We start from the raw sequence: 110,363 nt of genomic DNA on the forward strand, positions 1-110,363 counted from the left end.
GATTACCTGACATATACCTTGTGAGTGGATACTTGATAACTTGCCTTGTGTCTCAATACACCAGCAGCAGAAATGTCTGCTCACTAGTCTGACGGATAAACAGAAACTGATTAGAAAGACCAGCAGACTGGTGTCGGTCTTCATCATGTTTGCCAACCTTTTCTGTGTCCGTCGACCAGCAGAAAGGAAACGGAATCAGAAATGCAGGCGGACTATCAAACGAGGTGAGTGCTACTGTGACATTATGTTAATCCGCCTCTGGGAACCCGTTGGGCAGTTTAGTCAAGACGCAGGCACATTTTCACCGGTCGGTCTTTGTAAAGGAGTTATTTCAGGGTCGCAGGGCAAGTTTAGTCGGTTAAAACTCGTTGATTGGTAAAGTTTCACAGCCTAATCAATACTTGCCCGCATGAACAACTTCCTCACAGTGAAACCAGACGGGTCAAAGGAGTCATCTTGGTTTGTACATTAAGGGAGGATGAGTTTGTGTTGCAGCTTTTCTATCCAAACACTGTAACCCCTTTAGGCTCTTTGTTATAAAGACATCTGACTTGCAGCACGCTGCTGATTCACATGTGCTTCCACTAATGATGCTCAGTTAAAGCTGAGAACTTCATCGCTTCAGCTCAAAATACCCCAATCTCTCCGAACAAACCATGCAAACCAGCGGAGGTCAGATATGGAGGTTGTCACCAGGATACTAGTTTTTGTGTACTTGTGCTATAGATTAAAGGCTTTCAGTTTAAGGCGGAACGTTAGAGACAATGACAACCAGTTCCTTGCTGGACTATGAACCCTTTAATATACACAACTCTTATCTTCAGCGTCAATGGTCTTGTTTTAAAAGGATTTTTTAAAGTTAAGTGTTAAGGAGTCTGCACAACATGATTCATGTGTTTGGTGGTGTCTGACGAGACGAAATGCAGTGCGAGTGATTATTTGTCAGCATGTATTCTTTGTGTCTTGCTCAGATAAAGGTGTGCAGATTCACACAGCAGCAGGGAGGGGCAGAGGAAAGAGGAGTGGTGTAATCACACCATAACTTCAACAGGTGTGTGTGTGTGCAGGAGAGACAGACTGACAGACAGGGTTTGGAAATACAAATGAGGAGAGCAGGATGAGACGGGCGATACTCTTCTCTACGTCGGAAGAGGAGAGCAGCCGGAGGGACGGGATGAAGGAATGCACAGGGAGACGGGAACATGCAGGAGAGAGGTTTGTCCGCATCTCTCTGGAGGAGATGGAGAGCTACTACAGATGCACCCAGTGCTGTCAACAGCTGCTGCATCGTGAGTTTTGCAGGGTTGTGAGTGTGTGAGTGTGTGTGTGTGTCGCTGAGTTTTAACCGTGAGGTGTGTCCGTGCGTGGAGAAATAAATAAATGCAATAAATTGCTGCGTTCACTGACTTTGGAGTTCATGTGCTTCGTCAGCGGCACAGATAATGCATTCTGTCTTCAAGGCGTTTCCACAAGGGCTGATTATTAAATTAAGTTTGAGTGGCGCTGATTGACAACACAGTCATGTACGTGTAGTTTTAAAGCTGATAGACAACATACTGACTTTATTTGCTCCACTGATACACGTCTCCTGTGGCCTCTTGAAGGAGACCAAAGTACACGCGAGGAAAAGAGTAATATAGTATACTACATCCTTATTTACTCAAGGAGGTTCAATAAAAAGTGTTGTAATTATCTGACAGCCTGTGTGCGTGTGATTACGGAGTATTTGTGCACCAATCGATCGTGCAGACCGCCAGGTGTTTGAAGACCGTGTGCTTGATGATTTTTAGATCGGCTCTATTCTGGTCTGTTTCCTGTTGGCTTTGGTCTGTATTTAGAGATGACGTGTATTTTTAGCAAGACCTGTTCTAGTAATGCTGTGTCACGAAGACAGGTGCTGCGTATTCACTCTTGATTCTGTTTCTCCTCCTTGCCGTTGCTCCATCGACTCACTTGTTTGTTTTGGGGTGTAACATGTCGACGCTAAGACGGGAGCGGAGATGTTTGTGGCAATTTGTCTTGTAGATCTTTAAAGCTGTGGTTTTGTTTTTGGTCAGCTGCTGTAACTTCCTCTGGTGCTCCCCTGAATGATGATCCATCGTGACATCTTCTTCCCCCCGTGTGTTAAAACTTCCTCTTTCCTGGGTATTCTCATGACTGTCTTTCTCGTGACATCCCTCTTGCTCGTTGTATAGTTTTTTACCTGTTTGACGCCTGACAAAGTCCCTGGTCCTCATCTCTCCTCATGTCCATCATCCTCCTCCCGATGAAGGATTTATTGGAGTGTTTGAATTTTCTGATGGTTGTTTTTCAGATATTGCAACCTCGATTCATTCGTTCACACCTCTTCTTCTCCTCTGCTGCTTGTTGTTCGGCCTGTGAGTCACTTCTCAATTGGTCTCTTCCTGTTTACGCTCCGGCCGGCCAATAGCGTTTGATCCTGCAGCGGAAGTAGTCCATAGGGTTTCTGCAGACGTTGGGGGCTCTCAAATAAATAATCTGGGGAGTTGTTCTAGCTGTAGTCTGCACCACATCCCTCACACACACACAGGTCTCCTTTACATCCCATACACACACACTGAAGTCTGCTCTGCATCCCATGTAAACAGGTCGCGTGTGTCATATTAACTGATGCGCTAACACACACTGTTTATTGTTGCACAAACAAAGTCCTGCAAATGACCGGAAGTCAGTTTAATTTGACCTGTCGGATGAACATGAGCCTTTATAAGAGAAGATCACGCCATGATGGATGTCGTCGTTGATGAATTTGAATGAGGTGAGGTCATAAATCATGCCTAAGACCATGCACAACGTGTCTGATTAAACCAGCTCATTGTTGACACTTACAGCGTACTAAAATAAATGAGTGTTTAGGGTGTGACTGTAAATCAGCCACCCGTGGGTGAAACTGGCTGCTGTCACAGCTGCTGGATCACAAGGCAGCGGAGACAGGAAATGAACCATTATGAAGCCTCTGCCTTTTCCTGTCGCACAGCCAACGTGCTCTATCATCGAAATCTGACAGAAGGGAAACACACACGCAGCCAGCGCTGCTTTTTTTTTTTTTTACACAACTTTGTGACGACACGCTTACCGACCTCCATTGTTCCATCCAGATCTTTTTAAATCCCGTCGGCTCAAACTCTGTGGAATCCCTTCATGTATTGATAATCTTATCTCAGACTAGACAGCGAGAGATTCGTCTTTAATCTAACTCTTAATCTCACACATTTTTCATCTCCCCGTGCCTAATCTCAGTCCTTCTACAATTTCTACAATAACCCCATATTTTAGTCCATATTCACTTAAATGTTGACCCCTAATGTTGAAAGCATTTCTGTTTCCTATTTGAACTTTATCGGAATAGCTGGAAGGATTTTCATTCTGACTTCACATAATCATATTTACAGGTAAATATGACTCTTCTTGATCCAAACTCAGTCCCAGCCTCTTTCCTAGGCATCGAATTATAATAAAACGGATATTTGAGTGCAAGAAAAACTGCAACATGCAACGTTATTTTATTAATGCACAGTTCTGGAGCAACAATGCATTAAGTTCAATGAGGTTTCTTGACTCGAATCATAACATTTTCTATTAAAAACAGAACAAAGAGGAAGATGGAAAAAGGAAGGTGGAGGTCTATGGGAACTGTACTGAAGCAGTTTAGTGTTACACTTTCACTAAGTGAACGGAACATGCTGACCTTAAATCCACATTTATCAAGCTCCAAAAATGCTGGTCCTACACATCCCACAATGCACCTCACCAGCCTGTGGCAGGAGGCCGTCTTTGCCTGCATGTGTCTCAAACTCCATGCCCCCCAGTGTGTGCTTTAATACAGGCTTTCCAGTGTTTCAAGGTAATTTTCTCAGACATTTATATGCAAAGTAGAAATTATTTAGAGTGAAGCACTAATTCCAGAGCACACCAACCGGGCTATCCTGTGCAAAGACAAACAGAAGCCACACCTTGTGTGTTTTTTAAATGTCAAAGTCTGGGACGTATTGACAGTGAAGTGAGAGGAAGGTCTGGGGCAGGACGGGGAGACACAGACAGGGCGGCCGGCCTCATGAGAAACTCATGTGTTCCTCTTTCATGTGAGGGAGAACGAGCCACAGGAGGACAGTTTTATAAATGTGTGTTTTCCGCAGCACAAAAGCATTTTATCAAAGTTCCCCCGGGGTCTATTCACGTTTCCACCAGTCCAGCTTCTCACAGCAGCTGTGTGTGGCGCACTGGTGAGAGAATGTGTTGGTGCGGCACACTGGGTCCCCCTGCTGTCTGCACTGGCATTGTGTGTGTGTGTGTGTGTGTGTGTCAGTGAGAGAAAGAGGCCTCCGTTCCCCTGTGGGCACCATGAGCACACACACTTTGTGTTGACTCTACATTCACCCAAGTGGGAACTTTTAGTCCGCTCCTTGATATCTACTGGTTTCTCTCTTCCATTAATGCCAGGATTAAATCTTTTGTTTTCCCAACATCAAACACATAATGTAGAAGCAGATTTAAGTGACACAACTTTACTTAACTTATTTCGCTCCCAAAAGAAGGTTCTCATGATTGGTGTTGGATTAAAAGCAGATTTTGTCTCATATTTGCGTGATAAAGAACCAAAAACTGTATTCAAATTAAGTGAGAGAGCGACATTGAAAAATGAGTATCTGTGAAGATTCTTTGGTCTCGGTTCAAAGCAACTAAATGTGTTAATGCAGTCATCTAATTGATCAACAAACTGTCAGCAGTGGAGACAGATCACACATAAGATAATCATTATGAGCAGTTACTGTCACTGCAAAGGGCTGAAGCCTTTCAGTGAAAACACTGACATGTGAAACTGGAGGCGGATCATGTGAAACTCCTCCTCGCTGGCTGGTACAGATGGGGAGGGGGGAGGTGTGTGTGTGTGTGTGTGTGTGTGTGTGTGTGTGGGCTGCGCTGTGCACTGACAGCTCAGTAAGCGGCTGAAGTCCTCTGCCACAGCGGAATGGACTGCCTGAACTTCCACCGCGATGTCCTCTGACAGACTATGCGGCGGTGTGTGAGTGTGTTTCTGTGTGTGTGTGTGTGTGTGCATCAGGGGGGCATATATGTACCGGCAGCACGATGGCTCTAAACCGAGTGTCTCTCCTCTGCCACGATATCACCAGGCTGTGGCTGCAAATGAAGATGATGACAGGTAAAGTGTCTGAGGAAGAACTGGACTGTTAATGTTGTTGGAGCGTGTGTGTGAATCTGTGTGTGTGTGTGTGACACTGACTTCTTGTAGTTCCTTAAAGGTTGTCGTGTGAGCTTTTGTGCGTTCTTGTCCTGATCCCAGCCGCACCACAAGTTTTAGTTACCGGACACCTGCTGTCTGATACAGGAGCTTGTTTTCTTGCCTTTTTGGCTCTCAATGTCACATTTTACAATCATGAGGCATAAACAGACGTGTCAGTGCTCTCTTATTGTGTCCGCTCTGTTCCAAATGCCGTTACAAGTATTCTCTAATCGGCCGCTGAAAGCCGTTTGGTCCCAAGTATGAATGAGCAAAATGAATGAACATGACCTGACTTTGTTTCCCACATTGATTTCGTCTCATTGTCCAAAGATGCTTCCTCCGCCGAAGGCATTAGCATCCATCAGATGGTTACATAACTTAATGTGAAGTGCTCCTCTGGCTCTAACTGCCGGTCGAGCTGTATGTTAACGTGAGGACACACACACACACACACACACACACACACACACACACACACAGCAGAGAGCACGCTGGCAGCATGTTAATCACATTGGTCCCATTTCCTCCTGTCAGTTGGGAGCAGCGTTGGGACAAAACCCTTTTGAGGGTTTGAACGTCCACATCTCCTCCCCCTTTATTTCCACTCTCGGGTGTGTTCATTGGTTGTCTCTTATTTATTCAGTTTGTGTGTGCGCTGATGTGCACTAATGGAAAACCTGTGAACCACAATGTTGATAATATCACAAAGAGATCTGGTCGTGCTTTTCTTGGCCCTGCAGGCTTTTACAGGTGTGTCTGTGGTGACTTTAGTTTTGTGTTGCTGCGCAGAGAGTGTTTGCTCTACCGGCAGATGGCCTCAGGTTATTTAATGAGCGTATCTCACACACACACGCACACACACACACACACACACACTGAGGGAGTGAGTACCAAGGTATCAACCTGTCCCACAGTTGATTTTTCGCCAAATCAAGATTAGTAGTTTCAGCTAAGCTCCCGTAATGCAATCTGGGATGTGTGTGTGTGTGTGTGTGACCTTACATCAAATGACCTGTTTGCATTGGTTTTAGCAGCAGTTGTTTATTGATTTTGTCCTCAAGAGTCATTTACAGCGTGTTGCAACACAAGAGCAAGAACACCCTATCAATGAAGTCAATGCAGAGCTAGATTGTATTAAGTGGAAGGGATGAATCTTTAATGATCCCAGAGGGGGGATTGGGTGATGGCAACAGCGAGTCACAACAAATCAAACATATTGATTTTTTTTTTTTTTAAGGCAGCAACATATTTATCAGGCTACTACACAGCTCAGAGCCGCTCCAGTGACGTCTCACTGTGTACATATGACCTGAAGTTCATTTCCTTTCAGCTGGATTTGCGAGACACTGATTAAAAAGGAGGGAACTCCAATGTGTGTGTAGTCAAACTCCCTAAACACTGGATCCTACACTTCCAATAAGCATATTGTTGTTTGTTTATGTTAGACATGTCTTTTAGTTGCTACGCCCCAAGTAAAATGTATGCAATGCCCCTTTTGACGGTGAGAATGAATACATTCGGCATTATGTGCATTGTTCCCGGTCAAAAAGATGCAAACGCACCTTCCAACTTGAAATGAGCTGCATGGGACCCTGGAGCACATCAGATATTCTTCTCATCGCGCCCGACATGTAAGCTTTTAAGAGCAGGATCACTTTCTGTTGAGGATTGCTGACCTTTTCACTACGACCTTCTCAACTTCAGCACAGATACAATTTAGTATCAACTTATTCGGATCAAATTTCTGTGCAAGCCAAGGTCTGTTTACTCTCTTTGTCAAAATGTTGTCAACAATTCCTACTGCCCCCAAAATACCCCAAAATACCCCCTCAGAAACCTTTTAAGTGTATTATAGTGGATGAGCCTAACTTCCAGTGCATGATGTCATTGTGTAAAAGAGTAGTGTCAGTGTTTTCCTACAGCTGCAAGTTTCTTTTAGGGCAAGTAAAAACACAGACCTCTTGGATTCTTTAGTCATTCGCTGCCTCCCTCTTCTTCTCTCCGTCTTCCTCAGTTTTCATGTCCTTTGTTCTGTGTGGTGTAATGACCGGCATAGCCCGAGGCAGCTAAAAAAAGGCTGCTGTTTTTTGTTTTTTTTTACTCTAATGGTGGCGAGAGAGGAAGGAAGGAGGACCTGTGTTTAAATGGTGCTTTGTAGTTTAGTGCGTTGCACCACATATGCCTCAACAGCTCACATGTGTTTAGGTGGTATGATTCACAAGAATATAGACGTTGTTTGACCTTGAAGCAGGTGGAGGTCACAGTGCTTAATGGATGCACATTTTGAACTTATTAAAGCAAGAGTTTGACAATTTTTACAATACAGTTTGAGCATTAACTAAACAAACAACATGCAAACTGTTTATTAGTGAGCTTCAGAGGTGATGGTAGGTATATTACCCTAGTAGCCGTTTCCTCCTGCTTTCTTTATGCTAAGCTAAGCTAGCGGCGGCTGGCTGTCGCTTCATACTTGGTATCAATCTTCTCATTTGACCAAAACAAAGTTGTTCTTTTCTGCTAATTGTTTGATTTTGCAACGGCTTTGCGTGAGCGTTGGAGGGGTTCTCATACTCTGAGCGTGTGTGTGTGTGTGTGTGTGTGTGTGTTGTGACGGCAGCCCAGACTGCAGACAGGGGGACAGTTAGTGTGTTGTTTTGCTGAGATGATGATGCCACCGTCTATTCAGTAGATCGGGGCTCAGTGCCAGTGACGGAGTCCGGCCTGAAGCCATTGTTGTGGATTTCTAACCGTTGCCGAATGGAGGAAGAGCACATCACTTTCAGCTTCTTGGCCTAAACAAAGACATATGTGTGTAGGATGATGCGTAGCCGCATCAAAACAATAGGACTCAACCAAGGAAACTGTTGCAGAAAACCAATATAGATGATTGTGGAATATCCTCAGTGGAGTAAGGATTGAACTCGTGTGACCATCAGTAATATTTTAATGTTCGTCTGCCTGCTTTTTCTCCTGATCCACACTAATTCAAGCTCTGAGGTTGCACATCGGGCACCACACACACACACACACACACACAAACAACAAATTCAAAGCCACTGTTGGTCGTCTGACCCAGTTGTTGTTTGGCATGGTGTGTGTGTGTGTGTCTGTCCTGTATGTGTCAGATACCCCACATCAGAGACAGATGGGACTTTGGTAAACCCTGACTATAATGCCAGATAATAGAGCTCAGATTCCCTCACACAAGTGCACGTGCACACACACACATACACACACACAGCTGCGGAGCGGCTGGCAAATCCTTGCTTCTCTATATGCAAATATACACAACGCAGCTGGCCATCTCTCAGCTGGCATTTGATAGCAACGCAGCAACTTTTAACCCTGCTGCCACACCCTCACCACACACACACACACACACTCTCACACACACACACACGCGCACAAACCTCGTTTTTTCCAACCTAGTGCCTTCAAGTCTACGTTCCCAATCGGTCCGTTCCATTTGTTGCATTCCAGAGCAGCAGATGGAGGGCTGAAGGTCTCAGTGACGCAGAGCGCTGGACGTCCGTCTTATGAATGTCTTGATCTTCTACTTTTTTAATGACGCAGCATTAGCCAGGGTCAATAGTTGAGCTCATAGAAGTTACTGACGTGTGACTGGATTCTTGCAGCTACAGCATCCAAAACATGTCACTTTCAAGAGTGTCTCTCCAGATTTTTTTTTTATATTTATTTACAATTAATATTTGGATGACAAAACTGTGAAATCAATATGTATGAAAACACAGCAAATCATTTTAATTGTCACATTAAGTTCAGATGTGAACAACTGATGCATTCAAGTGGTGTATCTTGTCATTTGTAATTCCTCCGTTTATTTCAGTTGTGTAACTGCATTAAAAAGTTTGATCCCAGCGACCAATCATAAAAGAGATTAATCCTGTTATCAATGAGCCCTGATGAGAGATTTTGTGTGTGTGTGTGTGTGTGTGTGTGTGTGTGGCTGTTTCTTCGTGTCTGAGGTCGTTTCTGTGTGTTGCTGCCCCTCGGTCCGACCATGTCATGCTTGTTTTTGTTTGCATAGTCCTCAGCCAGGGTCCCGCGTGTTGCATGCGTGTTTGAGTGAACATCAGACAGCTCTCCGGCTTCCTGTGGCTTTGACCTTTGACCAGCACACCAGCACTGAACAGCTGGATGCCATCTTTGAACTGACAGTGTCTGTTTAGCAATGCAAACTTGTAGGAACTCGAACGCAGAACAAAAAGGAGGAGGAGGAGGAGGAGGCGTTTCGAGTGAGCCGGTCATAGACGATGCTTTGTGTTTGTGTAATGGACTACACCTTCATGAGACTTAATTGGGCTGTTGCCTCTCTTTCACCTCCCAGTGCTGACCTAACCAAGTGCGTTTTAACAAATTGAGTTTTCACAAATTACATTGTAAAGGAGCATTAGCTGTAATCAAATCCAAACACATATACACAGTGTGCACTCACTCATTTATCGTTTAAGTGTGTGGGGTGAGATGCTGAAGCAGATGAGATAATCAGGCTGGAGGCTTCGCCTCAAACCAACACTGTGTTCTGCTGGTATTTTAGACCATAGTGCCGTTTGAAGGCCGATACTTGACATAGTTAGACAGATACTCCTCATGATTTCAGTATTTTGATTCATTAGTTTACCTAATTCTTGAGGCTGGGAGGACTCCAAGCGCCATAGAAAAGGGGTTAGGGAAATATATTTTAGGCAAACATGTTTCATATAATAAGATAATTCAGTCACAAAGTTGGTGATTGTGTTTAGGCCAAAATAAAAATGCAAGAAAATGGAGACAATTGTGTGTTTTAAGTTCAACGGTCCAAAAACCTTGAGGATCTCAGTTTACTGTCATTTTTGACAAGGAAACACAGAAGCTGGTACTGTAATTAAATTGATTACAAAAATAGTTGGCAGTTTACATACAGAGATGATTGCAATTGTTGAAACAATGGATCAAAATGGGAAAGAAAGAGATGCCACCTTGTAGTATTGCATGTGTGTATTTTACAGTAAAGTGTTGCTCTGCTGTTGACCTCCTCCCACAAAGAAAACACATCCACAGTATCAGCTAGCACCAGGCCAACACATTAAATATGTAGGCATGTGTAAAGAAACCCTGTCCTCCATTTCATCCTATTGAGACCAGAGCACCTCCATGCGCTTTTTTTTCCCCGACTGCCTCATTCATCCCCCCCCTCCTCCTCATCTACACTATCTTTTCAACTCCAAATCCTCTCTTACACATGCAGACACACACACACACACGCACACACACACACATGCAGACACACACACACACACACACACACACACACACACACACACACACACACACACACACACACACACACACACACACACATGCAGACACACACACACACACAGGCTTTCAGCTGGAGACACTCAAGAATCTGTGTGATTCAGTTGGCTTTTACTTGATGTTGAGTTTGTCCCGTATGTAAATCCTGAAAAGACAAACACAAGTAATGACACATGTTATATTTGTTTATCTTTGAGAGCAACTTGAGGGTGAATTTAACTGTTGAATAGAGCTGAAGTGACGCTGATAAAATAGAGCTGAAAGCTGCAGATAGTTGGGTTATGTATGTTTTCTCCTCAGCTAAGTCCCTGGAAAAAAAAAAAAAGGATGAATGAAATAGTGAAGGGGTGTCGGGGCTTGGGGGAAGGGTGCAAGGAGGCGGAGGGACATTCTTTCTCGGCCCCCCATAATCACTATTTGTGTTTGGCTGCATTGCCCCACTTCCAGTGTGTGTGTGTGTGTGTGTGTGTGTGTGTTTGGTGGGAAAAGGGGTTCACTTGCATCCCTGGCCGCTATAGTTTAATTTCATTCATCCGCCTGAGGACAAAGCAGGGCGTTTTTAGGGTTTCAGCCCCAGTGAGAAGCAGCCCGACGCCTGAATGTCTGATATGTTCTCTCCATTCATGCAGGGTTCGTCTCAGCTCGATGAAAGTGTTGTTTATTGGCTATGTACAATAAAGTCAAGAAACAAGCTCTTTGTTTTTTTCTGTTGCAATAATCAGAGAGGTTAATTGTTGAAAAGCGGCCGCTAAACTACACTCCTGGCTTTAATTTGTAGTGCAAAGAGTTTGAAAAATGGAAAAGGGTCTAATTAGCAAATCTCAATCAGCGGCTTTTTCCCACTTGCAATTAAGGGTTGCCGTGGTGACGGTAACTGCTGAGTGACGAGTTGTTTTGAGACGGACAACGATTTTTACATCGTGAGAGTGAGTGTTGGGAGACCTTCGTTCAGATCGGGACGATTGTCAAAGACACACACACACACACACACACACACACACACACACACACACACACACACACACACACACACACACACACACACACCAGATGCAGTAGAGTCCGAGAGTGCTGCACATGTCTGGCTGAGCTCCAGGGTTTTGGGTCTTAACCCCAGCTTACCGCCTGACACACTGAACTGACAGCTGGCCCGACAACACACTGCAACACAAACCCCCGCATTCGACTTGCTCACACACAGTCTGAACGTCTAAAAGACGACCGTGGCCCTCTCACGCTCTACTTATTGTGTGTTTTTTATAGAGCAACTCACATTTCCAAAGCACATCCTCCCTGCCTCCTTTCTGGTTTCTGCTAATTATGGCAGAGTTGTTGTTTCGGGTTAAATTACAGGCTGGTGGACTGCGGTGGAAGCTCTGTGGTCTGTTAGTCTGTTAAAGTGGACCTCTGCATTACCGTCTCTCTAAACTGCATCCTGCTCCTCTACACTCTTCCTTAACTATTTCTCTTCTTCTGTCCTGCTTTTCTACTTCCCTAATAATATCATTCCTTCTATAAATCCATGACTAATGTCTTTCCTTCCCTGCTTCCTTCCTTCCTTCCTTCCTTCCTTCCTCTTCTGTCCTTGCGGCCTCTCTCCTTTACCGTATTACTGACGAGACGGTAGAAAATATATGATTTATGTCAGTGTGATGGTGTTTGTGTACAGAAGCCGGATGATTCCTGAGTCACTGTTCTGTCATCTTAATGTAATCCCTTGATATCAGGAGCTGTGTGTGTGTGTGTGTGTGTGAGAGCCAGTGTTGTTCACTTCCACTGTAATAGATTCCTGCCTCACCACAACTACATGTGTTTTGCGTTGCCTGTTGAGCCGTAAACAGCTCTAACACATGCTGCCCTGCGCTAAGTGTGGACTACACATGAGACCTGCGGTGTGAGTCACAGTCTAGCCAACGCTGACGCTGACACACTGCATGTAGCATTACTGAGAATCTAAGCTGTTAATCTCCTGGGTTTCTTCATCATCATCTGCGGGAAAAACAACAATGTCCTCAGGTCACAGCTCAATGAAAGAAACGACGCTAGTTGTTCCATCTATGAATACAGAAGCATCGATAAGAAAGCCGTTTAGTCGGCCGGCTCTCTTCTAAAATATGAACAGTTTGCTGGTTTTGCACTTAGATGGTAATTGATGCCTCTCGCTGCCAGCCCTGCCATAATGCTTGGAGACCTCGCAACACTCCCATCACGCCACTCTCAGCGCCAGCCTTTGTCCATACTGCCAAACACACACACACACACACACACACTGCCATGACAGAAACATCACAGTTTTCATTCACGGATGCACACACGATTGTACACCATCTCTTCCCTTGTGTTTGGCATACATGGGTCACACATGGCAGCCGACTGGCTGGTGGAGAATGTGGTTTTATTTCTGTATTGCTCTGTGTCTACATGACTCGCAGGGCTGAATGAGCTTACTGTAATCCAGCTTGACCGCAGAGAGGAGGAAATTTTACCTCGCTTTCTCCCCTCTCCTTCCCTTTCTCAAAGTGCCTATACGTATATAACATGTCTATTTAACAACGAGGCTTGCAATTGTTTCATAGTTGGACACCAACAGCTAGTCAACATGTTTATAGATACACTTCAGCTGTTGGGTATAAATATAAAGATGGTCACAGTGAATTATTGGCTCCATATCTGAACGTGGTTAAACGGCCACGACGCTCCCCACAGCCGGATTTAAACTTGTTTCGTCGTCTGAAGTCAGCCGACCTCAGCCGAATGCAATCGGCGAAGAGCCGATAGCTTCGTCACAGGCCGGCAATGAGGTTGTGTTTTGTGCCCTCTAATCACTTTCTTCATCTCTTGTTGTTCCTCAGATGACATTCTGCAGCAGGAGGATGGTCCTCTGTGTGCAGCAGAAATCGGCTCTGAACTCCAGAAACAGTTTGCCATCCTGCCAGGTTGGTTTGATTCCAGGCTCTCCCGACACACACACAAACACACACACACACACACACACACACACACACACACACACACACACACACACACACACACACACACACACAATTCTCATGTTATTGTACCATCAGGCTTTGTGATAATTAGCTTGTGCAAGATGCCCATTTAACAAAATTGAACTAATTAGCTGCAACTCTGGCGACGGCTGTTTTTCTACATTCTAACGCAAGTGAAAGTGTGATTAGACTCAACATCTAGAATACGCTTAACAAACGCAATTGCATGAAACAATGCATTACTGTTTAATTATTGTGTTGGACTTACAGTGAAGTAAAGTTCAGGATGAACTAGGAACCCCAGATAGATGGTTTTTTTTCTTCTAATTTGGCAGCCTGGATTAGATTTAGAGAAACTAAAGGGGGATTTAATTTACAAATGGAGCAAATTAGGGTTTCTATAATAATGCAAAAGACCTCCACTATTTGTCTTAGTTAGTTTTTAGTGTTTTTTTTTTTTTTTTTTACCCTGAATCCACCCGTTGATTTAATTTCCCAGATTTCCTCTCTTCTCTCATGGAAAGGAAAGTTCTCATTTAAAAAAAGAAGCATCAAGTTTAAAGTTTGAAATGTTATCTCAATCTTTAACTTCTCACATGGAAACGTGTGCACACAGAAACACACACTTCGGGCCCAGTGTTGGGTTACCATGACGAAGACGCCTGCTGAGTGACGGCGTGTGAATAATTCATGATGATCTGCTTTGCAACTTGACCCACCAATGAAAGAGGAGGCCTTGTTTTAGTTTCTGTCCTTTTTGTGCGTCGGTCAGAAGTGATTTGTGGAAAATGGAATTATAATCAAGTCACATTTTAATCATGAATCCATGTCTCCAGGGGGCCGCGGGATGGACGGCAACCCCATCATCGTCTTGCCAGAGTTCCCGGATTTCAGCGAGCTGGAGGATGACGAGGTCCAAAAGGTCCTCGGCTACCTCAGCAGCATCCCCAGGTCAGTGGTGCACACACACACACACACACACACACACACACGCCACCTCCTCCGCTTCCTTTGGGTAGAAAACAAACAAACGGGGAAGGGGTCCTGCCAATTTGTGAAGGTGCAATACCACGTGGAGCCAGCAGATGTCAGCAGTACGATACCAAAGGCCTGCCTCAAGGAAAGCTACTGCACAAAAGACATAAAGAAATAGAGATTGGAAGATTGCACCAAAAAATATGATATCTAATAAATAATATAAGACTTATAGTCAGATGATTTTAATCTAGATATCAATTTTCAAAAGAAGATCCCACAATAATCCTCGCCCTAAAATAAAGGTTTTATATGTGGCTTGAGGTTGAATTTAACACAATTGTTTTGCTCATTGAAATGTAATCATTATACACATCTCTTTCCTTCCCTCTGTCTCTCCTCCTTCATCCTCTCCTTCCTCTCACCTCACTTCCCTTTCTTTCACCTCTCCTTTATTGCTGAGCGCTGCATACTCATGCATACACACTCATGATTAAGGGGAGGAGAAAGACTCGAGATGTATGTATCTCTATACAAATGTGTGTGTGTGTGTGTGTGTCATGGCGGCCGCAGTTTTTTTTCTTTTTTCTGTTTTTTTTGTGGCTCATCACCTTTCTTACCCCCCCTTCTCCCCCTCTCCCCCCAATCCCCCCCTCTGAGTCCCCTCCCTTTCTCCCCACCAGCTATATGCACCCTGCTGCCAATCGGCTGCACTCTGCGTCCTGATTGGCTGTGCGAGAACAGCAAGATGCTGGGCTTGGTTTTAATTGGCCGAGGGTGGGAGGCAGGTGGTGGAGCAGCAGAGGGAGAAGGGAAAGGAGGAGGGAGATGCGCTTTATGGATGTGAACGGTCACCTCTTTCCATCCGCGAGCTGCAAACAGATGATTGTGGATGCAGGGATTGAACACTGACAACAGCGGAATAAGGAACATTTAAGGAGGAATGGATTATTGCTGGATGCCAACAAAGGGATATTAAGGATTCATGTTGTTTTTTTGTCTCGGAATAGCAAAAATCTCTCCCAGATTTTCAGCCAGGTTCATTCAAGTGGTTCGGATAATTTTTTTCCCGGTAGATATGGATTGAGGATTTCATGTCGCAGCGTTCCCTGGGTAGTGTTATATTTTTTTTATGTCTGTGAGTGATGATGAAAATTGGCTAAAAATGACGCCCAGATGGACCAACTCAGCAGTATTTCTCTGTTGGCCCCACAGTGTGTGTGTGTGTGTGTGTGTGTGTGTGTGTGTGTGTGTGTGTGTGTGTGTGTGTGTGTGTGTGTGCGCGCTGCGCTTTAATTGCTATACTTGTGTGTTTCGATGTCCAGCAGGACCTTAGCCGGAAATACTGCAGACACACACACACACACTACACTAGCTTAATGAGGTTGCTACATATGGTGCTGCCTGTGGAATGAATGAAATGGAATGAAGATTTTCACACACACACACGCGCATATTAACGCAGAGCCAAGGTTGCCATGGTAATCACAAGGGTCTCTCCTAATCATCCCTGATGACAGGTGATTACCCCGGACACACAGGCTGTTGTTCCAGAGGTTTTCCCTCTCCCAGCATTGCTTTTTAATTCCCAAAGAACATCCTCTCCTGCAGTGAAGAGCACAGTCACAGTGACCTGGCCTGGTGTTACCTAAGGAAAGCGTGCAGGTTTGCACTGGATGAGCAACACTTGATCTCTGGGAGTTGCAGTGCAGGAATATCGTACTAAAGGGGCGAAAATATCGGGATGCATTTGATCTTATTTGGTTGAAAATGCAAAGAACAGTGGTTTCTCTGAGGATAACTGTGTGTGTGTGTGTGTGTGTGTGTGTGTGTGCTTCTCTCCTGCAGCGTTGCAGCATCAGCAGAGGGTTTCATCCTGGTCATCGACAGACGACTGGACCGATGGGCCGCCGTCAGGGCTACCCTGCTCCGCATCGCTGTAAGACCGTCTGTGTGTGTGTGTGTGTGCGTGCATCATTTGCTGATGATGTACCTCTGACGACGACAAATGGCTGTTTTGGACTGTGTGTGTTTACTACACGTGGTAATGCTTCTTTAAACACACATCTGTGGGTGTAGTTGCTGGTGTCAGCTGTGTGTGTGTGTGTGTATAATTTGGGTGGTCATCCCTCAGAGTAATGGATGTTTTGGTGTGTGTGTGTTTGCTAGTGTGTGTGTGTGTGAGTTTTGAAGAACACAATGGCAGTTCAGCGGCTGAGTTGTTTTTCCTTCTGGATGTCGAAACGAAGCAGGAGGGGAGTTAAAAATAGCGTATTATGCCGGAGTGGTGGGGGGATTCTGTGTGTGTGTGTGTGTGTGTGTGTGTGTGTGTGTGTGTGTGTTGAGACGCCGTCCTGTTTGAATTGGAAAGTCCAAACAACGTGAGCCGTTAGCCTATAGCATACATTTATTTCTGGACAGTGTCAAACTTTCTCTCCTCTCTGGGAAGATGAATCGAAGAGTGAAAGTGCGGGGAGAAAAAAAAATAGTAGAGTAGAGAGAAGGCAAAAGGAAAGGGAATCGTGTCCAGAAAAAATATCCAATAATATGAATTTTAAAGTAGAAAAGAAAACAGTTTTATCTCCCTTTTGTGTTTTTAATTCACTCTCGCAGCATCCTGGATTGTCCTCCATTCACTCACTTACACTCCATCTTTGAATCATGATTAACCAACACGAGGACGAGGCTTCACCACACCCGACACATCTGTTGTGAAGATGCTCATCCTGCATTACACCACCTAGCATGTTCAGCATATGCAAATATATGCAAATGTATGCTAATTGGACACTGATTATAATCAAATATAATAGTCTTCCCTTGGTATTTCTGAGCAACTATCCCCACTGTGACAAGAAGTTATTATGAAGCTCCTGGCTTTCTAATTACTCCACCATGTCGGTTTAACCTGGACGCACAAACATCGGCACACTCAGGACCCCCCCTCACCAATCACAATGGACCAGTCCAGCTCTGTTATCGCAGTCCAGTCCATTGGCTCAGTCCTTGTCCTTGAAAGGGACGTTAATGGACTGTGGGCTGCTCTGATAGCAGGGAGCCAATTAGTAGTTGGCTCTGTGTTTTAATCCGTGTGGAATAATGAGAAGCAAACCAAAATACATGGAAACACTTGTATTGTTTCAGGCAAAGTATAAATGTTAAGGAGAAATTTATATAAATTCAGAACACTTCAACAAACCAAAGTCCATTTATCAATATAATTTTATGTTTTTATCAACGGCCGGTGACTGACGAGATGTTTCCATTTAGTTATAAATTGCTAGTTGCAAGACTTCTGGGAAAACACTTATTTATTTTATTGGCAACAGTTGGACGAGATGATGAATCCCTCTCTTGTGACTGTCTGTTAAATATGAAGCTGGAGCCAGCAGCCAGTTAGCAGAGCTTAGCATTAAGACCGGAAACACTCTGTTCAAAGGTAACAAAGTCCACCTGTAAAGCTCATTAATTAACCTGTTTCATCTTGTTTGTTTAATCAGCATAACACTCAAGTTCTATCTCTGGTGACAATACAACTATGGCAATACAAACATTAATAGCGAAGATAAAATCTGTGTAGAGAAGCAGGTCTTTTTCCATCCATTACCTCACTTCTTTGCTCTATTTTTGTGCTCCTTGGAGTCATCTTCTACTTCCCTTCCCACGCAGCACTTTGAAAAGAACCACTCAAAACCACTCGGAACACTGTATTTTTTTATTTTCGGCTGTATTTGTTGAAATGTTCAGGCTTTTGTTGAGGTCGCTGTTGTGGATTATCACGTTGGAAGTCATTTCTACGGCTTTTAAATCTCGATGCTGATATTCTTGTTGACAGGAAGCCTACTAATATGTAATATATAAGATTGCCTTAGTGATTTATTGATGCCAAGATGCTGCACCTGTGATGTTTTGAGGAACTCAAAAGAGAAATTTTGCTTCTTGGATGACACAAAAAAGAGAGAACAAGGTGGAATGATGTATTGAATGAAAAATACAAACAAATCACTGTGATATGTTGTGTATCGGAGATGCAAAGACTATGTAATTAACATGACCTTATTTAGTCAATCGCTAGACCGTAACCGTTGCCATGTATCGGGAGCAGAATTGTGTCCTGAGACGTCCGTGATGGAAGCGACAGCATACTTTAACCTGAAGCCATGAGCAGCAGGTGACTCGCATGCTCTCCTCAGTTCAATCCCCTGCTGTTGATGTCCTTGTTGGCCAACGCCCACTTTGTCCACGAGCCAATGACACACAGTCTTACTGGAGTATGAAGGTCGTCCATCTTCCAGTGAGACGCCGTGCTCGTCAAGGCCGTTCAAGGTCGCCCGCTGTCATTTACCGGTTCTCCCGGCGGAAAACAAAGAAAAGAGGAGTGGGCAGTATTGTCATGTGCACAGTGATGTGCTACAGCGGTAAACACAACTGGGGATGAACTTTGACCTCTAGTTTCACCGTGGAAAAGGCAACAGTTGCGTTCTGTAGATCAACAATCCAAATAGCAGAATAAAATTAGGGCAAACAGGGTGAATCCACATGCTTTCGCAGTCAAATGAAGATGGGATACTTTGTCTGCAGCCTGTGATTCAGGGTAATGGAGATGCAGTCATTGAAGCATACAGGAACATTGCTGCGGGGGGAAGACATCAGCTGGCGCAAAGAAGAGGCTTGAATTAGTTCCATTTTTAACATGCAGGCTAAAAGGCAGTTACAGGACAGCATCCTCGGCCAATCTCTTTGTCATCATGTGGACACTGTTCATGGCCAGAAGCAGAGAAGCAGACAGAGGGAGGTGCATCCAACTCCCAGGAGAACAATGTGGATGTCATTAGAGGAGCTGAATGGAGTGGGTTTCCTCCCCGAAAGAATATAAATCACCCCGGTCAACAGAAAATGATATTCTAATCCTAATCATTTATTTATGTGCGCTCGCTATCTGCGAGAAGTGTGCATCGCTTTAACGTTGAAGTGTGTGTCCAGGGGATGTGTGTGTGCACATTAGCATGTCTGTGTTCATCTGTCAGGGGGATGCACCCAGCAGATTGTGTATTATCATGCTAATGCAGAGGCACAGATTAAACCGCGACCTCTCTGGGTTTATTGAATTTAATGGTTTCCAATTAGAGATGTATTGCTTGCCGTGTTTTGTCCGGTGAGTTACTGGTAGAACAAGTTTACATTTTCATCTAATTAACGTCTGAAATAACAGTTATTTTGCTTTTTAGTTGCATCTTTCCGGCAGTTTATCGTCCGCGGGGTTTTATTCTAAATACGCCGTCGGTTTTCGGGCAAAATTAAAGCGGAACCTATATGTAGAACGACCGTTGCATTTTCCAACCTGGCTTTCTTTCATCAGCATCGTGTGTGTGTGTGTGTGTGTGTGTGTGTGTGTGTGTGCCAGCCAAAAATAAATGAGTGTAACTGCAGAGTGACTTTTTAAAGACTCTCTCAAACACACATATCTCTCTCTCTCACATACACACTCTCTGTCTCATCACTCTCTTGCATTCCTTCATGCACTCTCCATCTCGCTCCATGCGTTTTCCCAATGAGAATGGTTTCCATGGCAACGCCGTGCAGGCCTACTCGCAGAATAAATTGAAGCCATGTACAGCATTTTATAATTTATTTTTATTTTTTTACCAGGCCTGTCAAAGCACTCGTGTCCGTTCTTATGGGATGTTCTCTGTGATCCCGATGAATATCAAACGACGATGGATGCCGGCAGTGTGTGGCACCATTTTGTAGAGCTTGAAGACGCCAGTCACCGTGTCGTTTCCTCACATATGCATCCCTCTAAATGCTATAAATATTCAGTCGGTTGTTTGCATGAGCAGCTCAGTACACACTACTGCTACTAAAATGTCATCGACAGGAACAAGCTATGAATGGTGTTTGATCGGGAGGCGATCCAACTATACGTCTTGAATATTTTCTATGTTTTCTACATTAACCCCACTCTTTTCCCCCCTGCTTTATTTATGCCAAAGCTGAGGATTTAATGAGCCTGTCGCACGTTTCTCAGCTTGCCTCTGGGGGTGTGTGTGTGTGTGTGTGTGTGTGTGTGTGCATGTCACCCTACATCGATTTATGATGCCTAACAGGGTAGAGCAATCCACCCAGGGTTTTAGAGGAAGCCATAACCAATATAGCCTTTCAGCTGAGTGGCCTCTTGGGCTGTTGTCTGTGTAAAAGCAATTCTACGCTTTTAACCTGTTAGTGCGGAGGTGGAGAGACAAAACGATGTGGTTACTCCCAAAGCCACAGGACTAATTTACCTTGCAGGCACAGCCTTCTAGATGAGGTGTAACAAGGGAGGAACTGTGAAGCAATGTAGGAGATTTAGTAGATATTAAATCCCAGGGAAAACCTCTTAATGGCTCATGATTGCAGCACAGGGACGGCTGTTATACAGCGTTGAGCTTCAAGCCTCTCCAGCGGTACTGACCTTGAAATGTTACCAAAAAAAGAAGGCAGCTATATTAAAACTTAGTTTTTTTAGTTGTTGTGTTAATCAAATCCAATGTGGCATCTGTGACCATTTTTTCCAGCTCACTATAAAAACAAAAAGTGAAGTAATTTCAAAATAGGAATTGATGCATCAATCAAGACGTACTTGATTACTAAAAAGTGAACTACCTCCTGTTTTTCTCCCTCAGGGTTCATTTCCAGGGAACTTGCACTTGGTTCTGGTGTTGCGTCCCACTACTTTGCTCCAGCGGACTCTGTCAGACTTCCTGTTCAAGTACAACAAGGATGAGTTCAAAATGAAGGTGTGACTTGCACATTGCATGCGTCGTTCCTTCTTTCTGTATTGCAATAACACCTCATATGATCAGCTGGTTGCGTTTCATCAGGTGGTGATGCTGAGTTCGGTGACTGAGCTCCATGCCTATATCGACCCAGGACAACTGACCACAGAGCTGGGAGGAACGCAGGAATACCGCCATGACAGCTGGATCTCACACCGCACTGTATGTACATGCATGTTTTTCAATATTATCTTTTTGTGTTCCATGGCAAAAAAATAATTCTTGTATGTCTCTCTCCACAGGCAATCGAGGCGTTCGCCCTCATGGTGAAGACCACGGCTCAGACCCTGCAGGCGTTTGGCACTGAGCTTGCAGAGACCGAATTACCCAACGATCCCGAGGCCACCACCAACCTGCTGCACACACACACTCTGAAGAAGGATAAGATGAAGGTCAGACATGCCTTTCTGTCTGCTCCACGCATGTTAACCCACTATAGTTATAGGGCAGTTACGAAATCAGGCATTTTGGTGGATGATTGTTCTGTAAGAAAATGATTTGTTCCATTTCCAGGAGGACCTGCAGGTGGCTCTGTCTCAGGGGGGACGCCTGTTGGAGTGTATAAACGAGCCGCTACAGACGGACCCTGAATACAGCATGACCAGCGATGAACTGGAAAACTTGGACACTGTAAAGAGGTAGAGGAAGGGATGGAGGCAAACATCAACAGATGAGGAAGTTGTCCCTGAACGCGTCAATGAATCCTCTCTCCTTTCCCCCCTTAGACTCCTGGGTCAGCTGGACGAAACGGAGACGGCGTTTGATGATTTCTGGGAGCGTCACCGCACCAAGCTGGAGCAGTGTCTCCAGCTCCGCCATTTTGAACAGCACTTCCGTGAAGTGAGTTGAATTATGGGATATGTGTGCGTTGCTTTGGGCGGCCTAATGGCAACATGAGTGCACATTACGCAACGCATTAACAATGAGCGTGTTCACAGGTGCGCGCTCAGCTCGACGTGACGTCAGAGCGGCTGTCCGGTTTCTCTGAGGTCAGCGTAAGCCCCGCCCACGCTGAGCACGTCCTCCGAGAGCTCAGTGGACATGAGGACAAAGCCTGTGTAAGACACACACACACACACACACACACACACTGTCCTGATTCATCATGCAGCACATGCTGAACACGTTCACCTTTGATGCCTCCTTGAAGCCATATGGCTAATGATATAATCAATGTGATGCCCTGTCCCATCCCCCATTCACTGCACAAGCTTCACATGTGAAAATGCTGATATAGGTTCTTTAAAAACCGAAAGAGGTCGACTGATTTGTACAAAGTAAGTGTCCCGCTCCTGCCAGCATTGTGGTGAACGCTCCACTTAGACGGGGAGGACAGAGGAGGACAGGTTGTTTCATAGCCAGCGATGGATCGATGACGTGTCCACTGCTGCTTGCTGACTGCGCAGTGTTCTTCCCCGTACCCGCAATATTCCAATATTAAGAACAGTCATCTCCGCTCCGTTTCAACAGGACGTGCTGGACCGTGCCCTGTCCTTGGCATGCGAAGGTGACCGGCTGATTGAAAATTCCCACTATGCGGAGGACTCCATCAGGCCCAAGTGCAGCGAGCTGAGAGGAGTGTGCGAGGAGATCAGCTCCACCCTGAGGAGCAAGAAGAGCCTCCTGCTCAGGGCGATGGAGCTCCACCACGCTCTGGAGAAGGTAGGAGTGTGGAGAAAGATGATCATTTTCCAACTTTTTCCAGACTTCGTGGTCCATACTTTCTATACATGTTTTCCTCCTAGGCATCGCGGTGGTGCGAGAAGGGCATCTTCCTGTTGGCCAGTCAGCCAGTGGACCGCTGTCAGTCTCAGGATGGAGCTGAAGCAGCTCTGCAAGAACTGGAGCGATACCTGGACACGGCGACGCTGCACACCATCGCCGACCGCGGCGCCATCTGCTGCCAGTATGAGGCGGTGCTCACAACTCAGCTCAGGGTCAGTAGGATGTAGATTTAACAGAGGAAATGATACTCGGTTCACCTTTTTTTTAAGTTAGTTTACTGCAATATCTGCGCTCGTGTTTGGTCTCCGTCAGGACCAGGTAGAGGGAGTTTTCCTGAAGCAAAGCTCCGTTCAGGAGATGTTTGAGAAGAGACGCGTCAGCCTGAAGAAACTCGCCGCCAAACAGACCAGACCAGTCCAGCCAGTGGCACCGAGGCCTGAAGTGAAGTCTCCGCTCTCCTCTCCCAGTAAGCCCGGATCAATGGATGAACCAGTTTGATGAAGAAGACTTGATTTTAAATCTGCGGACCTGTTTTTTTTCTCTGTCCTTCAGATCAACAGAGAAAAGACAGAAGATACTCTGCAGATAATGCCCTCTGCAAAAAGGTAAATGCATGACTATTAATCGATTGATTGGCAGTCAATATTGAAACTGGATTCAATTGGAGTCAAATACTACATATGAATGTGTGTGTGTCCAGGTGGAGTCTCCCTTACATATCGGTGGCACCAGACATGCTTCTCTCTCAGAAGAGGAAGAAAACCTGGCAGTGCTTCGACGGTAAGGGAGGGGCGGGGTCAAAGGTCATCCTTTAGAGCCATAGATAGGAAAGCAGTGATACGGTAGCTGACAGAAACTTCTGTCTCTGTGTTGCAGCCACGTGATGAATGAACTGCTGGAGACGGAGAGAGCGTACGTGGAGGAGCTGCTGTGTGTGCTGGAGGTGAGTGTTGGTCACGTCCCTTCAATCGACTGCGGAGATGTGATTCAGTCCCTGCACCTGTTCTCTGTATCGGTAACGCATCTAATATTACACTCCAGGGCTATGCAGCCGAGATGGACAACCCAGCCATGGCCCACCTCATCCCCAGCACCCTGCTGAGCAAGAAGGTCGTCCTGTTTGGCAACATGTCTGAAATCTACCAGTTTCATAAGAGGTACGCTTCCTCCTCTCCAGTATTTATGCTAAGCTAAGCTGCTGGCTCCAGATGTGAGAGTGGTATCAATCTTCTCATGTAACTCTTGGCAAGACGGGGAATAACTGTACATCTCAAAAGAACCTACACCCTTCATGTTGTTTGTCTCCAGGACGTTTCTTAAAGAACTGGAAGCGTACACTGACTGCCCAGAGCTAGTGGGCCGCTGCTTTTTAGAGAGGGTAAGCATTCTGTTGTGGCCTTATAACGAGCCAATAAAAAATATCTTTATCCCTAAAAAGTCAAATCAATGACAGACATAATGTAACGTCTCTCTGTAGATGAAGGACCTGCAGATCTACGAGGCGTACTGCCAGAATAAACCTCGCTCTGAGAGCTTGTGGAGACAGTGCTCCGACTGTGCCTTCTTCCAGGTATCCCTTTCGCCCCTCACTTTAGCAACGTTAGCAGGCCTGTAAGATCGATAAACTGTAAGTATCCTCGTTGGTTCATGATGTTCTTGTGATCTAGGAGTGCCAGAAGAAGCTGGAACATAAACTTGGTTTGGACTCCTACCTCCTTAAACCTGTCCAGAGAATCACCAAGTACCAGCTATTGCTGAAGGTGAGCCGTGTCCATGCTGTGTGTTTGACTGTGTATCCACGGGGGTTCATTTCAGTCTCACTGTCTTCACACTTTTTGTTGTGTGTTTGCAGGAGTTGTTGAAGTACAGCAAGGGGTGCGACGGCTGTGATGACCTACAGAAGGCGCTCTCCTCCATCCTGGGGATCTTGAAGGCTGTTAACGACTCCATGCACCTCATCGCCATCACGGGATACGAGGTCAGAGGCGGTCGGAATGATTCGGAGCAGCTATTTAGTCGGTTGACTTCAAGAGTGGGCCATAAAATATCTGTCTGTCTTTTCCCTTCTCTTCAGGGCAACCTGTCGGATCTGGGTCGCTTGCTGATGCAGGGCTCCTTCAGCGTGTGGACGGAGCATAAAAAAGGTCACGCCAAGGTCAAAGACCTGGCCCGGTTCAAGCCCATGCAGAGGCACCTGTTCCTGCACGAGAAGGCGCTGCTCTTCTGCAAGAGGCGGGAGGAGAACGGGGAGGGTTACGAGAAAGCTCCATCTTACAGCTTCAAGCACTCCCTCAGTGTAAGCTCACATTATCAGGTGTTAGTTGTCTGGATAGGCAGCCGTAGTGACAGATCCGAGCTGACTGTGCATTAATTCTCCTCTCAGATGACGGCGGTGGGCATTACAGAGAGCGCGAAAGGAGACAACAAAAAGTTTGAGGTTTGGTGTAACTCCAGAGACGAAGTCTTTATAGCTCAGGTGAGCTCACTCAGCCTCACTGCTTCTATTGCTGGAGAAGAAACCCCCATCGCTGTTAATGCTGTGTAATTGATTTTCTCATCTAGGCTCCAACACCAGAGATTAAAACGTCATGGGTGAACGAGATCCGCAAAGTTCTGACCCAGCAGCTCAGAGCCTGCAGAGGTATCATAAACACTCACGGCCACACAAACGCACGTTTTGCATTTCTTTCTGCCTTTTGCACAACATACCAGTTTTCAACTGCAGTTCCTGTTTCAGATGCCAGTCAGCAGAAGAGCTCAGACTCCGTTTTCCCGAGTCCCACCAGCAACAGCAGCTCCATCTCCCTCAGGTGGGTGTCTAGCCTTGTATTCGAGCATACGGCGCACCCACAGATTAAGGGGCGTTTTATTTATTTGTATGTTTCCTTCTCCTCGTTCCCAGTCCCTTTCGTAGCAGTAGTCAGAAAAATCAGAAGAAGCAAGAGGAGAAGAAGGCGGAGACGAGCTCGGTGTCCGACTCCACTTCGTCCCCGAAACACAAAGGTAAGCGTTTGATAAATCCACTTAGAGATGAAATGTATTAGTCAACTGTGGCTGAGATGCTCCTACTGAAAGGGGTTAGGGTTAGTGAACCCTCACTGATGTTCTTTTCTTCATCACCTTCATCTTCATGGTTCCTCCTTCTGTCTCTCTACCTCTCACTTACTCTTTTTCTTTTGGGCGGCGGGGCGGCTACATTTACTTTTTCCATTATTGCTCTTTTTTTATTTTCCTCCATTTCAAACCCATTGTTTCCAGATGAACCAGTGACCAGTCCGACCACTGACAGGTCTTCAGTGGCTAAAAAGCGTTTTACTTTGCAGGGCTTCAGCAATCTGAAGAGTCCGAAAGGTAACGTTGGCAGACTGAAAGAGGATTTTAGCGATGACATTCTGTCTTTAACGAATGAAAAGTTTGATTTATGAGCACTAAAAGGCACCGTTAATTTAAATAAAAAAGGATGGGCAGTGTTTTCCCTTCAACCAGTATAATTATCATCCGTTTTATAAGAAATACAGTGCATACATGTGCTGGGATATTAATTGAATATAATTTTTTGATGCTGTATAATATGGCTGTGAGGTGAACTGGTATTTCTAGTTTGTATGTTGCAGTCACTCTGCCTCCTGGTGGTAAAAGTCTAACATTGCTACTGCTGTAGATACACCAGACCTTTAATAAAGAGTGACTGCATGTACATCCGTTCACACTTCAGTCAACAGTATCAATTCTGTGTTTTTGATCTGATGCTGACCAAAGACTGGAGGTCACACAAGTCACAATATGTACAAGCTTCTCGCTTGTTCCGATATTTAATGAGTGTTATATTCTTGCTCCGTTCTCTTTCTTACTCTTCTTCTTCCTCCTCTTCTTCTTCTTCTTCCTCTTCCCTCTCTTCACTTTTTTTCTGCCTGCGTGGCCAGGCTCGGCCCTGAGCCCCGAGCACGGCTCCAAACGCCACTTGGTCAAGAGTGACCCCACACCGTTTGGGTTCAAAGGTACACTGTCGTCCGATAACAGGGGCCCACCTGACACTAGAGGCCGCCATTCATCCTCCCATCCCTCAACACCAAAACGTGCTCCAGCATGTGTGTTTTGATCGTGTAGATTTCACCCGTGTCTCACATAGAAGGATGAAACTGGATATGATGTGACACCAAACATTAATCCAGCAGTATAAACTGGTTTTCATACCATCCCCCGTCACAGTAGTGTTCATGTGTTGGGAGAGAAATGTGTAAAAAGAATACCTGCAGGACATGGAAGTCTTGAAATGTCTCAAAGTCTGTTTTGGCTCATAAATGCCTGAACACTGCAGTTACCATGTGCATGACAACAATTCCTTCACAGGTCATGATCATCATCACTGAATTCTATGTTTTGTGCCTTTTAACATTTTGGGAATGAATCTTATTTGAGTTCTTACTTAGAGTTAGCTTAGCTTAGCATTCAGACTAGAAACAGAGGGGAACGGCTAGCCTTGCTTTGACCAAAGGTACATTGCTAACCGGCGGCTACATTATGCACCACACAGACATGGGAGTAGTATAACATTGTTTGTGAAGAACACTTAACAAATGTCTGATTACTTTAATAAGGGGAACAATGTGGAGCAGCATTACACTTGCAGGTTTTCCTCCTCGTCCATAATGCTAACCAGCTGTCTGACGACAGGACTAGCCGTCTCACTGACTCGCTGGCTGTTTCTCCCCCCGTCTATAGAGCCGGCTCCCCATGTCACTCTGAGCAGAGTCAGATGGATGAGTACCTCTAGTCTGTTACAGACCAAGCGGCGAGGTACAGAGCCGCTCTGAGGATCAGCCACTTTGGGTGTTTGCAGTGGTTTGTGGTGGACATGATTGTTTTTTACTGGAGGTAAAGTGTGGCAAAATATCCACTTTCCTTTCATTTAGCCTTGTATGGAGTCTTACTGGCTTATCTTTCATTCGGCCAAAAGCTATTTCTGCTCTTTGCGCTTGTGAGATAACATTTTAAGTCTCACTCCAAGGCTAAATGGCACCGTTTTCTGGAAGTTACCTGATTTACCTCAAATCAATCATTCTCTTTTCTTCTACTGTTGGGTGTTTTGGGGTTCGGGGTTGCGTGCCGTGGACATCAAGGAGAATTATAACTTATTTTCCAGCTCTGGCCATCAGAGCAGCTTTGAAATAAGTCCACATGATTCAAATCTCCGCGTTCCTCTGATCATGGATTTTACTGGGACCTGTCCGCATTGATCTTCTCTGGGATTTTGGAGGAGTTTGATTTGTGTGTGTGTGTGTGTGTGTGTGTGTGTGTGTGAATGATTTGTCAAACATGTTTTGATCTGATGTTCCAGAATAGATTGTGTGGTTTTGTGCTCCTCACAGGAGATGTATGAGCAACTGTGACTCTATTTCCAAGTGGCATTCGATTTGCTGCTGGCAAAATTCACATTTCCTTAATTCGTGACCCAGGAAGCATATTAATGCCACGTGGAGTTGGAGTGTGTGTGTGATACAGATTCCTCAAGTCACCTCCCATGTCTCATTATTCCACTTCTCTCCTCCCCTACAGGCTGGAACAAGGCGTCTCTCTCGGTGGATGCCTCGGAAGAGAATGATGGGTACTCCAGCTCCGAGGACCCCATGAACTCTGACCCCGAGGACGAAGTAGCACGGAAGCTGGTGAGCCTGAATCTGACGACTTCTGTTTCCGACAATTTGTTGTTTTTTGCCACCTGTAACAGACTGTCTTTGGTGACCTTTGACCCTTCAGGCTCCAGGAAAGTACACGGTGGTAGCGGACTGCGAGAAGGCGGGACCTCAGGAGCTGTCTGTCACGAGTGGAGACATGGTGGAGCTAATCAGAGAAGGAGAGGAGGGACAGTGGTAAACATCTTGTTTCCTCCAACAAATCCTTTAATGATTATGTGCAGTCATGCCAACAAAGGACATCGTTGGGTAAAACCACTGCTTGTTCAATCCCCTGCAGGTTTGTGAAGAACCTCCGCAGCAGTAAGGAGGGCTGGGTGGCGGCAGCAAACCTCCTCAGCCTCATCTCAGAGTCCAAGTCATCCCAGTCGCTCAGCAGCTCAGGTATTCTTCTTCTTCTTCTTCTTCTCCAGACACCTGTTCCTCAACACTTTTATTGACTCTGTTCCTCCAACACCGTTGTTGTTGTTTGTCCCGCAGACGGCAGCGTCTCGGGGAACCTCAGCACTTCTTCCAGCTGCAGCGAGACCTACACCAGCTTCTCCGACATCAAACCCTGACCCGCGATCACCGTCCCAACGCCACCGCCTGAAACACCATGTGGAATATATAACAAAAGAAATATGCAGCTGACAGGAGGACGGATCGACGTGTTTCACTCCACATCCATGTACCAGTACAACAAAAACAATCTCAACTATCATTGTATCTGCGAAGGCTACCAGAGTTTTATCTGACGGTCTACTACCCCTCCTCCATTTTCTGATTATTTATAACCATCTGTCAGTCTAATTTCCACCATAGCAGTATTAAACTCTCACTTTAGATTATTTTGACCTTCAGAGTCAAAGATACTTCTTTAAACGTCACAGTATCTGTGACGTTCAGAGGAAAGCTAAATGTCCTCCGTCTGATATTGAATCCTTCTTATTATGTAGCATTGAAGTGGAAAACCGAACCCCTTCAAGTCAATGACATCACGGCACAGCGACAGATTCTTGTGTGAGATGTCCGTTAGGTACAGATACGATCAGACCGGTATTTCACATGGCGCTTTAGTGTCGGACATTAATCGTACACTGTGAAAAGTGGCAGCTGGCTGCAACAAGAGAATAAGAAAAAAAATGCTCTTTAGGGCGTGTCAATGTGAGTCTTGTCCCCTTTTTGTACGGGGGACACTTGCAATGTGAGGGCGTGTTCGATGCCGCTCGTGTCTGGCGGGCCAGTGGTTGTATTCTTAAGATAACCAGCTGGTTTTGTGGCGTCATCTTCTATTTGAAACAGTCAAATGCATCACTAGGTGAATGTCACCCACAGCACTACCTGGTGTTCAGATGTCATGCACATACACTCACACAGCACACAGTTGGAACAACTTTTGGACCTCTCTTTTTCTTTTTTTTGTCTGTGTCAAGAGTGATTGTCTATCTCGCCTCTGAACTGCTCTGGATTTACCTCTCAGGAAGCCGAGACGTTGCGTGGACAGGCAGGTGTGACTGCATACCTAAAACGTCTTTCTGTGCACACGTTCTTGCACACTTGTGTGTCGCTTCAGACCAAATCCAACTAGTGTATGTCACCCCCGGAGGATAGAGGGCCATTCTGACGTGGTGTAGCTGCTGGATTAAAGTCTAATGAGTTCAGTGACATCCCCCACGTTGACGGAAACAGTTAAAACTCAACACTCTGCACATGGATCCAGTTTTAGTGTCATGACCACTGCGCTCACCTATCTTTGGTTTGCGCTGCGGCAACAAAAGCAGGCTTTGTCCCCTCCCCGTTCAGGCATGTGACAGTAGCCACCTCTCTACAGGCAGCGCTAACCAGGGCCAAGACCTTTTCTCGACATGTCTGCACCACCCGCCCCACAGCAATATTTGCTTGCTTAACCATGATGTAGCCGAGTAACCGAATAACAAGGTGCACATAAGAAATAATTGCAAAAGTCTGACAGGGGGTGGTGAGTAAAAGAAGTTGGCTGTAGTGTTGATAGCGCGTCTCTGACAACCAGCTGCACACAAGTCAGCTGTGCTATTCTGAACACTGAATGACACCTTTATCACACCTTGTTTTTCAAGGGCGAACATGTTTTTTTTATACCCGACGATTTCTACTGTATCCACAAGCCACACTGTAAAAACAATCATCTTTTCCCCCATCTTTTTTTGTTGACTATGTGTTGAAACAGTGCAGCGTGGTGATAAACTCAAACCACCACCACCCCGTGGGTTGTATTTGTCACACGGCCCCCGACTATGATTAGTGCTCGTGATGGTTTTCTCGAGCTTTTTTCGCCCGAAAAACACCTTTCCTACTAAAATCCCAACAGGCATGTCCTCCTTATGAAAGGGAAGATTCTTCTCCAGGAAAAAAAAGGATGCTTACGGGCCTCTGTGTCAAACTGTGAGCTAAACCAGAGAGTAAACTAAGGCTGGCATTATGTGTCGATCCGTGTGAGACTGAGAAATGTATGTTACACTTGTACAGATGTGTCCTCTATACCTCGCATTGTTTTCCTCGAGAGCATGTACATTGTGAAGAGGATCATGGTTTATGTGAGTCTCCTTGTCTCTCTGTAGCGTCTCTCTTTGTGGCATGTTCCTCGTGGACCTCTCTTATCAAAGCCCTGAACAAGGCAAGTATTTTTACCAGGCACCATTGTATGTCTTGAGAGTTTATTTTCTGCCCTCCTGGGAGCTGACACGGGCACTAAACTTCGTCAGTGTTCTATCATGATCACACAATAAAGCTTCTTGAATGGTTTGTACTTTTTGACTTGGAGGCTGGACAGACGAGAAGGGTTATATTTTTTTGTTTCTTTTTATGCAGCACATTGCAGCAACCACTGTCTTTATTTTCCTATTGTATCTACTGAGTATGGTGTTGATATAAATATATTATGAGACATATCTGTGTATATTTGTAAATATGTAATGAATTGTATGTACAATGAAAAGCAGCTTTAATAAAGTCTGAGATGGTTTCCTCTAAGGGATTTTGCCTTTTTTATTAATGGTAATTGAAGCTATTTTATTCAAATTTTGTTTGAATAATATTATAAATTGTAACTGGCAACACCCTCAATTAGACTGTGAGCCATGTGTGCTTTTAGAAATACCATTAACCGGCATATTTAATAATGAAATACATTTTTTGTTTACGGATTTTTGTATAACCTTATTATTCAACATAAAATCACATGGATACATTGACAATGTTATAAAATATGTATTTTGATCCGGACGTGTAAAATTAAGCACGTGGTATTTAACCTCCAATGAGCTTTTTTCCAGTTGAGACCAGGGGGTGCGTTCCAATATGTACACCATCCGACCTTCAGTCTCTTTTATCCTTTATTTATCCCTTTCAGGCGTGGAAAACAAATACATCCAATCAAATAGAATATATACTGTTTTATATTTGATTAAACAGCATATATTATGGTAATATCTGAGGCAAGGTGGCTAAAAGGACTTGTTATGAGAGGATGTGGACGAGACTCAGCCGCGGCTGGAAAGATACAGATGTATAAAGTTAGCACGCGGGAGCCAGACTCCTACCGGAAGTGACGCGATTTGCACTATAAAGCTAATTCGTCTGCGCGACAGTGAAATATTGTACAAATAGGACATTTATTGGTTATATTAATTAATACAGGTGATATTTTAACTGTTAATAGTCGTTTCCGTCTTAAATAAACTCTCGCTTTCTCTTCTTCGTGCATTAATTTAAAACGGACGATAGCTCGCGCAGGTTTCATCACGACAATTGACACCGGAAGTCGTCCGGTTTGTTCACGCTAGCTTGTCGTTTGACTGAAACGCGACCAGATGGAATTCCGCACTGGCTTCTTAACAGATTCCACACATTTTAAATTGCATCGCGCACCTTTTTAGCGGACTTTCCTGCTCACAAACAGCCCTGGCGTGACTGCAACAGCCCGTCTGGGAGGCTCGGCTGCGCTGCGAACCGGGACAGAAGCGGTCGAGACATTTACAGGATTCCCAAACCAAACCATCCTCCCACTGAAGGTATCGTTTCTCGCTCCCAGTTCTCTCGAGGGAGCGATACTATCGCCCTTGACAGTCTTCGTAACTTATCTCGGGGTTAAACGTGTGTCACGTTAAGAAGTGAGACCTCTCTGACGTAATTTTGAACAGTTGCGTGTGGCATTAAATGCAGACGGTTGTGATTAGCTTTGGAAATCTGTCAAACAAAAAGGGAGTTTAGCCTGGAGGCGAGAGGGGTGTAGCCTTGTTAAAGCACCCTGTCTGGGACTGTTCATGCGGCCTTACGTGTGATTTACTGCCGCCTTCCTCATGCACACTTGTTCCCTTGAACACTCTCGTTCACGGGCTCTTTAATTCTTCAGCAGCACAAACACTGTGCGTGTTTTTTTGTGTTAGTTTGTTCCTCCTTGCTGTGTTACTTCAGACGACCAGCGTCATGCTAGCAAGAACGAAAACATTGCGGCTTCCGGTTAGATATTTCATAATAAAACCTGTCAAACACTGTCTAGTGCTCAAACTATTATTTAATTAACCTACTAACTTATCTCCAGACAGTTAATGCCAAGTTAACATGGACGTCTGTGATATTTTTATTTTATAATTAAAAAAATAATAAACATATTGGTCCATTTTGAATACAATGTAGTAGTTGCAACCAGTGTGGTGAAGAGTAATATTGGGTGGGTCAAATGCAGAGAATACATTTCATGTATGTATGTATGTAAAAGTATGTACTATGACAATAATTGAATCTAATCTAATCTAATATTGTACAGAGTTAAGTTGTAATACAGTGGATCCAATGCCATGCAGTGAGTTGTCCATTACTCCATTAGTTTTGATGGGTATTGACAATTGTTTCAGTCAATGTTTAGGATGTTTTAAGTCTGCATAACTGCCTAAAATAATATATGAACCCTTGTTGACTCTTCTGATGAAGCAACTGTGCATGGCAGCAGACAGTGTGCACTACAAATTGTAGTAAAAATGCTTATAATGTAAGGACGGTGGGGATGCTTTACACCTGTGACTGGTCAGTTTGTGACATACAAGTTCTCCCTCACTCTGCCATGACACTGTTTACCTAAGCAGGTGGATGTGCAGCAGGTGGAACCAACTCTGACGCAACCAATAACAAAGAGCTGTAAACTGAGTCTTTATTGTGTCTGTAAACGGCAGTGAAGTGCATCAAATACGGGCATCAGGCTCTGTTGTGTTTCGGGTTGCTCCTGCAAACCTTTTCCCATCCAAAGTAAAAGATCACGTCATTATTAATCTCAGGAATGGACTTGAGCTGTTGTTTGTCCTTTTCTGGGAGCGTTCCTGTCCAGGTTGCCTCGGAGAGGACAACCTCCTTGTGAAGCCTCTTTGTAGTTGGAGATGAGTCAGTGATGTAGTTCAAACACTTTCTCTCTCAAGGTCCTGGCTCTCTAGCAAAACTACTTATTCAAGATAGAATTTGGAGCAAACCAGAGTGTTTTAAAAACATAAAAAGCCCTGAACTGTTTTGAATTTTATTAGATTCAAGGCTCTTTCAAAAGTACAATATGTAGGCCTCATTCAGGCTGAGTGAGTGTGTCATGAAGTGCTGCTCTGCATTCCAGGACAGTCGAGAAAATGCTGTCAAATCAAAAGCAGAAACCTCCCTTCTTGATCGAAAAGGTCACGTTGTCGTCACATTGTTGAACGCAAGCATTCCCGAAAGGTCTCAAAGTATTCGTGAATGTGCGAGTACGTCTGTGAAACCGGTTTCTACCACGATTCGTGAACCGTCCCAAGTTGTTTTCGCCACCAGTGCAGCCGGTCTGACGTGCTGTAGGTGTGACGGAGAACTTTCTCGCTCCACTGGAATGACTGATTATAGTGATCAAAGCCACCTGCTCCCAGTGTGACGGCCTGCACAAGGCAGCTCTGCTATTTGACAACTCATACAGATTATTGATGTTCATGTGTCACAAGACACATTGTTGTTTTATTATCCGAGGGGTGGGCTTGGTGGATTTCTGTATTTGCGTAAAACAACAACATTGCTGCTTTTTCTGTTTTCTGTAACAGTAATCTGAGTATTTGTGGTTTTGGACAGAAAATAATGCAATTTAAAGTCGTCGCATATGGCATTTGTTTTATTGGGATGGGCAATATTAAATGAAATTAGGTGCAGCTATGACTAGTAAAATAGCTCTATTTATCACTTCAAGAGCAGAGCACAGGTGTTATTTTAACACAATATATTTGCCCGTATAAACCAAATCCAATTTATCTGTCAGACCATCATGACGTAGCTTTACACAGAGGAAAGGGAGAGGTAATGATTATTATCATGATTACAGAAGCATAAACAAAGGTGTCCTAAACAAAATATGAATACAAATTGGATACTGCTTGAAATGCTGATATAATGGCTTGTTTTCTGAAATTATTATTTAAAGTCAGATTTCATTTGGGACCTTATAGCTTTAGTTTTCTATATTCTTATTTAAGGCTCCTGTGGTCTCATAATTACAGCTGAAAATTCATATTTAGGGGCGATACGGAGCCGTACGGTGTTGGATTATACCTGAACAGAGCAGCTAGCTGTGTGTACCAAATTAATTTGTTTACATAACATTTAGTCAGTCTTGGAAGGCTTCACAGTAACCTGGAGTTTAAGCTTTCCAGATCTCAAGGACATTCTATTAGATGATTAAATGGACCTTTTGAGATTTCCTTTAATAATCAGAAACATTTAGATCTCGCTGCAGCCACAAGGCCGGAGGACAGGGTAGAAATATAAGACGCCTGACTCAGTCGTCCAAAATATTATTGGATTAGAAAGCAGGGGAGTTCCCCTCTTTTGATCGTTACTTCCTCATTGCTCGCTTATCCTTCGACAAATATTGACTGAAGCTGTGTAGGAATGCGTAATCTGATGATAAAGTGAATTATTGCAAGTGAATGCATGATGTTAAAGGGACTAACGTGTATTTAAGTCTCTGGAGTTAAAATTAGATGGAAGGAGGAATGGCAGCAGCGCTGGATGGAGAGCAATGAGTTTTGACTTTAAAGGGCAATAACCTTTTACATTCCTGGATGAGGATTAGCAGTCACAAGTTCTGTGCCTGTTCCTGACTGGGATTGTGAAGGTTGCTGCTGCCATTTTTAAATGCTCACACTCATGGACCAAATCCTCTGCCTGTTCGCAGTGGGATTGCATCTTCTTTTATTTAAATCTTCATGCTTCATGTACAGCGGCTTCAGAAAGTGATGAGGCCCCTTCACCTTTTGCAGGATTATTCGAGTCGTACATTTATTTTTAGATCGATAAACTTGCTGTGTGTTCAGGACATATCCTCATTAGCAATGTATGGCATCCTGGTTAAAGTTATATATTATCAACTTTTTAAAAACTCTTTGAAATGTACGTCTATATAAGCATCAAAAAGCACTGTTCAAGCTATTATCTATGCTGGTTGCATCCAGCTTGTCGTTGGCTGCTCATTTATATGTTGTGTGTGTGTGTGTGTGTGGGTGTGTATTGTCCAGGTCCCTGAGGCAAGTGTGTGTCCACCATGCCGCTGTTTGGTAAATCCCACAAGAGTCCGGCGGACATCGTCAGGACGCTGAAGGAAAACCTGGCCGTCCTGGTCAAACAGGACAAGAAGACAGACAAGGTAGAGACGGACAGGGTGCTTCTGAATGTCGGGGTGTCCGGGGGGGGGGGGGGGGGGGGTGACGGGTGACAGCGCTCTGTGAAATGTGACCATGGAACAGCCTGGGCCTGTCATCTCCTGACACTTCACTGTCAAGACAGTTTACTCTCTCTCTCTCACACATATAAATGTAGCCACACGAGCAAAGTTCAGTTTCAGATTCCTCTCTTCTGTTTGTTTTGAGTCCACATCTTCTCACCTGAGCTCTCCCTCTCTGTCCTCCAGGCGTCCGAGGAGGTGTCGAAGTGTTTGGGCTCCATGAAGGAGATTCTGTACAGCAGCAACGATAAGGAGCCTCACACGGAGACGGTGGCCCAGCTGGCCCAGGAGCTGTACAACAGCGGCTTGCTGCTGTCGCTGGTGGAAAACCTGCAGGTCGTGGAGTTCGAGGTGAGGAGAGACGGGTATAGCCGCCGGTCTCCGGTCCTCGCAGAAGGGAAAGAGTAGCGTGACGTATTTATTCTGTGCTTCCAGGGGAAGAAGGATGTCTGTCAGATCTTCAACAACATCCTGAGGAGGCAGATTGGGACTCGGAGCCCCACAGTCGAATATTTCTGCTCCCACCAAGAGGTCCTCTTTATACTGCTGAAAGGGTGAGCTCACGCACACACACACACACACACACACACACACACACACACACGGTATGTACTCTACAGATGGCTTCCAAAGACGTGACACAAATGCTCTGTCTGTGTCTGAAGGTACGAGACTCCCCAGGTGGCGTTGAACTGTGGGATCATGCTGAGGGAGTGCATCCGCCACGAGCCGCTCGCCAAAATAGTCATTGAGTCGGACCAATTCAACAGTTTCTTCCACTACGTGGAGATGTCCACCTTCGACATCGCCTCCGACGCCTTCGCCACCTTCAAGGTACCTCGGGTCTTCTTGTTCTAGTCTGTACGATGAGACCGTTAAGTCACACCAGCAACTATAGATTCAACATCTTTTAATCTACTATCTTTTAATGACTTCTTCTTGGTCGACTCAGGTTCGACCAGGACAGTAATAGGAGTTTCCAGTGTAAAACACATTGTTTACCAGCTTTATTACTGGACGGAAAATGGACATTTCCTGTTAAAAGTGGTTTGATAGATTTATAATTCATGTTCCCGTCTTTATTCGCAGGATCTCCTGACGAGACACAAAGTGCTTGTGGCTGTATTCCTTGAACAGAACTACGATGGCGTGAGTGATATGTAACTCGTGATATGTAATAGCTACCACACGTGTTAAAGCAAGAGTGCCCTGTTTCAGGGGGAACCTTTTTAGTCTCCAACTTGTGTCGGGCCTCCTCCTCCATCCATGCAACACACACACACATACACACACGTACGTAGGTCACGCATCATCAGCCTCTGATCTCTATTTGGAAGCGTAAACACTGCTCTAAATGACTGCTTGACCAGAAAAGACCCCAAGAGAGCAGATCCATAACCAGATCAGGTGTCGGTCGCTGCAGGGCTCAATGACTCAGTCATGTGTCCAAAAAAAAGAAGAACGTTTTCACGAATACACTTTACAGTTTGCAGTTTCCCAACTTTTCTTGATATAAAGCTCTGCTCTATGCTGTTTTCCAGGCAGAGGGGGCCCTTTCATAGGCAGGGGCCCCAGGGGCCCCAGGCTAAAGAAACCCTGCACAAAACTGCCTTTTTTACCTGGGCGTTGACAAGTATCGCCGTGAGGCTCGTCAGGAGACGGTGCCATGGGCTCAATAGAGTCGATGTGAGCCCAAACACACTCGGACTAGATTATGGTACACGTGAAACAGGAAGGAGCATAAAACAAAATATAAAGAGGCATTCTTGTTGTCTGTGGGATAAAGATCCAACATTTACGCTGGGAGGAGTTTGTTTGTGGGAAAAGGAGGAACTTCCTCTTTGTTTTCTGTGTTCTTTTACTTGTTTTATTTTTTCCGGTGGTCTTGTTTTTAAATTAAACTTCTTTAGGGGGCGAATGGACAAATATTCAAACCACAGGCAGCCAGACATGTTACACAACCGTCCTTTAGTCCCAAATCCATCTGTTGACAATCCTAATAATCCACTAGTTTGTTACTAATCTATAATAAGGTGTGTGTTTTGCGTCACTTCAGGTGTTTGCAGACTACGAAAAGCTGCTGCACTCTGAGAACTACGTCACCAAGAGGCAGTCTCTAAAGGTTTGACTGGCCTGTAGAGCATTAAACACAATGTCTATCATTGGAGGAGTTCATCTAATATTTATATATATTGATTATCTCTCTCTCCTCCAGCTCCTGGGCGAGCTGTTGTTGGACAGACATAACTTCTCGGTGATGACACGCTACATCAGCAAGCCGGAGAATCTCAAGCTGATGATGAATCTGCTCCGGGACAAAAGCCCCAACATCCAGTTTGAGGCCTTCCACGTCTTCAAGGTGAAAAACGCAACACTCGTGCACGTAAACGCGCCCAGCGTCCCGAAATACCACGAAGGGTCCATCGAAAAATCCTCTTCTCTTCCTCCAGGTTTTTGTCGCCAACCCCAACAAGACGCAGCCCATCGTCGACATCCTGCTCAAGAACCAGACCAAGCTAATCGACTTCCTGAGCAACTTCCAGAAGGACCGCACGGACGACGAGCAGTTCAACGACGAGAAGACCTATCTAATCAAACAGATCCGGGATCTGAAGAAGCCGGCCTCCTAGAGGAGCGTCCCTCGCTGCCCTCGACCCCGACTTTTTATTTGATAGGAAGACGTACAGTAGAAGGAAAAAAAAAACACATTAACATTAATGGTTATTCTATTTCAAAGACGTTATTTGTCTTTATTTCTCTTGGTTGGTCCATTTAAAACGTGTGCAACAGTAGTTCTCAATCGCTGATCTTTCTTTTGTAAAAAAAAAAAAAATCTTCTTTCATCTGTAGCATGTAGCGCCACAGCTCATGGTGTTGGAGGCAGCCGATGAGCTATGTTGGGAGAACCAGCGGTTTAAAAAAATAATAATAATCCGGCCAAAACAGACGTAAGCCACAGTCATCAGCTGCAGCTGCTCTGTTGGTCGCAGCACACGTGTTGATTTTTAACTATTTAATGAAGTAGCTCAAAAAAAAGAAAACATATGAAGAATTTCTGCTTTTTTTTTTTTTTTTTTTTTTTTGCTGAACAACATGTCTGGTCGGGATCAGGCAACTACACCTTCTGAGTCATTGCTGAAAGCTTTGTAAAGCCCAGTGACGGGCCGTGTATTTTCTACCTGCGCCTTATAGTCTCGATCAGCTGTTCAACATACATGTAGTGTATTTGTGAAAAACAATTAAATTATAAAATAGCTATAACTTTGTGATTCTGTTTAGGCCAGCAGTGAAGGCTTAGCAGGGCCTGACGGTGAAACCAGACTTCAATATTCACAGCTTTGTCTCTGATAATATCTTTCAGAGATTAAAAAGATTTGGAGTGAGAATAGAGGGGACTGGTTTTAGTCGCTGTCGACCAAAAATTGGGCAACAAAAAATCTCAACTGTGGGAATATTTGAAGTGTTTAAAATGAAGGGCCTTCTGGATAGAGCAGCTTCAACCCTTTGATCACTGGTTCTCTTGGCTGGTGGCCGAAAGCACTTAATGTATGATAATGTTTTCTTTTGTTAATCGTATCACTGTTTTCACACTGCTTGAGGGTAATTATGTTTTATATATAGTTTAATTTCTCGTCATGTACAGTTTTATGGTTTGTACACCTGAAGTTTCGTGCCATTGTGAGTGAGAACATTGAACATTTTTAGCAGGAGGCGCTTCGCTGTGTGGAGGAGAGAGGAGAGTGTGTTTGTGTCACTTCTCTTCCTCTCAGTGACAAAGTGTTCTGCTCCGATTTGGATCTAAAAGGTCTCAGAGGTGCCTTTTTTTTCGGTTTGGCGTCGTTTCCCTTTTTATTCTTTTTGTATTTTCAGTATTTTTCTCGGGGGAGCTTAATTATTACGTCAATGAGAGTATGCTCTGGTTAGATCATATCTGTTGTGATGGAGCAGTGAACCTCTTAACTCGCTATATTTGAGTTGAAAAGAGACCTTTTGAATTTTCCTCAGCATCGCTTGGCGTCGTGTGCGGGACCGGGGTCGCAGTCAGTGCCGATTCAATAAGCGAAAGGACCATAAAATGTACAAAATCAATGTCGCTGAAACGCTACTTTTTAAGTGCTGTTGGGTTTTATATTTGACTTGGAAATAAATAATTCCATTTTCTAAAAATGACATTCGCACGTATGTCAGGAAAAAAAAAGTCTGAATTTATTTCCCACTTGATATCTGAAAGTGCATCCATGAGGGTTGCTTTGAGCTCCCGCAGTCGTGTGTTTGAATCTCTTTAATTAGGACACTCGGTACATTTGAACACTAATATTTAAACAAAGAAGTGGAGTGCAGCTGGGAGACGGTATCAATTATGAACCTGTGAAATGCCATTCTGCTTTCGCTTTTCATCTGGCGTAAAAAGAAGATTTCTCTGTGTTTTGTCGTTGAAAATAAACAATACCAGCTTTTTCTTTGACGCTATAAGCTGTGACACATCGTGGGATATCAGAATATCACACGATGCAGAAGTAGAGCGACCAGCTTTACATCCGACTTGAGCCAAACTCCAAGTTATCTGATCCCAGTGTCCCCTCTCTCTGAAAGCAGCCACCTTGTTTCCCACATTGATGCTACTGTACCACAGTTACGACAAATAAAAGGATGGGAATGCATGCTTTGTGTGTGTGTGTGTGTGCGCGCTCATTTATTGTTCACAGGTTCTGCACAACTTCTTATTTTCACGTGGATTTATCTCCTTAAATCTCCTGCTTTAACTTACTTAAAACACTAAAGTACATCATGTATTTTTGGATGATTTGAAAACATTTGAATTCAATAATCACAGAAACAGAATTCCTCAACACTGGATTGATAAATGAAAAAATAATGACACCAGAGTAAAAGCTCTGTAATGGAGTTCCTTCTTTGTTAAAGCTGCTTCATGTATCATATTAATATATCTGTAATATAATCATAAGTAAAATACTTTTACAGAAACGGCCTTTTAAATGGAAAATGCACAGAGTTTCGTATGCAGGCAACATCCTGGATCCTAATCCACTTTCAATTAACGTATTAAAAAAATAAAATGACATTTCAGTATATATATATATTTTTGTGGTATCCCCATTTCCCACTCTTGCTCCTTTCATCCGTCCGTCCCTTCTTAATAGTTTCCTCTTGAGGTCAGTGTGACTTATGGGTTCACGGTAGCTCTTCCTATTTAAAGCCGCCTCTGGTCGTTCACATACAGATTATTTAGTGTCACTTATTTTTGGTTACAGTCAACAGAGGGACACAACAGAGATTAGCGTCATAAAACCAATCCCAATAAATACAACGATTTCGCGATCACATCCCTCCCAGTTCCAGCTGCGTTGATGCGGCCACAAAAATATCAAATCCGTTGCGCAAGAGCTTCCAGGAAGTGATCCTGCAAGCGGTCAGCGGGCGGTCGGCGAGTCGTGGGGTCCGTTGGTGCACAGCTTCTTGCTGCGGTGGCTCTGCGGCTCGGCCTGCCTGCTGTGCTTCCCGACATAGCCGTCTGGAACAAAAAAAGACACCGCGTGGTTTACACACACACACACACACACGAGACAGCAGAGGCACATTCGAAGACATCGAGGTGACAATAGCGGCACTCACTGGAATGCTGAGGCGAGGACGCCGAGACAACGGGAGGGCTCCTCTGCCACTGTGAAGACAGAAACAAAAATGTCACCTTCAGTCCACGTTTCCCCTCAACGGCACCAGCAGAGAGACGCCCATCCAACTCACTATGAACTTGCTGATGCTCTTCAGGCCGCCGAACCTCAGGTAGGAGATGTCTCCCTTGTCCTTGTCCCGGTCCTGGTCGGTGGTGTAGATGTGCGTGATGCCGGCTCCTCTGATCAGAGGGACGCACTCATCGCACGGACATTTAGTCACGAACAGCATGGCGGGCTCCTCCGGTTTGATGTGTCGAGTCCTAAAAGCGCCAGGAGGAACACGATCACTGGTTAGAGGAGGGGAGGGCGGCGATGGGTCCTCTGCTGTGCGACAGGCTGTCCTGACCTGAAGGTGATGGCGTTCTGCTCGGCGTGGATGATGTATCTGTACTTGCGTCTCTGCCGGTCCTCCTGCTTGCTGTCCATCTGCGGGTATTCTGCGTAATGCGAGCCTGCTGGGTAGGCGTTGTACCCGCAACCCACCAGGGACAGAGACCCCGTTCCATCACTGGCAGCCTGGGACGGGAGAGCAGCTCAAATTTAAATACATTAACAGGAATAATAATGGTTTTAGTACTTAACATGCATTGTATTTGATGTGAGAGGAGATCAAAACCAGTCGCATGTCTGTACGCTGAGAAATGAAGTTATTCAACAAGGAGCCTGTTAGCTTGAACCTGGGATTACAAAGAAGTCAAAAGGAAGAAAGGTGAGCTCACCGACGGTGCTTTGGCCCAGATGACAGCACCCACGCCCACTTTGGGGTCCTCTGGAATGAAAATGACAGCTTTGCGTGTAAGAGGAACATGACTGTGACCTTTAAGCATGCAATTTAGCAAAAATACCCTGCAGGTAAGACTGCCAAGAGACTCACACAGGAATCTAATGCTGTACAAACAGAAAACCCAATCAGACCTGTTCTATAAGCCAGCAGCCTGGCTTGGATGATGCAATGGCGAGCCACTTCTTGGGACAGCCCCTCGTGATGGGGAGGCGGCGAGGACTCCGGGGTTGATTGCTGCTCCCTGGGGTCACAGGAGCAACACAATCAACAACAAATAACGGCGAGCGCGTACAGGGAGCCGTGAGCGTTTCCTACCTGTGGAAGCCGTAGCGTTGCTGCGGCACGCCGGCGGCCGCCGCAGCCATGAGCTCCACCAGCTCCCTCATGTTGTGTCTCAGGTTGGAGAAGTTCGGCTCCACACAGAAGTTCTCCAGACCCATGTGGGTCAAAATCTCCCGGTGCTGCTCGGACGTCTTGACCAGGAGCCGTCTGGAGAAACCCTTCAGGTGTCTCGTCCGCTCTCTGGAAAGCAGGAAGGACGTCTCGTTACGCAGCGGCGAGACATTTCACCGATGCGTTGTGAGACGCAAAAGGACGGTACCTGTTGAAGAGCTCCTCGGTATTCAGCCCCGGCTCGTCATCGGACATCCTCTCTACGAAATCGCACTCCCGTGACGTCTCGTCCACGAACTGCGCCAAGCCGGGCGCCAGCGGCTGCAGCAGCACGCAGATGTGGGTCCGGCTGTTGGACTTCAGCTTCTCCGTCGCCACGGCGTCCAGTGCGGCCTCCTCCGTGATGCGGCCGCGGGAGCTCGAGTGGGTTGTTGAGGCGGGCCCCAGCATGCTGACCTCGGGGTCTCCGGGCCAGAAGGAGATCTGACTGACTCCAGCTGGAGGAGAGAGGAGGCGGAGCCAAGCGATCCAAAGTTCAGCTCAGTGATGATGTTTAATAGGTCAGTGTGATTGTAAAATATAACCGTTTACAACAGAGTAACAGCACCTGGACCCCATTTAGGAATAGTTGTTGCAACCCAGATCCTACATTGAAATATGCAAATTCAGCAAAATGCCCCCCGTCTCCTCTCACCGTTGATGATCATCTTGAGGCAGGAGGCGCAGGGTCTCCGTGAGAAGTACAGCTGACAGTCAGCCAAGCAGGCGCCATGTTGGATGATGGCGGCCTGTCCCGCGTGGAGCTCCGGTCCCGAGCAGTGGAGTCCCACCACCTTGCTGTCCCGCGCCACCACCAGACCCGTCCCGCGGACCTGGAACACAGCAGATGTCTTCGCTTTAAACATTGAGAACCACAACTCAAACCTCTGTGTGTTTGCACACCGACCTCACTGTGGTCGTCTTCTTCTTCGGATTGCTCTTGTGGGAACAGCTCCATCCACAAACTCAGCAAGGTAAACAGGTTCACCTTTGATAGCCTGGGACCAAAACCTGGAGGTGAGACACACACAAAAAACACTAAAAGATTGTCCAACACGTCCATTAGAGAGCGGAGAACTGTGTGTGAAGGACAGCAGGGGTCAATTTCTTAGAGCAGATGGAGGAACAAAATATTACTTGTCAGTGTAATACGTTGGAGCTGAATGCTTGTAGACTCTAACCCTATTTATTGTTTGAGTTGTGCTTAGAGGTTGTACATGGGGATTATATATTATTGTAGCCCTGATTTGTATGTTTAATTTGATACCTAACATGTTTTTTGGGGGGATTTATACCATGTAATTATGGAGGAATCTGACCTTGATATTTGTTCTCCAGTGTAATCATAATACCACCTATGATGTATTTCCATGAACAAAGTGCTCCATTATAATCAAAGTGGACCCATTTAGCTGGACTAAACTAAGACACAGGGAGCTAACAGGCGTACACAACTAAATGAGGGTGTGTGTTTTTTTCTGAAGACAATAATCATGATGATTATTGAGATATGCATCTGCTATAATAGACGAGAAAAAGCCTTTAAAGATGGGACGTTCGGGTGTAACAGCAGCAGTAAGACAGTATGAATACAGATTAGGTTTTCTCCTCATGCATCAGCTGTTGTGTGAACCGACAGAAGAGCCACCAGTGTTGCTCAACAATCATAACATGAACTCTCTCATCCGGCTCACCTTGGATCCTGCCGTCAGTCTGGGTGCTTCCGTCCCTGGTATCGCGACCCGGCTCGGACGGGCCCGCATCGGCTCGGTTCCTCATCTCGCTTCCTTCCATTCAAGCAGGCAGGAGGCGATATAATGTCTCGTGCCAACCGGAATCCACTGGAAGAGCAGCTATGAAGAAGAGAACCGGTATTAGCGTTGACCTGGTTTACTGTCAATGCACAGGTGAACACTATTTCCGGACACTTTCAAAATAAGGACAATGTGGCTAAATAACATGACTAAAATAAACACAAAACACCCGGGATTTCTTCTAAAATGACCCATTTAAATTATTTCACATTTCTATGACGACTGAGCTGACGTTAAATGAAGATTATATCTATTATATAAGATATCTGACTTTCGACATAATACGTCACAACAACAAGTTAGACAGCGACACTCACACTGCTACGTGTCGCGTGCAACAGGTTTGCGTTATTCTACATATTCTGCACAGAAGGACTGACCTTACGGAACCCGTAACATTATATTTTATGTGTATATTCCTCGTGGCGGCTAGCGGTCCGGTTTAGTTCCGCAGTAACCTGACTTCACAAAGTGGGCGGGGAAACGAGACGTTTTTCAAACGCCCGTTTGTTCCACGAGGTGGCAGCAGAGTACCACGAAATCACACGTAACTGCGGCTTTTATTACCCCGTGAAGAAATATCGACCTCAGTATGAAATAGAAAATACATAATAATAAAAATAATAATAACAATAACAATAATAATAATAAACATAGATTTAAAAATATCTTAAGTCTAAAGAATGTTTTCAAAGCAGAATCAAAGCAGAGTTTTGAGTTATGCATTTATTCACAGAAACCTGTTATTCCAGAACTAAATATGCAGATAGAAAAACATGTCAGTTATGTAACAGCAGAAACACAGATAGTCATTTAGTGCTGATCACCTCAAAGTAAACCATGGTGGTGAGTCAAACCAAACTACCTGATTATACCAAATTATTAACTTGTCCCATGAAAATAAAATATAAACAAAGTACAATAAAAAATATACTTTAATCTCAATACAGTAAGCAGAACAATCCGATTTTTTTTCAGTTGCTTTTCATCAAAAAAAACAAAAAAAAAAAGCTTAGAATTGCACAAAAGCACAGAAACCTAACCTCAATGCATCTGTAAATGTCTTCTAACCTGAATAATAGTTTGCTTATAAACAAGAACCTACTTACCAGCAAGCTCAGACCAACTTCAAACCTCTCAAGCCTCTGAATGAATGAATGAATCAAGAAATCAAAACCTAACAAAAGAAACTGAAACTGGTCAGCTGACCTGCCCATAACACTCTTAATTTACTATTCTAATACATTACCCAGTAATGAAACAGAAAGTATAAACCAGGGCACGCAGGCAGATTTTGGTCGTCATAAACCCAAGCTTTTTTTTTTTAAAACCACATAGCTTTTCAAAGTGTTCACATTGCTTCCGCCTGCAGCATTTTGTGCTTTAAAGTGTAATTAAATATACCAAGGAATAGTTACAGATTCATTTTGGTCTTGCTGAGTTGCCCGTTTGTTTCTTTCCATTCGCCCTGATAACAAAAGTAAAACACAAACAGATGAAAAGTCACCTTGGCTCAGTTTGTTTGAGGTCCCACAGTAAAAAGGAACAGATGGTTATTCTTGGAATATAAAGCGTCTGCAGCGAACCATCTGCCAATGATCAATGTTCATGGTTGCTTTCTAACGAACTTTAACTCTGTTTTCTTTAGCTTCCCTTCCGCAGCGATCTGAACGATCACAGTTTTACTGATTGTGGAAAAAGAAGCGACTGCAGTTTCTTAAAAGTGCCATAGAGCAAAACATTTCAGTCAGGCAGAATGAGCATACAAAACAAAAACAGACTTGAGTATAAAAAGGTAATTATTATAATTATTATACATCCTACAATGGTTTTTAACTTCCAAAATGTACAGAATACCAGTCGAGAAAGAGAAGCAACCCACAGTAGGATCTGGGTCAACGGTGTGACGTTGATGCCTTTAAATGAGCTAAAAACAAAGACTGCAAATTCAAAATAATAGAAATGGAAAGTAGATGCAACTCAAAGACTTGTTTCAGTCCAGTGGTTCTAGTCCCGGCTAGTTTAACTCAGCTGTCAAAGCCGAGTTCCCCATTCCTTCCAGGGTCTTGGTCTCCCGAATTAACTTTACCAGAAGTAAAGGAAGACGAGGCGGAGGCGGAGAAAAACAAACAAAAATTCAAGTGCAGCATGTAGGGAACAAAATGCAGCATGAAAAAACGGCATTGCGTTACGTGACTCCACAGGAATTGGCCAAATGGCTGACTTCAGATCTGTTGATAATGCAGCTCAAAATTCCAGTCCACAATCTGAATTCTGCCTCAATAAATATGTCAATCGCCATTTCAAGAAAGCTTTCTTTTCGGAATGCGACCTGATGTTTCTGGAGCGGCGACGCTTCACCCACCCGAGTAGCGCTCAGTTCTTGAAGGCGCCGCAGCGGCTGGCTTTGCTGATGAACTCCTTGAGCATCGCTCCGTCCACCTGCCAGAAAGCTCCGGTCTGGGTCACCTGAGTGAGATGGTTGACGCAAAACCTAAAACAAAACACCTCCAGGTCCTAGAGACAGAGAAGTGATACGAGATATGGCGACGTGTTTGTACTTTAAAGCCTCTCAGTCCAGACTTCTATATTAAAGCACATTATATTGTGGTGTACAGTATGCACTCGTATACTGTACCTCAGCGTCGTAGCGTATGGCGGCAGACAGCAAGGTGAAGGCGTTTTCGACGTTGATCCCTCTCTTGATGATCTGCTGACACAGTCGTTTCAGGCGGGTCTCACAGTAAGAGGTGGCCAGGTCCAGCAGGCCTGCAGCCAATACACACACACACACACACACACACACACACACACACACACACACACACACACACACACACACACACACACACACACACACACACACACACACACACACACACACACACACACACACACACAGAAAAAAAAAAAAGTAAATAGAAGCCACACAAATGAAAAACACAGCATTTGACAAACGCGCGTGCTAACCGATGGCGTCCTCGGGTGGAAGGTCGACCGTGTCCGTGTAGAGGAACTGCAGGAAGGATCTGTAGACGGGGTAAGAGAACTGGCCGATCTCTATCACGTCCTGCTGATCCTCCGTCCACTGGGAGCGAAACATGGACCGGAAATGCTCACACCTACTCAAGAAAAAAAACAGAAAACACCTGCGGTGAACACGCCAGACTCACGCGCATGGAAAATTAAGCACCTTTTTGTCCTCGTGGGACACACACCTGATCTTCAGCACGGCTTTGTGAACGTGAATGCTTTTTCCGTCGACGCTGAACTTGAGGTCGGCCGTCTCGGGGCTGTCGAACTCTTTCCTCAGAGCCTCCGCCACGGTCATGAAGTCGTCGTGCTCTGGAGTGAAGCCGGGAGCAATAACAGAGCTTCACGTCACGTTTTAACGACAGATTTTGACCACGTTAGCAAAGAGAGGATTGGGATTAATTCTCTCCATCTCTTACCCATAGACATGAGCCTCCACATGACGGCGGGTGTGGCGAAGCAGGCGAAGACGTCGTCGGTGGTGGTGAAGTGTGTGAGGTGTGGCATGACGATGGACTGACCCCGACACTGACCCCACATATACACCTGGGGGGGAAAACAGTAGCATGGCTCACTGAGACGCTTGGTGCTTTCGGTACGGCGACAAATCAAAAAGGCTTATTTTGCACTATTTATGGAGGCGATTTGATTTTTTTAAAGAGTCCTGACCAAGAAAAGTACGGAGCGGGAGGTTGTACGGCTTAAAGAATAAACTGAGTCAGTGCTCTCTGGAGGATTAGCTATGACCCAAAACTAAAAAGGCATCAAAGGGAACAAAGCACACACAGGCCCACTTAAAATAAATGGGACAAAAATGAGAACTCAAGCCTGCAAAGAAAGGAAGCCGTTATCAGTAACGGATAGCAAGCCAGGTCGAAATCTGAAAACCGGTTGGCGAATGAAATCCATTATACAAACTCTGAAGCCAGGAAATACACAAATCCACTCACATATGAACAAAATACATATTTGCATATATACCTGACCGCTTTGGGTCTTGGCTGCTGAAGTGTGTGTTGAATGGCAAGCTGCGACCTCGACAATCCTGATAAACGAGAGAGATGCGATAACAAATTGGCACAGATTCACACAGAAAGTGCTAATGTCGGGTTACGGCCACAACAAGAGCTCTCTGTGGTCGTTATTGCTCCTTAAGGCCAGGAGCGGAAAGGCACAGGGGGAGGAAATGAGGACAGGAAACAGGAAGAAGAAGTCTTAACAGGATGACATCAGCCCCTCACCGCTCTTTGTCCGCCATGATCAGCACAGGGCTGAGGTGGTTGCTCTTGTTGCCGGTCCCCAGTTGCCCGTAGGTGTTGGCTCCCCAGGCATACAGCAGCCCTTCATCCGTCAGTGCCAGGCAGTGGCTGTTGCCTGCTACGACCTGGAAGACAGGGAACAGTTGAGTCACCAAGTGAGCGGTGACCCCGCCTCGGTCTACACAACATCCCCAGTCAGCATCGCACCGGGTCGACCGCCTCACCTGTTGCATGCACAGCCCCTGGAGAGCAGCGAGGCGGCAAGGCGTCAGCTGGTTTCCATTGTTTCCGATACCCAGCTGCCCATTTCCATTGTAGCCCCAGCCGTAAACCTGAACAAACACAAACGACGTTACTGCATGACATTCAGGGCTTTTTTTTATCTCCGTGGGATTGTGAGGTTTTGCACGCAAAGGCCACCGTGGTCACCTCTCCGTTGTCCAGCAGAGCCATGGAGGAGGTCTGTCCACACGTGATGCCAGCCACCGTCTTGCCCTGCAGGCAGCCGGTGACCTTCCTGGGGTGAGGCTGGTTGGCTGTGGAGCCCGAGCCAATCTGGCCACAGTTGTTATAACCCCACGTAAAGACCTGTAGTTAAGTTGTATTGTCAGGAAAGACATGTTTTTACAATTGCAATGGAATGTTTTTACATAGCATTTAACATGGTTAGAGCCTTTCCTGCTGGCCAGCCACACACCCACACCCACACACCCTAATCAAGTGTTAGGTTAATGCCTCAGGGTTAAAAAATAAGCTGCTTAGTCCAACACTAGCAGAGCAGGAGGTGGCTATGTCAAGGTTTTCGCGTGACCCATCTAAAGCTAAACTTGAAATACAAAACACAATCTTCATGTAAATGTCCTAGCATTTATCTTCATTTAATGACTTTATGGGGCAAACAGTGCCATACTTGACTCCCACGAAGTTAAGTTTATTCCCATGTTAAAATACCAAAAAGAAAGTATCAGTGGCCGATGATGAAAGTGACAGCTACCTCTCCGTCCATAGTGAGGGCCATGGAGTGATGCGAGCCACACGCCACTTCCCTCACGGTCTTGTTCTGCGGGCTGGCGGTGACCAGCAGCGGGGACAGACCCTGGTTGGTGCTCCCGTTCCCCAGCTGACTGTAGCCGTTGTGGCCCCAAGCAAACAGCTGTCCGTCTGCAATCCAACCAACACAGAGAGTGACGACCAGCAGAGTCAAAGCTCAAAGGTGCACCTACTTGCTTTTCTCACACACACACACACACACACACACACACACACACACACACACACACACACACACACACACACACACACACACAGCATCGTATTGGCTATTTAGCCTTATTGGTGGGCGGAAACACGACTGGAATATGATGAGCACAAGGGGAGGAGTTTATGCAGCAGCAGCAATACAGGTAATGTATGATGTACAGGTGAATGATTCATATAGCGATATATGCAGAGGTAAGTACCGACCCTCTGTAGCCAACAGGACGTGAGGCCCACTTCCATAGCTCAGGCTGGCTACCTTCTTCCCCCGCAGGAAGTCCAGTTTCTTTGGCACAATGGTGCTCAGACTGTCTCCTGTACCAAGGCAGCTACTGCTGTTCAACCCAAACACAAATACCTGGGAAATAATAAACAAATACACACACATAAAGGTTTTTACAGTTCTGTATGTAGAACAAATACAGGTGCAGAAAAGATGGAGCGAAATCCGAGAGGGATGCAAACTAAATACAGACATGCAGGTACAACAATGAGTACAGCAGGCGGATGCAACATGATGTAATAGAGGCCTAACCGTGACCCTCACCTCGTTGGCGTGCGTGATGTAGACGGCTTCGTTAGCAGAGATTCCAAAGACACAGGCCTGTCGGACCGTGGCGAGCTCCTCGGCGCTCAGCAGGGAAAACAGGGGCCACTTGCTGACGTCCACCATGGCTCCGGCAAAACTCTGCCTCCCTTGTTGGGGAGCAGCAGTCAGGGCTGATGGGGGAGAGGAGGGAGGAACGGGAGGGGGGAGAAGGCGAGAGGGAGGAGGAGGAGGTGATGATGAAGGAGGCGGGGAGCAAGAAGCGGAATCATCCCTGCTGACACTACGGGAAAGAGAAGAGGAGAAGTCGTTGTGGTTATATTCAGAAAACCTCCCCTTTTTGACAGGAAGCCATTAAAAAATAATGTATATAAACAGAGAACATATAGTTATGGACACACACACACACAGACAGACTCATAATTAAATATGTAGAATAAGACAGTCGTTATTAAGCCATGTGAGAGTTATTAAAACTCTTCAAAACTAATGGAGGGGAATGGAGAACTCCCAGCTCGGGGAAATGAGGCATGACATGCAGTGGAAGCAGCACAAAGCGGTCCATTATTGCAAAGCTTCATAATTTTATAGACTTGGCTGCAAAATTCAACACAAAATATGTCAATTCCACAGCTGCAGCTAGACGTAAAGCTAGACGTAAAGCTAGACGTAAAGCTAGACTAGCGTGGCTCTGCACAGATTAAGAAAGTAGTGCATCTTGAGATGTGCTAGCTTGAAGCGGACCAGCAGGGCAACTTTTAAATTGTTAAAATACTGAGTGGAGTTCGGCATCGCGTTGTCTCCATAGCTAGGTTCCCTTCGTGTTTACGCGTAGCCCTTCAGCAACACATCACAACAAGCTAACGTGTCAGCACACAGTAAACAAGAAAAGCTGGTGGCTTTAGTTCAGCGCTGCGCTCCTCCTACCTAAAGCATCGCTCCATGACAACTGAGAAAAGACAAACAAACACATATTTAATTACACGAATCAATATCACTATCGGTACAAACACCCCCCGTATATAATATGAAATGGTGTAAAGTTTACCCGACTGAAACGTCTCCCCGGTGCTGTCAGCAGTACAGCTGCTTCTTAAAACTGTTGTGACGCGGTTGTGTTGAGTTTAGCTTCTTCTTCGTCTCTTTTATTTCTGGCAGAGTCGACTGCGCGGGTAAGCGTTTGCCCCCCTCTGGCCGTTGGTGGAACTACTGCTCCAACAAGTTTCTTAGTTCTCAGTACTTTTCATCAATCAAGTCCAGTATTTGTTTTAGGGAAAACAGCGCCTAAGCTTAAATATAACCATGTACAATTTATTATTATTAAATTAAATGTTTGATGCACATTAGCATTACCCCCTAACCCCCCCCCCCCCCCACAAAAAAAAAAATACACCAGGAGTATGACTTTTGCTATAAAATGTTTAATTTAAACCTTCAAATCAAGACACCTCTATAAAGCACATGCTTGCATTTGGGATCTAACATAAAGAGTAAACCCAGTATTTCCAACTATCTTTCCATGTACTTGTAGTTTTCCTCGACAGCCAGCAGGTGGAGTACTACCACATGAATCCTGGATGTGCTGAACGATGTGAGGCGCTCGTCTCAGTGCCAGAAAATCTCTTACACAGTCAATCAGTCGCCAAATCTACCACTCAGAAGCAAGTAGTTTGTCTTTTGGTGAACAAGTGCTGCAAATAGTTATTTTAAAAAGCAATTAAAAAGAGGGAACATTTTGCATTTGAAGTTCTTTACATTAAGTCTACAAAGTATAACGTATTTAGTGTAGGGAAGGTAAAAACTGATTTAATGCACCGCCTGACAATCACGCTAAGTGACACATAACTTAGTATGTTATTACACTTTATCGATATCGTGCTTATTAGCTAGCGTTAAATGTGATTGTATAACATATTAGTGCTCATATTAGTGTGTGACTAGTCAGTCAGTTCAGACCTTTTTTTAAAGTAAAAATTATAAGATACAAAGTAAAAATAAAAAGCAAAAAAGATATATATTTAAAGAAATCTCATAAATCCTAACTCATATTTTTTTACATAGTATCTTAATATTTTACATAGAAAGTCAGGTTTTTTAATCTTTTCTTCTTTCTTTACCTTCATTGTGCACAATCACATGTTCACGAGAGAGCAAAGATTTTTGAATTGCAGCCTGAAATTCTAATTTCATAAGCAACACTAACAATGAATTTTCTGACAAACGAGAAATTTGCTCTCAAAACAATTTTTGTTTGTTTGTGTAATAAAGACACAAATCTGCCTTCATATCTTGTCAACTTGGCAACATTGTTGCTAAATTCGGCAACTTTCCAAACCCTCTTGGCAATTTTTCTTTTTTCAAAAAGCGACTAGCGACAAATCTAGCGACTTTTTCTGGTGTTATTTGAGACTTTTGGAGACTTTTCTGGTGTCCTGGAGACTGACGTGAAAGCAGGTATCGTTCTGCAGGTTCTGTCCTTAACGAGCAGCATGCTATGCAGGTAGCCACTATTAGAGCTTGTTGATTCAGGTCGGCCTACCTTCACATGCTTATTCTCATAACATATTCCTAAACAAGAATCAGAATGCACAGGGATTTATGAGATGGGCCACACACTAAATCACATATATTCCAGCCACAGCTGCCACTGCAGTGCTGTTTACGTGTTTTTTGAGCAGAAAACACGCGTCTATATTCGAGCAGCGAAGATAAATGACATGCAGTACCGTTTTGAGCCACAAATAAGTGTGATTGGGCGAGTGGCGCTGTTTCAAGCGCTTCTAAAAAGGCCGTGAACAAGAGGCATTTTGATCATGAAACACTTCAGGTCGTTGCGTCAAGGCTGTGTGAGGCTGTGTGGACTGGTTTCAGTGGGACCAGGAGGCTGTGTGGACTGGTTTCAGTGGTACCAGGAGGCTGTGTGAACTGGTTTCAGTGTGACCAGGAGGCTGTGTGGACTGGTTTCAGTGGGACCAGAGAGGCTGTGTGGACTGGTTTTAATGGGACCAGAGAGGCTGTGTGGAGAAAGAAACAGAGTTTGAACCTGGACCACATTGAGGACTTTTTCAAGACTCCAGACAGGTGAGTAAACCTAGAAACGTATTGTGCGGTTATTTATTTGATGTAGCCTAATAATGTTTGTTACGTTTCCTCAAATTAATCGATAATTACACATTGCTAAAGTTGTTACAAACATGGGAATAAACTGAAGTTATTTAAACATATTTGTTGGGGAGTTCTGTCAAAAGGTCATAAGCATAACATAGTGTTGGACATGAAGTCCCTGAGTTAGGATATACTAGAAAGACGATAACAAGCTGATAACCACCACAGGTCAAAGAGGTTAATTTACTTGGGAAGTTAACTTAATTGTAAAAAATATAACCTGTGCAAAGATGGAGACATCCATTATGGTTGCTTATGCATATATTGTTGTACACATTTCTTTAAAAAAATTATGGAAATCTATTGTAGTCCCTTTTCATATCGCAGCCATTTTGACATGCATGCCCTAAGGTACACACAGGTGTAACTGATTAAACTAATTAGTGCCATTCTAATTGTGTCATAGCCAATCAACCAACATGTGCAATACAAGGGCTTAAATGGAACAGGGCCATAATTAATCATATTAACGACACCTGTGTTTAACCTGCAATAACATGTGAAAATGGCTGCTGGCCTATTGTGGTAAAGCTGTTTAATACAAAATAACAAAATTAAGTGTCCATAGCTCTTTTTGATTATTGATGTTTTTTTGTTTTTTTCTTGCGTTCTATGATATATTTTTACACAAGTCATTTTACGCGAGTCAAATCTCTAGTACTTGAGCAAAGGATTGTACTAGTACTCTTCCTGCAGATGATATTCTTCTCTTTTTTTTTTTTACCAATTATAAAGATCAACACTGTTTTAAAGCTCCGTCCATGCTGTGAGCAAACACATTCAGAAAGACAAATAACTTAAGTAATCATGGCGGGAAATGAGTGCACCAAAAACAAGGAGAAGCAACAGGTCACATTTATGTTGAATAATTCATAGTTTTTATGAAAGAAAGAAGCTTTTCTCAACTTTCTCCTGCAGTGTATAATGAGTAGAGAAGCTTTGGAGTCTTTCTGATGTGAATGATCTCTCTGAGTGTTGTAATTAATAGTCACCTCTTTTCTGGTTCATTTGCATTTTATGAATTCCCAATGGCTGCATGCGTCACACTCAGTCTTTTGCCTCCTCCTTTTTCCATTCCCCTTGTTTTTCTCTTGCACCCTTCTGCCTCATTGTTCACCTTCTTTCTCTGCGTTCCTTCACCCTCACTCCCGTCATTATTCCTTCTTCCTCCTTTTCCATCTATACTTGTGTATGACAAACACACACATGCTGTACACATGCATGCATCTGCAGCTGTTTGCTGGCCGGGAAGCCGAAGCCTCTCTGTGCAGATGGCATTGTGCCCCTCGATGACAGCGATCCCAGGCTGCAGCCTTGAGCTCCTCAGAACAATGCAAATTGTTAACAGAGTGTGAAAAGAATGTGCCAGGCGTCCTCCGTCCTTTATGCATCAGTGGTACTTGTTGTGAATCATGTGTAAGACTATACAAGACTCATTTCAGTGTGGGCCTGTAGTGCCCGGTGAAAGATTAAAGATGCTATGTGTTGCAGTTGTGAACATCCAATACCATAGCATCACAATAACATTGTCAGATTAACTCAGATGACATTGATCATTGTGAGCATGAGACTGCAGTGGGTCTGATGCGCTGCTAAAGGATTAAGTAATGCCCAGAGCTTCACAAACGGGTCGTCTGCTGCCTCACAGAGACTGTAGAGTCACACCAACTATAAAGAATACACAGTCTGAAGTCAGAAGGTTTGGGGTAAAATATAAATCCCTGGTCTTGTTGAGAGTGCATGTGTTTCATTTTCTTTTCCTAAATTCCCAGGTTCGCACCTTCATTTCTGTCATCTCAGCGGGGGGATTGTTTTTTATCACACTGCAAACATCAAAGGCACTTTATACATGAAAGTCGTTTCCCTTCTCCTTCAGTAAAACTGCTGTTTTTGGGTTACGGTTTAGTAATGGACTGAATCTCAGGCAAATGAGCCGGTTGTGCTTTAAAAGCCTTTTTGGGGAAACGCTCTCAGGGACTTTATGGCTTGAGATTTGTCGGTCGAAAACAGTCCATCATTCACTGAAATGTAATTACCTATCTTAGTTAAACGTAGACACACTTTGTGACTTTGGTGATTTATATCTGCAAACAAAATTAAGTCAATTTATTGCTTTTTGTTGTGGTTTTGTTAGTTTAATTGGTTTGAAACACAAACACTATTTACACAGTCCAGAGAGCTCACACTACTGATGAGGGTGTGTTAGTATTGTGTTTAACTCCTTGAGGGCTGAGCTAATTTTCTCGATTTTAGATAATTTCTTAAATTCAACTTTTTAAAGGCACTTGCAGATGATACATACCCATGTGTTGTGTATAAACATGTGCAGAACAATCTCAGCTCTCTATATGCACCATCTCCCTAAAGAACAAGTGTAAAGAGATAATATGGCTCTAAAGCTGAAACATTGAAGCTCATGTGGATTCAGCACCATGGACAGCGCCAGTATTTTCTGCAGTATTTCCAGCTCCGTTTCAATCCGCATTGACTGCTAGACAGTTACCTAGAAAAGCTTTGAACCATTTCCTTTGTGGTCTTTTGAATGTATAGGAAACACACAAAGCAGCACTTACATCTACAACCTCTTAACCATAATAAGTTAATACAAATGCGAGTGAAACAATACATTCCAAATGACACGACTTCCTTCAGACTGCGTGCTGTTTGATGTCATGCAAGCCGAACTGAGGAAGACCCCAGTGTTACAAGAGACGTGCAACAGGTGTGTACGTTTGCGGATAGAAAAGGCGCCATAGAACTGCAAGATTGCCGGACGGAGTTTGGAGTGACACCTGATGCGTAAAGGGGAGCGTAAAACGGCACAAAGGGAGACGCGGGTAGGCGGCGGTCTTAGTGGCGCCATCTCGTCGCCCACCTCCCCAAAATCGTGCCGGTTTCGGTTTACATCCAGATACTGACTGTCTGGGAACCACGTGTCCACGCGAAGGGCTGCATCAAGCTGAACAGACGAACCGGAAGTAACGGTTTCCTTCAGAACAAAAGTCGACGGTAAACATATGCTCATTTTACCAAAGAAAAAGAGCTCGGGCGATAGACAGAGCTCTATCGGCTTTGTTAACAAAGTGCACATTGTGTTGAAGGTATAGCAGACAACAATGCCATATTTACATCTACATTGGCATTTATATTAATGCAGTTTTATATTTTTGGTCCCTATTCTTTTCCTTTGTTTATTGAAACGTGCATACTCTGAAAATATAGTGAATAACTAACTTTAATAATCTATTGTTTCTGCCTTTATGTCACTGCAGATATTTGTGATGAACAGTTTTTTTGAATTTGCATTTACTCCACATTTCTTCTTTAATATGTATTTGCTCTATTGCCTTTTTAGTACAGTGAAATAAATACTTTTAACAAATAAAGTAATATTGGGTCAGAACATAGGCTCTAAGAAAATAAAAAGAACAATTTGCAAAAACAAACAAGAGAGAAACTTCCCTCACATTTATGAAAGGTGTTCACGTTGTGATGGTTCGGTCTTTTGTTTTGAAGAGGCCAACCGGAAATGCTTCTTTGTTTTAATTGCTCCCACTTTGTTGCTGGTTAGGTATAGATAGTCAGTGCACCTCCTTGCGCCTCACCGGCCCGTCGGTCGTCGCGAGCGCTGCAGAAGAAGACGCTGAAGCACCAGAAGAGCGCGAGAGGACCACGAGCCGGACCCGGGCGTCTTCTTCTACTTCTTCTCGTCTAGTTTCTGGAGTGGTGGAGACAGCAGAGCCAGAGTCCAGCAGCTTCTGTTCATTAGCAAGGTGAGGAAGAGGAGGAGGAGGAGGAGGAGAGCGCAGAGGAAGAGGAGACAGACAGACAGACAGCAGCAGTATCTTGGCGCATTGGAGCTTATGGATTATTGAGAAGTGGAGGCCGAAACGCGGATCAAATATTCATAAGGACTTTTAAAAGAGGAAAAGTGAGACAGTGCGGAGAATCCCCGCAGTGATCCCAGTTCAGCGCTGCACGCGCTCCCACTGCCGGAGACCTGAGAACCAACGCGCTGCTGAGCGGATTCTGCGTGTGCGTGCAGTGTGTCTGAGTGAGTGAGTGTGCCTGAGTGAGTGTGTGTGTGCGCGTGTGTGTGCGTTTGGAAAGGAGCCCCCTGCTGCAGTACTTGTCTGCTGTAGCCTGCTGGTACAGGGATGCCACCGACTTGCTGACGGACTCCCGGTACCCGCACCCCTCCCCTCCTCCTCCTCCCCTCCCGCACGGACGGACGCACCGACCCCTGCGATCCCCACTAATATGCAATGGTTTTTTGTGCAGAAGCCGACAGCTGCCGCGTACCGCCGACTTCACGCTAGCGCCGCCGCATGCCTGTCCGCCGCTGCCGCTCCTCTCCCCGCGCCGCGCGGCAGTCGACGCCATTTGAAGAGGAGCGCTTGGGGGCTTTTCACGCCGCGGCGGCCGGGCGGCAGCAGCAGCAGCAGCAGCGACCTTTCCTCCGCCGCTGAGGACCACCGGCCGCTGGGGCAGCCAGAGGCGGAGACCGCGGAGAAAAGCGCAGCGGCGGTCGCGCTTTTCCTGGCGCACGAGGACGACTTCGACGCGGAATACGTGCGGCTGCTGATCTCTGAGCTGGTCGAGGAAGCGGGCGACAAACCGGGCAACGAGCCGGGCTTCCAGCTCTTATTCCTGTCTATGGTGCAGATTGGGAGGGCGAAGCACCGCCGAACTGAGCCCAACAGCTGGCCGGCTCTGCTGGCATGCAAACAGGGGGGCGGACCAGCCCCCATGCGGTGGGGGGATTTTAGGCTGCCGCATCCGGAGCGCCTCTCGTCCCCCATCTCCTCTTCCTCCTCCTCCTCCTCCTCCTCCTCCCCCGTCTCGGCCAAATCCATGCGGTTTATTTGGAACAACATTTTCAGCAAAGGATCGCATATGCTGCAGTGTCTTTGTGGCAAGAGCCTCAAGAAAAACAAGAACCCAACTGGTGAGTTTGTTCTCTCTCTCTCTCTCTCTCCCTTCCTCCCTCTCTCTCTCTCTCTCTCTCTTTCTGCGCGTGTACATGCTTGTGTGGGGATGAAAGAGAAATACTTTATTGCGTTTCTGTGCGTCTACATACGCGCAAGAGTGGTGTGTGTGTGTGTGTGTGTGTGTGTGTGTGTATGTGTGTGTATGTGTGTGTGTGTGTGCGTGTGTGTATGTGTCTTCCCTCTCGAGACTGCACTGTTCGGCTGCTTGCTGGTGTTTCTCTGCAATCGCAGTTGTGCAGCAAGTGAGTGCACTTCAGGGAGGGGAGGGGTGTGTGATTGGGGGCAGAGGGAGAGAGAGGGAGAGAGAGAGAGAGAGGTGATAACTTATTAGCACAGAAACTGAATACAGTGCCAATGCGTGCGAAAACGAGCGCGTGCTTGGCAGAGATGCTGCAGAAAATCAAGTCTAATGCAGTATGCAGACGCGTTCAGGCTCCAGTAACCTGCATGATTAAACAGCACATGGCCTTATTTAGACTTCCACTGTGCATTCAGGAAAGAGTGTGTTTCTCATGATTGAAGACTGGAGGTGATGCTGTGTTGTTCAGCAGAGCCCTGGGCGTCTTGGGGGACGGACTTTAAGGGGTCTTACTTGTTTACTGCAACTTTTTTATTCAGGTGAGCTTAATAATGTCCAACATCTGGTGCAACCAATCGGCAACACGTCCATCTTCTGTACGCGTGTAGACAACTTCAAAGATCAGGGCTGGAAACCTGTCACAAGTCTCTGTTCATCAACAGGGTGCAGGGATGATATCATCACGCGTCTTTTGATTCTCAGTCTTGCTCTCCAGAGGGTACAGGACACATTTAGATTCGCTAGATGCTCTGACCAATCCTTATAGTTTGCTTTGGTCTGCACCAGAGTTTCCCTCCGCTCTGAATGAGGGCAGCACACATTGGCACTGCAACAGGAAGTGGACGTTGTTGACTATATTGGGATATTGACATTGCATCAAAAATGTAGCCTCTGTATCCTCAGCACAGTGTTTAGAGGGCAACAGCAGGCCATGAGGCTGCTCATTGTTATTTGTGTGAAAGTTATACATAGGCCAAACTACCAGTCATTGCTTTTTTAATATCTCTGAGCTTGGAAGATGCTATCTGAGTGTGAGTCTGAGATTATATTGTGTATTTCAGAAGAAGCCTTGAAGCAAATTAAATGTACAAAAGCCAACATTTAGCTCCTTTCACAGAAAGTAGTATATTTGTATGACTGGTCCATTCATTGATTAAACAATAACAATAAACAGAACATTATTTGTTGACAGTTCTAATAATTACCAGTGAGGTAGAACATCAACCATGTGCTCAGTCAACACTTTCTGTTTTACAGTATTCCCATCATTGTAATTTAAAAACGTTATGTCGCTTTGACATGCGGGCACCAGCCAGGGACAACATGTCTGATATGAAAAGCTGAGCCACCTGTCAATCAATTCTTATTAACCCCAAATAAAACCTTTCATTTCTTTCCTCGAGCGAACATCCAGTGGCATTTAGAGGGAAATGGCAAATAGCAAAATGAGTTTGGTTGTTTAGAGCGCTGCAAGTTGAAAGAGTTAAGACAAAGTTGTAAAAAGAGATAAGTGAAAACTCTATGAAGCATCGACAAGACGTTTACACTCGGAGCTAAAGCGTAATGTGAAGTTATCATTCTGTGGGCTCTTGAATGGTTCCCAGAGTCCTCCATACATTAACATCACTGTGGAGGCTTTGAGTAAATATTTGAGTAAGTTAATGGACAGTCAGCACTGAATAAGTGATGGGATGAGGTCAAAGACATTACTGCTGTGTCTTCTCTTTGTCCCTGACTCATTACAAAGCGCTGTCCCTGTGGTTTAGAGCTCATGTGTAAAGAGGACAAATGCATTATAAATCAAATCTGTAGAAACACTGCAGCATGGTGTCTGCCAGCTTTGGCCATTGAGTGTCTTGTGGCAATAAAGGCAAACAACATTCGTGACAAATTGCAACCACACTTGCAGGAGACGGCAATTTGAGGCGGATACTTCTTAGAAACAGACGTATAAAACAGATGACTAATTGTATGATTCCGCATACGTTTATGAAAGGATAGTAGGTCTTTCCTGCAAAATGTATTTGTACTTCATCAACAAATAGTTGAAGAAAAAAGGCATGTGTTTGCCTCGAGCGATCGACAAGTAATCTCGGGGAAAACACAAGAGCAATACGATTTTAGCACCAAACACAAACCTTTAATCTTGCAGATTAAAGGTGTAAACAAACCAAATCAATATTGACGTGTTGGCACAGGTGAAAGGACTGATTTTCTACTCATAGCTGAACAACATTTCCACGGCTTCCTTTCACTGCTTTCCAACACGCGATTTATAAAGTGGCACCAGACTGGTTGTGTTTTTGTGTGTTTCCTCTGGGCTCTGTGTTTATGCTTTTATTCCTTTTTCCTACTGTGCTCCTCTTATTTTATTTGATAAATTGCCAGGAAGCTAGAAATACTCCTGAGAGAAACGCGTGTGCTGCTGTGATACATAAGCAGGGATATTAACCTTCTGTCTCACACCCTGCAGCTTCAAACCCCCTCTTTGTAAGACGTCATTAAAGTCATTAAATGGACGCTACCCAAGCTGGATACTGATGTAAAAATACATCTATAATGTGACTGCAAAATGTCATAGTCATGTATGTTGAATGCATACAGTATGGAGAGTTCAAGGTCTCAACGTTCCATGGGACATAGTGCTGCATAATGTAGTTTGACAGTTTTAATATTCCATTGACGGGTAATCTGCTTGAGGTCATATTGAACAATAAGTTAATAACATAAGAATGATGGATTGTTCAAACAGGAGCTCAGAAACTTGGCTGATGTCATGCAACACACACGCACGCACACACACACGCACACACACACACACACACACACACTGTGACCGGCACTATGCACTGAACACAAGTAAGTTCCCACCAGCTCATTTACAGCAGCAGGACCATTTAGCTGTCACTTTCTCTTTTAATTAAAGAACACGTACTGTAAACTCTCTCCCTGGGAGTTTTAGTGTGTAAGTGTGTGTTTATGTGCGATACACACAGCAGTTGGTGGTGAAATATGGAGTATGCTGTAGATGGGCAGAAGGCAGCGTTTTGCTGACTCAGGATTTGTTGCCGTTTTTCCTCTGAATTGCACTATTTAGTTAAAGTCCACTGGGAAGACAGAAATACAGCTGTGTTTAGCGTGTGTGTGTGTGTGTGTGTGTGTGTGTGTGTGTGTGTGTGTGTGTGCATCAGCATGTATGTGGCCCATTCAAAAAGAAGGGTCACTATTGTATATCAAAGTTGACTTTTACTTGAAATCTGTATTATTATTATTATTATTATTGTTATGATAAGATCGATTTCTATTTCATTTCTAAAATGTACAGTAAAGAGGTTTGCTGTGGCTGACCCTGATTCCCTTTCAAAAGTCACTCTGAACATCTTGTTGTGTCGAATATATTTTGCTCAACTTGTTGACAAACATACAGCATTGCATTCAGCTACTTGGCAATAAAATCTCCCCACGCGATTTGCCGGTTGAAGGCTTTTTGTTGAGCGGTGACAGTAACGTCACAGCTGTAGGCCAGCGGTCAGTTTACAGGCAGCTGGGCATTTCCTGTGAGAAACGGCTGAAACGGCGTGAATGGAGTTCCAGAGTTCTGTCTCCTCCAGATGAACCTGCATCAGTACCACTCATTGTTAAAAGGAATAAGGCCCAGCGCTACTCAAAGTCTGCCCCATGTGAAGTGACCCAGATAGAGAGTTTCGCCCTTTTATAGCCCACATAGGCGCGCGCACACACACACACACACACACACACACACACACACACACACACACATTGCCATTAAGGCGTCAAGCTTAATATTTGATTGAAACGCTGGAGTATAGCGGTGCCAACTCGGATCTGTGTCTGCGAGTGAAAGGCCCACATGTGCACACGCATACAGTACATGTCTGATTGTATTTCAAATGAAATCATGGATGTCTTTGCATAAAAAATACCCACATGTTCCTCAAGCTTGCAACAAAGTAAATCTGTCTGTCTCCGTCTCCGTTTCTCACTTGCGTGCTGTTGCATCGTCCAAAAGTGATGAGATGACAAAATAGTGACAGTCATAGTGATGCGCGTCCTCTAAGGTCACATGGAGGCTTTTGGTGCAGTATGTATAATCCCTGTATGTGTATGTGTGTGTGTGTGTGTGTGTGTGTGTGTGTGTGTGTGTGTGTGTGTGAACACTCATTAGCTCATGTCCTCATTGTCCGAAACAGACTGAGTCTGCAGAAAAACATTATGACTTTGCTGCTCTGATCTGCCTTCGTCTGAACGTCACACTTCACACACTCACACACAAGCTGTCGACTAATCACATCTCCACACAAACACATACAGTGCGGTCACGCTGGTCATTTATGCACTCAAACCAGAACAAACCAAACTCCGATTGACTTTGCATGTTAAAAAAAATAGAATTATTATATCCATTGTGGTAAATGTAGCTTTTTGCATGTACATGTACATGTTTAGTAGATCAAATTCCCTGTTAAAGACACAGTCAGCGGCCAGCTGGTCAACATTTAGCAGCATAAGAGCCAGATATTTCCCGCAGGAGTTGGTGGAGACTGTTTATAACTCTTTGCTCCATATATGCAGTCACACAGTTGGCTGGGTTTTTCCATGCTTTTCCATAGCTGGTAATCCAGTATTATCTAGATTTGGATAAAAACGTTGTGTTAATGTCTTAAGAAAACTTAATCTTGTTGCTTAATTCAGCTTTGACACAAATTCACTGTTTCTGTGAGGGACTATTTCTTTGGTCGAAAGTAGTTCCAATGAAAACAGTCAGTGGACGAGGGCAACTCCAGGACAACTGAGACGGGACAAGCTGCTTTTGAGATTTTCCAATGTACCGTGTGTGTGTGTGTGTGTGTGTGTGTGTGTGTGTGTGTGTGTGTGTGTGTGTGTGTTGACCTTTTAAGAGCACAGCTCTGCTCACTGACTCATCTCTTTTCAACACAAGCTGTGTTTAACTGACCCTGAAACTGCCATCTACCAAATTGTTGCATTTCTGTTTTGAAAGGACACATTTCACTTAAACGAGTTAAGTTATTGAAGGGTGTCAAACAAATATATAAAACCCTCATGAGACTGTTGCACGGCTGATTGCAGTGCGACTCCGCTCAGCAGTGGAAACTCTATAATTTTCCAAATGAAGCAATGAGTAAGTGTGTGTCTGTGTGTGTGTGTGTGTGTGTGTGTGTGTGTGTCTGTGTGTGTGTGTGTTTGGACGGCTCTCGCTCCAGGTTGCTGTCAAGAGAGAGTGAGTGTTGAGTGTTATTTTTCCAAGTGCACTTAAAAAAAGCAGCAGGGCATCAAAGGCTCCACTAGGAAGTGTTTTTCTCAGACTGAATGATAAGAAGCAGAGAAACAACTCGCTGCATTAAATGGGTTTGATTGTCTTGATGTCAGAATTAGATATGCTGACTTCATAAAACTCTCTCTGCCAAGTGTTTTGTTTAAGTTCATAACAAAGTACTATTCCAACTATTACAAAAACGTATATCCCGTAGCGTACTGTAGTCTTTTCATATATCTAGTTTTTTTATGTTTTTTTTTATCATCACGAGGTTCCCTCTGTTTTTCTTTTCATTTTTGTGTACATAATAAGTCACCAAATTTATATGAAAAATACAATTAACAAACGAAAATGAAATAAAATAATAATGATGAAAGTATAAATAATTATAATTAATCATAGTAATAATGGGCTCGGCTGGAATGTACATACTCACTTGATCATAGTGGTACAGCATTAAAGCTGGTGATATTCTATTCTTTGAAAAAATTTAAATTAAAAACTCAAGGTGCACTTACTGGCATTTCTGCGAGCTTTCAACCATATTACACATGTTACACTCTTAAACGCTGCCAAAACTTTGTTTTGCCTTTTCAAAATAAAAGGCTATAATTGAGACAACGATGTGAAACCCTCAAAGTGTTACGTTACTGATGACGAGTTCCCTCTGCAGCTTTCTCTGAGCACCTCGTCTCTTTATCTCTGTTCTTCCTTCCTTCCTTCCTTCCTTCTCCCTCACACATACTTGAGCTGACTCCTCGTCTCCCCTTGTCTGCTTTAACCTTTTGCTTGATGACAGCCCCGCATGACATAATCGCCATATCTGTCCCGCTCACTATTTGTGTGTGTTGCCGATGTGTGTGTCCTCATCTGAGGCCGCGTAGGGGCCTCAACGTTATGAAGTGAGTTTCCAGTGGAGTCAGACTGGCTGGTGTTAACAGGTGTGTGTGTGCGTGTGTGTGTGTGTGAGTCATGGACTATGAGTTTATACTGAAGGTAGCAGAGAGGAGAATAAAGGCTGCGTTGGGCAGAACTGAGTCAGGTAAGATACTCTTTACAGAGAATCTAAAAAACAAGATTATACATAATTATGTGTCAAGCGGTATCAACTGTGGTTGTGTGTTGACTTATTTACACTTTGTTTTAGCTTCATCATGATTTAAATTGCAACCTTTCCAAGGTCGAATCCACTAAATCCTCACCTTTTTACTGTTATGTTGAGTATTGTGACTCAAAATGCTCCAAAAAAAAGCTGTGGTGGTGAATTAAACATGAGTTCTGTCCGGCATTGGCCAGTGTAGGTGATTATTCACTGGGAACACACTCTTTTTATTAGAAGACGGCACAATTTGCATTGATATGAAACCACTGCTCGCAGAACACGATGACCAAAACATATCACCAGTTCAAGAGGAACTTTAGATTGCCAATATAGTCGAATGAAACCGGTCGGGTTTGGGCTGGAGGTTAGTCTCTCTGTTTTTATCATTTAATAACTTCTCTAAAATGTCAGTCAAAAAGTAAATTCATTGAAGCTGATGTGTGGCAATTAGATGAGGCGAAATGAGATGTTTCACCTCTGATAAAAAAAGATTGGGAGCAATTTCATGCCTTTTTTTTGTCTAATTGTAAATGAATTGTTACGCTAACACTCGACCGTCTCACATCCATTAGCCTGTTCCCACCGAGGCCCCAGGTAATGGCGCAGCCGTAAACTGGTGATAGCATCGGTGTTTTCAAAGCGCTGTATTCATGTCAGTATTCCACCTCAAGCAGCACTTTTACCTGTGACAAATGCGGCTCTTAGATCTGCATTGTGGCCCGATTTGGATTATACGCCTCATGGGCTGAATGGGATCCTCATGTTTACTGTGCTGCTGAAGTGTTGACAGAGGGATTACTACACACATGCACATTCTGTCCACAATATGTGGGGAAACAGATTAGTCAGAGGTCTCTTCAGCCTCACTAAAGCAGCTATTTTAACAATTGTGCCTTCATACCGTGCCTACTGTCATGCCATCTACTACTTATCTAACTTCTAACTGCTGTGTCACATCAGATTTCCGTTTTTATTGTTGATTACTGGGTTCGTTAGCCTTTTGAGTTCCTTAGTTTTTTTTAAAGATCCTTTTCTAAAACCTACCACCTCATTGGTTATCCTCCTCCTCTATCCAACACCAACTGTGAACTTTTCTCCACACCGAGGCGTGAGGAACAACGCCTTTTTTTTCCAGGACAAAATAGATGAAATTAAGCTTCAGACTTTAGCTGCAGAGAAAGATAAGCTTACGTTCTCCCTCAGCACTGAAAACATTCTGCTTTGTTGAGTCTTGAACGCCGAACAAAGCTTTGTCTCTTGTCACATTATCTACCTTCGTTATCTACCTGTTCAAAACTAATTGTGTGTCTCATTCAGTCAGCCGCATTTGAAGACACTCAGATAGTTGACATGTTGTCACTATTGTTTCCCAGCTTAACTAGCTCAGCGTTAACTTGTGTTGAACGTGTTTTCATCAGTTACACCAAGGGCCGAGCGGAAGAAAACAAACCGTGAGTGTGCAGCCTTTTTGGTGATGCCAAAGTGTTGTGACAGAATTGCCAACACAATCAAATAAGAGACGTGACTGACTCCTTACAGAGATGTAAACTCACTGTCATTGCCCATCAGAGGGTCAGCACACTGAGCACAGCCCTGTTGGCAGAGGAGCAGTGGACTGGGAGTTGTGGTTTTGCTGAGATTGAATGAGTGCAGCTGTTGGGGGAAACCATTTAATTGTAAGTGCTTTCTGACCCAGATCACTGCAATGCACTCACTCACACAGTGGAAGACAGGGCAACTTCATTTGTATTGATATATATATATATATATATATATATATATATATATATATATATATATATATATATGTATATATATATATATATATATATATTACATTTCTCTGACAATCGCTTGCAAGATACTGCACTTACTGTAAGTGATTGTACTTGTGTGACTCACATGGGAGGCCGATTTCTTTCACGATCAAACTTCTCATTCAAAGAGAGTCGCTTATATAAATGCGGTGACGGCACACACACTCTCTCGGAGCAGCAGCTGAATACAGGTGAAGGCCGTCAGCCATCAAGTCCGGTCGTGATGCGTTTGGATAACGGAGAGCAGATGAAGTGGTGTCACGGCAGTGCGCTTCACCGACTGCACTGTGATCTATTTAAAGAGAGAATGAGAACAGCTGACATAACGTGAGCTTCTGATGCACGACTTCTTCATTCTCGCGTTGTTTGGATTTGTTTACTTTCCTCAAGTTATCGTTTAGATTCTGTAAATTGATCTTGGCCTCTTTTTGTTCAGATTCTCAAACCTTTAACTTCACGGGACTGTTTGTTGAAAACTAAAAACTAAACAACTTCAACGACCAAAGATGTAATGGGATTAGGGATGCTTGATTTATATATATGTTTTACCAATAATTACCTGCGTCTCATGGCTGATACCAATAAGATAACTGGTAATTAAAAAAATGACCTGTTATTTATGCACGTCTCAGGGTAAGAAAGGCTAAGAGTGAGCAAAGATTGATCATTTAGTATTCCATAGCTCTAACCTAACAGCTCTGACTCCGAATGCTCTTTTATTTTTCTCGTAAAGTACAAATGAATTGTTGTCCTCCTCTAAAAGTCTTAAAAACAGGTTGTGTAACATTTCTAAAACCCCAGAACCAAACTTAACGGCAGTCGTCCGCCATGTTTTCCTACATTACATTTCCACGTCATATAAACACATGTTCAATCCCACCTCCACCAAGCTTTGACTTTCAGCACCTCCTTGAGCCAAACTCTCGCTTGTAGGATCCCTCCCTTCAGTCTCTGTCGTTATCTCTCCCCCTCCTCACAGTTACCGCCCTCCCTCCTCTCTTCTCCCCCTCCTCCCATCCTCCTCTGTAGTTCTGACTTTTCGGGGGAAAGATCTAGAGCGATTATGCAACCGCTCTGACGCAGAAGTCCTCCGTTGCCCAACTGTTATCAGTTTCCGTGGACAATTGTCACTGATGAGTTGAGCCCGCTCTGGCAGCCGCCTGTGACCTCTGACCTCTCTGTGAAAAGCTGCTTCTAAAATAGAGGTGAGAATGCTTACTGTACACATCCCGTGTCGACAGTCTTTTTACAGTCGGTGACTCTGGAGAAAAGGCTTGACCAACACAAATTGACTTTCACTGTTAATACTTCACACTTCAAAGCACCAGCAACAGCAGGAATATTAAAACGGCACTTCCTGTTGCTTTTCCTGTGAACTGTCCTAAAGCTTTTAAACGAGATCAATAGTCATATGTGAGGTGTTTCCAGGGCCATGAAGCTGTCACTGACATCGTGCTGTTGGGGAGACTCTGAAGTATTAACCTTGCGGTGTAGACCCATGTGGGGTTGCTGATATTGTTTCATTCTAAAATGAACTGTAGATAAAATACAGACTAATATTGTAAAACACAGCATTTGTTGCAACTATATGACAACTATAGTACGGAAATATATAATGATGCTAAACTCCAGTCCTTAACAGAAAGAGAGCTCAAAAATAAAAGAAGCGTTTCGTCTGGTTTCACTTATCTTTCCAGATGAGCAGTTTTTCGATCTCTCCAGTCTATCGTCCGTTGTCTTGCTGCTAATTAAATGAGCTTCCTCGCCTGTTGGTTTAGTGTCAAGCTTTTCTTTAAAATCCTTTTAGGCTCAGTTTTGTTCCTCGTAAAAATCTCATTAACTCTCATTAACTCTTAAAGAAACAACACGTTCCGCTTCTTTCACATTAATAGTTGAATTCCTAAGCAAGACACACCGTGTATACTGTGTAAATGTGTCACATTGCTGACTTTATGACTCTTTCCTTCTCATATTGCTTCAACTCAAGTGTCACTTTAAACTAATAAATAAACCTCACTCCTTTTAAAAGACATAATGACATAACTGTGTGTCATTGCAAGGTTACAAGTGCTCATTTTCCCCTTTTATTAAGTTATATTTGTGATAATTAAGTTTACTTTCATCGTCCTGAATGACACACTGTTTATGTCCCTGTGAATTTTCGGACAAGCAGTCGATGTGAAGTTGTTCACTGGTCTTTGTGCTGCGAGCAAGAGAGGCGTCTGGATGAGAGAGAGAAAGAGGGGAGGGGGATTCAAGACACTGGAGGCTGCAGACAGATGTAAGAAAAGAGAGCTGGATGAATAATTCAGTACCTCCATTCCCTCTCTCCTCCTCCCCGCTGAGTAGGAGATGTTACAAAGATAGACAAGGAGAGGAGGAAAGGAGATGAGACAAAGAGAGGAGAAGGGGAAGGAAAGGAGACGAGACAAGATGAGAGGAGAGAGAGACAAGAAAAGGAGATGAACACCGAGGAGATGAGAGGAATGCAAACATGAGATGTGGAGATGAAAGGAAAGGAAAGAAGATGAACCTAAGAGATGAGAGAAGACAAGAAAAGTAGATGTAAGGGGAGGAGATGAGGGAAGGACAGAGAGGGGAGGAGACAAGAAAAAGGGATGAGAGGGGAAGAGACAAGGAGATGAGATGAGAAACAAGTAGAGGAGAGAAGAAGGAGACAGAAGAGGAGACACTGAAAGTAGAGGGGAGGAAACAAGAAGGACTAGACAAGGAACGGGGATGGGATGAGGGAAGAGGAGAGGAGAGGAAATGAGGAAAGAAGTTAAGATGAGGGGGAGGAAAGGGGAGAGAAGAAGCAGATGGGAGAAAAATTGCGTGTGTGTGTGTGTGTGTGTGTGTGTGTGTGTGTGTGTGTGTGTGTGTGTGTGTGTGTGTGCGCGAGCAGTATGATAACTGCAACCGATACCAGATGTGTGTGTGTTGTCCTCTCTGCATTCAGTAGGTGAACTCTCTCTCTTTCTCTCTCTCTCTCTCTCTCTCTCTCTCTCGTTTGGAGATCCACCTGCGTCACTAATCACTCGTTACCTTGGAAACAGTGGATTTCCCCGTGTCTGCGCCTGTGTGTGTGTGTGTCAGTGTGTGTGGGCGGGTGTCTGAGTGTGAATTATGACTCATCCTGCTCAGTTGAGAGTGGCTATCCTCACACTCCTGCCTGGGGAACACCCACCCACATCTGTTAGCTCCCTGTCTGTCTCACTTCTCCCTCCCTCTCTCTCCGTCCTCCCCTCTTCTTCACCTCTCTTTCTCCGCTGCTCCCCGCGCTCGCAGGTATGTCGGGCTCAACGTGCCGCTCACCTGTTGCGCACTCTGTTTGCTCAGCAGCATGAACAAAGAGCGCCACCTGCAGAGACGCTGCTTGAGTCTCGCGCTCATTGATAAAATGGACAGTATGAGTGAAGCTGAATTTATAAACACAGGACGACCAAACTCACCATGTGAATCTGACATTTAAATGAATAGCTAATCATTTGGGGAAATAATTACCCATTAAATGAATCATCTTTTTAAGAAAGGAAACTGATTTCCCACAAAGTAAATAACAAGTATACTGTGTCAACTCCTTGAAACTAAATCAGACCCACACAAAAAGAACACAACATGTCCTACAGGACTTTTAAAGTGTTTGCAATAAGGCAACAACGTGACACTGCTGTGAGACAATGTTCCCCATCTGGTGCTTCTATTGTATGTCTATGAGCTTCTTGGTGGACGCACAGAACACAAAGATCTGAACCAAACAGTCATCTTCATCCTCCCACATGCAACATGTTCAGCGCTTCTCTCAAGGTACAGTGTTGGTGCAGCACAATTACTTTTCTTTCTCTTTTTCTTCCTCTCCCTTGTTGGTGTTTGAGGACACAGACAGTCTCTCAGCATCTAAATGCTGTTGCCCTTTAACCAGGATATGTCTGATCCCGATGGGACGCTTACACACTGCATTTCTGTCTGGATGTCACACCAGACGGGCTCTTGCTATCAGACAAAAAGCCAAAACTACTCGTGAACAAGGTGCTCCTTTCTTCATGCTTGCGCGAGGAAAAGATGTTCACATAACTGTAACATAACCTGTGGCTCTATTGATAAGTGAGCTAAGCAGCTCAGTGCCAGATACTCCCAGATGAGCATTACAAGTATATGAATTATTGCTAATGTAATTGTCAATAATTATCAGTAAATCACACGACAAATTAGCCACTATAATATCTCTCTTGAACTCAATAGGTGAGTTTGCTGTGATAGTGATCTGTTGGTCTCTAGTGGTCATGAGAGGCACAGAAAGATGCATTCAAAGAGCGTCTGTAAAGACGCAGAGGTGTGTAAAAGGGAGGGATTTAGGAGAAAGAGGAGGTGGGGGAGCGGAGGGTGCTGTTTTTTTTTGTTGCCCGTAGAGGACGCTGCTGCCTCGTGCACACCCAGAGCTGCACTAGACACTCAGACATGCAGGAAGAGCATGTTCTATCATATGTATGCCCTTTATTGCACAGTTCAGTTTACTGGCATGATTTGTGTGTGAATGTGAATGTGTGTGTGTGTTCTCTTGCAAACCGTGGACAATGAAGCAGAGAGATTTGGGACGAGTTTGAGTTGAGTGAATGGATGGTGGAATAAGTGGATGGAAGAGGGAGGGGGGTGTGAAGATTTTTCTTTTGAAGTTTAAGAGCTGTGTCACGCCTTCCTCTGATGCTATAAAAAGCTGCAGAGGAGATGAATTTTAATGTAAATGAAGCTTTGATTTATTCATAACTCCTTCACTTGGACTGACCTGGATAAAACATCAGCACACACACACACACACACACACACACACACACACACACACACACACACACACACACACACACACACACACACACACACACACACACACACACACACACAGACCATCAACCCCCCCTCCCTTTATTCTGCCGGGCTAGCAGAGGTTCCTTCTGTGTCTAAATTGTAGTGTGTCAGCAACAGCAGAGACAAAAGCAGGAGAGTCTGAGATCCTGTCGGAGATTCTGGGTTTACCGGCTGAAATGGGACAAAAGATGAAGATCTAGGGTGACAGACTGCTGCTGTTGCTGCGTCTATATCAGTCTATGAATGTAGAACACAACAGGACCAAGTAAAGCAAAGTGTAGCATGATGAAACATAACTGTACTGACATGTATTCTGAAATCAGATAAACTATTGCCTGCATTCAAAACTTAAATGTGGCCTTTCTGAGGCAGTTTTTAAGTCATTCACACATGCATCTTGTAAGTAAGTTTATTAATATTGCACTTTTCACAGACAAAGGTCACAAAGTGCTGTGCAGGAGTCATGCAAAAACGTGTTAAAACCAAAAACAGAGGCCAAAACATTACAACAGTTAAGCGAGAGCATAGTAAAATACACATTAAAAGCTTGTGCAGGAGTGCCACCCTGCTGCGGGTCATTATGTACCTCACACAGAGAACCCCCGCTGGGTTATTGATGTACAACCACCGGTAATGCGCTCAGTGAGCTGCTATTGTTGGGTTGGTGTTCTTTGACACGCTCTGATGCCACCTAGTGGACATGAGGAACAACACACGCTTATTCCTGTGGTGTGTTGAAGAAAACTGTGTCTAACGCGCACACACACACACACACACACACACACACACACACACACACACACACACACACACACACACACACACACAGGCAGACAAAGACAGTGTCTGAAAGAGGCTGTTCGCTGTCCATGGTGCTGAAATAATCTTCGTTAAAGTGTTCTGACTCGCTTCTGACATGATGCCTCGAAGCGACATACAATTATTTTTTAATCACTTAGCTTCACCCGGCGCTCTTAAATCCACAAAAAATTAATAGGAAGGTAATTATTATTATTATTATTATTAACCAATATTTTAACTAACACTAATACAATACAGTAAATAGAGACTTTGAGCACTAATATCGTCACTTAACATCCTATTTTATTGTGATATAATTGCTTTTTTAAGCTTCCTCTATCCTCAATCTTTATCTCTAACCACCCAGATTAACACATATACACTAACACTGTCGCTGCACTCTATATTGGGATTTATCCCAAGGGGGAAATGATTTCTATCAGCACATTGATGACAATCAACCGAGCAGACAATGAGATATCTCATATGCAAAGTTGTCATATACTGACAATGATGGAAATGGCTTTTCTTTTGGGCACTGGAATGTGATGAGTACATTTCATGCGAGGCCTTAAAAAAATAAATCCACACGACCAAACTCTACTGCCCATTATTCATTATGAGGATGACAGATTGTAAAATGTTTTGTGGATTTTCTTTGATATGAGTTTCCACAGAAGAAAGGACCATTTCATTTCAGCGTTCTTTGTGTCCATCTGGGTCCCGGCCCAGAGATGGCTGACCTACATGCTGCGCTGCTCTCCAGTGCACACTTGTAATGGCTTGTGAGATAAATGCACAACTTAAATTTAGAATATAACTTAAAAGAACAATAATAACGTACAGTCATGTCCTTCTAGTGCACCGAGTTCATAAAACATACTCAGTGCTGCCTTATTGAGATGTGTGTGTGCTCAGTATTATAATCTTACAGCAGTCTGTGTGAGCTGTAGGCCACGTCCTCCTCCAGTTTATCTGACCACCTCTTGCATTTTTAAACCTGTCGTTCAGAGAGTCTGCCGTGAATACAGACAGGATGTATGGGACGAGGTGACGAGCACTGCCTTCCTCTCAATGACAGTCTGACATATGATTTAGCTTTTTCCACAATGGTAAGAATAATAGAAGGCCGGGTTGTTACCCCATTTCATTCCATAGCAACGCGCACGACCACCTGCTACCTCGGTTCCAGTCGACCGTCCAGCGGTGACGTCGACCCCCTCTCCCCCCCCCACCCCCCCTCACACACACACACACACACACACACACACACACACACACACACACACACACACCGTTTAAACCGTTGTTTTCGGGCGCGCGTGTGTGCCTGCTCGCTCTGCGCGTGGCTCCAGTGGTTCCAGAGAGCGCGCACGCTGTCCAAAGTCAATGTACCCAGACTGACAATCAATGGGACATCCGGTCACTACTTTCAAAATAACAATACAATCAAGTTATTACTGCGAGCTTTAAACGTGTTCTAATGGGTCCAATCAAATGTTTAAAGAAGTTCCACAAGAACCTACGACAGGGAATTAAAGGTACATGTTACATAAAAGTAAGCACTAAAATAATTCTACTCTATAGTTATTAGATAGCACAAGTTGAATCGATATATATATATATATATATATATATATATATATATATATATATATATATATATATATATATATATATATATACTGCATGGGGGCTTTAGCTATGTTAATATGTTAATAATATTGTAAAGCTAATAATATATAATAATAATAATATAATATAAATAGATGCATAGCTGATATGCATTTAATAAAACGTATGCACCTAGCAGCTGTGATCAGATGAAAGTTGACCACTTGATGGCAGCAACAAGTAGCCAAATGCCAGCGAGAGGAAATGAAGGCTGTGAATAGGAACCCAATAAATTGTCTTCACTAAAAGGTTAAATTGTGTCTCTGTGAAGTGAGTCACTAATTCAGCCTATAAAATCTATTTGACAAACACAAGTCCCGTCGGGTCTGCACTTTGAAAGGCGCTCGCCCTCTTTCCGGTGGGGCTCCGGTAACTCTGGCTGGTTTCACGCAGCTGGAGCAGCTCGCGGCTGCACGCGCGCCTCGCGCTTCTGTCAGTGGAATACAAACGGACGTTTTCAGGAGGAGAGGCTGCAGAATGGCTTCCTGAGGCATTGTCCTCCTTTTTCTCCTGGTTTGGTCTGCCTCGCCTGTTGACCATGGGGACAGAACCCCACGAACGTTGTCCGGTAAAACCGGTTGGCGGAGCCGTTCAGTGACAGCTGCTGCTCTCTGACTGGCAGACCGACCGGGGAGACGTGACGGACAGGTAACCCGCTGGAGGTTTAAGAAAGCAACGGCCCGGAGGGATAGTGGTGACAGACAATATGCTGTAACGGGAGGCGGTGTGCTCATTTTGGACTTCACCGCTTTGTGGCTGAAGTATGGGGCCGTTGTAGCCGGTAACGCGGAGACCGGAGGTTTGCGTCTGGTTTTGTCTGCGCTCCGTCCCCTCCGGTGGACACAGCCGAAGAGACTGGCGACACGCACGGAGACGGGGCTGTTTTTGTTTCGGCGGAGACATGGCAGCGGCCATCGCCAGCGGTTTGATCCGGCAGAAGCGACAGGCCAGGGAGCAACACGTCCACCGGCCGACTCCTCACCGGCGGCGGAAGAGCCCCGGTAAGAAGCCGGCGCTGTGCAACGGGAACCTGGTCGACATCTTCTCCAAAGTCCGGATATTTGGCCTGAAGAAGCGGAGGCTACGGAGACAAGGTGTGCGGGGGGAAATGGGGGGTGTGGGGGGACACACGCACACGCGCACGTGCATGCACACAGACAATCGCACGCACGCACGCCAATGTATTGATATGCGGGTGCGCGCCGCCTGCACGCACATGCAGACACGCACGCACTTTTACGCGCGGCCACACTCGCACACAGCCACACTCGCACATGCACGGACCTGCCTGGTGCACGCTCTCTCTCACGCGCACACACCCCAATATCATGCACAAACACAGACTGACAGACTCGCCCTTCCCCTCTTTTTTCCCCTCTCTCTGCTATGTGGTGACAGGCGCGCGCACACTGTCATGTCTTGTAGTGCCCTATGGTTCAGTAGTTTCCAGGTACATCCATTATTGAAGACACAGATTACTCTGTCTAGTCTCTCTCTCTCTCTGTGTCTGTCGCCGTGCATCTCTACCTCGCTCTCTCATTTTCAGCTCATAATTCAGAAAGCCCTGTCACCACCAGACTTTGCCTTAGCAGGAGCAGGATGTCAGACTTAAAGGCAATGACGAGGACAACACTAACACCTCTCTCTCATTTTGAAATCACACCGTGCTCCAAGTCAATCTGTCAAATTGTCTATTTGATGTGGAGGTTAAAAAGTCAAACATTTCCCCACCATTCAGATGTCATGTCCAACTCAAAGTTGGGACGGATCTGGAGGATTGATTAGAAATGGGCAGTGAATGCGGATTAATGAGAAGAGCGTTCGCTAGCAGAGGCGATAAGTGTTGTTGTAATCAATTGATTGTGTGAGAAAGCAGCAGGTGCCGGCGTAGGGAGGGATGGATGGATGGATGGATGAAGGGAGGAGAGAAGGAGGCAGGAAATGAGATGAGGGGCAGAGGAAGGGATAGAGGAGAGGCGATCGTGAGGAGTCGTGTTGGAATTGGTTTTCACCAGGTTGGTCTGGTGAGTGACGGGAATATGTGGGACCTGAGAGCCAAATTACAGGTCTTCACCTCCTTTTCTTACCTCCATTTTTCTTTCTGTCACCTCCTCTCGCTTCACTTACTCTGAATTTTTCTCTTCCTTTTTCCCTTGACACTTTTCACCCTCACGTAGGCTTCTCTCCTCGTTGTCCTTCTTCCCTTCAACAACAACCTCTATATTTTCCTCCCTTCTCTTTCCTTTTTTTGTCACCTCCTTAGATCTTCTCATCCCTTCTTCCTTCGTTCCCTCCCTTGTTCACTGCATTTTTCCATCCTTTTTGTCATCCCTCGTTTCTCTTCCGTCTTCTTCTGCCCCCCCACCTCACAACCTCCTTTTGCCCCTTCTTCCGCCATTCTTATATCATCATATCCTCCCTCCCTACCTTAGATCTTTTCATCCCTCCTTACCTTGTTCCTTTTTATCCTTTCTGGGAAGAATAGACGACAACAGCCTCCTTTCCTCTCCTTATTTCTCTTCCTACCTTTCTCTTTTACATCCTCATTTCCTTACGTATCACCTTCAGTTCCTCTGCTTTTACCCCCCTTCTCTTCCTTATTTCCCTTTTTATGACACTTCTCTCCTACCTTATTTCTTCCTCTCCTCATTTCTATCACTCTTCCTCCTTCAAATCCCAATCTTCTCTCCCAACCTTAGATCCTTTCATCCTCTCCAGCTTCATTTTGTGTATCTTTCCCCTCTCCTTTCCTTTCGTTCTCCCCCTCTTTTCCTCCTCCTTTCTCTTCTCCCCTTCTTTGTCACCTTTGCTCATCACCTTCCTCCTCTCCACCCAATCATCCCTGCACCTACCTCAGATCTTTTCATCCTCCCTTCCAGCTTCATTTTACTTTTTGTCCTCCCTCCCTCCTTGTCCCCTTCTTCCCTCACTCCCTCATCTGTGTTCCCAGCTGTGAGAGCTGCTGCTGAAAGCTTGGCAATGTCCACAACCTCTGCGCTCTGTCCATCTGTGTGTGTTTGTGTGTGTGAGAGAGAGATATGCAAACATCCCCTCCTGTCTTCCAGAGGTTTGGTGAAGGAGAGACAACATTATCTGCAGCCGTCATTACTCACTGTGGTTCAAATGCAGCTCAAACTTGCTCGTATCGGCGAGAGTTAGACTGACATGGAGCCAAAATTGGCATTTTATTCAAATGTGATATCAGTCCACTCCTGATATGATGGAGGCTTCTTCTCAGTGTTATTATTATTAGTAATTAGACGTTAAGAGCGTCTGCCCCACCTAAAGATACTTTATCAGTCCAACTTTGAGGAGAGGATTCGATTGGGACATGATGGACAGGAGTTCCCCGCCGAATTAAACAATAATCCCCTGCCACGAAATATCGGCTTTCGGTGGCTTCAATCAAAATACATAAATCATGTGGCCGTCTGAGTCACACCACCAGCCAAGAAATGTGTTCTAGTATTACCTGCCGCCACTGAAATGCAGCTGCAATATATCCATATGAGACGGGGTTATAAGCCAACAGAAAGACGGGTGAATAAATGCAAAGCTGGGCTGGGAGGTATACGCTCTCCTCCGTGCCTCCAGCTCTAACTCGGCAACATCGTTTTTACTTTGTATTATAAATGAACACTTTGATGAAATACAAGTGACACGACACGTTCTGGAAAAAGATAAGAGACAATAAATTGCGTTTCCTGCAGTTTCTTCTTGTCGTGCAGGAAAACGTCTAAACCATAAAGCAGCGAGAAACATCACAGCTGTCAGATGGAATGATGTTTACTTTATGCATATCATTCTGTGGCGTTCATAGGAAAGAGGAGATGAGAGGAGAAGGCGGCTAAAGTGAGGAGGGGTGTGTCTACAGGGATGCATGAGTGATTATTTTTATTATCGATTAATACGGCAAACAAATTGTTTTGAGTAGTTGTTGAGCCTATACATTATTGTTAGTTAGTGAAATGCTCCTGTAATTTATTGTGCACAGGAGATACTGCTCTTCCTCCTCCCTGCTCTTTGCTGCCTTTGCACATAACCGCCTCAACACCTGTTTCAGGCCTGGCTCCTGGAACGGACCCTGATATTTCTTGTCTTCCCTGATACCAGTTTGCCACAGATGTCCTTGAAAGGTGAACAAGCTCTCAGACATTCCTCTGACATTTCTTCTGCGTTGTGTCTTTATGTGACGCTCACAAGGAAGCCGGAGTGCTGCTTAGTTCCTGTGTCTGAAGAGGGAGCTGAACCACAAAGCTCTTGATTTTGTGTTGATGTTGTGTCCCGCCCTCAACCGAGATCGTGATGAACTCTGCGTAGTGACCGAGAGGATGAGATTATGGACATGCCAAAAATAAGGATTCACTGCTGAGATGAGGAGTAGAGTGAATGGAGCGGACGCTGCTCCTCACGTAGGAGACAGATGAGCTTTTCCAGGATAGTCCAGTGGAACTTTGACCGAATAAATTACAGGTTAACTCTGTCACCTCAGCTTGTCTGTGCGTTCTCACTGTGATGGTTGGCTATCTGCGCCTTTCAATCAAGGCATAATAATAAGCAGGTATGGATCATCTAATAGTTGACATCAGTGTTTCCCTCCAAATTGTATTCTTGTCAAGGCTGGAAAGGTGATGATGGATTGATGGATGGATGGAAAGATAGATAGATAGATGTATACTTTATTCATCCTCAAGGGGAAATTTGTTTGTGGCAGCAGAAAGCAAAGTTACATAGAAGACACAAAAATATTAGGTATGAAAAATATTCAATATGTGCAACAAAACAGCAGAGCGTATTCAATTTAAGAAAATGAAAGAATAAAGAAAGTGCAAAAATGCAAAGTATATGCAGTGCATATAAGTATATGTCTAATGTATGCACCTTCCGCCTTGAAAAAATCCTCGTTTGTGTAAAAATTCCTGGCAAATAAACGGTTTCTGATTCTGATATCCATTGAAGTAAAATTATGTACAGTGACTAACTAAACAAGAAAAGCGGTGCTACGGCTATTGATGTTGATGTTGATGTTGATTCAATTGACGGAGGATCTGACCAGATGTGATATGTTCATGCAGACCCGTGTTAAAACTGTAGGGCAGGTCCCGTTGATGCACATGTACAGTAGCTGAACCCGATCTGAATGCTCTCACTGGTCTGGATTTTAACGAGAAATCCACTCTTTTCGGCACCTAAAGTGTTTCTCTCACCACTAATCGCTCTGATGTATAGGAGGATGAAGAGGTTGCATTCACTTGCCGCTCGTGAATTCTTCACTTGGGTTCTGTGGCTCAGTGAGGTGGTGTGTGTGTGTGTGTGTGTGTGTGTGTGTGTGTGTGTGTGTGTGTGTGTGTGTGTGTGTGTGTGTGTGTGTGTGTGTGAAAACGAGAGAGAGAGGGAGAGAGCGTTCAATGCATCGCTTGTATGAGACGCCCATGTTGTTATGTGATACCGTGTTAAACACTGCATTCAGACTCAGACAATATGACATGTCAAATCAGCGAGGCCGCCTGACGGGCTGACTGATTGAATCAGATCACATTATGAGGGAAATGTAGTTGTGTGTGTGTGTGTGTATGTCTGTGTGCGCTGCATGTGTGTGAGTCTGCTTGTCTGCGTGGATGGGGGAATACCCTTCACTGGAACAGTCTGGAATCACGAGGCAGTTGCCGTGGCAACGCGAAAAATGGGAACGTCCCTAGTAACAGACAGAATGTGGAGGTGCTGGGACGAGTGGGAATATCACCTTGACAACTCTGGGAATGTCACAGGTTGGGAATGAGTGGACGGATAACTGGACCTGAGACGGATGGATAGGAACATAAATAGATGGAGAGTTGTCTCCTGTGGAGAGTTATTGATCTTTCATCCGTTACAGCTGGGAGTTGTGCCAAAACCAACAATAACACCATTTGAGTCTGTAATTTGACTCATAATAGAGCTGGACTATGTGATTAAAAATCTATACCACGATAACTGATATCACATAAAATGAATATTGGTGCGTTGGCTCAATTCTGATGTTTGCCCTAATCAATCAATACAGTGTGACAGGTTATTGGTTATTGGTTAGACTGTGAGTTGATTGGCTTAAACTCTTAGCTGAGGTAGGTTGTTGATTTATTCTCAGTTTAATTCTATGGATTTTAGATGAAGTATGTATTTTATATTGAGTTAATCTAAATTGATACAAGATGATATGACATGTATTGATGATTTATATATTTGGGTTATAGTCGAGTCCTGCGACATAATAACCAAAACCTTCTTTTCTTTATATCTTACTGGGAGACAAATCCCTGTTTGAAAAAAAAAGAATTGCGTGCTGAGGAACAGTATTCTGGTGTTACACTGAAATGCACCTGTAATATTATATCAGACGTAAGCAACAGATTTCTAAATGCAAAGTGCACTCTCCTCTCTGCCTTCAGGTCTAATCCAGTAACATTTTACAGTATGCTTTATAAATGAACACGTCATAGATGAACTATACATGACATGACAGGTTTAAGAAATAGATAGCAGACAATAAATTACATTTCCAGCAGCTTCCTGTGGTCGTTCGTCACACAAACATTGAGAGATGGATATGTGTCTGCAGTGAATAGTGTGCGCTGCGTTGTGTTCGGCTCTGACAGACGGATGCTGGGCCGGTAAACTCTGATCCATAAAGCAGCGAGCATTATCTCAGCTGTCAGATGGAATGATGTTTACTTAATGCATAAAAGTACAGACTGTGCTCTACGATATTCATAGTAAAGAATCAAGAAAAAGGACGTGAGGAATGTTTGTGTGCAGGACTGCAACTATTAAACCTTTTCATCATCAATACTGAGGTCAATGTTTAGGATCAGAGAAGGAAAACCCACCCAACCTGCCCAGAGTGACCCCAAAACATTCAACATGTGCACACAACACACAGTAAGTAGTGCGCTGGGAGTTTTGTCAGTTGGAGTGCTGGCTGCAAGCTTCACAGCCCCTCTTCCCTGCTTCTCCCCTGCTGCACAAGATGGATCCTTCACAAAGATGGAAAACACCCCCGCCTCTCTCTCTCTCTCACTCATACCCTCTCTTCATAAACTGGGTCAGTCTTTGCTTTTTCTCTGTCTCTGTGCATTAGGGGGTACCTTTACTCATTCTCTCTCTCACACACACACACATTTTCAAAGGGGATTCCCGCCCCGCTTTAAGGCTGCGCCGGCCTTGTGCCAAGTCACTGGTGTTTTATCGAGGGAGAAAGGGTGTGGCCACATGTGAGTGTGTGCCAGGAGCCGGATGAAAGAGTTGGAGTCACCTACCGGGTGTAAGTGAGCAATGATGACAGAATGGGATGAAAGCCGGGCTGTAATTATTATATCACTATATATATGTATCACATACGTTTTTCTCTCTCACCGTCTTCATACAGCAACTCAGTCAGTCGTTGTCCTTTGGCTCCGCCCCTTTCCTACCTTTTCTGTTCAATCATTCATTTTTTTATTTGATGTGAACCGTGAGAGGCATAAGAAGGCTTTTTAGAAGCAATACGCATCAGCCAAGAGCACTCTGTGAACTACGAATTCAATAATGTGCATTGGAACAACTGTGATTTAGTTGTATTTGAGATATTATACCTGTAACGATGGAAGCATCTTCATGGCATTGTGGATTTATCAAAATTAAATGATTTGGAGCAAAGATAAGTATATTAAAAACAGTATATGTATCAGCCTTTATACACATGATTCCCATTATAGATCAACAGCTTAAGGCGTAGAGAAACCATTAGAGAGTCACACAGTTATCTACGTTTTATTAAAGGGATTCATTCCCACCAACCAATGTATCACTCAATAGATAAATAGTAAACTGAAAATGGGAGATGCAAAGCTATTATGAAGCTGCTCGACACCATCAAAGGTTCAGGAATAATTCATCAGCGTTATTCAAATGGAACAATCACCACGAAGGAAGGATTAGTCCAAGAATCCTGTAATGGATTGGATGTGCCCGACTAGTCTCTCCACAGGAAATCCCTCAGGATGCACCGGGTTGCATGTGGTCACATTGTTCCTTAATGCCAAACTGCAGTGCATCTCAAATGTGCCCTGCAGGATTTTGTGCAGAAATTGATTTATGGGGATGAATTTGTAGATGCATCATTCTGTTGAAGCTGGCAAAACTTATCATTGTCTTTTTCATTTGCTTGTTCATTATTCATCCTGATTGGAAGATCGGCTCTTCTCAACTCTTATTCTGTCTGTGTCTGTGACTGTCTGTGTCTGTCTGTGACTTTGACTTTGACTGTGTCTTTGTCTGTGTCTGTCATGTAGAACCACAGCTGAAGGGCATAGTGACCAGGTTGTTCTGCAGGCAGGGCTTCTATCTCCAGATGGGCCAGGATGGAAGTATGGACGGGACCAAAGACGACAGCACCAACTCCTGTAAGAGCACACACACACACACACACACACACACACACAGGTAATAGATACCACACACGATCAGGTGTGCCGATATATTACAGTTCATTTGGGGAAACGTATACATTTGCAAGTATCTGAAAAGTAAAAGAGTGAAGAGAGCAAAAGAAAAGCGGTGCTCAGAAATAGAGCGAGGACAGTCTCTCTCAAGGGCAAATCGTTATTTAGAGACGACATGTCTGTCTCTTGTCCTCATCTGATTTGATGGAAGGTCGAGCGACACTGTTGCGTCTCGCCGTGAAAAGGAGCGAGAAAGAAATGTAATGAATCGTAGTCATTATATCGATAATTCAACATCCATGCAGCGGATGGTGCACACCAACTGTTCCACTGAGTGCGACAAGTGGCTCCTCAGAGGATTTTGTTTCTTGGAGCCTAGTTTATTGGACCTCTGCCCTCAGGGAGGTGCTGCAGATGGACGGCTCCTTGATTAATGTGGCCATTGCTATATTCTGATGCGCTAGGCTGAGAGAAAATCAAATGCTCATCAGTAATCAAGCGGCTCGCTTTCCCAAAGTATTCTTGGCACATCGGCCAAGCCGGTTGCTCTCTTCCATCCGCGTGTTGCAGCAATGTCCCACTTGTTTACTATGATGTCTTTTAAAAAAAAAAGAAATTGGTCAACAATATTTGGCGAACGTCTTTACCATCAGCATTTTTTAAATGTATTTCTGCCACAGCTCGGAGTGTCGATCAAACAGAATTCCCTGCAGCTCGCACTTGTTGCCAAGCTTCATTTTCAATTTGTTTGTCAGTTGTTTGTCTGGCTGATCAGCCGAGGGGAGACTTCGGTGACATTTCCTGCAGCATTTAAAAAGAGGGTCGTTGCATCTCCAATCAGCTGGGTGCATATCTTTATGTTAATGAATCTGGCGGTTTAGAAAGAGGGATATTTATGCAGGATGATTACTTGCAGGTGTACTAACTTGCGCACAGTCAAATTTCCTCCGCTCGACTCTGAAAACTGTTGACGCCGGTTGTTGGAGACCATTTCTATGTAACCTTGATTAATGAGGCCTCAGTCTGATATCCCAGGTGTAATCAGCCCTTGATTAGAGAGAACCAGCAATGCTGTTGGTCTCAAATGGCCCGTCCATTTTCCCGGACTTCATTATAGGTCATTGTTCTGTTATGTTATGATTACGCAATCATATCTCTGTGTGTGTTACGTTACACTGGCAGGGATGCCCCTCATTTTATGATTTGGATTTTAATTTATTAAAACCAACAGCCTTCAGCCTTCACTTTGCTCGCTGGTGCATCTTTAGGTTTTTGCAGTGGCTGAATGAAATAAGCAGTAACCTTCAATTCAACCTATCACAACAAACATCTTTTCTTTTAAGGATTAATTAAGAGACAAGTGTGTTTAGACGACCTGCTCTTCAACACACGAATAGCTCGGTTGTGTTCCCTAATGCGGCCATTGAATACATATTCAAAATAAGAACGGCTCACCGTGAATTATTAAGCGTTTTAGAAAAGACACACAGCAGAACTCTGCAAATGGAGCAGCACAAACAACATTGTGTTTTTCTCCGTTGTATCGGGGTGGAGGCAGAAAGGAGGCAGATATCTCAAAAGCTGTGCAAATGAAAGCAATGCATTCCCACACACTGTCAGCACTAAGTTTACAGGAATTGCAACAGTTCCACCTTCTAACTCACAACATGAAACAATTAACATCTTTATACTCGAGCCACTGCTGCAAGCCCCAACTAAAAGCAATACGCCATCAATAACTGATGAAAACATCCCTCAAATGCATCGCAAACCAGGTTAGACAAGAAATGTGGCTTTGGTTCAAGAAGAAAAACATGTTTTTATTTGATGAACTCGGATTCGAGCGCACAGGAGGAAGAATAAAAGAAGAATAAAAACTGAACAAGTGTTGGTCCTCCTCAGTTTACATATTTTTACTTATTGCTCGTCTGCTGCAGCAATGATGATTAAATATATTCATCTATTGGTACATAAACAAAACAAGTAAACCATTACTGTCACTGAAAAGCTGCCAGTCTCAGCCTCGAGATACTAGAAAGAAAAAAAGGTTGATATCCTAAAAGTGGAACAAATCTAACCCATGACAGTAAGGGGTCGCAGGAAGTGAACAAAACCAGCGACACCATCATTGTCTTTGGAGTCGCCGCCCGAGGCTGTGAGGGTGCGATCAGCTGTCGGTTCCTCTAGCGCCACCGACTGCTGTTCTTCAAATAACACTGAGAGCACGACGCTGCCCTGGAGAAACATGGTCAAGAATAGGCTGATATTAAAATATTATGGGAAAAAATAATTGCAGTCAAAGTATAATACACAATTGTCCTCATGCAGGAACAATTTAATATTCTTATCTCTCATAGGTGATGGTGCAGCGTCTCGGTTTGTGACTGAGAGAGAGGCTTTCACGTTAATGCTTTTCTACAAATTGGGGTCCAATAAGGTCAGAAGGAAGGAAAACTAAATATTTAAAGGGAAGAAAATTGGTCATTATTATTATTATTATTATTATTATTATTATTATTATTTGTGCACATTGTTGGACCCCAAACAATGAGGAAATAAAAACAAGGGGTTATGTTTATTTGGCTTCATTTTCATTTTGATTAATCTGTTTATAATAAAATAAAAAAAGGTGTCTTCTTAATTCTACATGAAATAAAAGCATACACATCTGTTGCAGTGTGATAACTTATATACCTGAGATACTAGTCTCGCCCCTTCAATAAAGTCCTGGGTATTGGTATTTGGTATCGATGGACTTCTAGATCTATGGAGACAAATTATCACTGGGTTTTTAGGCAGAGTGTTTTTTATTTTAAGCTGAATTTCCGGTCAATGATCTGCAGACTTCTCCTCTGTAAGACTTTAAAAGCCCTGCTGGCGGCCCCTCGAGGCCGCGCTGCTTCCTCACCTCACCGTGAACTAACCGAGCAACAGACCAGCGGACTTCTCAGAGCCGGTCTGTTGCTCGTACATCCAGACGAGAAACCGCCACTTCAACTCCGTCTGTCTGTTTTTGTCCTCAGCTCTGTTTAACTTAATTCCTGTGGGTCTGAGAGTCGTGGCCATCCAATCAGTCAAGACTGGCCTCTACATCGCCATGAACGGAGAGGGTCACCTCTACTCATCGGTAAGCGCACACACACACACACACACACACACACATGCATGGACACACAAGGGTGAGACGTCCCAGATGGACAGTGTCCACAAGACATTTTGTTTCAGTATTTATACGCGTCTGTCTTTCTGGGCCGTGCATCATTGTTATTGGTCTCCTGTTTTCTTTTCTTTTCGGCCGTCCTGCTCGGGGCTTAATGCTCCTTCTTCTTTCTGGACAATTATGGGGCTTAATTGCAAATCATGTGTTGCTCATCCAGGTCCCGGGTGTTTGGTTTTAAGCTGTGGTAATTATTTGTGGGAGACAAATGGAAGTATCAGCCGGTTTTGACAAATCTCTGGTCATTTATAAGACTTTACTTTATCCACAGGAGTAAGGACAAATAAAGCTTTCAATGACTCAGGAAGGTTAGTCTGGAACTATTGGTCATGTCACTATCAATTCATCTGTCGATGAATCATGAGATTTATAAACTGCAGGACAGTGAATGATAGGGAAACATTGCATCTCACCAGTTCCCACAGCCAAAGGTGACCACTTGAAATATTCAGATTACTACAATAGAAAACTATAAAGTATGGGATTTGTTTCTTTACATATTAGCAAAATGATTGCAGGATAACATTCTAGTTTCAGCTCTTGTGCAAAGTAACGTTTTCCTCTTTATAAGCGTCTGCCTACTGTAAACAGGTTTTGTGCAGAGATAAATAGCTCATTGAGTAACATCACACGCTCGTCTCATAATGCAGCTCAAAAGAACCTTTGGGAGATTTGAGTTCCACTCTGTGTACAGAGCATTACATCCACTGTGTCTGTCTGCAGAGCCTCTTCTGCTGCCTGAAGGAGGCACGTTGAGCAAAATGAGGCAAAATGGATTTCTCACCTTAAGTAGCAGTTACAGACAAATCCTGCTCTAAATTATACAATATGTCACTTACATTCTGGGTTAAATTTAAAGGCGAATTGAAGCATGCATGATATAATAAAAGCTTTTTTTAATGTCAAAAGACAAAATGAAAGACCCCATATTTTAGATTTTGTGCAACAGAAGGTTGGAGGCAGGTGCATTAGACACAGAGAGATGACAAAAGACAGAGATAAATTGCTTTGAATGGATGCCAATGAAACATATCTGTCAGATTATGGACCAGTATACATTAAGTATTAATTTTTAATGCAAGTCCAGAGGCTTTTCCTACCTGAGGGAAATATATTAAGAAATGAAAACTGCATACAAAACCCCAAAAAAAGCTAAATTTGTGAAACCTTTGTCACATCATTGACATTAGAAAAGGGACATAGAACAATGTGGAAGACTGATGATTGGAGAGAGGGATGAAGGAGGTAGAGGAGGAGCGGCTGCTCGGAGATCTGCTTGAGTGGAATATGAATTATTTCCATGCTGACTCTTCAGAGAGAGTTCACACTCTTTCACTGACGTCTGTTCTCCCTAACATCATCCCTCTTACCTCCCCTCTACTTCTTTTTTTTGGGGGGTGGAGATGACGGGAGCCAGAGAGGAGGGGAAAGGAGGTGATGTGAGGAAAGGAGAGGTGATGGAGAGAGGGGACGGGAGACTATAAATGGAAGGGAGGAGATGAAAGGAGGGGAATAAAAGGGAGAGGTGAGAGGAATAAAGGCGAGGCCAGGACCAATCATGAAAGCAAGAAGGATGGCTGAGAAGAAAGGAGGTGCGGAAGAAATAGGACACGGACAATGTGAGGACAGACATGTACAGGAAAGGGGAAAAGGTTGTTTTCAGAGGAGGAAAAAGAAGGAGAGGAAGGACTAAAACCGTTGTCGACAAAAGAGAAAAGAAGCCAGGGAGGTAGGAGGAGAAAGCTCTCAGAGAGAAGACCACACAAGATGGAGAGGAAGAAGGAAAAATGATGACGATAAAGGGATGAGAAGAAGAAAACAGGGTGATCGTGAGGAGAAAGACAAGAGTTCTGTGCTGCTCGGCTGGGCTTTCTCAGCCTGTCGCTGAAAGTCACAGATGCATGAGGGCTTCCTGTAAATAATTGAAGAGGGGGAGTCCCCCCTAAACACACACACACACACACACACACACACACACACACACAGAGTAGCAATCCCCTACTAAAGCTGCATCGAGGGAAAGTGAGGATGTGTGATCATTCTCCAGCTCTGCGACTGATGTGAAGGCTGCTACATGATAACGAATATATGAATTACAGGCAGCAGGTCTCATTCATCGTGATGTCACCGCCGCTTGATGTTTCATTGGCTGCTGCAAAGGTCCCGGCAGGTGTAGTGTGTGTGTGTGTGTGGTAGCGAGTGGTAAGGTTGGTGCCCACCGGGACCTGAAGAGATATCCATTAAAACATTACGAGGGTTCTGCCATCACAGCTCCAGTTTGTTTCTATCCGTGTGTGTGTGTGTGTGTGTGTGTGTGTGTGTGTGTGTGTGTGTGTGTGCACGATGGTCTCAGCTTCAGGCTGAGCAGCTTGTTTATTGGACACAGTCTGGATTATCTTTCATCTTGCCAGGTTAGTTATTGTGCAGGTGTCAGGAAGTCGATACAAATCAGATTTGAGTTCCTTCAACTTCAACACGGTGCATTTTATCTTTGGAAGAACTTTCATGAACAAACGTGTAACTCAATACTCTTGTTACAAACACACACCTTTAAGGGATTTGAAGCGCACTGGGTCTGCACTTCTAATCAGGACATGTGCTGGAAACTGAATAGTGTGCATGAAATTATTTATTTAATGTTGGATTCTATTTTGTGTCTGAAGGAACATGACTGATGTATGTCAGTACTAGAATATATACTTATATTATATATTTATCTTGGTGAGATAAACACTGCAACACAGAGCCATAAGTCTGTGATTATTATATAGATCAGTTTCATCTATTTTGCCTTAATTTAGGACATTTCCTTGTGAAGTGTATTTTCTCCGCTCTCAATGAGATTCTTTATCCTCTTATTGCAAATTGTTAATGATATGCTGCAAACTTTGTTATACATGGTAGGGCTGTCTTATTAATCCAAGATCCCGAGCATCTGGCGGTGTGTGTGGTTGTGTGTTTGTGCGTGTGTGCGTGTGCACGTTGAGGGTTTTGGGCGTGCGCGCGTGCGCCTAACAGATGGCACAGTGTGCAATGAGCTGCTATGTGATAATTATGGAGCATGCTGGGGAAAGTGGGAAAAAAAAAATAGTGCTGATGAGTTTGCGGCTGTGTGAATGAGACTCGGAGTGACAAGAGTGTGTGCAAAAGAGTGTGTAATGCACGCGTTGGTGTGTGTGTGTGTGGGTGTGCGTTACGTGTAGATTTCAAGATGTCAGCTGAGAGGTGAAAGAGGAAATTGACTTTGACACGTTCCTTGCAACATCCCACTATTACTGCTACTCCTCCTTTTATTATTATCTTATTCTATACTTCTCTGTGCATAAGACGAAACATATAATTATTCTGTGAGGGATGCAAGAGCATAGAATCCTGTTTCTGCACCGGTGGGGTCATGAGACGTTTCTAGTTCCTGACTGAGGTTGATGTATACCAGTATCCCTCTAAAATCTGCTTGTTTTTTTTAAATCAGAATTTTGCTGCCTGGCCACCAGCCAAGATAAAGAATGGAAATGTGTTTGTTCCTGCCAGCTCTTGTGAGTCAGACTTTTAGAGCCCGAGTCTGCTGAAGAGGTCCTGGGAACCCGAACGCCATCAATTCAGCTCCGTCTTCCATCCGTCTTTGTCGTCCCCTTTGTTTCCCTCCCCGTTCTCTTTTAATCCAGCCATCCTCTTGGAAACATTTAAAAGTGAGGGAGGCTGAATACATTTGGTCCTCTACGGAGCCTCTAAGTCCCTCTGAGGGAAATCAGAAGTTAGTTAGTGTCAGAAATGTAGCAGCATAAACCCAACACTCGTTTAAATGCCAATAAATATAATATTGTTTATCCTGTAATAATAATAAGACACAACCCCCTGTTTTAAGAGCAAACAAAGACTTATCCTGGGGCTGAAAATAAATCTAGTGCACCAGGTGAATAACATAAAAAAATAAAAGTACATTTTACGAAACAATATGGTAGCATATTAAATCAAAAACAAATTCAGCCGTTCATCTCTGCCTTTTCACATATACAAATATCCTAGTATCCCAATATCCCAGCAAATAAAGCTTAAATAAACAACAAATAACTCCATAAATCCATTCTTCTTTTCACTGAGCACTTTTCTTTATACCCGAGCAACAACAGTCCCAAACCCAGATGTATGAATCTGAGACCATGAAACAGAGATTGTTTAATTTGTGTTTTTTTGTTCATTTCATCTCATGTAATTAATTAAAACAATAAAAAACTAGATGTCGTGGATTCGTCCTTCAATTTATCATATTTATTTTCTCGCCTCGTGAGCTGCAGCATGTTTTCTCACAACAGGATGTTTTCAACAAACACAAGAGCGTGTGTGTGTGTGTGTGTGTGTGTGCGTGTGCGTGTGCGTGTGCGTGTGCGTGTGCATGTGCCTCACATCAGTGTGCGTAGGCGTGTACTTCATTCACAACGCAGTCGGTACAGCACTCAGACAGAGTGAGTCCTGTGATGTCTACATCCAGAGAGATGAGAAGGAGGACGAGTGGCAGAGGGAATAAATGTTACTGCCATGTGAGTCATGACACACACACACACACACACACACACACACACACACACACACACACACACACACACACACACGTTTTCTGGTGACTACAGAATGAATTAGTTGCTGGTGTGCTGTGGGGTCTCTTCTTGCCACTCTGTGCATCATGTTATGCTATTGAGGCGCCACAGGACAGACATCACGCTCAAATTGCAGCTTTTCCACAGAGCGATCGTCCACTGATGACGTCGAGAGCCTTTACTGGCGTATCTGCCGCCTCCCCAGCCGTCCTCCCACGAAACACCTTCTGGTTCTCCGTTCCCACTCTCATCAAGGTGGTTTGACATAACCGATTGATGCATTCAGAACGCTGTAGACATTGAAAACCCACAGACTCAAAGACACTTTTATTAAAGACGTAAAGGCTGGGTTATTGTTTAAAGTTTGATTCAAAGAAGTGGTTGCATCTTTCTGTGGGAGCGATCACATCTGCAAACTGAACATTCAGTCCAAACCATCAGACCGGATCGGATGTGGACCCCGAACACACTCAGAACCAGACCTGAATAAATCCGATTATAACTAGACCCGACCTCAACAGACCCCAAACGAGCCGCTGGAGTTGAAATGCAGCAATATGATAATAACGATGATAACGAATCCACAAATAATTAGTTTGGAAGCTTCAAAGGCTCATTTACGGAGTCCTACTTTCACAGGTCCAGAACAGGTGGCAACAAAACCTCAGAAGAGCCGATGAGATGAACTATTCCAGCTGTCCTTCAGACTTGTATTCAGGATAACAGTCATCAACTATATCATCAGCACAAAGAGCAGAACCCTCCGCTCCATGCATGACGCAGTTCAAATGATAAAAGGCGACATTGACAGGAGAAACCGCTCATGCTGTCCCCGCCCCGTCCTGAAGAAATGCCTCTGCCAGGAGCTCGAACACACCTGATCCAATTAAGAGCCACACATTTTCATAACGCCGTAATTGGATCAGGTGTCTGGAGTGGCTGAGGAGCACAGCGAATCGGAGTCGGATTGATGCCTCGCTTCAGTCCGTCTGGGCCGCAGGACGTCCTTTCAAGCCCCCTCTCAAAGCGGCCTCTTCACTTTTTGTTTTCATGTGCCGACACTTTTCTTTCCGCTCCTCCTCTTCCTCCTTCTCCGTGGGCTTTCTTTTCTTTAGAATGATTTGTTTACCCACAATTCCCCTGGGTAATTAGTGCTGTGATAATAACTGGTGTTGGAAACAAACACACCCACTCACTGAGCAGTGCACACACACACACACACACACACACACACACGTTGGGATGAAAAACAACTTCCTTGAGCTTAGTCGCATTAAGCAACGTTACAAGTAGAGCAAGTGCAAATCTGAACGATGCTTCCTCATATTTATGAATAATGAAATTGCAATGTTGTCGTTTGATTAATTAAACATATTTGTTATGGAGGTTAAAGATAAAATAAGAAACTTGGGTTTGGTGATCATTTATTACTACTTTAATTTACTTGAAGGTGTTGATATGATGATTTGATCATACTTTGTTCTTTCACATAATTTAGTAAGAATGAATGATTCCGAATACATTTAATTTCAATAAATATAATTTGGATTACACAATTACCGTATTTCTATATATATATTTATGTATGTATATGTATATGTTCAGTATTAAATTTAACTTTACTACACGGATGTGTAGTAAATTATCTGGCTCCATCACGCTTTAATTATATTCCCATAAGTAATTGTGTTGACGTTCTGTCATTATAGATATTCTTATCTCCGATGTCCATTACGAGGCCATGAATAAATCTGCTTTAAAATTATAGGACAAAGCCTTTTAATCTCAGAACTTTCACGAGATTTGTCACGTCTTTACGGTCTCTTCAGTATCAAAGTAGCTAATTCGGCATGCTTTTAAATTATGCCAATTTGCTATAATGTTGGCACAGTTCTCTCAATTTAGTGTGAGGCTCCCACAGTGTCAGACTTTAAATGCACCTGGTTCAGAGCAGTGATGGGACGGGTTTGGCTCGTCCCTCTGAATACAAGACGTTAATGGTGTTTACATTTATCGTTCACTTTGACAGAGAACGTTTTGAGATCTGAGAGGCGGTGCAGGTCAGCGCTGGTGTCGCTACGCGTTGAGCGTCATCGTTACTCCGTAACCTTTTGATGCTGGAGTGGCGCTCGGGGCTGTCAATCAGTCTGTCTTTAGCGCTTGAAGGGAGAACTCGTGGCCTCGCCGTCGTTCAGCAGCTGCCCTGGTCAGCGAGGTAACCGGCCTCGACTGTCGGTGCATTGTGAAGCCATTCATCTCGCTCCCTTCAACAAGAACTGCCCCTGATTGCCAGTCGATTAAGGCCTTTGGTGAACTACAAAAGTCCAAAGGAAATGTGCTGGAAGAGTAATTATTCCCAACAGTGTATAGTTGCATTATGAATGGGCTCCCAGTGACCAGCAGTCAATCTGTGTGATGGCACTGGGCAGCTCTAGTAGCTAAGTGATGCTATTAGTGCAGCCTTGTGCCAAGAGTGGAGATGGCTTCCCCCAGTCTGCTTTTAAGTGTCTTCATTTTTGGTCTTCAAAGTGCAGCCTGTATCAATTTAGTATGTTTTGTAGACGGAGGCTAAACATGTTAATGTGCGCTGAGATGCATGCATCTATATATGTGCCTTTCAGAAGATAACAATGAGCATGTGTGCAGTGTTTTCACGTCCACTAAATCTCCGCAGAGCACGGAGAAATGACAGGGGGAGAAAAATAAGAAGAGCGATGGGAGAAACACTAAGATAAGAGGAGAGAGAGAAAAAAAGAGAGAGAGAATCCCCTGCTGTGTTTTCAATCAGGAGGCGTCGTCCTCCTCACTGGATGATTTATTCTCTCCTTCATGTCCCAATTTCCAACCCCACCCTCCATTTCTTTCATTCATTCTTTCTCCCCATCTTCTTTCTGCGGGCATCTTGTGGTCGGAGCCTTTTAGAAAGGACAACAGAAACACATCGAGGCAGGCAGTGTTGTGTAAAATGACTCACCTGTAAGGCTGTGAGGTTTTCTTCTGGAGACGTTCTTAGTCCACTTTTCCTCCCTGAATTCAGTCGGGTGTAAGTGTTTCTTATTCAGACGAGGGCGAGAGACGCCTCGGCATCAAACATCTTTTATTCTAAAAGCAGCTTTAAATGATGTATGACCTCACTGGCCAACATTAATAAGTGTCTGGCACTGGTCTCTGCACGCCAGCAAAGATGGTCCTCCTTAATGAATAATGAATCAGGGGTGCAGGTCAAGACTAAATATATATAATTCAGTTAATGAAAAATATTAAGCTCCTCTGAGAACAATCACGCAGTTATTACAAATCAAAACCATGGTTACCAAAGGAGAACTGTGTGTGTGTGTGTGTGTGTGTGTGTGTGACATTGGCAGTAAGTAGAGCGTTCATTCATTATAACCGTGTCTTGTTTTGTTGCCAACCAATCATTTAGTCACATTTCAAATCCCAGCAAGCCGCCCTGCACCTCCCTCCATTCATCCCCTAGAGCCACAAGTGTGTGTGTGTGTGTGTGTGTGTGTGTGTGTGTGTGTGTGTGTGTGTGTGTGTGTGTGTGTGTGTGCCGGGCGTCTGATCCCTCGCAGCTGCGTGTTGGTGCCACCCAACCCTGCCTTCAATAAGTGTCTCTCTCTGTTGTGGTGGAGCACAAGATGGAGCACATTATATGTGAAATTAGCAATGCAAGTGTTTGTGTGTATTTCGCTTCCCCCCCCAAACCCCCTCTACACAACTGACCCCTCCCTCTCAGCGCTGGTTGGTTGCCACGGCTACAGTGTCGCCTCTCTTCCTCATGTTGCTATGAGACTCGGACCGACAGACCTGAGCTGAATGACAATGTGTCTGTGGCTCTGACAAGAGGCCCACAACAACCAATAAGAGGCGGTCTAGACAAACACTTCCATCGGGGGTCTGGGGACCTCCGGGGTGATTGTTTGGGTTGGCAGGAGCCTCCTCAGCCATATGAGGGGTAGTTTATTAACGCTATTTATATCCTCCGCAAAAACGTGAATCATTGAATCGTTCTATACTAAATAATTATGAGAGTTCCCTTATTGAATTTGATAAAGATAGGAAGATTACATGCAAATACAGCGATAGTTAAAGCTGTATCTCTTATTAAAAAAACGGGTCAATAATTATGTGCAATGTGAAAGGATAACCCACCTGCATGCCAAATACCACATGTCAGACACAAAGTTAATCACTAACTGGTGAAGAAGAAATGAGGAAAACCAAAACCAGAGCTCAAAAATTATTTGGCTTAAATTTCACCTTTTGTCACGGTGACAGAAAATCCAAATCCAAGTCGGCTTAATGCGTAAAATGTCAATTACGTGCAAACACATGGTCCTTAACAATTTATCAAGGCGATAAAATGTCAGATTCCTCCAATTATATGCAGCTTTGACTTATTGTTTATTTCAATGACATATTGAAGTAATAGTGGGTTCTGGAGAGATCGCTGTGTGTTTCTCTTAATACTGCATATGCATAAATAAATCTGTTGTACATACAGTATATATATATATATATATATATATATATATATATATATATATATAGATATAGATAGATAGATAGATAGATATATCTGCCTTTCTTAAATTACCACATAATCTTAGTGTGGTTATTATTGCTTGTGTTTTGGTTTATTGGCTGAAAAATAATCCAATTGTGTTTATCCAATAAGGCTTATCAGAATTAAATTATATCTTATCCAAATATTAAGAGGACATGACTATTAGTACTTTGTGTAAAAGGGGAATCTGTTTGTTTGCTGGGCTCAGTGAAAACACTTGAATGTGACTTCAAAGTCATAATGGGGAAATAGTGCCGCAAAAGTTGCCAGAAAATGTTTCATGATTGATGTATTTCTTAAACGAAGATGCTACATATTTTTTTCCTCCACCATTTTATTGACAAATTATTCGTTTATCAATCAAAACATAGCCCAGATTAGTTGATAACCATGAGCTGCGGCCCTCGTAGAGAGGTGTTCTGTCCCAGACTCATCTCCTGCTGTGTGATGTGAGAAAGAAGTGGAAACACATGTCACCGACCAAAGCTTCACCGTTTTTTAGTTGCTTGAGAAATTGCAGTTTTCTGATTTTTGAAGCCCGACTTGCCTCGATTCTGACCTCTCCAAAAGAAGTGTGTTTCATCTCAGGCTGCCATTGATACTAGCTGTGATTCAGTAATGCAAGAGGACACTAGGGAGACTACATTTTTCTCCCGGTAAGAATAACACCTCGATTCAGTGCTGAAATATATGCTCCGCTGAAGGCGACCATGGAACAGAGTTCTGACACGTAACATCAGAGCGGATGTGGGTGGGAGGAAATGTTTTTTTCAGGCTTTGTGTCACCGCTCTATCCTTTTAGTTTGTTGTTCATGTGCACAGCGAGAGAGAGAGAGAGAGAGAGAGAGAGAGTCGGGGAAGAACAACATCTCCTTCAGTCTGTGGCTGGTCAATATGGTTTCATTGTTTTTCTATCAGATGTATTGGCACGCTGATATAATGATCTTTATTCTCCATTCATTTGAATTCTCCAGTGAAGCATTTTGTAAATAAACTACTCCATCAGTTTCAGATTCATAAATACTGTCTTTCCCCAACACAATGTGAACTGTGTCTCTTTCTGTCTCTGTCTGTCTCCTCAGGAACTGTTTACAGCGGAGTGTAAGTTTAAGGAGTCGGTGTTTGAGAACTACTATGTGATCTACAGCTCGATGCTCTACAGACAGAAGGAGTCGGGCCGGGCCTGGTTTCTGGGCCTCAATAAAGAGGGACAAGCCATGAAGGGCAACAGGGTCAAAAAGACCAAGCCAGCTGCACACTTCCTGCCTAAACCTATAGAAGGTAACACACATCTGCACACACATGAAGCCGGGCTTTTGGCGAGATATCTTTTGTTTCCGTTTACTGAAGACACCTTTTCCTCACAATCTTTGTTTCTTTCCTTCATTCATGCTTTTACCTCTCTTCTGCCCTCTTTCTTTATGCCTCTCTTCTTCATGTCTCTCCTCCCTTTCTCCCATCCGCCTGGTTTCTCCCGCCACTCCTCCAGTTGCAATGTACCGAGAGCCTTCGTTGCACGACGTAGGGGAGGCGGTGCCTAAAGTCGCCGGGGGCCCGCCTTCCAAAAGCACAACCAGCGAACCTGTGGTCATGAATGGCGGCAAACCAGTCAACAAACCCGACAAGGAGGCGACATAACCTTGCCCCGCCCCTCTCCCCCTTTTTACCCTCCCATTGCCAACCAGAGGCCAGGAGAAGCCAGAGACTCTCCCCACTGCTGCGCGCTCAAGAAAACTAAACTGCAACAAAAGGTAACCAAACAAACAGCAGCTCACCTTCTGACTGGTCAGCAGTGGGGCCGCACGTCCCGCCTCAGCTTTCTCCCAATTGGACGGATCTGGTGTTGTGGGGCGGAGCCAGAAGGACCGAGCGCGGCGGCTGGTGGCGGGCGAAGAGGAGGACGAAGACCGTAAAGTCAGGCCCATGCTAGCCAGATATTGTGGAACTGGGACAGTGGCATGCCCTCGTATGGGAGACAAAAGGACTTCTTAAAAATATAAACAACACAAAGAAACGGGGGGGAAAATGTCGTCGTCGTCGGTATTTTTCTGTGACAATCTGTAAGAAGTAGGGCCCCCTTTTTCCTCTCCTGATTGTACCGTTTTCTGTTGCCAGGTATGCTTGCTTGCCGGTGGCTACACACACACACATGCACAGAGCTCCCACCCGAAATCGACCAGTCGGATTCGATCTTTGAGTAAATAATGAACGGATTAAAAAACAAACATCAGGCAGAGAACGCTTTAAATACCAAACACCAATGATTCAGCGGCTGCTTAGTCATCGATCAATTAAGACGTGGCACAGGACATTCTGTACTAAGCTGACAATGAAATGTACCTGGAAATGCTGCTGTGCATTACATGCAAGGCAAACACATCGTGTGGCATGTCCCTAATTTTAATCACATACTATATAGCTGTTAAACAGAGAGTTCTTATGTGACACTACATAGCTTAAAGCATGTTTGTCTTTTTATTTCTGGTTTATTATTCTGCACACACACTAGTGACTATCGAGCTGCATTGCTGTACAAAACAAGTTGTTTTCCGTCCCTCTCCGAGTGTAGCTCAGGAGAGGACATCAAATGACGTGTCGAGTAAAGAGTTTCGGTATCAAGTTGCTCAAATGAGTGTGTAGCTGAAACCGGAACGATTTCCACAAATTCCTTGTTTGTAGCAGCACGGAGTGCACAGGAGTCATGCTGGTGTCCGGGCAGCATGGTAGCAGTCGGTGTTTACATGGAGTAGCAGATACTGAGGGTCAAACCTCAAGAACGGTCAGACGGGCTGATACAGGAGTATTTTTTCTTTCTGTTGCCTTCCCAATTACTTGAAGTTAAAGGTAGTAATGAGGGTGATCATTAACAGGGTAGGTGATGTGAAAGCCACTGTGTGTAGAAGTACGGTCGTCCAAACCAAGACGGCTCAGTTTGTTGCATATTTCAACCTTGAAACAGGCAGAGCAGACCAGATCCGCCCCTTTTGTTCTTATTCATCACACCGCCAGTGTTTAAAAGCCTTTTAATCTGCCAAGTTACTCAAAACTATACCTGTTAAATAGATGAAGTGGAGTATTTCAAATTAATATCAATATTTTTCTCTGAAATGTAGAGTACTTAAGCACAGTTCTTGAGTCTACACACGATATGTGGTTACTTTACACTCCTGGATGTAGATCCAGGTGGATTAGAGCAGATCTGATCACATGCATATTTATTACAGAAGAAAACGGAGAGTGTGAGAATTAGATGATTTAAATTAGCCGGCACAGTGGCCTATAAAAGCAGGTGATGGTCACTAAATCGTGTCAAATCAAACTCCTGAAATATGGCTTTGTGTGAAACACGGAGAACTACATGGCAGAAAATCAAAAGGCCTTGAAATGAAATTAAACCAAATAGATTCCCATGCTTTGCCCTCTCACTGTGACAGTCAACATGGCACCAATCTGTTCTGGACCTGAATCCTGTTCAACACCCAGGCGTTCTGTTTATTCGTCTTTCTTATTCGACAGCAAGACTAGGCGCCAATTAACTCCTCAGAAAGTTACACCAGTAGTCCGTCACATTACTTAGGAGACATTAATACTGTGATCCCACACTCCACATTAGTGTCAGAGACAAGGAGACACAAATTACTTCGGTAAGGAACAGCAACCGCGCATCCCTCTTGCTTTGAATCCAAATTTTGGGCAAAGTAACCACTTTGTATTCAAATCAGATCCTTGAAACGCTGTCATATCTGCTGAAGATGAGTGACCTCCACTGACATTCTCGCAGCGCCAGAGAACAAAGCATCCTCCCTCGAAAAAAACCCCAACCCAAAACAAGGGTGCATGATTAATCCTCGCAGTTGTTCCGACATTAAACGAGCAGCCTCAGCAACAGGTGTGTGTGTCTGTGTAGCAGATGAAACACTCCACCGCGCTGTGTTGTACTGTACAGAGGATACACGCCGCCGCGGAAGAGACGGTGAAAATACAAGACGGCTCGCAGTGTTTCTAATTGACATTTCTCAGATTTGTTCCTCAGACATATTCTTCTCTTCTGAGATCATTAGCTGCCGTCGTGCTCAAATCCGTGTGGCTGTCCAGCTCACATTATACGGACTCACATAGTTTAATGGGCCCATCTTTAATACTGTTGTGAAAGAAACATATTTGAGATTTCTGATGACAAAAAAAATGCAATTTATTAAAGCCAGAATGTAATGAAACATGTGTGGGGAAAAAAAGAGAGATGAGTTGAGCATTCTAGGTTTCTGTGTATTCTCGATGCTAAAAAAAAAACCTGCAAGTGCACGTGAAATGTATCGCTGCTGTTGGATCATCAGAAAGTGTTTTTTTGTGTTTTCTTTGCTGGATAGTACTGTAGTTTCTTGCTATGTGAGTGCCTCTCATCTCCAGCCAAGCTCAAGATGCAAGATCCAGGGCGGCTGCAGATTTCTGCTCAATGCTCAGCCTCCCTGGCTCCCAGCAGGGGTTTAGCCAAGATTTCCAAACTCTCAAAGTGGCTTGACTTCAGCTCTGTCCTGTCTAATTTTACTTGAAGAGCATAGTGGGGTGATGGTGATGAGGAAAAAGTATTTTGACCTGTGTTGTGCTTGTCTCACGTCAAAGAAATGTGGATGTAACATAATATTGTCGTGTAACACTCGGGGTTACTAGCATAACGGTAAAAAAAAAAGAAGAAAACCCTGACAATCAGGTTTGTAAACCTCCTTTTTTATTTAATAATGTATCCTGTGTTGTCTCCGCTGCCTGTGTCGAAGAAGCCACTTTAATTACCCATAGCGTATGATGTTTTTGTGCTTGTCTGAGCAAACATTAGGAGACGTAGCCGAGACAAGACTCCGGGACAGCAACCGCGCTTCACTGAATGATTATTAAGCAGCTAATTTGTCCACAGCGCTGGTAGAGGGAAGGGATCAACTCTTCCTCTGTTCAGAGGCCCAGCTTGTTAGGCTAGAAGTAGGGTTCACATCCCGTGAAAGCAGTTATTGAAGATCTGTGGCACATGCTCGAGAATTAATAATGGTTGAGGGAAAAAAAAAAGGGACTGGTTTCCTGGCTACTGCCCAAAGACACGGCTACAATAGTGTTTCCATGCTGGTAATCACTGCTCCTGGTTCAAACAACGAAGGCGCAATTACTGTCTGTGTCTCCCGAGAGATTTCTCTCCACTGGTGGTTAGCCAGGTACCGAGACTACAATTATGGGATATCTAACAGCGGGCTCTGCCCGGAAAGAGAGCAGCTGATTTAATTAGAAGAGAGCAATGGCGACAACCTGGGTCACTTTTAATTTCCACATTCGAGCGCCACTGGTGTTTTCATGCCAGGTACACATGTAGCCATCTTACTTTGTCCTGTAGCTGGAGGCACAAAATGGACACACACAAGAGGACGGCCTGACCACGGCAGTACAAGAGCACTTTAGAGACACTGGAACATGTAGTGGTTAGTTAGCGCTGTTGGTTAGCTGCTCCCTCAGGTTTTCTATTATTCTTTCCATTCCACTTTATTCCTCTGACAAAAGACGGCCTTATTACATCTGAATCTGAAATGAGACGGTAAATGCACTCTCTTCCCGGCTTTTATTTTCTTTGAACACTCGCACACATATACACACACACACACACACACACACACACACTATCCTATTTTACGTTTCAATTATCCTTTGATCCCCAATCTTCTGTTCACTGTAGCTATGCTCGCTTTCGCTCTCTGCTCGTTTTGTAATCATGCAGCCAGAGAAGTTATTCCCACCTCCTCTTCACTCCTCCGCCTCTCTCTGTTTGGACTGTTTCCGACCTGTTGCATGTTTTTTTTAAAAGAGGAAAGACGACCGGGACTAATGCATGTGGTAATTTAGGAAATATGTTATCATAAACAAAACAAACATTTACAGCGTAGCACCAGTACAACTTTGCGTCTGGCTCATTCCTGCCGTCGGTTTGCACTGGTTGACATTTGTGTCATTAATACACTCAAATGGCATACATTTGTTTCCCTGTGGCATCACATATTGTTTTTTAAGCATAATCCATCATTGCAATAATGGAGCAAAGGAAGAATGAATCAAAATTACTTCATATCACTAACACAGTTACACTAATGCATGTCTTGCGTGGGATATTTTCAGCAGAGCATCAATATTTTATTCTGTCTGAGAGCAAAATTATAACACAAAAAAACCCCAGGAAGAAGTAATTGTTTGATATCCTTTGCTGCTTCTTTTAACAATGATGGATTGAGCTCAGGAAGTTATTTTTTGGTATTTATAGATTCATATATAGATGGTGGTAACAAGCCCTGATCAAGGACCATCATACTACATCCAGTCTAAAGGGTTTGAACCTACAAACAAAGAAAGATGGCGTTGGACTTGAGTGTAGTTTAGTGCTGCCTCCAGTGGTCGGATGCAGTATTACAGTAATACTGGAGCGGCACTACAAGAACCAATCTAGCACCATTTCTAAATTAAACAGGTTTTTAATAATATTAATGACCTGGTCTTGTGTTTTACCTCCTTCCAGTAAATTTGTATCTTCAAAATGTATTTCTTCAACCAATTTCGGGAGCAGCTGTGTGACAAAAACATGTTTACCCTCGATATGTAGTGTCACGGTCCTGCAACAGGCTAATGGAAGCTAGCGCACACATGTAATGACATGCTCAGTCAGACTGTGATTGATTGCGGGACAGAGAACACATTCAATTAAGTCACAGATTTACAACAACCTGCCGTGTCTTTCTAATGCAAACCATGCTAGCAATGAGTCAAAAGCAAAACGTCACTGGTGCTAACCGTAAAGGAGATTACTCTGTCTGTCGGTAAATGTACAGTTACCTTTACATACATATTATGCAAACAGTTTGTCTGCACTGTACAGTTTGTGTCTAATCCATTGTATAAACACAGAAAACAATATTGAATAAAGGATTTATAGAAAGGAAGCGTGACTGGACTGATTGATTGACTAATTTACCGCATAGCATGTGAGTCTCATCCTTCTAATTTTTATAAAAACTAATCATTTTTAGATATCATCGCTGAATTTAATCATCAGTTCAACATTAGGACTCACTTAAAGGTTTACAGCAAGCTTCAGTAAGTGGCTCAATTTCACAGAATATAACCCAGCAAAGTCATTCCCGTTGTCGGTAAAGGAATAGCTTTTTAAAAGTTACTTTTAACTGGCTATGAAACCGTCTCAATGTAATACTGCCCGCGCCTTCGCCCTGCAGTCGGATCTCCCGCTGTGAAGAGCTCTGTGCTCTCCACCTCTCGCCGGGCCCCATGGGGGCCGACACCACGCTGGGGGCCGACACCACGGTGGCCATATTGCCGGACCCGCTGGAGGGAAGGGAGGCATGTGGAGAACCAGAACCAGAACCAGGACTGAGCAGCAGACCGTCTGACCCTGCAAAATAAAGTTCCTCGTAATGTCAAGTTGTATTATTTTGCATCCTTCTTTAAGAGTATTTCTTTACTTAAATCAATAACATCTCCGAAGCAGCAGCAAGAGAAGATTTTCCATATTAACTTGACTAACATGAAACTTTTCAACTCCAATAAACCATAAACTTGCTAATCCAGCCTCGGAGACAAATAGAGGATGATGGAAGCACCATTAAACAGCTCCACTATCAGGCTGACTTGTATGGGGAATGAGAGAGATGTGGAGACAGCTCGGCAGACACATTCAGACAGGTTGACAGCACACACACACTCACACACACTCACACACACACATATCGCACCGCACCGCCTGGCCTCCTTTAAATGACAGATGAACCAGCAAATACTGTAATTAGGTGGATGTCATTAGAATTTGCATATGTAAATGTAATGTAAATGAGGTGTACTTTGAAGGGCAACATGGTGTTTAATTAGCAAGATGTGGGTTATAAAGAACTGTAACTTTAATTAAATCCAATGAAACGCCGCATGCTTCATTCCACATTCAAATTGATTGTTGTCACGTTTTTTTTTTTTCATCACTTGTTTCTGTAAAGTGTTGAGATTTAGACTGTGGACATGATTTTATTTACTGCATCACACCCCAGTTATTTTTCCTTGATCATTTCTCCTGTCGTCCTTTACTCATTTTAAGTATATCTGTTCACCATCTGTTCCGCTATCACGAGCACTGTCACATCTTTTGTAGCTTCCTGCAAAACTTTTTACTTTCATACTTTGTCGAGATTCATCACTGCAGACAAATTAATTTCCTTAAATGTGAGCGCACTGATGTTTAGAATGGCCTCAGCTGCTCATCTGTCGTTCTTCCGTCTACGTGTATGCAATACAATATACATGTGCCTCATCGTGGAGCTATTATACTCTGTTATCTTTCTCTGTGTAAACATCCATTATATATAGAAGCATCCTCTCCAGTCCGTCTAATTGATCATTGAAGAAGTCAATGACAGGATCTAGATGTCCTTCTGTCTACTTTAAACAAAAGATGAAATGTACCACTTATTGGGGGATTGTACGGCTCCAGACTTCAAATTAATATGGACATGTGTCCTCCTCCTCTCTCTCTCTCTCTTTCTCTCTCTCTCTCTCTCTCGAAGCCTTTGTTTCTTTGTGGTTATCTTGGATGACAAATTTGTTGTTTCTTGAATCTGCTATGCTTTCAGCCTTCATTTTTATTGGTTCATGGGCCACATATACCAATAAATGCACTGAAAACATGTCCTTATATTGTTCCCTGTCTCCCTCTTCCCTGTTGACTCTCCAACAACAACAACAAAACTCTTAAGAAGCCCATAGGTGGCTGGCGTTCTGCTGGTGAAATATCGGCGCTCTACATATCCTGTTCCACTCCACCGGGTGTGCCTTGACTCATTAAATTAGATCACGTTGGCCACCAGCTAAACTAAAACATCCATAATGCAGGAAGCAAAATGGCTGAACAGTAATCTCTTATTAAAAAGCAGCCAATTATAGCCGGAAAGCAAAATGACATTTTCTTATCACATAACACAAAGTGTTTTGATTTCCTGTCTTTTTGATTAATTTCATTAAAACAGCATCGAGTTGGGATTCTGGTCTCTTATCTGGCACGAACGCACACACACACACACACACACACACACGCACACGCACACACACACAGATAGTGTGGCCATGCTGTAGCAAAGTGTTTGAGGTGGCGTTGAGAGCTCACTTGAGAGCCTGTTTCTGTCTGCCTCATTATCATCAGAGACAACAGGCGCTCCACATGCACACTCACACTTACATGCACACATGCACACAAAGGCATGCGTCATAGATGGGTTTCATAGTAATCCCGGCCACTTCAAGCTGCTCTGTCACGTGGAAACGTTGCACCTCCAAACAACTGTGACACGCAGAGTGACCCGACGTGTTTTTATCATCCATTGTGATTTAAATTCTCCTTTGAACCGTCATGTGACGGGTATTTCCTCGTCCCCCTCGAGGAGCGTGTGATCCTTTAGTTGAAGCTGAAATGGGCAAAATCAGCAACAACAACGTGAGGTTTTCACAGAACAATAGCATTATGTAAGGCGGTTTCATTATATCCCCATGGCAACCAGATGACTGTCAATCTCAAAGGGTTAAGATCAATTCACGTGTCTCATTCACGTTATTTGACTGGCGTAAACATGCTGATGTATGAAAAAACTGCACTGAAAGTAAGATGGGGATCATAGAAAGGAATAACGTGATACATTGTTGCGAATTTGTGTGAAATTTAAACCAAACGATTAATTAGAATTCCAAATCCGGCTCCGATTGACGACCTGAACCTCCTGCGTCTAAACAGACGATCTGAAGGTCAGAGGTCAGTCAGAGCCGCCGCACTGTTGCTGTCACTCATTCTTCTTCATCGCTTTTCCCCGCCGCCTCGTCCCCTTTGACCCGCTCTCCTCCGTTTGCTTCCTCTTTTCCTCCCGACGTCTCCTTCCATTAGTCTTCCTCTCCTCCTCTCCTCATTACCCTCCCTTCAGTCATCCCTCCTACTCCTTCCCTCCTCGCCGTCACAACAGGAAAGGGAAGAAAAGGTTGATGGAGGAAGAGCAAGCGGGAGGAGAGAAAGGAATAATTTATCTCTCAGGTGATAAGTGACATTTGATGGACACACACACACACACACACGTACACACACACACCGAGAGAGAGAGAGAGAGAGAGAGAGAGAGAGAGAGAGAGAGAGAGAGAGAGAGTAGGGCAGAGCAGCATCCAGCCAAGCAAACACACGCCGTCTGAATACTGATTAACCAATCAGAGCCCATTCTGCCTGGCACCAGAGCTACTCGTTGGCTGCCATGGCAACCAAGAAAGCATCATAGCTGGGAGGAGAGGGAGGAAAGGCCTCAATGTGTGTGTGTGTGTGTGTGTGTGTGTGTGTGTGTGTGAGTACACACTAAAAATGTAGCTCCACAATCTTGAAGAATAATACTCAATCTGTCAATACTGTGGAAATTATTTTCATTATGTTCGGCAGCCATCTTACTTCACTTTAAATCTTGTGTGCTTCGTAATTGAAGCTGCACTTACCAATAATCTCATATTAACAATGGTTCAAATGTGTCAGGTGTCAGGTGTCAGCTCAGCAATAAAACATTTAAATTGGACCGATGGCGTTTTCACATCGCACCGTGCGGTCCGGCCTGTTTTATTCTGGACAAGAGCGTTGGCAACAGCGTGTGTGTGACACACTTTCACACGACTGTGAAACACTTCATTATCTCAGCGGCACTGAAGGAGAGAAAAGAGGACAAAATTAAAGACGGGGAGAGCCTTTGTCTCGCTGGTTTTGGCAATACTGTCCTCAACTGTCATGCAAATGAGGAGCAGTGGACTGAGACATGCAGGGAGAGAGGGGTCGAACCACCGGAAATCTTGCTTTGTCTTAAATATACACTTGGCGTAAGAAGCATCCACACAATGTACTGCAATACTACTTCAGGGGATGTGATTACAGAGTATATTATAGTACAGACAAGCTGCATGTCAACATGCATGTATTTACTCATCCAATCCCCAAGATTTAGGTTTCACCACACAGCCCAGCCATGCTGCTGCTAGCACACACACACACACACACACACACACACACACACACACACACACACACACACACACACACACACACACACACACAAAGCCATGAGTCATAGGGCGGTTTTCACAGCAATCACGTCCACTTCAAGCCGCTGCGTCACTTACCGTCTCTGTGGAGCTGCGTTGTGTTCGGCTTGACCGCCACACGGGTTTCATTCTGGTCTAAAAGTGGTCGAAATGGCAGGATGCGGGCGCGGGTTCTTCCTGAAAAAGAGCTCAGGTCAAGTGGTGAACTTTACAGCCGGAATAAAACACACACTGGTTTCTCACTCAGCCGCTCTGAGGCCCAGTTCAGCAGCGTGTGTTCATGTGTATTTCACTGGGAGGACATTTTAGGGATTATGCTGAGCGCTGTAACAAAACCAGGCCGCGTTGTCGCAGGTTTAACCCTGGGCTTTAATACCCCTGAGTTAACATTTAACAAGCGTGAGTGGATTAGTGATAAACCCTGGTTATTCAGTGACTGTCCTCACAAAAATGTAAAAAAGGCAGCATTATCTTTTGTTCAAATGTCTAAAACAAACCATGTCATGGTGGTTAGTTTGCTACATTCATTATGATTTTATAGAAAGGCAAACATGCTGCATGAAATGCAGGAATATGTAACTTGAGGAAATGTCCCTTTAAAGCACTAAACTGTGAGTGTGTTTGGATAGCTGTGTCTAAATGATATTATTAGACGGACCGTCGGGGTGAACAGAGAAAGGGAGGAGTGGATTATTGAAGGGCACCTCAGCAGGTTTAATATTGAAGTTAGAAAGAAGCCTTCGGTGTCAGAATTCATAAATATTGCATTTCATATGAATATGATTTCCCTGGCTAGCTCTCGTCTAAAAAACATAATTTGGGATATTCAAGTCTCTTAACCAACTAATAAGAGGCTGAAACATATTCTAGTGAGAGCAAGGCTTTGTAAAGTAAAGTCGACTATATCTCAGTCACAGTCTGTGCTTCATATCTGCTTTAATAACATATGGAACGTGTGTATTTTGTCTATATTGGGGGGAACTTCCTTTGGAGATTTCTGAGAATAGGTCGCTTTATTTCTGACTGCCAGGTAGGAAAAGAGAAAAATGGACTGGAGCCGGGAGAGAGATCAATGCCCGACTGCAGCACAAAGAGCAAGACAAATTCAAGTGTTTTTCTTTGCTTTTAGGCAGCAGTAGGTGTGCAGGTTTGGTGACCTTGGCAACTGGCATTGGAGCAGAACATTTGATTGTGTGTGTGAGTGTGTGTGTGTGTGTGTGTGTGTGTGTGTGTGTGTGTGTGTGTGTGTGTGTGTGTGTGTGTGTGAGTGTGTGTGTGCAGGGTCAAGATGTTCAAGCGGAAAATCAATACTTTACTACCAAATGCGCATCTAGAAGAACGCCTTTTCCTCCAGAATAAAAGCTGTGAGCAGATAGTTTAGTCACACGATAAACCTTTATTTAGATAACTGCTTTTTAGCACGACGGGTCTGACAGTTGTGTCAGTTGATCGTAGCGTGATGTGCGTCTGGCCTTCCAGCAATTTCACCCGTGGGTGCTGCCGCCACTCAGCCAATTCAGCGTTCGCACGAGGTAATTGTCCAGGTGGGTGCCGGCAGCTGTTAAGGCAATTACTCTAAATCATAGAGGGAGAGATTTTTTTTTTTAAAAATAAACTTTGTTAACCTGCTCTGGTTGACACTTTTCAAACCTCTCAGTTAAGCTGTTGTCAAGTGTGACACACACTCACCAGATGGGAGGCACTGAATCCACAGGAACATTTATCACATTTTGTCTTTGATATTACCAAATCCACAGCCGTCATAGTGGAGATCCACATAGCATTTAACATCCATAAGTCACTGCCTCGTTAATTATGAGGCATTAGTGTCATTACTGGGAACAGATGAGGCCGCTGGGGGAACATCCACTGGCCTGTCCTTGTACATTTTGTGCATACAGATATCACCTGGCTGCACACAATGTACCGTGACAGCGTCACTCATCACACAGACCTGGTACTCAAATGTTTGTATTCATGGCAGTTTTCCTGCCTTGAGTTTTTGAAGCTCCACGGGAGACGATATTTATAAACTGCAGGCACCGATATATAGAGTTATGCTGCAGCAACTCTTGGGTTTGACAATTAATTGGTTTTGCAGGTGTTTCATGTCGTTTATTGTATCGTTTATGCTCATAAATAAATGATATCTATGTTGTGTTTATTTGTGTTTGGTAGCTGCGTCTTGTCCATGAAGTGTGATGCTGTTTAGCAATGTCAGAATGTTCACCATCCTAGTTTAGTGTGTTAGCATGACTCCATGTTGCATGACATTGCATGCATGACTGCATCATGTAATCTATTTATAGACTACATTGGACTAGATATAGAGGAAGGAGGATGGCTCTTGTTTTCCTTTCCTAAAATAATAAAGTGCTGCAGCACTTTCATCAAACATTAACAACACAAACACACCCACGCCGGCTCCCTGCCACGTCCCGCTGTCTCTCTCTCTCTCTCTGTTTTTGCTGTCTGTCAATAGAGGAGACGGTGGCATTTCCAGCCCGCAGACAGCTTCTCCCATCAGGCCTCATGACTGACGGCGGAACTCTTGTGCATGCGTATGAATACAAGTGAGCTCATAAACTATTCTTTGCCCGTCCTTTAATGTGTCCATCAATCCATTTGACCGTCTAAGCTGAATAAATATCTTTAAAGCGGCCACAGCTTGCGATTCTAAAATGTCACACTCAATAACGGATATCACACCGGCTTAATGTCGATCAGCTGTTCATCCGGCACTGCGAGACATCTCAACGACCACTTTACTAGATCCGCATGAACGTTGGTCAGGATAAATCCGACGACTAGCGGTGGATTTGGTGACCTCTGATCCTCACTTCCTGCTAGACGCTGAGGCTGAGACACAGGTTCTACACACGTGGCCATATTGTGCATTGGATTGAGCCATTCTGAGGCTGAATGTGTTTATAAAGAGGCATCACCTGGAGAGTTCAGAAGATGATTTGTCTTGTGCACTTTACTCTGGAATATTTAACCAGCCAAACTGCAGCATTCCCATAAGAGCACATGCACGAGGTTGATAAAGCACGGGCAGGGAAAGGGCACCTCTGGGGGCAATGGCAGTGGAAATGTCACACGGCTCCTGCTAATGGAAAACAGTAATTATCCAGACAAGGGACAGGAACAAACGTGGTGCTGTTCCATAATTAAATGCTGAAAATGTACGCTAGCATGCACGGAGTCTGGAGGGTGCCACTGGAATGATGCTGTACTTTTTCAATGTTAAAAAAGTAC

The 110,363-nt window shown here is 44.2% G+C and overlaps 5 protein-coding genes across 9 annotated transcripts; 3 read left to right on the top strand and 2 right to left on the bottom strand.

Annotated features, from left to right (window-relative positions):
- Positions 1-5,109: 5,109 nt before the first annotated feature.
- On the top strand, positions 5,110-31,774 carry mcf2la (mcf.2 cell line derived transforming sequence-like a; the record flags this gene model as incomplete). Its single annotated transcript, XM_079236484.1, has 33 exons — positions 5,110-5,182; positions 13,435-13,518; positions 14,412-14,526; positions 16,399-16,489; positions 21,213-21,326; positions 21,411-21,527; positions 21,608-21,757; positions 21,879-22,003; positions 22,091-22,205; positions 22,304-22,423; positions 22,836-23,027; positions 23,111-23,302; positions 23,403-23,556; positions 23,643-23,695; positions 23,791-23,870; positions 23,967-24,033; positions 24,132-24,247; positions 24,399-24,468; positions 24,568-24,660; positions 24,758-24,850; positions 24,943-25,068; positions 25,165-25,386; positions 25,474-25,566; positions 25,653-25,731; positions 25,828-25,900; positions 25,993-26,093; positions 26,349-26,441; positions 27,014-27,088; positions 27,813-27,887; positions 28,647-28,756; positions 28,848-28,960; positions 29,064-29,167; positions 29,264-31,774. The coding sequence occupies 33 exons, from the start codon at positions 5,110-5,112 to the stop codon at positions 29,341-29,343; spliced, it is 3,558 nt and encodes a 1,185-aa protein (XP_079092610.1). The 3' UTR covers positions 29,344-31,774.
- Positions 31,775-36,338: 4,564 nt separating this feature from the next.
- cab39l (calcium binding protein 39-like) lies at positions 36,339-41,249 on the top strand. Its single transcript, XM_079236623.1, has 8 exons — positions 36,339-36,443; positions 36,708-36,872; positions 36,957-37,075; positions 37,187-37,355; positions 37,611-37,670; positions 38,578-38,643; positions 38,737-38,880; positions 38,972-41,249. The coding sequence occupies exons 1-8, from the start codon at positions 36,342-36,344 to the stop codon at positions 39,149-39,151; spliced, it is 1,005 nt and encodes a 334-aa protein (XP_079092749.1). The 5' UTR covers positions 36,339-36,341; the 3' UTR covers positions 39,152-41,249.
- Positions 41,250-41,257: 8 nt separating this feature from the next.
- Positions 41,258-45,259, bottom strand: cdadc1 (cytidine and dCMP deaminase domain containing 1). Its single transcript, XM_079236622.1, has 11 exons — positions 45,128-45,259; positions 44,341-44,444; positions 44,089-44,266; positions 43,603-43,891; positions 43,317-43,523; positions 43,133-43,242; positions 42,937-42,986; positions 42,564-42,733; positions 42,288-42,477; positions 42,156-42,204; positions 41,258-42,054 (listed from the first exon to the last, which is right to left on the bottom strand). Exons 1-11 carry the CDS (start codon positions 45,225-45,227, stop codon positions 41,954-41,956), a joined length of 1,548 nt encoding a protein of 515 aa, XP_079092748.1. The 5' UTR covers positions 45,228-45,259; the 3' UTR covers positions 41,258-41,953.
- A 705-nt stretch (positions 45,260-45,964) lies between these two features.
- On the bottom strand, positions 45,965-52,442 carry rcbtb1 (regulator of chromosome condensation (RCC1) and BTB (POZ) domain containing protein 1; the record flags this gene model as incomplete). Of its 4 annotated transcripts, XM_079237018.1 has the most annotated exons (14): positions 45,965-47,764; positions 47,886-48,016; positions 48,218-48,369; positions 48,466-48,592; positions 48,700-48,826; positions 49,262-49,325; positions 49,522-49,664; positions 49,764-49,871; positions 49,969-50,127; positions 50,534-50,700; positions 51,004-51,154; positions 51,344-51,626; positions 52,271-52,292; positions 52,392-52,442. In XM_079237018.1, 13 exons carry the CDS (start codon positions 52,285-52,287, stop codon positions 47,624-47,626), a joined length of 1,770 nt encoding a protein of 589 aa, XP_079093144.1. In that variant the 3' UTR covers positions 45,965-47,623. The 4 variants fall into 4 exon arrangements, with proteins under 4 accessions (XP_079093144.1, XP_079093147.1, XP_079093146.1 ...); XM_079237021.1 differs by lacking the exons at positions 52,271-52,292; positions 52,392-52,442 and having other exon boundaries at positions 48,466-48,621; positions 48,708-48,826; positions 51,344-51,469; XM_079237020.1 differs by lacking the exons at positions 52,271-52,292; positions 52,392-52,442 and having other exon boundaries at positions 48,218-48,396; positions 51,344-51,469.
- A 6,920-nt stretch (positions 52,443-59,362) lies between these two features.
- LOC306752738 (fibroblast growth factor 14-like) lies at positions 59,363-97,610 on the top strand (the record flags this gene model as incomplete). 2 transcript variants are annotated; one of them, XM_079236533.1, is made up of 5 exons in its annotated part: positions 59,363-59,456; positions 83,441-83,551; positions 86,614-86,717; positions 97,055-97,253; positions 97,462-97,610. In XM_079236533.1, the coding sequence occupies 5 exons, from the start codon at positions 59,363-59,365 to the stop codon at positions 97,608-97,610; spliced, it is 657 nt and encodes a 218-aa protein (XP_079092659.1). The 2 variants fall into 2 exon arrangements, with proteins under 2 accessions (XP_079092659.1, XP_079092658.1); XM_079236532.1 differs by lacking the exon at positions 59,363-59,456 and adding an exon at positions 76,033-76,225.
- Positions 97,611-110,363: the final 12,753 nt, after the last annotated feature.

The sequence above is a fragment of the Taurulus bubalis genome (genome assembly GCF_910589615.1).
Source record: "Taurulus bubalis genome assembly, chromosome: 21".
In the NCBI taxonomy this organism is placed as follows: Eukaryota; Metazoa; Chordata; class Actinopteri; order Perciformes; family Cottidae; genus Taurulus; species Taurulus bubalis.

Coding starts and splice junctions, on each gene's coding strand:
- cab39l (XM_079236623.1), top strand. CDS start 36,342: ATGCCGCTGTTTGGTAAATCCCACAAGAGTCCGGCGGACATCGTCAGG. Junction 36,873..36,956: donor TGCAGGTCGTGGAGTTCGAG/GTGAGGAGAGAC, acceptor CTGTGCTTCCAG/GGGAAGAAGGATGTCTGTCA. Junction 37,671..38,577: donor TTGAACAGAACTACGATGGC/GTGAGTGATATG, acceptor GCGTCACTTCAG/GTGTTTGCAGACTACGAAAA.
- cdadc1 (XM_079236622.1), bottom strand. CDS start 45,227: ATGGAAGGAAGCGAGATGAGGAACCGAGCCGATGCGGGCCCGTCCGAG. Junction 42,987..43,132: donor GCTGCTGGCTTATAGAACAG/GTCTGATTGGGT, acceptor TTTTCATTCCAG/AGGACCCCAAAGTGGGCGTG. Junction 42,205..42,287: donor AGAGCATCAGCAAGTTCATA/GTGAGTTGGATG, acceptor CTGTCTTCACAG/TGGCAGAGGAGCCCTCCCGT.